This window comes from Copadichromis virginalis, linkage group LG1 (genome assembly GCF_057382275.1).
Source record: "Copadichromis virginalis isolate Kocher_CV1m ecotype Utaka linkage group LG1, C_Virginalis_male_GT1.1, whole genome shotgun sequence".
Taxonomy (NCBI): domain Eukaryota; kingdom Metazoa; phylum Chordata; class Actinopteri; order Cichliformes; family Cichlidae; genus Copadichromis; species Copadichromis virginalis.
In genome coordinates, this window is record NC_140618.1 from 29,713,108 (window position 1) to 29,830,204 (window position 117,097).

The 117,097-nt window shown below is 40.1% G+C and overlaps 2 protein-coding genes across 6 annotated transcripts; both read left to right on the top strand.

The window, feature by feature from the left end:
• The first annotated feature begins 25,658 nt into the window (after positions 1-25,658).
• Positions 25,659-86,149, top strand: map2k5 (mitogen-activated protein kinase kinase 5). 4 transcript variants are annotated; one of them, XM_085458581.1, is made up of 22 exons: positions 25,659-26,124; positions 26,297-26,345; positions 27,161-27,228; positions 33,997-34,066; positions 34,830-34,870; positions 36,159-36,226; positions 36,334-36,382; positions 37,881-37,945; positions 43,666-43,705; positions 43,846-43,914; positions 44,414-44,495; positions 45,450-45,511; positions 50,505-50,553; positions 50,663-50,736; positions 51,686-51,736; positions 51,844-51,915; positions 53,145-53,174; positions 58,076-58,102; positions 58,450-58,482; positions 66,729-66,790; positions 67,730-67,775; positions 82,767-86,149. In XM_085458581.1, exons 1-22 carry the CDS (start codon positions 26,026-26,028, stop codon positions 82,875-82,877), a joined length of 1,317 nt encoding a protein of 438 aa, XP_085314707.1. In that variant the 5' UTR covers positions 25,659-26,025; the 3' UTR covers positions 82,878-86,149. The 4 variants fall into 4 exon arrangements, with proteins under 4 accessions (XP_085314707.1, XP_085314724.1, XP_085314717.1 ...); XM_085458598.1 differs by lacking the exons at positions 66,729-66,790; positions 67,730-67,775; XM_085458591.1 differs by lacking the exons at positions 58,076-58,102; positions 58,450-58,482.
• Positions 86,150-99,305: 13,156 nt separating this feature from the next.
• skor1a (SKI family transcriptional corepressor 1a) lies at positions 99,306-107,572 on the top strand. 2 transcript variants are annotated; one of them, XM_085458624.1, is made up of 9 exons: positions 99,306-99,514; positions 100,509-102,288; positions 102,889-102,979; positions 103,065-103,133; positions 103,296-103,358; positions 104,146-104,220; positions 104,456-104,530; positions 105,180-105,245; positions 106,408-107,572. In XM_085458624.1, the coding sequence occupies exons 2-9, from the start codon at positions 100,519-100,521 to the stop codon at positions 106,503-106,505; spliced, it is 2,307 nt and encodes a 768-aa protein (XP_085314750.1). In that variant the 5' UTR covers positions 99,306-99,514; positions 100,509-100,518; the 3' UTR covers positions 106,506-107,572. The 2 variants fall into 2 exon arrangements, with proteins under 2 accessions (XP_085314750.1, XP_085314742.1); XM_085458616.1 differs by lacking the exon at positions 105,180-105,245 and having other exon boundaries at positions 106,411-107,572.
• The last annotated feature ends 9,525 nt before the right edge of the window (positions 107,573-117,097 follow it).

Sequence of the window (117,097 nt, forward strand, 5' to 3'; positions counted from 1 at the left end):
TATGATTTCATCACACACACAGAAGAAGTGCACCCGCAATGAAATGAGTACCCTAACAGATATAATAAGCGGTCACAGACTGGAATATTTTAAGACGTACTCTCGGGTCGGTAATAATAAACAGTTTTAGCTCAACACTGCCACCTATTGCTCGCATAGAATAATAGCAGGCCAGATACATTGTTCTATTGATTTATTTCAATCTTTTCGCCTTTATTTTCCATCAAAGAGGTGGAGTGTGCACAAAAACATCACACGCAATGTAGAAATAATATTTTTGTCTCGATTTATATAAAACTGATCAGGAGATTTTGCACTTAACTATTAAACCTTTGAACTTAAAACAGCTGGACGCAGTCTGCTCGCGGGGCACGGCAAACCACGTGACTTTATCAGGCGGGAAAACAAAGGGCACTTACTTTGCATGTGATAAAATTAAGACTTCAGATGTTGTTAGGGAAATGGATCGTTTGGGGCTGCCTGCTTACAGCTAACAATGATTAAATGAAGATGAATACGTTCAGCAGAGAGAAAGGGCTCGGTACATCGCCCAGCACAGCAGAAATGAGGTGTCCCAGTGATTTAGGGCGCAAAGATGGGAACAGATGAGTGGCATCAGCTCCGTCTCTGTGTGAAGGTCACCGTGACGCAGGTTTCGACAGTGTGAATGTTTGTTGGTAAACAAATCCATCTTGACAAAGGTCACCATTTGTTTCCTACTCTCCTTTTTTATTACTATTATCAGGGTTCGTACGTGTGCTTGAAATCCTTGAAAAATGCTTGAATTTTAATGTTGCCTTTTGAAGGTTTGAAAAGTGCTTGGATTTCAGATGTTGTGCTTCAAAGTGCTTGAAAGTGTAACTGTATTTCATTCACCACAAATAACTATCTGATTGAATAGTTTTCTTATCAGATAGAGAAATAAAATGAGTCGCAAAATGTAGAGGCAAAATTTGTATAGGTATGAGTGGCTAACATACCTGTAGGGTGCTGTTTTAATGAGTGTTTGATGGAAAACAACAATGGCGGAGTTTGCGCTCTCCAGTCGCATGATAGGTGAGTCCTAGTAAATAATTTTCCAGTACGTGTACGTTACACATGCTATTTTTAAAAAATTATGATTATTTTGCTAGCTATCAAACTCGCTGGAGAAATGACTGAAATGCACTGAGTGTGATGCAGTATGGCAGCGCTATTATGGAATATGCTGTGAACTTAGCTAACATTACTTAGCAGTGATATCAGTTACTTTGCTCAAGTGAAAGCTTTAAACATTAGCCTGATACATAACTAGCTAACTTAAGGCTTTCTGATTAACCCTCTGGGGTCAACGGACCCAGAGTCTCCATTTCAACTTGGGTGAAACGTGCAAACTATACACCAGTGTTTAAATTGTGTTGATAGGCCACCTAAAACCAGTGATTTTTGTTTTTAATAAAACAGTGGTGTTTACTCCGGGAAGAAACTGTTAAAACGGCATTTTCTAAGGAGAGCGCTAGCAAACACGCTTGAGTGAAAAACAACAGTTGTCACTACCCGATCCGTACCGGAAACCCGATCGGTACCCCGCATGCGCGAAAGGTTTCTACTTCCGGTCGTAGTGTTTTACGATAGTTACAGGTTAGAGTATCTGTTAAGATGTTAAGAATAACAAGTATATCTTAAAATGTTTGCAATAATGAAGCATTTCAGTACAATGTAGACAAAAATAAAAAGATAGTTACGGATCAGGACTCCCCGATCCTTACTGCGCATGTGTAAAGTCTGACCGTACAAATCCAAGAGCACCTGGCTGCAGCCACTGTGGAGCTTGCTCCACTACAGGTCACTCCCCCGGATGTGTTACATTCTTCTCTTGGCAATGTTTGCTTTTCCTCTCATAAGTCTATAAATACCAAAATAAGATCTCTCTTTCAGGATGCAATGGTCTCTGTTCCATCAGCCATATTTTATTGGGCCAATTTTGTAACTGATATTGAATGGAAAAAAGTTTGGACTTTACCACAAAGGTTTTTCTTGACAAACAAAATTAAAGAGATTTCTTTTAAGTTGATTCATAAGTTTTACCCTACCAAACAATATTTGTCCAAATTTATGGCTGAAATAAATGTAAATTGTACTTTCTGTCAAGAGCAACCTGAAACAGTTTCTCATCTGTTTTGGTCATGTAAATTTACGTGTAAATTCTGGAAGGATTTCCACAAGTTTATTACTGACTTTGTTCTCCCTAATCTTCAACTGTACTATAAGGATGTTATCTTTGGCTATTATAATTTTAAAGACAAGGACAATGATGCTTTCTTTTTTATAAATTTGGTTTTATTTTTGGCAAAATTTCATATACACAAAAGCAAAGTCCTCGGCAGAAAGCCTGAACTTCTTGTATTAAAAATGCAACTTGCACAATATATAAGGACAATCTCCTCATCAAAAAACACGAAGGCTCTCAAGACTGTTAACATCTGTAACCGATTGAAACTGCTAACTTGATTTTGGCTCTTGCAAACTTTTGTTTATTTATGTTCCCCTTAATTTATTTTATTTTTTGTACTCACTTTTGTCTCACTGTCTTTGTCACTCTTTCTGTTCCTCATTGTACTACCACAATGTTATCTTTTATGTGATCCCTGTTTTACCTGACTGTATGTCTATAATGTGATAAATAAAGTTTAAAAAAAAAAAAAGAAAAAAAAAAGACCCTTCTCTACAAATCGGGTCTACCCGATCCGTACTGCGCATGTGCAGATGTTTTCTTCTTCTTCTGTTCGTTTAATGGCAGTGTACGAGGATACCGCCACCTGCTGACCGAGCGAATAAACCCTATTATAAACTGAATTAGCGTCATTACAAACGTGTGTTAAATTTGATTTAGCGATAGTCGAGTGTGTTTATGCTTGTCTGTGCCATTCTTCTTATTTTACGGCGCTGTTGCTCAATCTGGGGACGCTCTCTGTTGAGGAGAAAAGCATGAATTTCTTTGTATACGGATTATCCATTGTTTAAATGTCCCGGGCAGTCGAAAAGGAGGCAGAGCTGTTGAGAAATGCTAGGAGCTAACTGGGCGCTAACCGCATCATTCAAATATATTGAATGTCACAAAGAGAGGAAGTGACGTAAGATTTGCGCATGCGGGGTACCGATCGGGTTTCCGGTACGGATCGGGTAGTGACAACAGTCATTGGTGAAAAAAGAAAAAAACACTCCTTTCCTATTGGTGGAAAAATGTACCATGTCGACCAATCAAAAAAATGATATGGCAACATGTGGCATTTGGTTGTTTGGGAAGAGAGGGACGTTCTAGGAGTGACCGGCGAGAGAGAGAGAGAGAGAGAGAGGCGGTTTTGATATATGAGAAATTTGTGAGGTTTACCGTGTTTGGAGTCTCAAGTTAGTGTGTTGTCTTGTGTAGTTAGTGTGTAGTGTAGTCATTGTTTTGTTTTGTTTTGTGTGTCAGCTCTACTAGTGAATGTGACAGTTGCTGCAAAAAAGCCGCCAAAGGCAGATTGCAGTGTAAACGCTGAGTGACACACCTGCTGTCAGACCTGCAGGTTTATCCCTGTGCTGTTCTCATCTGTGTTAGAGTGGACACAAACTATTTTTTGGAGTTGCATCAATAATTTGTGTGCCTTCTTATTTGATGCAGAACACCTGATTGTTCTGTAAATAGTTTTAAATGGTTATGTAAAAAACGTCTGAGCATTTTTAGGTAAATAGTACCATATAACTTTCTTGTTTGCAAAGCTTGTGCATATTTTTAAAAATGTACAATTTCTATTTGCATTTCAAGTTATGAAAATGATTCGTTAAACATGCCTGTGGTTTTTACAGTCAAAAATATCACTTTCTACTCGTATTTTAAATTTTGTCTGAATTTAGATAAATTGTGCTGATACAGTATGTCAAAATGAGAAAATAACAGATTGGCAAGATAAACAGTTTTTAAAGGTGAAATATAGAGGCCAAATCAAAAGTAGTCAAAAACGGCCAATTATACCCTGGAGCCCAGCTTTTTGGAGTATTTGAAATAATGGTAATATGAGTGATCCATATGGTCACAAAGAATAGCCACTTGTTTCTGTGCTACCAAAGTTCCCCGGCTTTCATTCAAAATGTGTTTATCTTCAGCATCTGCACATTAAACTACTTAAAACTCATAAATGTCTTCAAGCTCACACTGAGGCCTGTGGGGCACTATCAGCCGCTCAAACGGTACACACATTTATATGTGTATTTGTATATGAATATTTCATACTTTAAGGCTGCCTGTTTATTTAAGGGAGATGAACAAAATACATTGGAATTGTACATAATAATATCACAGATGATGAATTCAATAGATTTTAAGTAGATGCTTGTGCATTCTTAAAGTCTTATATGTTGAATTGAACTATGTGATCTATTCAAAGCCTCCCAGTCAGTGCTGTTCTCCATGCCTGTCTGACTGTACATGATGTTATTAGCACAAACACTTTAAAGGTGATTTACTTCAACAATAATACAGACAGCAATGTAGTTAGCAATAAAACAGTTTTATTGGGAATTAACTTAAAAAACAAACAAACATCTGTCTCCTATTTTTTGTCACACAGGAAAAAAGCATCAATTTCTGAGGAGAAGACTTATTTATTTCTTTTTTGGGGGGGTAGTTCGTTTTTCTATTTCTTAACAAAAGGCGAACAAAGGTGTTTAAGTTCACCTAGGATGATTTGTTTTAATTTTCACATGGTCTTACTGAGGTGATGCGAATTGAAACATGCATTCTTTTTTTGGGGGGGGGCATGTGCTGGAAAAGCTTGAAAGGGGACCTTGAAAGTGCCTAAAAGTGCTTGAATTTGACCCTGAAAAAGGCGTATGAACCCTGTATTATTATTTTTTAATCTTTTATCTAGGGCTGCACGATTAATCGTTAGAAAATCGCGATCTCGATTCATACTTATGTGCGATCTCATTTCCAAATGACAACGATTTAAAAAAAATCGTGCAGCCCTACTTTCATCCCCTTCACTGTCATGTACTCACTCTCTCCCATCTCTGGCTCCTGCCCGACTTCTTTCCACACGTTCATTGTCTGCCTCTCTCTGTAAAGAAAAGCGCAGACCGCGCTATTATCAGCGCTCAGACGCCTCCAACCTGATTGCACTTCCATGGGTGGCTACGCTACAGCTGTCTCTGGACAGCAGCAGGTACCCAGAACTGCATGCCAGCAGAGATGGGCACCCATTTCTCCAACTGGCTGCTGTTGGCCCTCTGCCTGCTCGTCACCCTGCGTGCAAAGCTAGCCAGCACTCATCCCCCGCTCCCCCGTCAGCTGTGCCACCCTATGCAGGAGAGGAAACTGTCACACTCCCTCAACTGAGTAGACGGTTCATTCAAAAGCACCTGGCCAACACTTATGTTCAGTGAAGAAAAAAACATGCATATAAAATGTTCAGATGCAAGCTAGCTGTGAGAGAATGTTTGGTGTAGAAGGAAACGAGCGAAAAAAGTTTAATTTTGTGCCTCGAAGCAATTTTCTGCTCCTTGGCACTACTTGCTTTTTCTGCCAATATGCTTCAGTTTGTCTCCCGAAGCCAAACTTTGCACTTAAGAGCACAAATATCTGTTTTTCTGTCTCGTGCGGGGAAGTTTCTTTGTTAAACCCTTTGTTATAATTAATAAAAAGTCAATGTTACACAGCGGAAAAGCGCAGGGGAGAGAGTGGGGAAGAAAAGTGGCGGAAAAGGAGGCGGTGAGGGAAACATATTTACTGACATCCATGGGCTGTCACCGCTCTGATTAATGGTGGCTGGAATCCCTGCCTGGTGAAAAGGTGTTGTTGGGGTGTAGAGAAAGCCCGGGCTCTGACCCAGAACTAATAGCATTCGACTTGAACAAGCTGTCCAACCTGAGAGAGTAAGTTTCTGCTGCTGCCAGTGTGCGCTGCAAAGAAGCTGAAATAACAAAAGTCAGAAATGTGGAGGGGGTAGACACTGCATCTAAGTTTACACTGCAGCCTTTGAACTTGGAACAGCTGGCCTCAATGGCGCGTGCCTGGCCTCACTTTGGTCCTAACTTAATACATGAGGAATAGTTCCTCAAGTTTTGAGCAACAAATAAAAATTTGGGATACTTGGGAATTAATCATTAGACACCATCTGAGGCTGAAAGAAAAGGTGGTTTAAATGCAATAACATGTAAACGTGTAAAGCCTGATTCTGAGAACCAGTATACAAGATTAGTTGAGAACTATACTTTTTATTGCACGGCAAAAATACATTAAGTTCACAGTTTCACAGATAGGCTGTATTGAGACATGGTGCTTAAATGTTGATTCACGTTGATTCACATCAAGTCAATTCTTTTATTATTTATTTAGCCCCAAATCACAACAACAATGGCCTTAATGAGCTTTATACACTAAGATAAAGACCATACAATAATACAGAGAAAGTCCCACGCAATCAGAGGACACCTATGAGCAAGCAATTGGTGACTGTGGGAAGGAAAAACTCTCTTTTGAAAGGAAGAAACCTTCAGCAGGACTAGGCTCAGGGAGGGGGAGTCATCAGCCAGAACTGCTTGGGGGTGAGGGGACAGGACAAAAGACATCGTGGAAGAAATGAAAAAAGTGAGTTTTAACTTTTCCAGTTATGTGATTAGACATCCAATTTTGGTTAAGCCACGACTTTGACTTTGGCCACGAGGGCTCTTTTGTATGCTGTTGACATGAAAGTAGAATGTGGGTTGTCTTGCTTAAATAAGCGAGGCTTTATTTAAGCAAGGTTACATCATCTGCATACATGGTTCAGACCTGTGCCATCCATCCTAAATGGATCATACTAATATCTGGGCTTTTTTGTTTGTTTGTTTTGCATTGTCGATTTTTAACTTATATTTTGGATGCGTTTTTCAGCATTACAGTAACTCCCACTACAGAATTGTATCTGATTTTAATGCAGTGCTCCCTGAAGGGTCACAGCGATTCATTAGTCGTGGTTTTTTTGGCCTTGAAATTTCTCTTCTTTTGATTCTTTTAATGCTGTTATGTACCGTATATAATGAAATCCTCTAACTCTCAGCTCTTTCATGTTGAGACATATTATTCTTAATTTGCTAAACAATTTGCCCTCACAATCTTCAGACTGACAAACCCCCTCCCCGTGACAGTCTTTTTGCTTGAGAAGATTCCCTACCAATTGAAATGACGTGAAAGTAGCAGCTGTGTCCTGGTTGAATTCTCTAAATGCTGAGAAATTGTGCTTCATTGCTTCCTTTCTTATGTCCTTAAGATCCTGATGAATGGGTCATCCTTTAAGAAAGAAAAGGAGATAATTAAGTTTGCCAGACTAACAAATACTGTACTTGTATTCTCTTAGTTACAAAGGCTACAATGTATTTTCCTGCAGTTGCAGTCCTGAATTCTCTTTCCTTGACCTCAGCGAGTAACATACAATGTGGAGTGTTTAGGAAAAGACAGAGAATGCAATCATTGTTTGTTTGTTTTGTTTTGTTTTTTTTGGGGGGGGGGGGCTATTTAAATTCAATCTCAGCCTTGCAGGGATATTATTTTACAGTTAGATCGATGTGTTTTGAACAATGACAGCACCACAGAGTATTTTAAGTCAAACAATCTGCATGGGATTTTAGTACCTTCAGCTTTTATTTGAGGATCTTCTGTTCTTTTTCATCCTTAGATTTACTATGTTGAATCACTGCCATGTTTGCATTTCTACTTGTGTGCTGTGTGAAATTGAACTGTTCATGTTGGTCTTGGAGTTTCTTTTGCTGAGAAGCAGGAACAGAAGACTTGAGAACCGAATCAGAGTCTGTGCACGGGCTCTAAGAGCTGCGGAAATGAGAAAAACGGCAGCTGAGCTATTATATAAGGAAAATAAGTGAGCTGGTTACAGTTACAATCAATTTATGTTTGTTTAGTCCTATATTACTATCAAACTGATCCATCACCATTGTTGAAGTCTGATTTGAACGTTAGATTACAGTGTAAGGTAACGCAGTACTATATGAGGCATGACTGTGGCCAGATCTTTGACCCCAAACCCAGAACCAGTGCAGACCGCTCCTGATTTTTTCCACAAAGAAGTATTTCACACAAAGGTAACTTAACAAAGGGCATTAACAGAGCTCTGGGAGAATGCATGGGTCGTGGAGAATTGTCCACAAAGATGAGAAGCGACTGGTCCAGATTGCTTGATTTTACAGAAGCAGATGTCCAGGAGCGGTTTGGGTCCACAGGGTTATGACTGGAGTAGTGAGTATTCAGTGAGGGTCCAGATTATGAGGTTGTGGGAACAGGTGAGCATTCAGCAGCAGGTCCACTTCCACAGCCAACGAGGAGATGGAAGTGGAAGAAGAAGGAATGTTAAATTACATAATACACAAATCCTAAACAGTCAATGTGATATTTTTGTCAATCCCTTTAATTAAAACCAAAATCTGCACTTCGGTTACATGTTGATTGTTTGACCTGTCATTAAACCCGTTGCCTGTTAATCTAACCAGCTGTTGTGAGGTGTCTCACCATGATTAGGGTTTAAGGACTTGATATGGGTTAGTGTCATGAAATTTAAATTGAGCTTATAGTATTTTTTTAAAGATATTTTTGAAATTTTTACAGTAATATGAGGTAATGGGGTTGCATTTACTGTTTTTAGGAAATAGGGGAGTATTTCAGTCAGTACTATTATGTGGGGTATGATGCCACTGCCACCCCTACAGTGTAATGTTTTTGAACAAAGCACTGGGACTGTTCCATTTCTGCATTTTGTCTGAAGGCATTAAGTGAGGATTAGGACTTGGGAAGTGAAAGTAGCCGTAGCTACCTCCCTGTTCTCCTCTTAAAAAATGCCACATAAAAAGGGTCTTCGCTTCAAATAATCTGCAGCATACTTGCCAGGAACATCATCCTGCCGAGGCTGTTTCTTTGCTGAGGGTAACAGCAAGCCCAACAGCTGGGACATAATGAAGCTTTCAGGCACTTGTTCTCCCATCGTGTAGCACCAGCCCCTGTCTGCTTCCACCAGATGTTCCCTGCTTTCCTTCCAAAAGGCTCTGCTGCCAAAATGGGTACGGAAACCAGCTAACTCCACAGTCAGTTCATGATTGTAGGGTGATAGTTGGGTTAATTGCTTGTTTCGTGTCTACTGGGCGATGCCCTGCCACTTTGTTGTCATCTTGTATGTAGCTGGGAAAATTAGTTTGATGGTAACCCGAGCTGCTGTTGTCGGGCTCTTTGGTCCGGAGTCAGCTGGGAGCAGATAAACCCGATGCTATTGACTTACTTTCGGGGGAGCTGCCATTATGAATGACTATTGTCTGAGTTTTGATGGAGGACGTGTCACTGTGTGTCCTAAAAAGCACACAGTCCTCTTTGCCACCAAATCAAATGAAGATGTTAGGGGGACATGGGTGTGACTGAGCACTGATCAGATGCTGCTCACCTCCTCGGAAAACTCGGGAATATCTCTTCACCAACCGCACAGTTGTATGCTCAGGAATCTACCTGCAATGAAAAAGAGGCCTCTGAAACCTTATTAGAGGTTCAAACAAGTTTATATCTGCATGTGTTTGGACATTAGCAAGCTCTATATGCAAACAACCAAATTTCAGGTTGAAGAATTGGTCGAAATGTATGGCTAGTTTCAACTCAATGCCTTCTGAAGTAACAAAAACACAATTCTGTTCCCTTTTGTGCCTGGGTGTGCCGTTCTGCAGTGCATTTCCTGTTAATTGCTTCGTCTGATGTAACCCTTGCCAGTGGAATCATGTTGCAGGCTCACAGAATTAATTGAGACTAGATGTTACATATGTAATTAAATGAACTCGTATCATTTATGCTTCGCCCGGTTCCTGTTAAACTGGTAGCACTCGAACCTCGCTTTTCTTTGGGGCAAATGAAGAAATCTCTATGGGCCATCCTGTCACTGATCAATGCACATTTAGATGTTTAACATCTGGCAAGCCACTGGAAAGTGGCTTCTATGGCAACACTGCGTTGCCATCATCCTCCCATCATTAGCTTTCACCATTGCCCCAGGGTTCATAATGTCGTTAGAGATGCAGAAAAGTGGCGTTACATGGCGTTTCCCAGCTCCTTTTATTGAAGAAGCCTGCTATGCAGCCTGCTTGTCCTATTCCACGGACACCACAGGGAAATAAGACATGACGAGAGCGCACAGACGCGAGGTTTAAAATTTCCTGCATCAAATCTATTTTTTGGGGTGGGGGTGGTGGATTTGGCAAACAAACGGGGTCACACAAGCTCGTGGAAAAAGCTTTTACTGCAATGCTGTAATTTCTGAGGGTGCTTATGGAAAGTGGACTATAAAGGATTTGATGTTGTTGACCCTGTTGGCGCGTGCAAAGATCAGTTCTGTAGATTTTCGGTCCCTCTTTTACACCCAGAGCCTCGGTCCTCTACATTTCCTACTATCTGCCCATCGCTGCACTAGTTTTAATCGAATGTGCAGTCAAAATGATCAGCCACAACGACTGAAATTATGTAGTTGTAATTACAAACAGATGGGAGGCTTTATTTGCACTTAAGGCGGTGGTGTGCATGGGAAATGCAGTGTGAACAAGAATAATTAAGAAGTTAAAGTCCTGTTTTTGTTTTTTTTGTGGGGGTTTTTCCCCAAGTTGTGTTTAAATATCAACACTACGATGTACATTTGTTTTAAATTAACAGTATATTAATGCTTGGCCTGGAGCAGCCCTCACCTTCAAGCCTTTACTGAGAAGATATCGATTTTTATTCTATTTATATATTTATTTTCTGAGACTTCAGTGTGTTTATTTGTTTTGGAGGAAAGCAGTGTGTTAAAGTTGTGGTGCCCCATGCAGGAGATGCTTCCTGATACCTGAGGACTCACTGGGGAGGAGAAAGCAACTCATCAATCGAGTCACATATCACTTTCTGCTTTGTGGCCTCTTTGTGGCGCATATAAAACACTGTCACACAATGGGCACTGCTAACATTTAATATAACGACAAGTTAGACAAATGCATGCTCATTTTGCTCCTTTATGTGGAACTCTCAGGGTTGGCCTTATCTTATGCGGTGTAAAGAACACTGCAAACTCTAGAGGCTGCTAGTGGACTTCAGACTGCATTCAACCTATTAATGAGAGCAATTATCAATTAACTTAAAACGGGCCATTTTTAATCGTTAATTTGGATTATGTGCACACATGTTTTGTGGAGCCATATGGAGCACTTCGTATTTTCTAAACATTCGGATATCTTAATTATGCAGTTTTGTTTCGGAGTGCTTTAGAGTAGCTGCTTCATTGCTCAGACTCCAACTGTTTGCAGTTCACTTGCTGTCTGTGTACAACAGAGGTCACCAGAGGCTGCTCCTGCACGTGAAACCGGCACATCTGCTACGTCTTGAGCTGTGAACCGAAGTTCCCAAAATGTGTCGCAGTTGTGTTTGTTTGTTGTGTAGTGTGTGGGGTTTTTTCCCCCTTCAGCTACCATTCTGATTCAGCAAACCTGCAAGCGCAAGACTGCTTTATTTACGATGCTTGATTTTTATGTATGACAGTTTTGCTGAGAAGAAGAAGAAGAAGAGGAAGAAGGGAAAATGTTCCTCCTCCCCGTCACCCCCGTGTTTCCCCCTATTGATTTTGGAGCTTGGTTGATGTGACTCCGCGCCAGAAGTGTCACTTAGATGAATCACTGTTAGCCCAAGCTGGCACAGCTCAGCACTGGTGACAGAAGGAAGAATTCCACGTGGATCAAATAAATACAGATGTGAAGTAATTAGATGTATTCCCAAGAAGACCATCGCGGGGATGTTAAAGATGGTAGGGATCAGCATTCCCACCATGGTAGCTTTTATCAGTTTAAACAGGAGCAGGAACTAACTGGGTCACAGCCCAGGAGCTGACTTTTATGTTGGAGGGTTGAGCAATAGAGGTGGGCGGATCCATCCTATTATCGATACTAATGCTGCTATTGGTACTGAATCGATAATAATAACGCGATACTGTTTTTATCCTCTAATTTCAATCTTTAGCCCAATGAACTGTGTTAAAATAATTATTGAAAATGACAAAATATACCCCGAGATCATAATTTAGAGTAGCACAGCACTGGTTAGCAACGAACGGGCTTTCAAATTTGTCATATTAAGCAAACATTATGTTAACAAATCAAAAAGTTTGTTATGGAAAAAGTATAAAAGCAGAACTACAGCTCACGAATTAGTATTGTATTGTATTGCTAAACCTGGCTTTATATTGAGTTTTTTTCACTGATGGCTACATTTAACCTTGATTCAAATAATATGAGACAGACTCTTATATTTAATTTATTTTTTTTTAACAGAGTCATCCTGCAGGGCCTGACAGAAAGGAACAAAACACATTAAAACGCGTCAAACTCTAGGAAATGTCATTGCAAAGAGAAAGATATGGACCTGTACCCAGCCTACGTATGGCATTTCTATAAAGTCAAACAAAGGCCGTAATCAATTAGATTCCAAGAATGAAGCAAAGTACAGTATCCTGATGGCCCTGAACAGATTGGATTTAGAGGAAAAATGCTATTGCTTTGGTGCGCTGTAATATTGTGAACGGGGCACCGCATCTGGGGTCGGGTGGGGGCCCTCCACCAATTTATGTAAAACACACTTTGATCTTCAACCTAAAAACACATTTGAGAAAATCGCTGCTTTTAGTGCAGCATCTCATAACAAAGGCGGTGTACATTTGCCACATAATACTGCCATTACAATTAATGCCACATCCCTGTGAAATTGAACCCCACTTTTTTTTCTTTTTTTATTCCTCCTCTCGCAATTATAGGCCCCTTCAGGAGGGGACGTATTTATGTCCGGCAGTTAGCAATGCATTGATTTAATACGTTTCTAATCAGGACATGCAGCTCCGGGGCCTAAAATGTTAATTTTTCCTGCTGCTTACAAAGTAGCCTTTGATTTTCTGTCATGCCAGTAATTACAGCATTTTGCCACTAGACAGGGGGAGAGCTTTGTCTCGTCTAATTATGAGGTAATCATTGCTGTAGTGCCAGCATGTTGTTCTCACCTTTTTTTTTTTTTTGTTAATACTATTTTGATTTTATTTTTACAGCTTCCAGCTATTACCTTCCCTTCACTGTGACACAGTTAAGACTGTGTGTGTGTGTGTGTGTGTGAGTGAGAGAGTGTATATCTGGAGTGTAGTAGCCTAGTGACTGTAATTGTTGTGGTATGGGTGCTGTTAATTACTGGAGTAAACGGTTGAATCACGGCCAGGGCCCTTTGTGGCTGCAGAGTGGCGGGCAGCAGAGGAGAGAGACAGAGGGCTGGAAAATTGTTTTTACCATCTGGGGAGCGAGGGATAGAGAAGGGGAAGCAGAAAGGAGGAAAGTGGGAACAGCAGCAGACAGAAAGGCCCAATTGGTGGCCAGAGCCTAAGGGTCTGGGGGTCCATATGGAAGGCAACACTTTGCCTTGCACTTTATTGCACACCTTGCTGTTTTAATCAATGGCAAGCCTGTTCACAGAGCCTAAAGCTGCAGTGGTTGTTTCTCATTGTCATAGCACTGCTTCCACTTTTCCTGCTCCACTACGCCCCAGCACGCCTTACCAAATCTCCGAGGAGCTGTGCGGCAGCACTTTCCAGGTCTCTCTCTCTCTCCAGAAGTGAGAAATGTTTGCACTTTGTGTGAGGTTAAAGCTCCTCTTTGGTAATGATGATTTGATACGCTTTAGGCTCCTGCCTGTGCAGCTCTAATTTCCCAGCAAAGCGGGATAAGAACGGAGACGCCCGCTGCGCTTGGAGTCGTTTCTTAAAATGGACGACACCATTCCATCTGAATTCCATTTGAGTGCTGAACATAATGGGATTAGGCTACAAAAGGCGGCGAGACAGTGGGATATGTGCTAATAACGCCATAAAAGTGCCAGTCAGCAGTGGGCTGGCTCCCTTGAAACCCCACACTGGTTGGAGGCAGTTTAAGCACGTGGTGAGGGATAAAGGCCTGCGTGGGGGGTTGAGTGTTTTATTTTATTACAGAACTCTTGCAGGAACATCAATATTGTATTAAATTAGTTCACTTTTGTGAAAAAAAAAACAAAACCCCAGCACACACAGAAAACAGGTGAAAGGTGTTTCTCTAAAGTAGACCCAGTGTGTTACCAGGAGCATCTGATATTGTATAATTACTGTAAAGGACATTCAAATGCAGATTCCCTCTGTTTGAGCTGAGCAACTCCACACTTCAGCATATATCCCTGCATAATACTGGAGTCTAGAAAACCTCAGCTGGTCAGTAAACTGGTCGGGTTAGATTTCTTTTTTTCAAATATAATGTCGCGTTACTGTAATATAATCACTTAAATCAGGTAATGAGTAAAGTAACAGATTACTATTAAAAAGAGAAATTAGATAACTGACAGGACTTAGTGCTGCTGAATCTTTGATTTTATTTTATTTTTTGCTGTGTTTTACTTGCATCTATTTGTGAGTGTAAACAAAAAAAAATGTTATTTTATTTTATATGCTGGAATATGCAGAAAATAGGTTTAAATGTTAAACAATTTCTTCAATCAAAGACTGTTGCACATAATTTAATTTTTGCTTGATGTAATGTGCATACAGTTAAAAGATTAAAACTAATAAAACAAGTTTTTAAAAAGAGACTTTTTCATTTGATTATTTGATTTTATATGATGGATTATGCAGAAAAAATACAATATTGATTTGTAACTATTCAGCTTGTGTATCATGTTGTTAAAAAGTAACTAAGTAATAAAGTAACTAATTACTTTTGAAAATAAGTAATCAGTAAAGTAACTGGAGAAGTAATCATTAATTAGTAACTAATTACTGTTTTCAAGTAACTTGACCAACACTGGTTGTCAGTTTATTTTGTTTTAACGTTGTAAACTCATGTAAGGGAATCACACTAATGACTCCAAACTTTTGAAAATGGCAGCAAAAACATGTAGAGCCTGGATCCTGTTCAGCTGTCAACACGTTTCCTCTGCAGCAACAAAAGAGACTGCAACAAGGGGAGGTGTTTGTGGCAAAAACACCTATTCAACTTTCCAAAACTGCGTTGGTGGGAGATGCATTAACAACATTTTAGCTTAAAACTGATTCCATTGGTGTGGGTAACTGAGACCCTGTTTACATGTAGATGATGAGGTCACAAGTTGAAAGTTAAGTTAAGAAACTGGCAGCCTTTTACTTTAAGACAGGGATGCCAAACACATGGCCTGGGGGCCAGAATCGGCCCGGCAAAGACTCCAATCCAACCCAGTGCACCACTTTGGAAAATGTGAAGGAGGGCAAGGAGGACTTTTGACTTTTAACTCTAACTCTACTCTTTTCTGTTAAATGTAAATGTCTTCATGCGGACAGAAAAGGAGAGTTTCACTGTTCTGGCTCACCTCAGAGCGGTGTGCTGTATGTGGCCCATGATGTTAAATGAGTTTGATATCCCAGCTTTAAGTCTTTAAGGATTTACCCCCATATAATTTCAATAATAGGATAAACTAACAGAGTTTACGTAGAGGTAAAAAAAACAACAACATTTTTTGTAACCAGGCTGTAAACATGCTTGCAATATTAACATGAGAGTGTGAGGAGACCGACTGTGTTTTGAGAGCTCGAATCGCGCTGGATCTTTCACTCTTGATCATATTACCTGGGAGGCATCTTAAAATTAAACATCAGAGATAGAAGTTTTATTGAGGCTTAGCTTTTAAAAATGTTTGAAATAACCTACATTTTATCTACCCTGTGGAGAGACTGCCTTTTTTGCGCACAACAAACCAAATCATCCCTAAGAATGCTGACTGGCGTGTGCCGACACAGCTGCATGATATCATCCAGATGTCTGCATTGTGCAATTAACAGCATGTTCAATGGAAACAGTCCCGCATTATGTTTTCCCTACAGAAGTCAGACTGCAACAGGCTGCACTGACACCATTGCTGCTGTTTGGCTCTTTCTATTACACCCTCTGTCGTTACTTGGATTTGTGATTAAATTTAGCAAAGTGCTGCCGATAGCCGAATTGTCCAGCCACTCTCAATTACTGTCTGGGGAAGGTACCTGAGAAAGCTTAACACAGCAATTAACAACTTAATTAAGTGCCACAGCCATTGTGGCATTTCTGGAGCCATGCAACAAGGGGCATATTGATTGCAGGGGATTGCCAGTTGGTCCCCAATTGATCGCCCAATCGATTGGCTTGGATAGGCACTCCTCAGTGACTCAGGGAAAGGAGTTGGTGTGTGTTGTGTGTTTTGTCTCAGAGGAAGTAGCCGTCATGCCACTGCATGACACACTGATAATGACCTGCCAGACTGGCTGCGTGGCCCCTACCGATCCCCCTGAGTGCAACACACGTGTCTGGTGTCAATCATTCACTCGCTCACTCACTGTCTCTCTCGCTCTTTCACATAAACACACACAAACCGAGGCCTCGGGTCTCTGCCTGAATCCTAAGTAACATCTGCAGTCTATTCATTCTAAATACACCTGACAGGGATGCAGTGACACAAGCGCAGGCATAGCAGAATGGATTGAAAACACTAGATACAGGTATGATACCTGAAATCACAGATACATGTTACTATTAATTTCTATTGGGATGTTCAGATTATGATTAAAATTAGGTCAGAATATCAGAGGCTTTTCAGTAAAAAAAAACAAGATCCAATGGATTCTGTTGGAAGAGTAAAAACAAGCAAAAAATGACTGAACAAGGATGCACCAGCCAGCCTGCACACATTCACACAGATCCAGTGCTCCCCGGGGAGCAGTTGGGATGCAGGATGGGGGCTGGATGTTAGTGAGGGGTGAGGGGGAGGGTGAAGTGGTGGTAAGATGTCAAATAAAATGTCATCTCTTATTGTGTCAATGAAGTAATTCCCTTTTAAAGGCTTGACCCTTCGACCCTGGAGGAGCTCGGCCAATTGCCCAGTGCAGCCATGAGGTGATAACAAATGACTCAAGCGAAGGGGGATGGAGGGGGGTGCACGGTGCGCAATGCTGGACTCACCCCGGGCCGGTCTCGCCAAAGAGAGGATGTGTCCGAATCAATTACAAACCACTTACTCTTTCAGAATCACTCATCCTACAATTTGGTTAATCTACAGAATGTAAAATGCCTTTTTATTATTATTATTATTTTTAAATGATTATTGAACCATTTTATTTTCTTGGGTAACTCTTGGGTAAGGTCCTACTAATTAGCAAGCACCCTTTCAGTTGAACCTCATAACACTCTGTGCATTAGTAGTTTCTCATTTTGCCACTGGGGGGCAGTATTATATGGATGAACTTGAAGGCTGCAACCATTGAAAAACTCTAATTCCTGCTTTGGGACTATGCAGCCATGCTCTGTGGATGGTCGTACAAAACGCGCTGTAATGTTACTCGATTTTGAGTGAAAAAAGTGTGTGTGTGTGTGTGTGTGTGTGTGTGTGTGTGTGTGTGTGTGTGTGTGTGTGTGTATTTGTGCATGTCAGAGTGGTTGACAGGCTCAGCTCTGCCCGTACCCGCTGCGGTTCCGAGGTGCTCAACTTATGACCTGTAATTACATTGCTACTTTGCTCTCAAATCTCAATAGAGCAGGTTGGTCTCAGACACTTCAATTACCAGTCCTCAATACCTTGCTCTCACATTCCCAGCAAAATCATAATGATAATCCAGGGAATGGACTGATCCAAAGTTTATTGCACATAACATGGAGAGAAAGAGACAAAAGATATGTTGCAATTAAACAGCAAAGAAAAAAAAGGATATAGGTGTTATTCTTATTGTACGGTTTTCCTAGTTATTGTTAAGCATGATTTTCAGGGGGGAAAAAAGACCTGTAACCCGTCTTCACAGATTTGTAAATTCTAGTATCCATTTAAACAGGAAGACTTTTCAATACTTAAAGAAGCGCTTGTGAAAACAGCACGGCAAGGCCAACAACAATACCCCCCACATGTCCCACAGATTCTTTGGAAGCGGTCTGCATCAATTTGCATTCAAACTTGTTGTAAAATAGAGAAGAGCAAAAGATCTATCTATTGGGGCACATTTGAAGGTTGGGTCCAGGTCGCATATGTTTGTCCTTGCATAGTTCTGGCACATTGTGGTGTAACGGAGCCTCAGCTGCAGGATTGCAATTTTTAATGAAAAAGTGGGGGCCCCCCACATCCAGGTAAGACCCCTGGAGGTTGTATTTCCAGGGCTTTGTTGTAACCCACAATGAGGCTGTGTGGACGAGCGCACGCATGTACACACACAGACACACGCGTTCGCGCTCACGCACGCAGATTTAACCCAACAATGATGATGGCTACAGCAGTGGCTGATAAACACTCATGTATTTCCCTGAAAAAAAGCACATTTTGGATGTATCCTTGATCATCTGAAAGACTCTATCAGACATTAAATATTAAATGTCTCCAAACTTTCATTAAGTATATGAGGAAACAGCTGAGGTTATTAAATGCCCACCAAATACAACTTTAGAAATGAAAGAATCGCTGTATTTTTTATTTTTTGGTGAAAACATGAAACAGGCAGTCAGATATTTTAAGGTTCTTTGTGGGCATTCTTTGCAGATCAAGGACAGTCTTATTGCTATTACCTATAAAATATTTAAATATTTTCTCAGTGGCATAATTATAGTCATTTTTTGTACTCATTTAGGCTTAGTTCAAACATCTTCAGTGGATTTCATCTGTTATGGTGAATGGTACAAAATGAATCTGTGTTACTGAGCACTGATTTAAGCTTACAGATAGACGTACTTTACCGTATGTATGCGATCACATGTATCCAAGACGCATCTCTGAGTTTCACCTGCAATAGAAAAAAAAAATGCAAGGAAGCTCATCAGTCAATGAGCCATTGAAAGTGTTTGCTCAGCTGTTCAACTGGACGGCTGATCCTAACGGCCTGAAATAGTCTGCCTGGAAAAAAAAGTGCAAATTACTGGCAAGCATAGCAGTGGTATAATCTGTCTTGCGTCTTATAAGAAACTGAGCTCAAATCTGTGCTCTTGTTTCCAGCCAGCTGTTTATTACCATGCGGGACTTACACACACACACAGAAACACACAGAAACAAACACAGATCTTATCTCAGCAGAAAGATTATATTCCTATCATGAGCCAACTCCCCCCCAAACAAACAAACACAAATCTGCTGTTAGCAGTAGTACCACAGGGCGTACTGTACCTGGTGTTATACCTATCAAACTATAAATATGATTAAAAAAAACATTGCAAATCAGTTTACAGTAAGGACAGCAGGCAGCAAGCTAACAGTCATCAGAGACCTATTACAAAATGTACTAGCAGGATATAGTTTAAAAAAAAAAGATGTAAGTGATAAATAATTAAGAGTGTGAATGCTATCCTCTTTTGTTCACTTCATTTCATTTCAATGCAGTTTTACTCACACAATGCCAAATCACAACAACAATCACCCAAAGCACTTTACATTGTAAGATAAAGACTACTATAATAGAGAGAAACCCCCAACAATCAAACAACCCCGTATGAGCAAGTTTGGTGACAGTGGAAAGAAAAAAACGTCCTTTTAACAGGAAGAAACCTCTGACAGAACCAGGCTCAGGGACGAGAAGCTCTCTAGTTATTGAGGACCTTTTACATGAGGAGAAAGATCTTTCTAGTCCCTGTCAGGACTCTTGCTGCAGCATTTTGGATCAATTGAATGTTTTTCAGGGAGTTTTTTGGACATCCTGATACTAAGGAATTACAGTAATCCAGAAGCAATAAATGCATAACTAGTATATGTACGATTGTGCAAGACAGCAATCGTACATATTTATTTTTACACATGAATCTCCCCTTTGCACATCGGAAGCCACGATGGGCCAGAAAACACACAGAAATGTTTTTAAGGATGGTAACACTGAACACTTTCACTCACAATAACAGAGCAGACGTCCCTCTTTATGTGGGACAGCACAGCATTTGTATTGCTTGTCCCTTCCGTCCCACTTCTAGAGACTATGTCCCACATTTTTGCCGGCTCTCAAGGACGTGCACTTTTCTAAAGTCTGGATTGCATCAAATGCATGCAAAGGGACGGCTTTTTATTAGCCTGTGTAATGCTATGACCATTTGTGAAATTTAAGAGTTACCAAAGAATCACAAGCTTTGCAGATTTTGGCAAATATGATGAAAATTACCACAAAGAAAATAACTCAGCAGTATATGTGCATAGTAATAATGTTTTTCTCTTTTTTTGCTAGTTATTTTTATTTGTTATTTTTCAGTTTTGCACAGGAAAAAAATGTGTGACACACAGTGCATGTGTGCCACAACTATAACCTGATATTTATGGTCATAGTTATTGCGTAGAATTAGTAGAACAATAGAATTCATAAAATAATCAGATATGGTTCATAAAAGTTGTACTAACATCTGGATGAAACACAAAGACTGTCAATAAAAACGATAGTGAAATGAGAAAATATGAAGACTAATAAAACCATGAGAACAAACTTCAGCTTCATTGTATTCTTATTGTATTTACTTAGCAAAAGAATTATGAAGCTACATTCAGATATAACATATTTAACCACCTGTAGCACAGTTAATGCATGCTACTTTGTCCCCAGTCAAATAATGTTAAAGATGTTTATTAATTTTTATGTTACAGGCAGTAATGCATTAGTCACCTGGCAGGAAGGGCCAGCACACACACCAATGTCACTACAGCTTTCCACTGATTCACCACAGTATTGGGTTTGTCATCTGCTGTGAACGACTAGTATTAAGTGAGTGACAATGGCCCACTTGACATGTTGTCAGTGCACATACTGTTAGCACAATAACATGTTAATATGAATTTGATTTGATTCTACCAAGAAATGTTTTCCAATCGTGGCAGGTCATAAGTCAGGTTAGAGACTATTTTTGAAAATTAAATTAATTACTGAGCTTTCAATTGCTCATACACAGACAGTAAAGGCACTTAGAGATATTATTCAGTGTGAGCACAAAACCAAACCAATGAATTTATCATTTTCATCGTAGCATTTATTTCCTTTGTTACTTTCATTGCTTAGTTCAATGCGTCGGTCTTTATATGACACATGCTCGCTCGCCGTGATGAGTTCTTTCACACAACAAAGGTCAGAGGCATCACTTACAGAAAGAGAAGGACCCCCACAAACACTCAGTTGCTCCTCTATCAATTATTGAGCCGCAGTTGTCAGTTGAAAAGCCAGCCAGACTTTCCGTTGATCTGTTTGATGAATATTTCAGCTGACAAACCGGCCACCTGACACTCCTCACCAGAGCAATGTGTGGTTAGAGAGAGGTCACGCGTTCTGGCCACAGTCATGCACATGTGCATGCACATGTATATACAGTTACAGTGTAGCTGTTGTTGCTATTCTATTGTGAATGCTTTTAGTTACTGTTTGTTTACATTACTTTCCCCCCAGAACTCTCTGTGGTGGTATCTGTGTTGACTACAAACAAACAAAAATAACATGTTTCCTTAATATATATGTGGACACTACACGTTGGAGGAAAATGCTACTATAGCCTGAACGATATAGGATTTTTCGGCCCGATACCAACATTTGCAAATATTTATTTACTTTTTCACACTCCCCTCGACTCTGCTTGAATCAGCTAGTTATTTTTTAGCATTCCCAAAAGGAAAGTTTCAATGTACAATGTACTCCGGTGGACTAACTATGCAAAGTAAACTTTATGCAATGTCGACACTTAACATGATGAAGGGTGTCATCTAGACTGGCAAACAGCTAATATTGGCCAATATTATCATCATTATCAGACGATATCCATCCATCCTCAAGTTCCTCTCTCAGCCCTTGGTATTTTTCCAGCTTTTCTTGTTTTTTCTTGTTAATTTTGCTATCACTTGGTATATCTGCATCTGATATGGCCGTCTGCCTCTGCTTGTCTACCACTACCACGTCAGGTTGTTCTTCCAGGCCATACTTGGCACAAATGTTCCGATGCCGGCCACTTGGTTATGGCATTCCATGTATGCCCTTCCTGCTAGCATCTTGCACCCTGCTGTTATATAGTGGATTGACTCAGGGGCATCTTTACACAGCCTGCCAGGTGTGATAGACCCCAGCCTCTATGGATCTTGTGCTGAGAGCTTGTTCTGCCATGATTTGTTCCTCTGTGTTGTCTTTCAGTCCAGCTTTGTCCAGCCACTGGTAGGACTTCTGGATGTCAGCCACGTCTTCTGTCTGCTGATCACACTGTACACACTGTGCAGGAGCCTGTCCTTCCATGATGCTTCTTCTCTTGCTCCTCTTCTACTGGCTCTGACACTCACTAGTCCCCGGCCACCTTTCTGCTTAGGGTACGGTCTCAGGGTGCTGGATTTTCGGTGAAACCCTCCATGCATGGTAAGGAGCTTCCTTGTCTTGACATTAGTGGCTTCTATCTCTTCCTTTGGTCAGCTTCTTATCCCATCGGGGTATCTGTGTTGATTGATCAGGTCTTGTTGTTTCCATTCTGCTGATTTCTCAGGACTTGCCTTAATCTCTGCAGGTACTTGGTAGTTGCAGCTTTCCTAGCGGCCTCCTCGTAATTCCCAGATATTCGTAGCTGTCCTCAGTGTCCCCTCTGACTACCTTCCCTCTTTTTGTTACTTTCCGATCACACTTCTCCAGTTCAAACGGCATTCCCATCCATATGGACTTTTATTTTAGACTTCACCAACCACTGCTTTATTATTCAATGCAGAACACAGATATCTCTTTGCTTGAAGGAAGATACTGATCATTGTAAATAAAATAACATTATAGGTAATCCATGCTGATATTTTATTTTGAGGTTTACTGAAGAACAGAGTAAAATAGTGATGGGTTTCCTGGTGAGTTTGCACAGGGAACACTCAGGATATTTTCATCTAAAATTTTGGGACAATCAAATTCCTAGGATGAAACTGCCAGCTCACTACAAGAATGTTACATGAAAGGGAAACGATTCACCACTTTGAGCATTTTTAATTAAAAAAAGAAAAGTCATATTTTGCATTCAATATAATGATTTGACCACAGCATGAAAGAAAAGCCAAGAGAGCTTGGATGAACTAGTGATGTGTTATTTATGTGGGGCTCAGCTCAGATGCTACCTCACTAAAGGAGACATACCCCATAAATTTTTCTGTGGCCACTATGAGCAGGTCAGGAAGGCACCAATATTTCCTCTTTATTAGAAACAACAGAAACAACATACAGCCATAAAAGGGGCCCTCTGAGGTGAATCTGAAAGACTGGAAATGGCAAGAAAAGTATGCAGTTCGAGGAGCTGAAAGGTAGTCACACAACCCATTTCTCTCCAGTCAGTTCATACGCATCTTGGTGCATTTCCTCATAACTCTTCCACCAGTGACTCACAAAGTCCTCGTGCTTCATCACAGGTCAACTTGGAGATGAACTTTAAAGGAAGAGGTAACAAATGATCACAGCCTCTCGGGCAATTCATATCTGCTGAAGTGCCATAACCGTCTACGTATCCTGACCTCAATTTGGAGGCTGCGTGTTGTGAAGGCCCATCTGAGTGAGATGGTATCGATCTGAGCGGGGGCTCTGGCAGCATCAATAAACAACAGGCTTCAGGCTTCAAGGCTGAGGAGACACATCTCTATTTCAGCTGGAGGGTTTGCATCTGGATACCTGAGTTGGGACGTGGCCCTGGAACAGATGGTGGGACATGTTTTTCTTGCTGAGCTCACAGCTCACATTTGTGAGACCAAGCCAGTGATATTTAGCCCACCCTGCTGGATCTATGAAGGTAAATAAGGCCCCAAACTACAAGCTCACATTTTTTACTCTAAATAATTACGAATTAAGTTTAAGGGGCACATTAGATATAGAAAGATACCAAGTAGCAGCCAATATAGCAGAGAACGATCAATGCTTAACGGGTAGACAAATAGCATTTCAAGATCTTCTATATCAGCATTACAGCGAGAGACGACGGTGCTGACTTTGGCTCGTTAATCAATAAACACAACGAGCCGCCCAATATGTTTGACACGGACTAATGAAATAATAATCATCAAGAGAAAAAGAGGATGTGAACAAAGGCTGCATTTCTTAATAAACAGAAGAAAACAAAACTAAAGTGAAAGGAATTTGGCGGTCCTGCCAGGCAGTTTTGTTGCTGTCTTGTTTACTTGCTTTTCCCTCTTTGCTGAGAAAGTTAAATAAGTGTGCTTCATATATTTAGAGTCAAACTGAGCTCTCTTTGCGCTAAGCAGCTTGTCAATAGCAAGAAAAGAGGCATGGAGCGAAAGAGGAGGCCTGATAAAACGGCTTTTAATTACCAGACAGTGAATGTTGGCCTTCCTCGTCCACTTTCCCCTCCCAGCTAAGCCAGGAGTTTGATTTCTGATAATGCGGATTGCTGACTGGGCTTCATCCTAGTTGTCCCTAAAGCAGAAGGATCTAACGTCACGTCCTGGGAGAGCACGTCTGACAAAGTGCCATATAGATCCTCTGCTTTTCATCAGAAGTCAGTGCTGGTCGAGGCATTAATCCGAGTGCTTGATGGCCTTGCTTGTGTTTCCCCTTTTGTATCCAGTTGCAATTAGGCGGAGTAATAATTTCAAGCATTGCATGGAAATCAGTGGGTCTTTAACCTAATTGTTGGTACAGGTGTAAGATCAGGAAGGATCAATGCAATGAACTCGTAACATCCCTCTGGGAGTGTTTTTTAAAGGTTCAAGTACAGACAATTAAATAAATATATGGTAGATTCAGTGTTTTACATTTCCTTTTCTTTTTAAGTGAGATGGTAATCACTGATAGAGGAGTTCATCCTCAGGCCAATATGGGATGGAGACATTTTTTGTAAGAGCCAATGAAACCCAGCCTAGTGCAATGGCCGGCACAGCACACACACCACCACTGAAATTGTTTTCAACTGGCACATGTATTGTATAGCCAAATTTGAGCCAACTTCTTATCATTACACAGAACCCAGGTGAACCCAGGTGAACAGACTTAGGTATCAGGTCTGTGGGTAGAGCAATGTAAATGAACAGGATAGAGACTTCACTTTACTCAGGGATCAATGTCTTTTTTCCATGAACTGCAATCAGAGCTGTTTATAGAGTGGACAGAGCAACTGTTCACTCCCAGGGCCGTGATCAACACAGGTTTTAAGAGCCCTTTTGTTTTACACTCAATTATATGCTAATGGAGAGCGCAGAGTGGAAACCTTTAAATACTAATGCTGTTTTAATGTCAAGTGAAAGAGGGAAAAAAAAACACTTTTTAAAAAACTGTGGTGGTTTTCATCTCAACAGCAGTACATTTCCGTGTAAGTGAGGGCCATTTACGAAACATTTACAATTGTGATCTAAGGTCATGTTTTTAAAGGAATATTTATCCATAATACCTCAGAAATCTATTGTATTCTCAGTATTGTACTCAACTTATCAACCTTGATCTCAGGTCAGTGTTATCTACAGCAAAAGCGGTAATAATTCCTTTTCAGTGCAGAAACAAAAACTTTTTAAACCGTATGTATATTTCATTTTATAACATAGGAAAAAAAAAACCCAAAATAAGATCCATAAGAATAGCAGCGTTCTCTCAAACTTCGCCTTTTAGAATTTGACAGATTGATATAGATAGTGCAAGTCTTTTATTTTGAAAAGGCAACGAGCGGATGTTGATTCGGAAGCGCTGTTGTAGCAGTTTCCTCAAAACTAGCTATACAGCTAAACACCTACGTTAGTACAGTGTAAACTTTGTCTCGTGGAGCAGTGGTGTACACGTTCACACTTCGGGATAAGCCTTTCATACGGTTATGACTTGACTGTGGTGTCGGCGGCGACCGACCTCAAAACGTTTTTGTTTTTTAAAAAGGCTCCGCATCACTTAAATCAAGAATCCGGACTGAGCAGGATGCTAGCATGTATCGTTAGCAAACTGCTGCAGGGAATTAGCTGGTTAGCTTCCACATCCAGTCAACTATTATGAGGCTGAAGCTTCCCTCTTATTGCTCTCACTTAGGTTAAATACTGACAGCGCAATGAACACCGAGGCGATAGTGATCCGAATAAAAACGCCGACAGGAGACATGGACTCGTCCGTGGACTGTCCGTCTCTTCTGAACTTCAATGACTTGCTCGTGAGTCTGCCTCATGCCAACTATCACTTTTCACTCACAGACACACTGCACAAGTCAAAAACACACGGACTGTTTCTGACTCAGCGTGTCGTAACCCTGCCTCATTAATATCTGTCAGTCTAATAACCATCCTTAGCTGTCTGGTCCTAATTCACCCTGTCAAACATTACAGGTCGCAATCAGAGATGTCATGCCTGAAGCCACTGTCACGGCCTTTGAATGTAAGTACCTGCTTTAGAGTTGGACTGCTGTAATGCTGCAAGAGGAAGCTTTGAATGACTGTGTTTACACACCAAAACAATAGCCCTGTAATGTAGGGACTTGTAATCAGTTATCAGATTGGTCTGAAGGAGAGGAGATCTCATGCAGCTGTGTGAGAGTAAGAACCGATCCCTGCTGTCATGGGCTAGACTCTAGCCCTCTTGAACGGGCTTCATCTATCTGAGAGAGTAAAAAGCTTCACACATTTTCATTGTGTTAGCTTCTCTCTTCTCTGTTCCCTTTTTTTACTACTCGTGTTAACCTCTAGCATGCGTTTTATCCAGACATGCCATAGCTACTGTACTAACTGATTGATTGACAGGAACAGTTGAAGTTTCTCTCATTCAATCAAATTAAGATTTAGCCTCTTGGTATAGGCACCATTCAAGCCTGTTTATGGGTAGAGTGCAAAGAGTTTGATTGACATACAAACATAAATACTGCTTACTGAGTGCTTTTATACATTATATTTTATTGTATGATTTTGATTGTATGTTTTGGCTCCCCAAATTTTGCTATTGCATTAATACTTAATATGGAATGATATGCTTTTTTGTTTGCATGCCTTGATTCTATTAAATGTTTATTATACGTAAAAGTGTTGTTTTACAGTGTCTTCTGTTTATATTTATTATACCACACTTGTTACTGCAAAAAAAATCTGTTTTGAATTTTCTCTGTGATTTCCCCCCTTCCCCATTATTAGTATTTTATTTTTTACAGTTGTACTGTTTTTGTTTTTGTGTTGTTGTTTTTTGTTTTTTGTTTTTTTTAGACGAAGATGAGGTGGGAGACAGAATCACAGTAAGAAGTGATGAAGAACTCAAAGCCATGTTGTCATATGTGAGTACATAAATGTTGCATGCAGTACTTTGACCAAGTCAGGCATAATATCCACAAATTAGAATACTGTGCGAAAGTCTTGAGCGACCCTTGCTTCCTCTTTATATTTTGTTTCCAACAAGCTGGACTTTGTAAGTCTTTAAAGTGCTCTTGAGCATAATTCTCTAGGCTATCTGAAGGTCAGGATATTGGCTGATTTTTTTATTTTTTTTAACTAGTTTTCAGTTCAGTCTTCCTACCTGACCATTTTAAGAGGACTGATGTTTGTTGTTTTGAGCTATTAGTCAAAAATCACATATCTCAGCAAGGTGTGTCAAGAAATCTGAAGAAACTAAACAAGTGGAGAACAAAAGAAGATGTGGTAGGCCTAAAAGTATTATTTACAGTAGATGAAAAGTACCTGAAAGTCCACAGAAAGTCATTAAGGCATGGGAAAGCGAGGGTCAGATTAACATGAAGAAAGGTAAAGCAAAAAAGAGACAGAGAAATTTTTTTAAAAGGGTGGGAAAAAAGACACAAAGGACAATAGGTCACCAACTGCTGCATCTGTAACAAAACGCATTCAGCAAATAAAAAGCACCTGATAGAGGATAGATACGCAAACGTACAGTCTTTCTGTGTGTATGAGTAATAACACTCATACACACAGAGTGTGATTGTGTGGTTTTCATGAAAGTTACTTGATTATGAGTTTGATAAACAACAACAACAGCCACTGGTAGCCAGAGGTGACAACCTAAATTACACAAGAAATGGACTGAAAATATGTGGCAACAGGTCTTATGGAGTGATGAAGCTAAATTTGTTTAAAGTTTGTTGAGTTTAGGTTAAAGGTAGAACAGTGAGTGTCTACAGCTATCTGTTAAACACTGTGAAGGCTCCGTCATGGTTTGGGGCTGCAGTTAAGCCTGTGGTGTTGGAGGTCTTGTCAAAGCTGATGGATTCTGAGTGCAGAAAAGTGTGGCCAGACTTTGATACACCATGCAATCTCATCTGGAAAGTGTGTGCCTGGCAACAGCTTTATTATTCAGCATGACAATGATCCTAAACACACTGCCACTGCGCAGAAAAACACACAATTGAACACAGTCAGTCATGGATTGGCCTCCCCAGAGCCCAGACGTCTGTAGCTTTTCAGCTCACAGCCCGACACACACCAACACAACAGCACAGATAGCACAGACGTTAAGGCGGCGAGGCGCGATTGCGGGTGCCGCTCAGGTGCAGCGTCGCTGCAGACCACGCCCCGCCACACACATTAACCAGGTAAAATACATATTTAGACAGAATTTTGCAAATATCTATTTTTCATTTTTCAGCAGCGTAGTGCTTTTTTTTCCAATTATTTTTTTTTTAAGTCAGGTCAAGGCTCCAAAAGCCCAAAGGTGATTTAAGGGCGGCGGCTCACAACAGTTTTTCTTTGCTACATGGGTCATTTTAGTTCAGCTGGGTGTCTTTCCTTTTGTTATATTTCTTTAAGAGTTCAAAATGTGTTAATTACATGAATAAAATGTAATTTTCTCTGTAGCACTTCATGGATTTAAGCAACACCGTAGTTGTTTACACAAAGCATAAAGGTAAAAAAAAAAACAATATATACAGTGTTATCTTCATTTTAGATGTCAAAAAGTACTTGCGGCTCCAGTGTTTTCTTTTGCATGGAAATTGCGTCCAAATGTCTTTTTGGGTGTTAAAGGTTGCTGACCCCTGGTGTAAGAGAATTCACACTGTTTAAGAATAAATATGGTCACACCAAATATTGAATTTCAGACTTGTTAGAATTATACAAGCTCTATACATATGCTGTATTTCTAAGTATGTCTGCACATGTGTCAATAAATCACTGCACCTATTTCCTAATTTCCTAGCAAAATATAAAGAAATGAGGGGTTGATCAAGGCTTTTGCACAGCACTGTACATGCCAGGGTTATGTTTTCCAGTTATGCTGCTGCATTGTAGCATTCTTACTGTGTGCCGATTCCTCATTGGAAAGTAGTTCTGACAGAAACTGTTCACATTCAATCCTTTGTGCAGTTTAGATGACATGGCCAAGAGCATGTCTGAACTACATTTGAGCATTTTGAAAGGTCCTCCTCCTTTATGTGTTCTGCACTATTTTGGTTAATTTTTTTTGTGCAGCTTTTTAGAGCCATTTAAGTGTCTGGGGTTTTGTATATTGTATCGTTTGGAAAGCTTTTGAGGCACGTCAAATTGACATGACACAGTAACAAGGACGTTGTTCAGATTTTCTGTATTTTTTAAGTGCTTTGCTCAGCGCTATAATAAAGCCACTCACCTCTCTTTTTATTAAGCAAAACCTTAGACCCAGTCAATCCTCAACAATCCTGAACTCTCAGTTTGAGTGTTTACCTTTCTAGCTCGCATGGACTTAAGGTGTAAATAAGTCATTTTAAGAATGGTTTGAAAAAACCTTTAGTATTAAATATGCTACACCAAAGTTTTTAATGTTAAATTAAAAGGCGTTCTTCGATAGCCACCAAAGCCTTGGTTGAATTCAAAATGACCTCATCAATCTGGTGAGTTACATCAAATACTATAAAATACTTGGCCTAGAACGAGAAGCACAATTCTTCAGGTAGCAAAACATGAGACGGCAAGATGCTGATTTGATGGCAATCTCCACTGACGTAGTTATTTATAATATAACATGAAGAAATTGAAGCCATATAGCCTCATCTAGTAGCAGTTAACCTATGGCAATATTCAGCAGCACACATGCAGACACGTCCCACATCCCCTTCAGCTCCCTCAAATACTGCAGTATATTTTCATATTCGACCATACTTACTGTTCATGCCGCGGACAGTAAGAGTAATGGCGTGTAATGGGTTTTCTGTATGAAGTACACTGTAAACTAAATGAACTGTCAATTTTTATTATTTATTATTCAGTACTTAAAGTTTTGCCTCATTAAAGAGCAGCCCCCCTGGGCTGCAGAGTTGTTCAAAATCTACTTTCATCTGTGGATGTCTTTTACCCCCCATCAGCTCACAATGATGCTACTAGAGCCACAGGCACAATTTACACTCCCTGCTTCTTTTTTTTTTTTTGTCCATTTTTGTCATGCATTCACTTGTGGTTGCTTTTTAATCATTAAGTAGCATAGGGTAGCAGGGTGATTAAGCAAAAAGAGACAGATGTTGTGCCAAGAAGTGTTGTTAGACAGACGTGGAAAAGGCTTTGACCTAAGCAAGTTTTGTTTTCCACAGATCCAGCGGATGTTGTTCTGTGCACTGTCCTGTTAAAGCTGGAGTAATGGTTGAGAAAGGGGCAGTGTTTACAGTGGGACAAATTATGATTTGATCTCCTGCTGAATTTGTACGTTTGCTCACTTACAGTGAAATCAACAGTCTCTAATTTTTATGGCAGTTAAATTTTAATGGAGAGAGACCAAAATTCAACCAAAATCCAGAAAAAAAATCCTGTTGCATAAAACTTCTAAACTGATTTGCATGTCATTGAATGAAAAAACCATTTGATCTCCAAGCAAAACAGGACTTAGTACTTGGTAGAAAAACCCTTGTTGGAGAGTAGAGCAGTAAGAGGTTTCTTGTAGCTGGTCTTCAGGTTTGCACACATCTCAGGAGGGACTTTTGCCCACTCCTCTTTACAGAAACTCTCTAAATCCTGTAGGTTTCTTGGCTGCCTCCTGGCAACTCAAAACTTCAGCTCGCTCCACAGATTTTCTGTAGGACTGAGGTGTGAAGATTGACGAGGTCACTCCATGACCATAATGTGGTTCTTCTTTAGCCACTCATGTGTTGCCTTGGTGGTCATCGTCATGCTGGAAGACCCATCCAGCACCCACTACCCATCTTCAGTTTTCAGGGAAGTAGATTCTCGTCCAGGAGTTTAAGGGTGCATGGCCCCGTCCGTTGTCATCTTGATGCGATGAAGTTGTCTTTTACCCTTAACAAAAAAACAGCCCCAAGACATAATGTTTCCACCTTCGTGCTTGACATTGGGGATGTCGTTCTTTGGGTCATACCCAACATTTCTCTTTCTTCAGACACGGTAGGTCGATGCCAAAGAGCTCAATTTTGGTTTCCACAAAATTCCACAGCAGCTTCAGACTTCCATGATGCTGACCAACGTTGACTTGATGGTCATTTTTTATATTTCTTTCATTATATGTCTGTGTGTGCACACAGCCAGTCTGTAGGAGGTGTAATTCTGGCTGGGTTGAAGGGGATTAAATACTTTTTTGTAATAATTCTGTCTTGCTCCATTAAAACCACGAACTTGCATTAACATTAGAGACTCTTAATTTCTATGTAAATTTTGGTTGTTTCTATTTTGATGTCAGCCCAAGAAGTCATACGTCTGTGATTTCAACAAAAAAGAAAAGTTGTCATTTATCATGGGCTAAATGTTTAGTTGTATGTTACATGGAAAATATCGCAATTAATTACAGAACCGTGCAGACTTGTTTTACTTGTTAGATAAAATTAGGCCGACACTGTGGTTTGTTTTTATTGCATTTTTATTTGTCTGAAAAAATGCATGTCCAAAAACCTTGAGTTCCTTGTAATTTGTTGCAGATGAAATGAAAATGAAATGAAAAAATTGATATTTTGTTAAAGAAACATTGAAACGTGTATTGTTTTTGCTGGCAGTTACACTTTTTGTCTTTATTCTGACATGCCTTAGGTGTATATAAATTTATGACTGACCCCTGCCTCTTTCTACAGCGCCCAATAGAAATATTAAGTATCCACAACAGTGCACAGCTTTTCCCACAGATTTCAGACCCCATTTGTTCAGTGAATTTTTGGCAAACAAATCTCGGAGCCTCATAATGGCTTTCTACTCATGGGACTGCCAGCTGTACAAAAAGCTGCTGATCACCTGGAAATACTGGGCTCACTAGACTATAATTTACGCTAGCCGTGTACTTTGAATGTTTTATGCAAGTGTTATGCATTTCAGCTCTGGATTGCATTTGTATTTAGGGTTTTTTTTTCCCTGTTGTTTGCTGCCTTTTGGCCTCCGTGGAGACTAGTGGGTTTTTGCTTGAGTGTTATTAATTCCAGGTGAGCAGACAGCCATTATATGAAATTAATAGGAATTAAGGGAAGCAGCATGTTAGGTGAAATGTGGGATAATTCAGTTTCTTCACGGTTGCTTTGTGTGTGTCTGTGTGTGTGCGTTTGGGAGGGTGTGTATATTTTTATTAGGAAATGTATAATCAGGCTTTTAAATACGCTGTCAGTGCACGATGTTTGCTTTCTTTCTTTCTTCTTCTTTTTTTTTTTTTTTGTCTTGTTCAAGATCTTTGCTTTAACATTGCCCTGCGAAAAATTCACGCTCGTGATTACTGAGCAAAATTAATGCTCAAATTCAGCACTTAATTAACATCAGTCTACAGAGGGCATTTATTGTGAGAAGTATCCCCCAGCACTAAGAACATTGATTGCTACATGCTCCTGCGAGACCCGCTAGACTTCCAGGCATTTCTAATCATTGTTCGACACCTTGAAAGACAGACGCCCCCTGTTCAAAGTTAAAGACCAGCCTATGTCAGGTGCTTAAAAAAAACAAAAAAACATGTGACCTCATCCCTTCCTCACTCAGCTCCCCCTGGAGGTAGTGGCGCTAATTCCACCATTCCCATTTGCTCTTGGTCTGCTAATGATGATGAGACTCACACTTTCTCTCTCTTGCACTCTGGCTTGTCCCTTAAGGCTGAGCGATGGTATTTGGGATCGGACACTGTTTAGTTATTGGCCAACAATGGAGAATGTCTTTTAATAACACACCTACTACAGATTAGGTGGTAATTGCAGCCTTAATCAATAAGCTAGCTGAGCGGAAAATTAAAGGTACGTGAAGCCCGAACACCCCCAAGTCCCCCCCCAACACACACACAAACACACACACACACCATGTTTTTTTGCTATTAAGACCCATTGTTCAGATGCGGCCTATTGAGAATGCTGGAGGGCGAAAGCAGAGGGCTAGGAGCGAGGAGGGGATCTGACAGTGATAAATAGGCCTTTTAATAACAGCTGTGCCACATGGGTAGCCATTCTGATCCATTCCAATCCAAGCCGTGCCCATCGTCCTCCCTCCTGCCTCCTCAGTGAAAGAGCATTTACATTTTGCTGCGATCACTCAGTACTAGTTTGTAAATGAATTACAATAAACTTGTGTATGTGTGCACAATATAAAGACATCGTCTCAAACTCAACCCCTGCAAAAGCAGAAGACATCAACAAAACGCACATAAGTAAACACACACACACACACTCTCTCTCTCCCATGCTCACACACACTTGCGGTTTAACAGATGGTTTGGTTAACTGAAACATCAATTATTGCATTGCCTTGGCAAGCAACCGAGAGGCTCCAGAGTGCGTGCATGCACGTGTTAGTCCTGTAGGATATGAGTGTTTGGTGAGCTGTTGACCTGGAGGAGAAAAGGGTTAATGCTACACTCCTTCAGAACAAGCCCACAGGGCATTGGTCCTCGTCTGCAACAGATTTCCGCACAGCATGCTCACGTTTTTTTACAAAAGACTGTGGATTAATTCTGGTGGCAGTTAAATAAACATTTTGTGTGTGTGTAATACTCTAAAATTAGGCCATGTAGTGTAGGGTCAGATCTTCAAATTTAAGGTTTTTCTACCTCTGTCGTGTGCTGATAACATTCTTGTACAGATATTATCTGTGAACTTAAATGCATGTAAAGTCATTTCAATTTAGTGTCACACTCGACTGTTTGTCATTTGCTTTTCCCCTTTTAGTACTGCAACACAATGAATGAACAACGCATGAATGGACTGCTGCCGGACCCTCTGCAGATTTTTCCAAGAGGTACAAAAGTGAGATGTTCTATTTTTATCACGGGCTAGGCGATGCTAACGGCTGCTTTGTAATTAACGTGGTGACAATTAATCACCAGCACCATTTAAATATATAAAAATATTCACACTTTATTTGTAAACGCCTATTTTACTAAAATTAGTGTACATGACCTGCGCTGTTTTCACAAAAATGTGAGCATTTGGTGAGTAGGAGTAACAGTGGAGCCTCTGGATAACATTAAAATTCAGCGGCTGGCTTTGTTGTTGGATGTCATTCATAAATCTACATTTCTTTTGCTCCAAGGGCATTCAAAGTGCATGCTTGTGTTCAGCTCAGACTAAGCCTTGCCTGCATCTCTGGCATTGTGCAGTTTCTGTTCCTAAACTGGTTTTCATAATGAGGGCCTTTTCATAACATAGTTTTTCTATATTTTCAGCTAGTTTTCACAACGCTCAAAGACATACATAATCTCTAACAGGCCCTAGGGGAGATGTGATGAAACATTTTATTGTCTCCCTTTAGCTCTCTGGCTCACTCTGTTTCTCTCTCTATCTGCCCCTCTTTCCTCTAACGCTGTGATTGTTTTCTTTCTACCTAACTACCAACCAGCCATCTCAAGAGACCAACAGCTCAATCACTCTCTTGTCCACAACTAATTTTTTAGTAACTCTCATTTCATCATTTTTTTCCTTCATGAAGAACTGATTCCTTTTCACCACATTTGTAAATGGCCCAGTGATGTGTTCTACAATCTAGTCAATTACTGTTTCAGCCGGCAAGACTCCAGGGATCCGGAACATACATGGCCTGAAGGTACCTATCTCAATAATTGTTTCGGCTGCCTTACACAGAGAATGAGGGGAGGGTGAGAAGTTGAGTCAAATGGATTGATAATGCTGTGTTCCACTTATTGAAATGTCAATTGAAGTCAAGGCTCTCCTTCTCTTTCACTCATTGTCTTGCTCCCCTCGACTATGTTTATGCATTAGCATATCTGGCTGCGGCTGTAGCAGGGCCTGTCTCTCTGCTTTTCCATCCGTCTCTCTGTATTCTTGATTCTCATGCTGCGATAGTCATTTAAGAACAAGGTGTTATCTCCCCTCCAGAGTATTATGATCCTCTCATTCCCTATGATAGAAAGAGTGTCAGCGTTGGTTAGAGAAAAAACTAAATCGGGCAATAAGAAGATGTCATTGTTCAACCATGAAATTGTCATTACAAGCCCCCAAATGGCCTCTCGCAGACCTTCCCATTTTATGTTAGGCATATGTTGCTATTGAAACTCACTGCTAATTACCATGGGTTAAATGACTTGACACCTCCTCCATCTCTCCAGATGATCCATATTATATCCATCTGCATTTCAATGATAAAATCACCCCCCCACCCCACACACACACACTCACAAATACTACTTTATGTATCCTCTGAGGAGCTTTGAGAAGTGCTACTGAACCGAGTCAGTTTTTTTTTTTTTTAAAGGTCAAGAGTCTGTTTTGAGAATACGATGTTCTTTCCAGAAAACCTTTAGTCTTTTGCTAATCTTTCCCTGCTTTTCTCCTGCTTTAATACAAAAGTAATTGGCCGAGGGAAGCCCTGTGTGCCTTTTTAAATGAGGTTTTCTTGGGCACTAATTAAAGAGACATTCCCTGTGCTTTAGTGGACCCAACGCATTGGCCTTTTGATCTCAATTAATATGCTATTTTTAGTATCTCCTTTAAAGGGTCTTGTCTCTCCTTTTGTGTTCATATCTAGGTTGAGCCTGGAGGTCTTTGGAGTAAACATAGATGCAGATGAATAGATGTAAAGAAAAAGTCTCCCACGAGGCACGAAAATGGGAATGTCTTAAGTTTTCGTCTGGACTCTCCCAGCTGATTTTTGCTGTCTTTCTTCCTGTGCTTTTATGCAAATAAAAATTTTCTTCTTCTTCATTTGGCTCTTTTTTTTTTTCTTTTTTTTTAAACAGTCAATTGACTTCACAAGCTGAAACGAGAGGCTTGTGTTTTATTGTCCATGTGACCATGTGCTGTTTTTTTTTTTTGTGTGTGTGTGTGTGTGTGTTTTTTTTTACATTCTTATGCCTGTCTTTGCACACCTTCAGGTTAATACAAGGCCTAATCCAGCAAATGACTGCAGTCACGCTGTCCCAGACTCTATAGCTAACAACAGGTGAGCTTTCTGGGGCACAAGGATCATGTTACACTACCTGGAATAAACAACTAAACCTCTGGTTGGTAAATGTGGTGAAGTCTGATATACTGTTTTCTGTCCTCCAGCTTAAAAAAGTCATCTGCAGAGCTGAAGAGGATCTTGACAAATGGCCAGGTTAGTGTGTGCTTTGGGGTTTCTGTACGATTCCAGCCTGTAATCTTACTGCTGTTGCTCTGAGACCTACTGAGGGGCTGTGGGCATGTCATACAGGGTGTGTATTTGGATGTTGTCTCGTCACGCTGACTGCACCCAATATATAGACTTGCTCTCTCCTTTCTCACTCACACGCACTCTGACTCTGTAACTAGTGTATGCATTCAGACACAGTGGCTATCATGTAGGAAGAAAATTAGACATACAGCCTTCCTGGTTTCTACCTGATTGTTGGGGTTTCACTGTATTACTGTGGGGTCTTTATCTTAAAATATACAGTGCCTTGAGGTGACAGTTGTTGTGATTTGGCACTGCATGAATAAAATTGGAATTGAAACCATCATTTCTCTTTACCTCCATCTTCTCACCTTGCTATCACATTAGTTGTGGTTAAATTAGGGAGGGTCCATTATCACGTGTTGTGTGCAGGCATGTTTACATGTTTACTGCACAGCCTGACCCTTATCAGTACTCATCCACAGTCTAAATATCAAAATAAAGGAACTTTTTAAACTAATGTATTGTTAGTCTGCAGCCTCAGTGAACATCACACACACTGAGGTCATGTTGAACGGAGGCAATAATTAGAAATTAAAAATATTCACTTTATTTTGTTAATTAAAAAATTATACACGCAAATAAAAGTACTTTTAAAAATAATGACAAATAAAAAAATGTATTTTTGGCACAAATTTTAAGTTGTGTAGTTACCAAAACGTGTAGTGGATTTATTTTGCTTTTATATTTTTATTTTGCATTATTAAGGGACATATTTTAATATTGAATAGTGATGTTTTGAGTAATTTTCACCCTAAAATCTTAGACCAGGACAAACGTTACATAATGAACTGTAAAATGTATTTATGAATTGAATACATGATGGCTGTCTTACATAAAAGTATGCTGATATTATACAAAACAACAACATACAACTCTTACTTTTTTTTCATGGATTTATTCTGCCTTCTTCAATGCTTAGTTGATATTTATATTTACATAAGCTTTGCCTCAATCAATTATTTCATCGTCCTGGTTGGAAAAATCTACAAAATGTACAAGAGGAGGAAGCTACATGATCACACCCTGACTTAAAAAAATGAATAAATTATGAAATGATTGAAAACAACTCATCATTAAATCCTACAACATTCAGCGTCCCACTCGCCCAAACACAGTATTGTTTCTTTGTTTTAAATTGGACAGCAAAACCTTGTATTGATCTCTTCTCCTCCTTCTCTTATTTTGTTTTTCACTCCTTACGTCGCTGAACTTGGACTGACCTGAATTCTTGTCTTGTTTATAGCCTTCAATTACAGTGCAGTCCCATCTCCCTCACGTGCTCACATCTCTGTCTCTCTGCCAGTTTAGTTACACATGTAATTCAGCGGTTGTATTGCTTCTCATGTTATAACATCCACTTACAATCAGTGTAATCCTGGGTGTATTTCCTTCTCTGCAGATAAATGCCCAAGATATCCACTATCAGGAGCAACTTGGCCATGGAAATGGAGGCACAGTTTACAAGTAAGTGTTTGTTGGCTCTCACGATGAGGCCACCAGCATTGCAAGGCCAAAGCACTGTAATGGATAGTGACACTGAAGAGATTATGGTGCATTCAGTAAGCCTGAAAAAACTGTACCTGGCAGATATTCAACAAGAGTGGGTACTTTTAGATTGAGTGTGACTTCTATCATTTTTCTGTCCACTTTTTCTAACAAAATAGGACTCAAAACTGCATTTTGTGTGAAGGGGTTTCATTCCTCACAGCACTCTTTCTGTTCAATTGTGTCTCCATCTATCACTCACTGTTTGGTGGGGCATCTGTCAGGCTGATTTTCATCTGTACCTTCATTTTTTTTTTTTTTTATTCTGGGTTGAAGGTTGCAAACATATATGATATCGATTTGGGGCTGTAAGGTATGACAGCTATTGACTTAATTGGCCTATAGTAAAGCACATAACCTACCACCAAGAAGACTTCCATCCTTTCTGGCTAGACAAATGTATGACTGACCTGATAACGTTGTGACAAGGTTGGCATTTGTGTCGCTCCTTCTATCTTTCTTTCCCCTACCTTGTGCTTTCTCTTTCCCATCAATCCTCAGCTATTGAGCTGTTTTATTGAGATTGAAGTATTGATCACTGCTCAGACTAACCTTGGCTTGACGGAGTGCTCTGCTTCTGATAGTCCAACAAATCCAAACGTCTATCTTTTTTATTTCTTCATCCTTTTCTTTCCAAACACCTTTTACTCTTTTATGATTTTTCTGAGTTTTTTTTTTTAAATATATATATTTATAAAGCTGCAGTTTCTTATAGTTGTCATAGAATAAGATTGTTCATCAGTTTGGCACCAGAAGTGGTTACACTGCACAGGGGAAGGCCAATACTGCAAACCCAACAACTTTTCAGTCAATTTAGCCCAGCAAAAAATCTATATGCAATGCTGCTGAACTTTCTAAGGTTGAAAGGAGACGATTTTGAAAAAACAAAACAAGTAATGTTTGTTATTTGTGTTCTATTTATGTGTTTATCTAATTTTAATTTGGCTTTCATTAGTATTTAATGAACATGCTTTAATTATTTGACAGATACTTTTGCAGGTCAGAATCATTTAGACAAGCAAAGGAAACCAAGTGTACTGAAAAATGTGCATGTTGACCGCTCACTCTCATGCCATCTTTACTATGTGTGATGCTAATTCCATTTAGCAAATTTTGTGACATAGAAATGAGGCGATGCTGTGCCCTCTTCAGGACCTGCTGTTCATTCCAGCTTATATTGGGCCTATCACTTGTGAAGAGCGCTACGATAAGCTCCCCACCTTTTAACCTCTTAGCCCATTTATGACCTAGAGCCATTTAGACTCAATTGGATGTTACCAACATCTCAGCTCTCCATAGCCACATACTGACCTAACCATCCATCAATGTCAGCCTTTGTTTTTTATTACACACTCTTTCAGAAGTCCATCTTGTCCGCCACTCCGACTGACTCTACGCCTTATAAATACAATAACAAGGACACACAGGCTGTACTTGTGACTCGTGGCGGTGCAATTAAAAGAAGCACATTTGCCTGGCTGTGGTGACATCTACTTAGACATCCACGGCTGCTCCTTTAGTGTCTCAGCCCATTTTCTCCATTGATTTTATTTTTCCTTTATATTGATCATTGCGTTTCAAATGGCTGTGCTTCACTGGTTGATTGCTCTTAGATTTTCTAGTTGTCTGAAGAACCAGAGGCATTGTGTTTCCATATATGTGTCTTTTTTTTTTCAATTTTTTGTTTCCTTTATTAAATTTGGTCCAATATATGAATTTGTGCAGTGATGGGTAAGAACTAGAGCCTTAACAGGTATACATTTTGGGGATGGATAACTTCACCCATAAATGCTCAAGCCTTCTCTGAGTGAAACTGTTTCCAGCTATGCTGCAGTGTTTGGTGTGATACATGGATGTCCCACTCTAAACACTTGATCTGCATTTTTACCAAACTTGAGAACAGTGTTGGTCAAATAAAGCTATTTAAACCTATTTTCTGCATATTCCAGCATATAAAATAAAAGGCGGAGGTTTGCCCTGGTGCAGGTGTGTCGCAGCGGACAGTGGAAGGATCCAGCAGTTTCTCTGTGAATTTCACATTTCTGTGGCAGCGTACTCGGTGCTTGCTCGGACGTTTAGGGGGTTTTTCGTTGTAAAAAGAAGTTTTCTTCCCACACAGTGAGCAGCGGACGCTAATGTTTTTGTCACTTTTTACGGAATCAAACTCAAAGTAACGTCAGTATTTCCTCGCTTTAAACGCTGCACGGTCATATGCTCTCCCGCACTCGTTATATTATCCATTGTTGATCTGTTGCCACGAACGTCGCACTCGCTTACGTCACTGTCACGAGACACTCTTGCAAAAAAAATCACGGTTTTAGTAACGCCCTAACGCAGCGTGCTTACGGGAAAGTAACGATAATCGAATTGCCTTTTTTTGCAATAGTAATCTCTTACTTTACTCGTTACTTGAAAAAAGTAATTGGATTACGCGTTACTGCCCATCTCTGCTTGAGAATAAATAGCACCTTTTGCACCAATCTTAATGTTGAGGATGTTGATCCAAAGACCAAATGGCAGTATCCATTGGAGGAGTCAACAGTGGCTCATAAAGTGTGCTCAACACTCTTTTTAAGCATTCAAGGTGAGGATCAAACTGTTGGTCGTGCTATAACTTCCTGAATCATCTAAATCGGATAATTTCCCGCATTTGACCTCAACTTTAGTGCCTGCAATCATACCCGGACCTACTGCACATTAAAAGCACAGGCATACTTTTTGACTATACCAATACATTTCTCACTCATCGCCTAACCTTCCTTCAGGTTTAGCTTCCTATCATCACATCCTCTGTCCTAAAATCAAATTCAACTTAATGGGTTGCCTGCGTACTTTGTGCATGTGCTCAGCCCAGGACTTCTATGGAGCAATGTACAAGGCTGATTTTGAAGTGGTGAATATAATTTAGATGAGTTATGGTTTTTGATATTTGTATATGAAGACCTGTTAAGCTAACTTGGGTCTCATTAATGCACATCTATATCTGTTTCATCCACAAGAGACCTGTTCACAAAAATATTGAGCGTTTTTCATACAGTGGTAAAGAAACCTTTAAACGCTTTTTATTTGAACTCTGGATTTCTGCTCATAATGTTTTGGATTATTAGGGAGCCTTTTATGTCTCTGTGTTTGGGTTTCTGTCAGTCTGTGGCACTTGGGTGACCGGTGAAAGCAGTATCAGGTGAGGGAGTCAGGGAGAGAGAAAGGCAGCTCGTCGTCCATGTGGCAGTGTAAGCATAGCACGTTAGCCCTGATCCAGGAGGCCGATCTCTAACCCACGGCCCCAACTTCAGAGACATAGAGAGAGGCCCTATGAATACTGCATGATGAAGCTTTTATTACAGAGCGAGCTAGAGTGTAAATAAGATCCAGGCAATGGGGCACGTTTACTGGGGTCAGATCAGGGGGAAGTGGCAGGGGGTGGCTATGTAACCTTGTCCCCATGTCTCCTGCTGTCACAAGCCTGTCACTGTAACTCATACAGGGATGTTCGGCCCTGAGGCAGTCAAGGACAACCTCAGAATAAAGCTTCAGTGCAGTAGAGGTCCTATTGCATCTCCACCCCTAAAACATGCCCTGAACATGCATTTCTTTAAACTTGGAGATTAAGAAGCTAGTCACTGTTTCTTTTGTGGCCTCCTTTAGCTGCAGAAACCGCCATCAGATGTTTCCTATAGTTGAGATGTTTGTAACTTGAGACTTGCATGACAAGGAAATAACTTGCAGAGGACCGCTCTTCCTCCAAAACCATGCAAGTCCATCAATATTTCCAGACTTCATAGAACAGCTTATAGCTTGCTATGCTTCATAATTGGCTGAGGTTAAGATCATTGTAGAATTTGTACTTCCTTTATTCCTGAAAAGCAGTGTTCAGTTTTTCAACATTCTTAGCCTCCTCAGTGAGAACAATAAGTTGTTTAGCACGGTGAAGACGTGGTTTAATCTCCTTTCAGGCTGCCACACTTACACAGCCTGCCCAGTCAGTATTTAACATGTCTACCCCTGCAATCTTGCCTCAATTAACATCTTTGTCTTAATTAAGAAGCAGCAGTCATGCTTAACTGATATTGATTGTAGCTTAAAGGAAGACCGAGACATCAAAATGAAAACAAGGCTATCAGCCTTCGTGTTCAAAGAGCTCTGGTCTAGAAAGATGACGCTTAAATTCTTAAACACTGTATCCGTCTTGAGGCAAAAAGAAATGACAGTGTGAAATCAGAAGAAGCTAATGGAAAAAATATTTAACAAAAAACAACAAAAAAAATCTGGCCGCCTTGTTTTATCTGTAAAATTTGGCTCATGGCAGACCTTTGTCATGGGTCCTGACACAAATTGAAGTTGCAAGTAATTCAGAGGATTATTTAAGCAATACTGACTCTACTACCTGTAGATTCAAGGAGGGCATAGAAGCTGAGACCCTGTAGCTATCAGTGAATTTAATAAATTGTTTAATATGTGAGGTTACTGTTTCTTCTCTGGACACCTTGAAAGAAATGACAATCACTTAAATGTCTGAAGTTTGTCTTTAATTAGGGGAAAAAGAGAAATGTGGCATGGCTGTAGTCAGAAAGCCAGAGCCAAAGTTAGCTCTAACTGTGGGTAAAAACCTGAAAGGCACTAATAGGTACCATTAATTAAAGGCCTGGGACAGTTTAGAGGTATCTGTCCGAAGAGAAATGCGATCCTCCAATCTTAGACACATTAATCACACCTTGTGCAATGCACATTCTCTCTGGATGACCCACAGACGGTTGAATAGCCAGGTATCACATTTACTAAGCCTGTTTGTGAGCTAACCAGCCTGTGTGACGTACACTGAAGCCAGCTCATCCCCATCACCTGACAGCTGTTGGACAGTATTTGTCCTTGAGGATTGTATGCTGAGAGGTCACCGGTCCCGTAAACTAACCTTCAAGGGCTGTAACTAAAGCCGATGTTTGGCATTAAGGAGTTTGATAATTAAATCATTATGGGGCCAGGTCGGTGGCTGCTGCTTTACTTGCAACTCAAAACTCTGTCTGGAGCAACTAGACAGAGGCTGACTGCATCAGGTTTTGCGTGATGCTCTCTGACCTTGAAGAGAAATAACAGCAGGATTTTGTCAGTCTGGTTTAGACTCTGCTCAAAAAGTCCGATGTGGATGATTTATAGTCAGTTCTTTTGGTCAATAAAACATTATTGAACTAACTGTAGCATTACTCGCATCATCACAGCTTGTGGTGGTTTTAATCAGATAGTGTTGCATGTTTTTGTTTCAGAACAGAGTCTAGAGCAGCTTCATGTAATAGAAGTGTTAAAGGGAGTAAACTTTAATGGCAAAATATGAATTTATGAGCAAAGTATGGCCCTCACATTCACCAGATATGAACATCATTGAGACTCTATGAAAAATGCTGTAGAAGAATAAGAAGCTACTTTCAGCTGCTCCCTTATTCATAAGGGGTGAATATGGGACTATTTGTATGAGGCAGGTTTATTAAATACTGAGTAACGAGGGTGCTCAAACTTGTATAAATGCCATATTTCTTTCATTTTGTAAGTTCATTAAATAAAAAGTAACAACATATTACTGTCTGAGACGGCATTCCCTTTTTTCAGTTTTGTTTTAACCTTATTGTCTTCTCTTTTGACCCATCCAGAGCGTACCACGTTCACGGCAAACGGGTTTTAGCTGTCAAGGTGAGAATTCCTTCCATTTACATGACGATCATAGTGCTTACTTTTTCATTTAGTCCGTCCCTTTGAAACATCAGCGGAATTTGTTGGTGTCGAGTTTATAATTTTGCTGCCCCTTTTGTCTCGCCCTTGTCTGATTGCAGGTCATTCCCCTGGATATCACGGTGGAGTTACAGAAGCAAATCATGTCAGAATTAGAAATTCTCTACAAGGTTAGTTTTGAACGACTAATTCGCCTCCTGTTCTTCACCAAAACATTTTTTTCTCCACTGATGTCTGATGTCGTACCGCACCTACATTTTTAATTAATCATGAGTCTAACTAATGAAATGCCATTTATCACCTCTGGTCTTACTTACTAAGCCAGGGATCAGTGATACATGAATGAACAGGCACACAAATGTGTGTGTGATCTGAGAAAGAATATATACATAGTCTGTGTGTGTGTGTGTGTTTGTGTAATTAAATGATAAATGTAGTACTTCTTTCAGCAGTTAGACTTGCAATGGATGCTTCAGTGATGCTTTTGAATCATGGACTGAAATCTTAAAATCTGATCACAAAAAGCTTTTGTGCAGTTCATTCCTGATAATTTTTCTTTTTTTCTTTTCAAATTTATTTATTTTTATTTATTTATTTTTTTCGTAATCCTGAATAAATATTTTTGGCATGCTCTTATATGATCACATTTTCTGTGCTCTTAAATTGCAGTGTGATTCTCCCTACATCATCACTTTCTTCAGTGCCTTTTTTGTAGAGAACAGGATATCAATATGCACAGAATTTATGGACGGTGAGTTTCTTTGCGACTTAAGCAAGTAGCTTGTTTTTTTCCCTTTGCTAGCTACAGTTGTATAAAAGAGACTTTGGGGGAAAAGTCCTCTTTCTCTCTGCCGTGTACCCATTTACACTTCTGCAGATCAAGAGAATGTCTGATCGCTGTAAGTTGTTTAGCATGCCTGTGTGCTAAAAGCTACAAGGGCGTGATAAATCTTGACTTAAGTGCAGTTGTAGGTGTATTTGTGTGTGCCTTTACTGGTGTGAGATGGAGAACTGTGGGGTTTTTTTGTTTTTTGGGGGGAGGTGGGGGAAAGCTGTATATGTTTGTCAAAATGTGTGTTAATGCAGTGATTTCCCTCGATTCACACATTTTCTAGCTTGTCAGCAGTCTGTATAACTTCTGAGTACTCTGTTAGTTCATGAAACATCATGAAATTTCTGGACGTATGTGTACAAATGTAAACCGGTTCACATATAGCAAACACTGAATGATGATTGGGTATAATTGTGTATAGTCGCTATAATTTTGCAGAATACTTGGATGATATCCTCAGTATCACTTTATCTTAAATTAACTGGGTAGCGTTTTGATGATGTTATAAAAAAATGACTGATTAGACTTTTATTTGTATTATTACTACTACTATTATTATTATTACTTTTATTATTTCATTTTTATTTATTGATTATTTATGTATTTAAATTAGTTTTGTGTACTTTTTGCAGTATATATGTAGATCAGCATTGCTCTCTTGGCAATGATGTCAGTTCAGGATCTGTGGGCTAGATAAGTAATATAAAACCTGGATTAAGATGAAATGAGCATTTCTTCATTTTTTTTTTAATCTGAATTGTGCAACATGTCTGTATTACTGTAACGCTCTAAATATACATACGCACATACACTTATACATGCATACATTGACACTGACTAACCTGTGTCAATGGGGAAATCTGTGTTGTGCAGGTGGCTCATTGGACGTCTACAAAAGAATTCCAGAGCACGTGCTTGGAAGGATTGCTGTGGCGGTAAGTGTTCATAAAGTTTGCAGAGTTTCCCTGCTGTAAAGTTAAAACCTTTTTTACTCCATATACAGAGCTCTAGCTGCGAGCACAACAGACCCCACCTACCTGCTATTCAAACTTTCTGTTTGCAAGAAATCAGCCAATCAGATAAAAGTTGGTTTAAAGGGATTTGGTGCAGCATTAAAAACATTTTTTCAAATTGCCGATGAATAGAGGCTAAACAATTGTCTAATATAATATAAATATACAATATTTTAAATAGTGAAGTCAAAATTCAGGACTTTTTATTGCCCCTCTGTTAGCCTGGTTCTTCCAGAGGTTTCTACCTGTTAAAAGGGAGTTTTTCCTTCCCACTGTTGCCAAGTGATTGCTCTGATTGCTGGGTTTTCTTTGTATTATTGTAGGGGTTTTATCGTAAAGTATAAAGTGCTTTGAAGTGACTGTTGTTGTTGTGATTTGGCACTACATGAATAAAACTGAACTGAAGCAAATTACAAAATTACAGTTATACTACCAATACTAAAGGAGTTATATATGTTGACATGTATAAAAAGTATAGCATCAACAAATTGTGTATATACATATCTAAGCATATATAATATGTTATGGCAAAGCCCTAGGGAGACGGTTAATTTGTACTTAGTATAGTAGTAGTATTTATTTTATTGTCATTGTCAAGAACTTCTTGTACTTTTTAAGATAGCGCTGTCGACCCTCTATAGCACATATGTTTCAAAGTTGTGGCCCAAATACAACAGTGGTCCCACTTCCTCCATGGGCAGACTATAACAGCAGGAAACCCTTGGTTACTAATTTGTCAGCAGATATAGACTACTGACAAATTGTAGCATTTGCCTAGCTCTAGCTGCTTTCTACATCCCCATTCATATAACTGCTAAAAGGTTAAGATAAGCTTTATTATCATTGTAAGTAGAGCAGGGCGATATGGCCAAAAATATTTATCACGATATATATTTGAAAATTTGCGATAACGATATAACCGACGATATAATTGATGCGAGACAAAATACAACTCCACAACATTACTAGCGCAAAAAGACAACCTTCCATTTATTTTCACTTAAACAAGAAGCTGGTTTTTATGTACATTAAAGCTTTATAAAAATGTAACAGTGCAAATGCAAATTCCTTGCTGAAAGTTTAACCAAAAGGCATTTCCAGTAGAAATGGGCTGACATATCCTGAGCATAACCATGTATAATATCCACTGAAGTTAAAAAGAGGTGCTTTGCAACATTAAACTGCAGTGTGCAGTACGTATTTTTCGGACCATAAGGTGCACAGGATTATAAGGCACATTAAGCGAAACAAAGCAGTCAGATAAATCAAACTTGATTAAACTCATTCTTCTTGCTTTCTCCACTTCTGTACCATTGATTCATTAATGTTGAATTCTCTGGCAGCTGCTCTATTCCCATGTTGCAGTATATTAATGACTAACCTCGTATTGTGGATGGATTATCTCAGTTGTTCTCCTGACTGAAGTTTGGTCCGTTTACAGCATCCTGCCATGCGATTGCATTTGTCTCTAACCATGAAGAACCTTAACGTTAACTTTTATAAGTGGAAAAGTGTTAGTGTTCGTCCTCCAGCTTCACTGTTTATGTTATGCTAATATAGCTGTGTCGCTAGCGATCACGTAGCACATCATTATATACCAGCTAGCCCAACTTCAGTAACCCTACAAACGTCACTGCTGTTTAGTTTCCTGTCTTCATTTATGTTGGAAGTGATAGCAGAGCTGTACGTTTGATTTTTTTCAGAAATCTCTCAGTCAGCAATATCATGCTTAGGTAACTAGCAAAACTAGCGAGCTAACTTCCGCTAGCTTCCTGCTAACTTCTAACTCCGTTAAATGTAATAACTTTTGTTTTCATGGATGCCTGGAAGTTAAACTTTATAGTTACACCTGGTAAAGCAGCAATGCTGATCGTTTTATTAAAGATGAAAGAATTTAGACAGTTTTTAACGCTCAGTGATGCTGCAGTGTTGTTTGACCTGAAGATTACGGAGTTTAGGACCCAGATTACTCCCAGATTTAAGAGCATCTTAGTCCGACAAATACGACAATAACGACGGCCGCTTGCATGTTCTGCAAAAAAATGTGCTTTGTCGTGTATCTGACGGACAAACACCAAATAAGTTCCACATCACTGAAGTTGCACCATTTTTACAAACCAATTCTGGTTCATCTGTTTCACTCAACAATCGGCCATGTGCGTATGAAAACAAAGGCACTGCGCATGCGCGTTTTACTCCCATTCTATCGCGATATTTCATTTTCCTATCGTTGCCTAACATTATACCGGTATTACCGTGAACGGTATAATATGGCCCAGCCCTAATTGTAAGCACAAATAAACAACAAAATTGGAGGCACTGCTGATGTTGGTGTATACAGACAGACAAACATAAATAATCATACTTTTCAAATAAAAGAGTAATAAAAATATTCTCTGTACTATCATCAATAGAAATAATAAATAAATAGATAATAATGCTACGGATTGCAGCTTTAATGGCTCAGGTAGGCAGTTGAATAGATGGATATTATAGAGGTATTTTAACTATTGTATTTTGCACTTAAGGTAGATATTGCATAGAGATCAAACATGAACTTGTTTGTGCATGCGTACCAGAGCATGAAACTTAAGTGATGTCACTCAGTATAATTAAATATTCATATTATTTTAATGCATTATTATGAAAAAATGTTTAAAAAAAATGGTTTTCTGACCACTGTTGATGTCTGGGATCATCGTCATTCATCAGGATTGGGTATTGATAACATTTTTATATCAATGCCAAATGAATAAATAATATAAAATTCTGCTTGTAAACATGAAACCATCGCTAAAAGCTTGGAGGCTTACCGTTACAATGAATTGGACATTTTGTAACTGTTTCTCAGTCCCACCTGGCTCTCGATTCCCTTTTCTAGTCGGTGGTTTTACCTCTTGAATTTAATTGCCCATGCGTGCGCGGCAGTCACAGTTTCAGTGTGACCTGTTATTTGTTTGCTGCAAACAAAACAGACCTGAGACAAAAACTCATTTAATGTATTAAAGAAATAAAGACAGGAGAACCACAGGTGTGAATTTTTCAATTAGCCCTTATTAGGTGAATGATGGACAAAGTGAGTGTTGTTTTCCTCGTACTCGCCCCGTGCCCATTTCTCCCTCATGTTCTCCTCTCAGTTAAAACTCACATTCTGATCGTATTTGGCCTTGATGTTGATTAATGCATGCCTCTGTTCCACACTCATTACCCTTCTCCTGTCTCCACCTCCTCTTTTCTGTCTCTCTCCTTTAACTTTGTCCGTAATCAAACAATGACAGCTATTTAGTCAGTGTTAATTCTAATTCACAGCTTTCCTTCCTTTCCACTGTCACAGTTGTTAATTATCACAGAAGGAAAAGCACCCAAGAGGGTGCGAGTGGAGCTGCAGATGCCAGTTGTTGCACTTGCACCACAACCTTTCAAAGCAGCAGGACTTCAGAGAGCTTTTGTGATTTCTTAATTTATCACAGAGGTTGTTTTGCACGAGTGCTGGATGACGGGAGCCTTGAAGCTAAAATCTGCTGTCACACCCCGTAAATGAAGAAACCACCACAAAGCAACATTACACGTTTGCAAATGACTTTAATACTTACTTCTTACTTTTCTAGGTGCCCTAAACTGCCTCCTTCCTAATTCTTCAGTTATTTTCTCTTTTCTCTAGAGAGAAAGTCAGCTTGTTCAGAAAGAGTTTCTTGTGTCCGTATTCACTTCCTGTTGGTTGCTTCCTGATTCTCCGTTTGTCACCAGAGACTTGTAGACATTTTACTCAAATGCACCTCATAATTTTAGCCAATTTGATGTCCATGTTTCCTCAAATGACTTCATAGCTTAACATTGTTGTTGGGATAGACTGTAGAACTTGCCTACAGTATTGTGCAGAAGTCTTCTCCCATTTCTCTGTGTATTGGGAAATAACAGTTTATTGAAATGTGTGCAAGCATAAACTGGAGTTTGTAAAATTAGAAAGAGTTAAAAGTCAGTATTTTGTGTGAACACCTTTACTCTTAACCACAGCCTGAACTCTCCGAAACCTCTTTTCCACTTGCATCTACTCAGCTCGACTCTACTGGATTCTACTTGGTTTTTAGGGTTTTTCATTAGGTGCTCGTTTTTAAAGTACAAAGTTGGCTGGGGTTGCAAGCGAGCCGAGTCTAGCCAAAAATGTGATATCAACAGACTTCCAGGAAGTGATGTCACTGGATGAGTCATGATAGTGACTCTGTCACAAGAATCAAGCCGAAGCAGAAGTAGATAAGTACTTTTGGGCAGCTCTGTTCCTCACAGTTTAATTATTTGACGAATTCTGTGAAAAGTGAAACCACGGCTCTCGTCCCATTCACTCATAGGAATGGACTGAAAGCACTCAATGAGCCTTTGAGCAACACGCTTTTAAGCCGTTTTACAGATCTAAAAGCCCATAGACTAGGGAGACAGATATTTCACTGCCTTATTCACCTGCAGGTCTATAATTTAAATGCTCTGTTACTTAAATATGGGAACTAATATTCACTGAAACAAGGCAGCAACTCCATACTTGTCTTTAAAATGATGTAATTCACAAGTTGTTTGGCTAATACCATCACGCCATACTACTCCTTGAGGTTAGTCTGGTACAAACGTGACAGATTGTGCAAGCTGGTCTTAGTTGAATCTCCTGTAATCACCACTTTATTATACAGCGACAGTTACTCTGAAGGAGTCCTTCCATCATGCCGCATGCTGGGATCCTGGAGCCTGTTCACCTGCTGCTAAATTTTGTTCTTTAAAATGTGTCACTTTATAACTGAACTCTTTCAAAACAGAGGTGGCGATAAACCTGAGTTAATGTGAAGTAGTTGTTATTCACCAGGGTGTGCTGGTTACACGCCTCATGCTGTCAGAATTGATAGTTGTTCTCTGCCGCTTGTGTCTCTAGGTAGTCAAAGGCCTGACGTATCTGTGGAGCCTGAAGATACTTCACAGAGGTGAGTAAGGTAGTGCACGGCCTCCGTGTTATTAAAAAAGAGCAGGGTTGATAAAGACAAGCCGCGGTGTGCTGATGTTGCAGTTCTATGAAGCAGTTTGTCTCCACAGATGTCAAGCCTTCCAATATGCTGGTGAACACCCGAGGACGAGTCAAGCTCTGTGACTTTGGTGTCAGCACACAGGTACACTGATTTGTTTGTGCGAGCATGAGTGAGAGAGGAAAAGAGAATGGGAGATAGAGGAGAGAAGAAAAAGAACAGTTGTCTGTGGCTTCAAAAACCTCAGTCCTGTGCTCTCGGCGTGTCTGTGTGCGCGTGCATATGGTCAGCTTGTCAATCACCACATTCATTTTCCAACTCAAGACATCAGCGCTGTCCCAGGGGTCTTCCTCTCACATTAACCCCCCACCTCCATTGTTCTGCAGCCTCTCAGAAAAATCACTTGTTATAATTATGACCCACACACACAACGCCAAGCCTCATTGATATGTATTCAGTAGATTGGGGGAAAGCGTGGGTGACGGACAATGGAGTGCGTGTGTGCAAGTCTGTGTGTGCATCAGTGTGCGTTTTGTAGTGTAATCATCAGGGACAGACCTTCACCGCTCCCCAAAACATCAACCCGAGGTCTGCTTTTTTAACACACATCGCTTCTGTGGTAAATTGTTATTCATTTTTAACCTCCACTTCCTTGCTCAACTCCAAGGTGAATTTACACCCTCACTGACTTGTCTTTTTAACTATATTTTTCTGTTAAAGTCTTTTCCACTCATGTACATGCTTCCTCACTCTTTCACGCTCCAGAGGGCATGCTCACAAAAAAAGGAGAGAGAAAAACAGCCTTAAGGGAACAGACACTCATTATCACAGTCCTGTCATTGATGGCATGTGCCATTGTGTCCACATGCACAAACTCACTAATGTCTCCTTGTCTCACTCCTGTTCCTTTGTGCGATGGTTTAGTGCAGCCCAAGATATCGACCTGACATGTCAGTAGGTTTACGTAAAGAAACTTAATCCCCCTTGTTTTTCTTTATTCCTTGACATGACCTTAGTTATATCAAGTTATTTATGCTGTGATCATTTTAATACTTTTTAACGTTTACTCACTTAAATGCTGTTTTATTTGCAGCTGGTGAATTCCATCGCCAAAACATACGTGGGAACTAATGCATACATGGCGGTGAGACACCACTTGATTTTATTCTCTGATACTTTTGAATTTGTTTTAATGCAGTTATACGTTGGTCTCTGACTTTGTTTTTACACTTGTTTGTTTTTGCTTCATAGCCGGAAAGGATATCAGGAGAACAGTATGGGATCCATGCAGATGTCTGGAGTGCGGGCATCTCTTTCATGGAGGTATAACAGTTTTTAAGTGACTTTATGATACACTTAACTGTTACATGAGCGGTCCATTTAATGGCAGATTTAGCTGCAGTGTAATTAAAATGTAATGGGTGGTATCGCATGTGTTAAGTCTTGTCTGTTGCTCATTGTGTGTGGAGGTTTATCAGTGTCACTGTTCTTCTCTCCACATAGCATCGATAAAGTGCTTAACTGACAGTGTGTGTTCAAATAACATTTTAATTTCAGCATCCACCTCCCCGGTCTTTTGTCCTCCTGCTGACATTATTGATTCTCCATCTGTTTCTGTCTCCAGCTCTCCTTCAGCACTATAATAAACGATTGTGGCTTCTGCCTCACCTTTGTTGGTCAATAAATTTGATATCATTACAATTATAACTGTAATGGAGTTTGCAGTGATGTCAAACTTATTGACGTAAGTTTGCGTGATTAAGACATATAGTCGTTTTATAAGAGTCTGGTCTCTTTGTTTCTAGCTGTGGGCGTGCACATTAAGCCAAATGAATTGGGTTGCAGTCCTGCTCCCATCTTTACTAGTTAGTCTGTTTATGTTGAAGGAAAGAGCTGAGCATTTTGACAATTTAATAAAGTAATGTTGCCAATAAGCTGCCCTTGACCAAGATGAAAAATGTCCACCCCCAAGTGAATTGCAAAATGTCAGGGAGAGCTGACACCCAACACCCCAGTGAAAACAACACACACACATATTATACGCAACTGCCCTCCAATGGTGTCCCCCTTCTCTTTATCCCTCTATTCTGTTCTCTGCAGGTGGTAATTGTGCGTGTGGGGGGGTTATTAACTAATGGCTGATGTTGTTTGATGAGGAAGTGTTATCAGCAGGTGGGCACTAAGCTTACCTCAAAGACTGAAAGTCTCAAGTTCTGCACGCTCGAGTAGCTTCAGCTGCATTTTGCTTCCTTGTCTACACTTGAGATTTTATGCTATTAAGACACTGCTGATGGCAAGGTGTTTGTACAGTAACACATAATGATGGATACCCTATCATTGCCCTTTACAGTCTATCTGAATGCAGTCCTGTGGTCATACAGGAAGTTTTACCTTTGTGAAGTTTCATTTGTCAGAAAAAGTATTGCTGTGTGTTTTTGGTTGCATTTTAATCTGAGACTCTCACGCAGGACTTCTTAGATGGATGGATAAAACTAAATTTGTTTATTGTCAGATATACTTGAGAATTAATTGTTATCATCTTGTCTATACAGCTGGCGCTTGGCATGTTCCCGTATCCACAGGTAAGGGCTTTTTTTTTTTAATGGATTATGGCACTGATGAATAAATGCTGGGAGTTTTGATCTGCTTCAAATAATTTTTCTGGAAGGAGTTCCTGTTGGATGTTTATTCTTGTAATACTTTTCTTGATAGATAACAGTTTCTCTTCTTGAAATAATTTAGTATGTTAAGACAAAATAAGAAACAAAGAAAAATTGCAAACAACCTGAAGACCGCTCAGCACTGTGCTGATTAGGCTTTTTGTTGGCCAGCTTCTCCCACCCAATTCTAAACTGCTGGATAATTTTCTCTTTATTTTTTTAATTGTAGTTTTCTATTTATAGGAGAAAACTGGAATCATAACCCCCGGGAAACTGATTTCCTCTTGTTATCAATTCATCTAGATCAGTTTTTGATTTACAGTTTCAAGTGTATGAACTGCTTTTTGGGCTTATTTTTTTCCCCTCATTACACTAAGTTAAAATCCTGCTCAAATGTAATTGCTATAGAAGTGGCTTCCCAATCCCATCAAGTCTTAATTAGCCCTTTTAAGATGGGTTTATCTCACTAATCCCTAGCTGAGCAATCTCAATCTGGTTACCTCAGGTTACCTCCTGGCTGTCCACCTTTACAAAATTTGAAGGGGCAGGTCTTATTTAGGAAAATTTGTTTCTGAAGTTAGACTGATTGTGTGAGAGTATTAGTTATTTATAGATGAGCTGGGATTTTCCATTTCTGCCCGTCAGTGCATTTGACAAAAAGTCTTACACGGTGAATCAGTTATTTTATTTTTTTAATGGTTTGTTGTGTGCAACAGTTGGACTGCTCTGTTAGTCAAAACGCGCTTGAAAATAAGTGATTTAAAAGGCAGACTGTTTGGTAACTGCTGCACCATCTGCCCATGGATTGGCGAGTTACTGATTATTTTCAGGAACGCCAGTTATCCTTCCCGAGGAGAGCAGACATTCAATAAATGAACGAGCCGGACAGCTTTTATAAGGCTTAAAAATCTCAGGACGTATGCATGAAAATGTGCTCTTGTATGCCATTGGTCTTTTGGCTGATAATGTCCATTGCCTCTGTTTAATGATGTTCTCCAGTAAAAGCCATTTGTCATGTGTTTTGACAGGAATTTATTCAGCACCTCTTTTTGTGCTTTCACAGTAAACATCTGTCTGCGAGACTGATTAGAGTCGCGATGTAGCTCTTGACTTGTTTTTGGCGTCGATCGTTAATTCTTAAGTACGATGAAAAGCAAGTGCAGGAAAGCAAAGGTGTAGATCGTGTAGTAACGTAAATGTCATACAGTGATCGATCTGTGCGCCTGTAGCCTTGGGTGTGTCTGATTTGCGCGCTCTCCTCTCTTCATTTGATTCCGTCATTATCATGTTAATCGCTAATGCACGAGAGGCACTTTAGTCCTCCCTCGTAGATATAAAAGGGGTGGACAAAATAAAAACACCTCTCTGTTTTTGGTAAGGCTCTCTACCATCACGCAGCTTTCCTCATCTCGGTGTTAATTTTCCCCTAACTCCATATGGCACTGCAGACAGTTCACCTGCAGGCTGTAGCAGAGCAGTGTGGCGAGAGCGCTCGGATCCAGCTCGTCAGGCGCAGCCTGCCAAAGTCCTCGGGCCTAAGCTGTCATTTTTGCAGACGCTGGCACAGCTGTCTGTGCAAAACCCCCTGCTACACTTCACAGAGAACATTTTAGCACAGGCTCAGAAAGAAGTTGTAGAAGATTAAAAGAGGGAGGAAAAATTAGAAGAAAATCTGTGGCGTCTGAATTTTTACTTAGTGAAAAATGCTGGATGACTTATTAAAGCGGTGTGGCGTTTAGATTTGAAGGAACTAAAGGAAGGGAGCGTGTGCGCGTTCCACTTGCTTTTATTTGTCGGACGTTGTTTAGTTAATGGATTATCCTCCATTCATTGTTGTGTGATTGTGTATGCATGCACAGTGGAGTCATCACCTCATGTTTGTCATGATTAGAGATTCTCTTTAATTCCACTTCACCACATGTCGGGATTCATTTGCATTCTTTGTCAGGAGTTAATGGAGTTTTGCACGGCTCGCTCTGAAAGTCTTTGAAGACACCAGACCTGATGTGATGTGTATACAGCCGCCAGCAGTATTGTATCTGATTGATTTGTTGTCTTTTTTGCTTGCTTTATGCTTGCTTTTGTTTCTCTTCATTTTGTCATGTTTTTTTTTCTCCCCCCCTCAAATTTGAATGGATTTGTGGATGAAATGCCGTGTCAATCTTTAGTGTGTCTGTTTCAGGAACTTTCATTACACGTCAGCGCATCCATCAGAGAATATAGATGCTTTCCTTTTGTTGCTTTGTTTTTTCACTCTGAAATGAAACGGAGAGGAAATGGTATCTGTTCCCACAGTGTAGTGTGTGTTGTAAACAATGTTTGCTGTAATTTTTTAGCTCGCTACAACAAATCCAAACTGCTGCATACTTTGTTCGATCACGTGTCCTCCGTCAGCAAGCTAGTTAACATTTTGTTTCAATAGATAAGTAATCAATATGTGAAGTCTTAACATATTACAGGACCTTTTGTTTATTGCAGTGCTAATTATTGTCGCTTGCACATTTTTGGACGTTTCACTTACAACTCATTTTGGCTCATCTGTGCAGCCGAAAACTGATTTTAATGATCTGTTGTCTTGACTTGATAGCGCTTCCTTTAATCAATCACGTTGCAAATCTAAATTTAACACTTAGAGAATCTAATTTGAGCAGTATTCCTGTGGCTAAGGATGAAAGGCTGGCAGCTGAAGGAGATCAGAGATGAGCTGCTTTCATTGCATGATGTTTCATAGCCTTCATTTTCAGGGAAACGCATCTCAAGCTAATGCAACAGCATGCTTGTTGTTGACCTAACAGCTACGAAAACAGAGGTGCAGACCTCTCATTTTTTATATATATATATATATATATATATATATATATATATATATATATATATATATAAGCATATCTTCATTTGGGCCCTTAATCATAATGAAAACATGCCTGTCAGTTTTTGAAAGTGATGTCTTTTTTTCTTTTATTATCTATCTAAAAGAGAGTTTTTTTAGATTCATTACCCTTGAAGAAATGTCTTCTTTCAAGAGGGGAAAAGCCATCTGATCTTTTAGACGTGTTTATTGAGCGGCTCTTGAAAGGGACAGAAATCATTTGACATCTAAAAATTGATTTTGTGACTTCTTCTTTTCATGCTGAGCAGACTGTGATGGTTTGAAGTAATGAGAGAAGCTCAAAAACTTGAGTGGGCTCTCCACCTCAAAGACGCGAGAAGCTGGTGTTTATTTCCTACACAGCTACATTTGCATACACACACACAGAGACAGCTTTATGCACTTACATACACAATACAGGTGTTTGTTCATAGCTAACATACAAATAAAAGTCTGAGTCCATCTATTTTCTTCTGTTTATCTAGTTCAGGGTCATGGGGTGGCTGGAGTCTATCCCAGCTGTCATTGGGTAAAAGGTGGGGTACACCCCAGGCAGGTCACTGGTCTGTGTCACGCTGCTTACCAAGAGAGTTTATTTCTGTGCACACTTAAGCAAACATGCATTTTTTTTATGCCTTTGGGATCTAGCTTTTTGATTATTCTTTTTATGGGTTCTATTTTATCTTTTTATTATTATTTTTATTTTTAGGGTGGGATACATCTACAGTCTTCAGCACACATCCAGTCTCGTATTAATTCACTATGAGTCACCGGCACAGAGATTCATTTACATCTTCCGCTAGTAGTTTAGTCAGATTGTGTTTATGACTTAGGAGAAGATTCGACTCATTTCATGATGAAATTCATTGAGAAATGCGGCCCATCCAAAGGTTCACTTCATGGGGAATAACAGGGAGGTATTTTAAAATAAAAAATCTTTTTTTTGATGTGTGGTCAAGCCACACGGTACAAGAGGAACATGCGCTCATTTATGCTTGAATAAGTTGGTCTCCCACTATCCAATTCCAACTCCTGGAGCAGCACGCAATTTTGTTCTAGTAATTATTTCTGAACAAATTAGTTTTCCATAGTTGCCTTTAATGTGTCTGAATCAGGCAAAACTGGATATAGAGGCAGTTTAGGAGTCTCTTGGTATTTACAGAGTGTAAAAACCTGTATTTAATCGAGTGGATCAATAAGTGCTCTAATGCACTGTCAGAAGGCCTGGAGAAATGAGCAATTTATTCACCAAACATTGTTAGACATTTAGCTGAGCCTAGTTTTTGAGCCTTGTATCATTTAGTCTGTGTGATGAAGTTATAAATTTAGATCTTTAGAAATAAAAGCATGGGTTTCCTCATGAATTCAGCCTCGGGGGGTGTTTAAATAAAAAAACTAAATCCTGTCTAGAGTTTTGTTACTGCAGTGTCGTACATTTTAAGACGAAGGCTTTTATTTTGAAGAAAAGTTTCTTTATTTTTGATCCCGATCAAATGAGGTGGCGTGTTAGTAGGTCAAAAAATTGGATTTGTGTTTTTTTTCCTCCTTTTCAAGATCCGCCTTGTTGTTGTCATCGTGTGTTTAGCTCGTTCAGTGTCGGAGTGTCACCTGGGAAACCGCCACAGCGAGCACGCTCTTCTAAAACCTCAACACTGTTTGCGACAGTCACTTTGCATCCCAGCACATCTCGATCACCTGGAGGGCAGGAATGAAGTGCAGCTCTGAAAATTAGCATTAGTGGATCTTTTACCCCCATTCTCCTCAAATGAGAGCGAGGCCATTAACATTTGTGTGTTTTCATTATGTAAATGGTGTTAACACATACTCACAAATTGCCAACAGGAAAGCAATAATTTTCTCCCAGTGATCATAATGTGTCCAAGTGCATCGTCTTGATTATGACACGCTAATTACATATTGCCTAGTCTCTCTCTCTCCCTCTCTCACCCTACAGATTCAGAAAAACCAAGGATCTTTAATGGTAAGTTTTATTGCAGTGGAATAAGAAGCTAGAGGTCTACAACTCTGAAGTCTGTTACTCTTGGTTGACTCTCTCATTTGAAATAATAATAAAAAAAAGCCCATCAAATTCCATTTTTGCAGAAAAATATTGGATCATGCTTAAACTGCTAGTATTACATTAGGTGCCATTATGGAATAATAAAAACATTCAGAAGCTGAATGGTGGTTTGCCTGAGCTCACTGAATTTGATTAATCTAGGTAGATACTTTTTTTTTTTTTAATATCACACTATTGATTTTCTCCATTGCCAAGAAATTCCATGTAAGCTAACATGTTTTTTTCTCCCTGTGCTTCTCCTTTTCCAGCCTCTCCAGTTACTGCAATGCATTGTTGATGAGGTGAGTCGTCGTCTTATGTGCTTTTGCATCTAAAGTCAGCCCTAATGGCCCGGAAAGCTTATATTTTGTTTCCTAATGAAGCAAACCACTCAGGCGGCTTTGCTCCCCATTCACTCAACCCTTCACCCTACGCGACTGCCTCAGGCAATACACATATGCACATGCACATTACTGTAGAGGTTGGACCTGTCATGAGTAACACGTACACACAAAGCGCAGCTCTCAATTCTGTGTACTAGTGTATGCAAAAATGTGTTTAACCAGGCTTTCTCTCCTTACTGCACTGGGTTTTATTATTGTGTCTTAAAAAAAAAAGTCAGAGAAGACTCACAGGAGCATCAAACCAAAGACTCATAGGACTGATAATGATGCGCGCACACTGCAGACCACAGCGACTGATTAGCCATCCAATAAAGTTTTATTTAATTTTGTAATTTGCGTAGAAGCAAAAGGATGTCAAAGATGAAAAAGACATAATAATGACTTTATAAGAATTTATTTAAGCCAACGGATCAATCTCCTCAGTGACAGCGTTCAGGTACCCGTTCTCATCTAATTTCTTTATGCTCTAAGACTTTCCATTTTCTAATACAAAATGCAAGCTTGGACAAAATATCATAGTGAAACCAAACCTTGTTCAAGTCAATCTTGAACAGTTTCTTGATACATTGAGATGCTGCTGTGCACAAAAATATGCATTATATAGAAGCTCACTCTGTGTGCATTTACATCATAAGCAGGAATAATAATCTCCCCTCCCCTCTTCTTCTTTTAAGCTGGCTTCTTTGCTGAACAGTCAAAATGGCTACACAGCATAAAGCATTCCTGCAATGCCCCCATCACCAGCTATATCGCACATTAAACATACAATGTCACTTGTCCTTAACTGCCTATAGATTGGCCGTAATTAATAATTAAATGCTTTCGGTTGTAATGGATTGACCTGGGCTGAACTGTTCATTAGTCAGCTAGACGTAGCCATCACTCAAACTATTTTTCTGTGCCCTTTCTCGTCTCCCCCTTGAGGCAAGAGAGCTCTCATTGTTGTCCGTGCCGTACCGTCCCAGCTAGTGCAGTGCTTTGGAGGAAGAGACAAGAGGATAACCTCTCTCTGGACAGTTGACGCTGCATTGATGAAATCTATCTGTTCCCACTTACGCCCGATTTAGACTTGTGCATTGAGTCACGGCAGAGCCGATGACATAAGCTACGTAAAGTGGCTGACATTGTTGCCAGCGTTTATGGCTGTATGTGGTGCATTATGTGTTAATTATGTGTTTTACATGCAGTGCCAGCCGATAGAAACAAATGAAATGCCTCGACTTTCTTCCCTCCGGGGTCCTCGCTCTTTGTAGTTTTCTTTTTTCTTTTTTTTCCAAAGGAAAACACATTTATGCATCAAGTTTGTACATTCAGATAGTTTCAGCTCCCTCTCCCTCCAGGAATTTACAGATTTTTTTTGAGTGCTTATGTTGTTACTATCATTATTGTTTCTTATATTGAGGCAATGCTTGTAATTCTCTCCCTGTCCTGTTCAAAAACTGCCAAAAAACTCACCAGAAATGAACAGGGGAGAGGACTCGACGGTTGTGAACAGGCCAGGTGCACATCAGGTTACACTGTAGGTTACGTTGTAGAGTTTTAGAGCTATTCGCGGTTACGGTTTACCTACAGTGTAGATCTCCCACTGAAGCATAAATTCCCACTTGGATGTTCAGAGTCTGGCATAACTTGTATAAACCCTTTTTTATTTTTGTTTAAACCCAAATAACTGGGCTGGGACACGTCACATGGAGCAGCTACTCTAATACAAAGGTATTTTTAATTAGTTTAGACACACCTGACTCAACACTATGGCAGGTGTGATAAATTACACCTGACTCCCTGGCATTTTGTAAATATTGCTCATTACTATATACTGTACTGTACATGTGAACCTTTTTTGGATATTGTATGTGACTTAACCCACTGGGAAATTGAAAGTTGCTTTATTGGCTGAATGAATGTGCTCTTGTGAGTGGAGCTTTTAATATTAGGTACAAATGTGTGTGGTTTGGCTTCCATTTCTTTCATTTTGAACCTAAATTGAGGTATGCCCTCAACATATAGGCCAAATAAACAAATGATCAAAATTCAAATTGCTGATTACCGCTGATTCTGTAGTGTGGTGGTTTACACATTTATCCAACACACAAAAGATTTGCTCCCCAGGAGGAGATGCAAATCTCTGAGAAGGTTGCGTGAGGAAGTAGCATGCGGCATAAACATTTTCCAGATCATAAATCTGCTGTCTGAATAAGGGAGCAGCTGAAAGAAGGATTTACTTACACAGAATAGTAGAGGTAGTAAGAACTGTGGTTTCAGCTCAAGTAAAGGAGTTTATTTATTTAGACAAGAAAATGGTTTTGACATTCATGAACAAAGAACATGTAGTCGTTGTTGACAGCTTACACAGTTAATTTGCCAGCATTAGAGAAAACACATTTTTGACTTGCCTAACGTAACATTACATCACCTCCACTTTATCTTGATTTTATTTATAAGGTTGTTTTAATGCTTTAAAAAAAAATTTGGTTGATTTTGGTCAATATTTGGAAAACGCCAAAATTTTCCATAACCCAACAGCTATAAAACACTCGAGGCTGAATCTCATTAGTAACACACTGAATATCTCTTTCTAAGGACTGTTAGTGTTCACTCTCAAAATGACACATTTGTATGTAAGACACTTAAAGGGGCATTTGCACTTCTGCACTGAATCTATGCTGCATTCATGCCATAAATACAAACCTTTCCGATCATCAGCAAAAGTATAAATACCAGTATAAGTAAATTATAAAATTGGGTATAATTCATATTGATCCTGAAGAGTGGTTCTATATACGTGTATACTGCTCAAAGAGGAATCAAAGGAACACTTGAAAAATCTTAACTTTGATGTTTGATCTGATTTCTGAATCCAGCCCTCAGAGCTGTGATGATTTTGTTTTCCACTGATGTTTCATCACTTCATGCTGATCGGATTGCACAATGCATGTTAGTAAAGATATTCTGCTAGAACATGTGTTTTAAGTGTTCCCTTAATTTTTATTTTAACATGCCAGTCCTCCACTTAAATGCATCGTACTTGCATCTTTGGAAATCCTTGTTATGAGTGCATGCTAGAGAAACGGCATGCTCACCCTGCTCAGGCAGGGTCTTGAATTAGAAGTTCTCTGCAGTTGTTTCCACCATCTGTAAGCTGTCCTCCCTCATTAATGCGCCTCTCTCCTCTGTTTGTTGAATAGCAAGTGGCTCCACTAATAAAGAACTCCCACTTTATTTTCAAGCCTGTAATTACTGATCTAATTTTGCCTAATAATTGCTTCATGGCAATGACATGTATATTTACTTGTACCCTTGTACCCTCGTAGTGTGTGTTCTGTCTCCTAGTGGTGCACATTGACAACCAGAGGACTAATTCACGCAGACTAGCCACTTTCATCAGCCTGCCTGTCTTTTGTGCCATCGCCTGCTGCCACATCAAAGCTGCAGCAGTGTTCCTCTCAGGTGGAAACATGAATACATGCATAAATGTGCATGTTTATATCTGCATGCAGATTTGTTTGAAAAGTGCAGACAGGAATTTTGCATCAGATTTAGCCTACATGACACATACATTAGTTGTATAGTCAAGACTTTATGTGTGCGGTGCACCTAATTGATTGTTGCTTTGTGTTTGTGTGTACACCAAAATATAGCGATAGCAAATTATTTGGTGCTCTGTCTCTGTAAACAGTGTATACTAACGTTTGTGGGTTTTCGTGCTCAGGGCATTTGTTTGTGCACGTGTGTTTTTGTGTGTGCGCTATGATATATTGCTCATCCAAGCAGCGGCAGAACTGTGAAGTGCACTGAGATTAGAAGGAATCCATTCCTTTGTTAATTTAAATGGGTTCATGCATCATGCTTTGCGGGAGCCTGCCGATCAGAGCATTAAGGAATGGCGAACACTGCCCAGAGGTGTTTTTAATGGCACAGCAGGGTCTCGGATGTAAAGAGGTTTAATTCTTTGCATTTGAATGAATGCGTGGTCTTGAACCTGGGCTGTATGAGTTTTGTGCATATCTGAGTAGTTGCTTTATTTCATTTTTTAAGACCTCTTTGCATCATCTCTGTATGACGCCGCACTACATGTTTTTAAAACTTGACCTACACCTGCGGCATCTACCGATCTTATTATATCCAAGCACAACACATTTTGTGTATGTAAAATTTTAGAGTTACAGATAACAGCATCTTCCAAATGTATATACAACAACTGCTTGCTGGTATTGTTGGAAACAAAGTAAATACAGATGTTAATTTAGTAAGGTTGCTGCTGTAAAGTGGTTTAGACTTTTCCTCCAAGTATTTCATGTGTAAAAATAATAATATACTGTGTTGGGAGGTTTTCGTGCCAGCAGCCAAAGGCAGGGATAAAGCAAGAGTGGGAAAGTGGATGGAGTAATGAGGTGAAGGGCTGTAATGGAGGGTCAGTCGGGCACAGCTGTTCTACATGACACGGTTCATAGAACTTCGATTGACAACAGGCAGCGGGCCTGACACACTCAGACACACACACAGAGGGATACACACTTAGATGACTTCAAAGTTTTTGACACCCTGTAACATTAACATAACGTTAACTCGATCTTAAATGCATCCTTATACTAATCCTAAAGCATGTCTTTGCTTTTGCTATTGATTATCTCAGTGTAGGTAAAAGATTCATAGGAAATGATATGTTTGAAAAATGGGTAAATAAAGCTCAGACTCTTTATTAAAGACTAATGTAGCCACCTTACGTGACCTATTGGTTTGTTAAGTTTTGTTTTGTAGCCTTAGGCTTAGCATTTTTCTCACCACTGTGTTGCTTTTTTTCAAGCTTGATCGGGTTTAGTTAGGAAACTGCATCTATCGGCTGCAATGCACAAACACACATATTTGCTAATTATTCGTGCACTACTAGTTTCACCTCCGAAACCCACACAGCAAGCCATAATATTTCCCAGATAGCACCATTAAAATACTCCCAAGTAACGAAAAACGCCACACGCACCTTGAAGAGGCTTCATCTCTGCTGACTTTGTGTCATCATCCACCTGTCAGTGAAAGTGGTGTTCTCCTAACTTTAGTCCTTGATCAAACATGTGAGTTATTGAGAAAAAAGAAATCACCACTATACAGTTGTGATGAAGAGGTAACTTGTCTATAGAGACCAGGCTGCTTTAAAGACGACTGTTTTATCAGCCTGTGTGGACTGATTCAGTTTTGTAACAGCTGCAGTTTAGGACACTTATGTGTTTGTTCCATTTTCCAGCCTTGGAGCTTACTGCTTTCAAAGGTGTGTTTAATATCTAAGAATTAAATTAAAAGGGATGTCAAAACATCAAAAGAAGTTTTAGAAGATGTTTGAAGTTAAAAGATTCAAAGATGTTAGATGACATGAGTAATAACCAGAGTGGTTTTTTTTTTTTATTAAATAGCAATAATAACACTTCCCAGGTCTATACAACAAAATCCACATTCATATTTTGTATTTAAGAACAAAGTAAAATGAGTTCAGGGACTACTTGGCCACTTTTTTTCTATTTGTCTTTATTTTAGCTTCTTATTTATCTTTTAAGTTACATATTTCCCTGGAACAAAAACCTGCAATGATAAAAGTGAGGTGAACTGCACAAAAGATTTGTGTACACTTTCTCTAAAGTAAAGGAGTGCAAAAAACCACAATGTCAAAAATACTGAATAATCTTTCAGATATTTCTCCTACATAAATTGAATGCTACAAATTTAACATTCATCCTGGTAGCTTCAAAGAGCTTCGTTACCATAACATCTTTGTGTCTGTGTGCACCTTTAGATATCTGCTAATATAATAAAATATAATAACATTTTTGTATTCTATCAGCACCGTAACACACTCCTTTTACTCTTATACTTTAAAGTGGGTTTAAATAGTCCATTTTCCCCACCAGGCTGACTTTAAACATACTGTGTGCCACCAGGTACCTCCACAGCTGTTCACCTGGCAGGCACAAGGAAAATAAAAAGTAGAAAAAGTTTTTGCTTTGCATCATTTGGTTGTTTTAGTAACCATCAAACAGAATTTCTGTCCTGTTAAGAGCACTCGTTTTCAAAAGGTGACTCTTAATTAGTTGTGTGCGTTGTGCTGAGGGCTCCACACCAAATATACAGCTGTTTCCTTTAAAGGTTTTTCCCTTTGGTCTGATGATCTTTTCATTGACATCCAAATCTTGTCTTATTCCACCTCTTTCTCTGCTGGACTGCTTACAATTAAAGAACATGATCCAGGGATGTTAGCATCTAATAAGCGCTCCCTGCATCGACACCTGACCATGTGCCTGCCAATCACAGCTGGTCCTTGCACTGTGCAGCTTAAAGTTTCCCAGACTAGTCTGGATGAGTAGCATTGCATTAAACACAGATGTACAACTACTTTCAGATGTTTGGCCCAGCAGAAGAGCTTGTCCCTCAAAGCAGAAAAAGGGCCAATTTACTGGACAAGAGACACGTTATCCTCTCAAAACCTGCAGTAAATGCAACGAGCCACAGGAGAAATGAAGCGGCATCAAGTGTCACCTCCATCATGCAGACGCAGTGAATGGCGTGAAAGAATCTATATTTTGCTTCTAGGAGATGCACTTAGGTGAAAAATATCTGGCAGACCTTATTCATGTATATGAATGCAGCAGTGCCATGTTGATTTAATTTTTAATTACTTTTTGGTAATAGTTTTTTTTTTTAATTAGATCTTTTATTTTCTGTTGAAGAGAAGCCCTGAGTTTAGGTTCATGAATAGGATCTGATTTGTTTTGAAAGCAGTGTTGTGTTAACATGAATCTGCACGAAAACATTTTTGGTACTAAAATCAGTGAATAATGATGACAAACAATCTCAATAATCTTGTAGTCCTAAGTATGATGACTTGATCTCATTCAGCTAGAGCAGCGGTGCCCAACCCCCGGGCCACGGACCCATTTGGTTCCGGGCCGCAAGAGTTGAGGCTCGGGTGTGAAATTTATTGTTTTTACGGTTTTTTTTAATGTTACTTTTTAACGTTTTTATCGTTAACTCGGTCTCCCTGGGTCTTTTCCCGTGTGTTATGAATAAATCTTCTTTTTTTGGTACCGGTACCGGTTTTATTTTGTTGTATTTATCCGTGACACCTTCAGGTAATAAAATATTGTCTGAAAATATTGTCGGACATACACCGGTCCATGCCGCAAAAAAGGTTGGGGAAGGCTGAGCTCGAGCATCTTTGAGACGAAAGCGTGTGGAAACCTTTTTCTAGCAGCACCAGCACTTTCGCCCACGTGGCAGATTTAGTGTTGTTATGCTGTTGTTGGTTATGCTATATATGCCGGACACGGTCAAATTATTTCTTTTTTTTCTCTGTGTTGTGTGTTTTTGTTCTGGTAGACAAAACATTTCTGCTAAAACCTTAGACCGTAACTAGTCCCCTCGCCAGAATTTCAGGAGAGAAATAGAAAAAAAAAATCCAATCTTATTTCTAAACTCAGACTGCAAGCATTAAGTGTGTGAATATTTTCTGCGTCACACATTGTTAGAGAATAACAATAGCACAATAAAATCAAGGTTGATCTCTGTGTCAGCAGTGCTTTTCAAAAAATGGGGCACGTCATCAAAGTGTAAAATATGTGTTGAGTTGAACCAAAGTTCAGTTTCCTGATGCTATTGTATATAGTTTTTATTTAAGTTCAATTCAACTTGGATTGTCTTTTAACGTCACAAATGTTTAAAACATTGTGAAGTGTAGGGCACGAACCTTCTGAGGTCGGGGGCTTGCCAGTAAAAGTTTGGTAATAAATACAGAGCAGTGTGACATCATCACCCCGAGTTTGATTACTGTTTTTTACATATTTCAAAAATGAAAAAAATAACCTCACAAAACAAAACTTTAATCTAGCCAATGTTTCTGTGGGTACGTGTCATCACTTGGTTGATGTGTAATCGTCAGTCATAACACAAGTCACATTTCAGGATTTTAAAAATTTCCTTTGACAATTTTCAACTTTCATCTCCAGCCTTAAATTTGGTCAGTTTTTTCTTGCTTTAGTAATTTCAGCCAACCTTGACTATGACAACCCTCGTCTTAGTTTTAATGTATCCCTGCTGATGTGAGGTAAATGTTCGGGTTTTTTTTCTCCAGTAGGTCAAAAACTGTCCTCCTCTTTTTACAGGATCCTCCAGTTCTTCCTGTCAGCCAGTTTAGCGAAAAGTTTGTTCACTTCATCACTCAATGGTGAGTTATTTGTTTAAATGACCCGTTTATAGAAATTGAAGCACTAGATTAATTATTTAAATAAAAGAGAAACTTTATGTGTATTCAACAGCTATTGACTGTGTAGTCCTTTAATTTGTAAATTTGGTTTGTACGATCTTTAAATGTTTGTCGTGGTCAAATATCGAAGGACTTTTTGTTTCATTCAGATTACTGTAGATGAATATGAAGTATAATGGTATAATAGCGTAATGGAAATAAACTGCATTAGTGTTAATGCGTTGTGGTTGAAATAGCTATTAGCTCTGTTCTCCTGTGTGTTTGAATAGAAAGCTTTTCTTTATTTATGAGGAGTGATTGATTTATCTAATGCGTGAGGACACAGAAAACGTTTACCCTGCATTTGCTTGTGATTAATTTGCCTCTTGTAACCTTTACAGTTAGACAAACATCTACATACACACCCTAACCACATGTGTATATGTGTGTGTTCAGCACTCACAAGCTGATTATACCAGCTGCTGTTTGTCCCCGATGGGTGTTGCATTTACTTAAACAGGGCATTTCTCTCTCAGGACCGAGGTACTCCGCCCTGCCTGCGTTCAGTGGTGGTACTATCCTCTCCCAATCTGTTCCTGGATGTTCATAATGCTTTCAAAGCGATGCTTTAACAAGTTACCTGACTGCACACCTCACAGTATGAAGGACGCTTGCAAAAAAACACACAATACTCCCCATATCTGTCTGAAAGAAATGTACTGGGTTGTAAGGGAATTAAACTCTTGCTTTTAATTTCTGTAGAGCGAAGAGTTTAGTTTCAAGCCTCCCTCCTTTTTTAATATTCGTTTATAAATAAAATTAGGCATGAATTGTAAGTTAGAACTAAAAACCATCTCTTGGGCACTTAGAAACTCAGTTTTAATAGTGTCTGGCTTTAAGCTGTTGTATTTCTCTTTTCAGCATGAGGCGGAACCCCAAGGAGCGACCTGCACCCAATAACCTCATGGTAAATTAAACCAAACCTCCTATTGAACACTTCCAAGGACTTCAAAAATATAGGTTTTGAATAAATGTGTACAGAGAATGATCATATTCATGCATTCCAATAAAAATTCAATTAAAGATAATTTTATTATCTTTGTAGCTTTTGGAATATGGAGTTGTATTTTCCGCAGTGATTGAGGTGTTTCAGGTGAAGGACCCTCCAACTTGGCATTGATGTGTGGAAACGGCAGTAATGAACTTTTTGCTTCGGATAAACAGTGTCAGAAAGAGGTCAGCCAGAAACCTTGAGGAAGGATTGAGACCTCCAGGAATAATTCATTCATTTCACTCCACTGGAGTCAGCATGAATAAATCAGGCTGTTGTTCAAGAGTCACATCATTCAGGTTCAAAATCAAGTTTTAAATTTGACCAGCTGACAAAAGAAACTGTAAGTGTGCGTGCGTGTGTGTGCGCGCGCATAAATCATTAGGACTCCAACACCTTGTAGAATTATCAGCTCAACCATTTTCCAAAATTAAAAACAAATCACTTGGTCAGTTTCACATGTTTTTATAAATTAAATTTTTCTTTCAGTCATCTACATGTACACTTACCATTTTCTGCAATATTATCGCTGCTCATTCAGGCTACATTAGGACACAGATCCCGTTGGGGTTTCATAAGGCAGGCATCCGGCATGAAAATGTGCTAAATTGAAGACTTTGAGCTACCCACTTATGAATAAGGGAGTAGGTAAAGGTAACTTTTTTTCTGGCTGCTTAACTTGCCTTTGGCACATTGTAGCTAATATTTTTACTCTAAAATGTTGAAATTTCTTGAATTCTTTTAGAAATAATTGACATAATCCAGGAATCAAGCTTGGCGGTGAATAACAGCAGCAACAAATTAGTTAATGGCATTTAAATTTAATGCTGAAAGGGCAGTGACCCTGCTGTAGTATATAAATAAGGGACAGGCATACAAGCCAAGTCAAATGGCTCCTTCCATTTGTGAACCTGACGATTGTCTTTAGTTCTAGCATCAGCACACAAAACTGTCAGTTTGTAAAGACTGCCTTTTAAGAGTTTTAACACTCGGGGTTTTCTGTGTGCTCGGATCAAGGACACTGACAGTTATGTCCCGAGAGAGGTGAGGCCTAAAGGTTTGTGTTGTGGGGATGGTGAGCTGGAGAGGGTAAATGCAGAGCTGCTAACAGATTGCATGTTCTCAGTCTCACACTAGAAAGAAGGAATATTGGGAAGTGTTGGCTGTACAGGGACTTCATGCTTCCATCCAAAAATGAAGCTCAACTTGATGTTTTTGTGATCTTCTGCTCAGAACATTTTGTTATGTGAACCAAACTTTTATGGTTTTTCTGGCGCAAAGGCAGATGTATTTGTATGTTTTTGATTTATTTTTTCTCTTTACCTGAATGCATAGTTGGCTCATCCTTTGATATGTCATTTCTCATTCACATAAGGAAGATTATAAGTATTTTACAGTCTTTGTGGTTTTCTGACAGGGGTTGCATTAAATATCAGATTCTTGTCAGACATTACCTTTACGTTACTTTACAACCTGCCTGGCTGAACACTCGGTTTTCATTCGCTACAGGGCGTCCGTTAATCTTTGATAAAAAGACGCCTACTGAAGGTGTAGTCGCAGGTTTGACTGTCAAAGTGTAGTTAATTTGACTAGTGTGATCGCTGTGTCTTGCCCAGGTGCGATTAATTGAGTCATGTTTTCCAAGCGTGCCTTTCAATTGTCGGACAGCGTGAGCACAGGCTAGCAGTGGAGCGGGGAGGCGGGTCAGTCGTGCTCGGAGACGCTGCAAGGCGCCCATCGCTCTCTATGAGTACACCCTCAGTAGCTGTTAGTGAAACTGTCTCTTGCTGGCTCAGTCATTAAGTGGATAAGTGTAGCAATAGCAACACAATGCTGGAATTAAAGAGCCAGTTCCTTTGTATATTTTCCTTTTTAATATTTTCAGTTTACCTGTTGTATTTTTCTGTGTAATAATTAAACTAGTCAAAGTATAATAATGTTTTGCTTGGTGAGGGGGGGTTTGATTTGGGCCATTAAGAATGAACTGGAGCTCCAAGGAAGATGCCCTGTGTCTGTATTCTTTACTGTTTAGAGGAAAAACTAAACGGCTCTTTGTTCAGTCGTGTATTTATGCATGCGGCGTGTCTTTAAGAAAAATATTATTTGTTTCCTAGTTTAACGAGATTCTCTCCACCCGTGAGGTTGAAGTGCTTTTCTGATTTTTAATTTCAGTTTTTTCTTTTTAATATTTTGCTTTTCAGCAATAACACATTTTTCTATTTTATGATTTCCTTTCTCGGTCACTTTTTTTCCCCATCCTGTGTTTTTTTTGGAGGTGGTGGTTGTAACTCACTTTCATCCCTTTTCCCATCAGTGTTTCTTTTTTGTCACTCCTCCTATATTCCTACTGTGCCCCACTTCTTTCATATTCATACTGTGATCCTTGTGCTCTTTTTCAAATTTTCACAGTTCTCCGTTTTCTATATTTGTCTCGCTCCATCCCACTCATCTTTCCTTTACCTATATTTTGTCCTCCTGTAGGCCTTCTTTCTGTGCCCATGATGAACTGAGATATAAGGTCATGGTTGCCTGCCTTTGTGACACCAGCCTGCTGATTGTCTTTCTCTTTTCTCTTCTTTAGTCCCTTTTTCCTCCCCATCTCTCATGCTGCCTCTCCATTCCCCAAGCCTCCTGAGTGCATTAAAACTCTTTGCCTATTCTATCTGTATGTTAATGCACCCAGCCATCGGTCCCCCCTTTCTCTTTTCTCTGCTCCACTATTTACTCTCACTTCTTATCTGTGGAAGGTAATGCAGGAAATGCACACAATAGTGTAGACACTGAACAAATAATGTTTTGTGACCATACAAAGTGACATAGTAGCTCCAGTTTGCTCATCAGGTTTCAGCATGTGGTTTCTCTAATCACTGGTGTAGCTTTTACTGACATTATTGTCACTGGGATTTTATCCTATTAGATGTTCTTAAAAAGGCTGCCGTTTGATTGTGTGCCTGCTCGTAGGTTACATCCCTGAAGCTCGGGTTATGTCTGTTATATACTTGACGCTTTGCGCATGAAACTGTCTTCTTCTATTAGGCAGCTTTATCATTGCACAGTGTAAGAAAAAAGCTTTTTAAATGGTTCATGCTATGATCCCAACGTGACCAAAGGAAGCGCAGTGTTTTGATTACACTACCAAAGACAAAAGGCGAAGTTAACAGAAGCTAATGGGAACAGAAGTAGTATAAGTGTGTCCTTCATTTTTATTATTATCTGGTGAACCGTAGGACATGTTTTAAACATCAATCCAATTAATCACTGGTCACTTTGTGTTCGACTGCTCATTAATGCAAGTATCTAATCAGCCAACCACTCTGCAGAAACTCATGCATTCAGACATGTAGACATGGTCAAGGCGACCCGCTAAAGTTCAAACTGAGCATCAGAATCGTGTAGATGGTAAATGGACTCGTTCTTATATAGCGCTTCTCTACTCTGCTTGAGGACTCAAAGCGCTTCATATAGCGTGCCTCATTCACCCATTCACATCCACTCATACAACCACTTTTTTTCCAGCATGTAAGTGCTTTCTATCTAATATTCACACACGCTCATTCTCTGATGAAAGGATCAGAGATCTTGCCAAAGGATACTTAGCATGCAGACTGAATACTGGATAACTGCTCTACTGTCCATCACAATGGGCAAGAAACTTGTTTTTAAGTGACCTGGCTGGTAGTGCCAGACAGGATCGTCTGCATATTCTGGAAATCTGCTGGGATTTTCAGCACTTCCTTCTCAAGATTTAGAGATGGCAGTATTTAGACTAAGGTTTGAAAAACATAAAGCATCCAGTAAGCTACAGTTCTCTGGGTAAAAATGCTTCATTGATGTCAGAGAAGAATGGCCAGCGTGCTTCAAGCTGATAGGCTACAACAACTTAAATATCCATTTGTTTCAAAGGCATGCAGAAGAACATAAACAATAAACACATGAAACTTTGAAGCAGATAAGCTACAGTAATAGAATACTGTACCAGGAGACACGTTAGCTAAGAACAGGAAACTGAGGATATAATTCACCAAAATTAGTCAATAAAAGATTGGAAAACTGTTGCCTGGTTTGGCAACAGTCTCACTTTCTGTTGCTATGTTAGTATGGTAGGACTTGGCTTGAACAACATAAAAGCATAGCGCCAACCTGCCTTGTATCAACGGTTCAGGCTGGCATGTCGGTATGGACCAAAATCTGTGAGGAATGTTTCCATTACCTTGTTGGATCTATGCTGTGAACAATTAAAGCAGCTCTGAAGTTAAAACTGGGTCCAACCCAACACTAGCAAAGTGTAACTAATGTAGTGCCCGGTGGGTGTATGTTGAACAATAAGATAAATACTAAACAATATCAGTCTACCCAGTGACATCAGTGGGTTGTAATTTGATACATTTATTTATTAATTAAGACTAATGGACTTGATTTAATAAACTCGGGCTGAGGAATCTTTGTTCTTTAGCCATCAGAGAGGCAAGTGTGTGTGTTTTTTCTGTCCTCATACTGATGCATCTTTCATTGTGGACACCCAACCCTGTCGTCATAAGCTGAGTCAGTTAAGGAGACTTTCCATTGGCTCGCTCCCAGGACTTTGGCTGCCGGTATTTGGTGATGACCTGTGCCGGTCTGGGGTTTCTTGCTTTTGGTTCTGGCCTGGCTATTAAGCTGTGGAGCAAGAAAGAGTTGGTGAGGGTTTTAAGCATTTGCTTATTTCTGGGATTTACATGGACACAATATCATCATGTGTATCTGTTTCCTTGTTTTATGTGGTTAATTTGTGCATATGAGTGAAGAAAAACTAGAGCGATGATCCGGACAACCTTATGTTGTTTTTTCGGGATTTGATGGACATTTCATTTCTCCCTCCCCCTTCTCCCACTCCTTCGTTGTCCCTCGTTCCCCAGCCAGCAGCCTTCACGCAGCCTTTTAGCACCCTTGTCAAAGCAGTCCTCCTATTCTGCTTCTCTATTCATAGATGCACACACACACACGCACACAAATTTCATAGCCCCCTTTCAACCCCAGAGACACCAGATGAGCCCCTCAATTTTTTTCACAAAGAAAACCCCCTCTTGTCTCTGACCATCCTCAAATCTGGTTTGAACTTACACACACACACACTCACACACACACACTCACACAGAACCACAAACGCACCACAAAGACAGGAAGACACTAAATAAACTACGTTAAAATCACAGTTTGACCATTTGAATCAAAAACAGTGGATGTTTGTGATTTACTGTGACTAATTAATGGTAATCTGCCTACATCTACTTTGCTTTTTAGGTCCACTTCCCTCGGTTTTCTCATTGATTTCACTCTATTTTAACTCAGGTTAGACAGCTGGGAAAATGTGTTAACTGTAGTTGCATGCCTTGCACTTATCATGTGTGTTAAAACTTTGGAAACAGTTTTATCCTCCGAGGAATTGGCCTGTTAATGTTTACATTGTTGCATGTGCAAAAAGGATTTTCACATGCCCGCTTGTGTATCAAAGCACCTCTTTTGAGACCATGCCACCAGTGTCTCCTCCTCCCTAAACTTTTCTGTCTCCACCTTCCCCTCCAAATGTTTTCGCATTTCCCCCTTGGGTGTTCACTGATGTAAACTCCATTTACACATACTCGGACTACAGTGCTTCAACTCAAGTCATTCAGACGTCAGCCAAGTCATTTTAAATGGTGGCTGAAGTCAGAGTAACATATAAATCAATATTTGGAGCTTGTATAATAAAAACAAAACATTATCCTTTTTAATATAACATTTCCTGATTTGACCTTTTTGTTTAGGTGTAAAAATAAGTTAGATAATAGTGAATGCTATTGTTTAACTTAATTGAAAGTTAAATGGACGTTTGTATCATTGATGTGAGGATTAGAGAGCAAGCTATCAGTTCAAAATGTAAAGTTAGTCATTCTTCATTCTTTTTCTCCCTTTTCAATATATCCCAGAATACTTCAAACGTTCTGGGAAAGTAATAGATTTTTCCCCTCATTTTCTCCAGTAGTGGACATTTATACTAAATATATATATATATATATATATATATATATATATATATAAAAACTCTGTATATAATGTCTCATAATCCAGTTTATTCATGAAAGTACCTGTGCTTTATTATAACATGTTGATTTGTACTGGACTCTTATTATTAGATTGTATGAGAAATATCCTAGAGAGACCACTCTGGTTTGTAAGTCATAGTACTTCATTTCCCATGCACCTTCAGTTGTATCTGCCTGTTGTACTTAACGGCACTAACAGGTTACTAGCTCTGAGTGTGAATCCTGGCTACTGATTTGGTTACTTAGTTGGAAACTCAGACATGAGACTGACACTGTCACTCTTTTTTTTTTTTTTTTTTTTAAACATTATTTGGTGGATATTTGAAGAACAGCAGGTTCTCTTGACAGTAACATTAAATATGTATATTATTGTGTTTTGAGGTCACATGCCACTGTAACAGTGTAGCTTTCTCTGGGAACTAAAATTGGTGCACACATGCCCACACACTGGCCATTCATACACTCACCCAGGCAGTTTCCAAAGGGAGCTAGTGATTAGCATGCAAATCTGTAAAGTCCCAGTTATTCTACCTACCTCTTTACCCTTCTCTCTTACTCACACACACACACACACACACACACACACACACACACAGTGTTTTTTCCAACACTATTCTAATGAGGTGATGACCAGTCTCTTGTTATAATTGCCTCAAACTCCTTTTAATTTCTTCTGAGCGTATTAATCATACATTGAGTTATTTAAAATCGCATAAGTTAATCTTAGATTAAACAGACCCTTCAAAGGCTTCAAACAATTAAAGAGTTAGGTAGTATTTCCCCTGGGTGTAGGCCATTTCTTTTTGAGCGGAGCAGTTGCAGGTGATTATCCCAGTTTGATATGGCCAGACGGTGATTAATGCAACTTTTAAATGAGTCCTTCCCCCAGCTCACCTCTGTCCATGCTCTGCTACAGCAGAAAGTCAGACACCTTCAGTGACCTGACTAAGAAGCACTTGTTCACTCTGTGTTTAGAAACTCTTCCCTCACAGGTTTCATACTTCGTTTAAGCTGCAGAGTTTTAATTATTAGACAGCCGTGTAGAAGTGCACCAGACCAAGTGCACGTGCAGTACATTCAAAATGACATATGCCAGATTGATATAACGGTCATTAGGTTAATGTAGGGTTTGTTTATTTTCTTAGGCATGTGAGCAGTCTGGCAATAAACATTTTGTCTCCAAAAATATTATATTGAACTTCTTGAAGTCTTGTGCTTTATTTTTACTTCTGCTCACAGCTCATAGATATGCTGCATGTGACAAAGAACTCACTAAAGGCTTTTTAATTAGACTATCTGCTGTGGTTCCTATTGGTTCAGATCCTTTAAATTTGATTGGAGGGGTCTAGTCACTCAAAAATGCTATTATATTTATTTAGGCTGCCTCTGATGATCTCAAGTGCCAGTGACTTAATTTTGATGCTTTAGGCCTAAGATAATGAGAAATATCTCATAATAGACTGAGCACTTCAGCATTTAAACAATGCTACTGCATGTAATATTCAATACTGAACAATAACTTAAGTCTTTTTCAAGGAAGCAATTTTTTGTTCAGTTTCCATAAAAGCCTCATTTTTATAGATTTAATACGACTGGGGAGAACATAAGGTTTAAGGCCTGGGCAAGTTTGAAACCACAATGTAAAACTGTGGAGGACAAAAAACAAAAACCATGTATCATTTATCCGGCTCCTAATTTTGTAAATTCTGCACTCAGCTTTGGAGTCTCCAGTGTCATTGAAATGCAACCAGATGCTGCTCGTTTTACATTTTCGCTTTTTCATTTGTTCACTTTTTCCTGACACGCTTGCATTTAAATCGCAATTGCCTGACTCAAACGTATCCGCAGGCAGGATATAATTGTATCCAGCCAGCAGGCTGTACGTTTGACTCCCCTGCTTTACAGTGTGAAGTGTACTCGGAGTACTTATTTTTTGGATTATTGCTGTTTTTAAATATAATAAAGCCAACGAGTATGTTGGTACAGTGGTTAACGTTGTTCCCTCACCGTAAGAAGGTTCTAGACTATATGGGCAAAAGTTCTGGTCCACATACAAATCATACCTACGGTAACGGCTCAGCCATAGAGACCCATGCTATGAAGCTCCTGCTGCACAGTATTTGTGCTGATGTTAATGCCAAGCATTTCTGACTTTAACACACTATGTGCCTCAGCACCCTGCAACATGCTTTGTGCTACATGATGTGCCACTTTGTGTCTGAGTTGCTGTGGTTCCTAAATACTTCCATTTTGCAATAACGCAACATACAGCCGATCATGGGATGTCTAACGGAAAAAAATTCACAAATTGATTTGCAGCGACTTTCTATTACAGTAAACACACTCAAATTCAGTAAGCTCTTCAAAACAAGACTTCTTATTTTCAAAGGATGCAATCAAGCACCCAACCATATCTGCCTGTTTGATTTTATACACCTGTGGCAATGGGACTGAAAACACCTGAAATATAAGGTTAAGAGGTGTGGCCCAATACTCTTATCCATGATGGATCCTGCTGCAGGGCTGGGGCCTGTCTGTGTGAAGTTTGCATGTTCTTGCTTTGTCTTTGTGGTTTCAGTTCAATTCAGTGTTATTTATACAGCACCAAAACACAACAACAGTCGCCTCAAGGAGCTTTATATTGTAAGTTAGACTCTACAATAATACAACAGAGAAAATCCCAAAAATCATATGACCCCCTTTTGAGAAACGCTTTGGCAACAGTGGGAAGGAAAAACTTCCTTTTAACAGGAAGAAACCTACAGCAGAACCAGGCTCAGGGAGGGGCGGCCATCTGCTGGTTGGGGTGAGGGGAAGTAGACGGGACAGAAGACATGCCATGGAAGGGAGCTTGAGATTGATAACAAGTACGATTCAATGCAGAGAGGTCTATTAACACAAGAGTGATAAAGGTGACTGAAGAAGAAACACCTCAATGCGTCATGGGATTCCCACAGTAACCTACGTCTATTGCAGCATAACTAAGGGAGGATTCAGGGTCACCTGATCCAGCCCTAACTATATGCTTTAGCAAAAAGGAAAGTTTTAAGTTGTCTCCCAAATCCAAACTGGAAGCTGGTTCCATATAAGAGGGGCCTGAAAGCTGAAGGGTCTGCCTCCCGTTCTACTTTAAAATACTCTAGGAACCACATGTAAGCCCGCAGTCCAAGAGCGACGTGGGATTTACATGGACACAGGAAGCCAATGAAGGAAAGCCAGTACAGGAGAAATATGCTCTCTCTTTCTAGTCCCTGTCAGTACTCTTTCTGCAGCATTTTGGATGAACTGAAGGCTTTTCAGGGAGTTTTTAGGACATACTGATTATAACAAATCACAGTACTCCAGCGTAGCAGTAATAAATGCATGACTAGTTTGTCAGCGTCAATCTGAGACAGAATATTTCAAATTTTAGAGATATTGTGCAAATGGAAGAAAGCAGTCCTACATATTTGTTTAATATGTGGATTGAAGAACATATCCTGGTCAAAAATGACTCCAATATTTCTCACAGTGTTACTGGAGGCCAAGGTAATGATCCAAGAATCTGGTTAGATATCATATTTCTGAGATTTTTAGGGCCGAGTACAATAACCTCAGTTTTATCTGAATTAAGAAGCAGAAAGTTAGCGGCCATCCAGGTCTTTATGTCTTTAAGACATTCCTGCAGTTTAACTAATTGGTGTGTGTTATCTGGCTGCAAGGATAGATAAAGTTGGGTGTCATCTGCATAGCAGTGAAAATGTATGCTATGTCTTCTGATGATGCTGCCTAAGGGAAGCATGTATAATGTAAACAGAATGGGTCCTAGCACTGAACCCTGTGGAACTCCATAATTAACCTTATTGTGTGAAGAGGACTCTCCATTTACATGTACAAATTGGGGTCTATTAGATAGATTCAAACCATTACAGTGCAGTACCTGTAATACCTACAGTATGCTCTAATTGCTCTAATAATAAAAATATTATGGTTTACAGCATAGGTGTCAAACTCTGGCCCGCGGGCCAAATTTGGCCCGCAGCCTAATTACATTTGGCCCGCAAAGCCATACCAAATTACTATTAGAGCTGGCCTACTGGTAGTATACAGGCAATATATATAATGTTTAGTATTAAGCTTTGCTTGTTCCATATTCAGTTTTTCAGCAAAACGTGTTTGAGTCCATAAGAAGAGATTCGTTCTTATATCTGGAGGAAGATTTTTTTTTTCAATAAATATTAATGTTAGCCCGCAACTTTGTTCCAGTTTTGAATTTTGGCCCACTGTGTATTTGAGTTTGACACCCCTGGTTTACAGTATTGAACGCTGCCTAAGGTCTAGCAGGACAAGCACAGAGATGAGTCCACTGTCAGAGGCCATGAGAAGATCATTTGTAACCTTCACTCAAGCTGTTTCTGTGCTGTGATGAGCTCCGAAACCTGACTGAAACTCTTCAAATAAACCATTCCTCTGCAGATGATCTGTTGTCTGTTTTACAACTACTCTTTCAAGGATTTTTGATATGAAAGGAAGGTTGGAGATAGGTCTATAATTAGCTAAGACCGCTGGGTCAAGAGATGACTTTTTAAGTAACACCAGCTTGGAAGACAGTGGTACATGGCCAATTATTATAGATCAGAAGAAGAAATTTTATTTAAAAGCGCCTTTCAAGAAACCCAAAGACAGTAAATAGTAGAATAAGACACATCGTAGAACAATGATAAAACAAAGAACAATTTAAAAAAAAACACAAGATAAAATAAACAATGAGTTCACAGATTGTTCAGTTCACAGGTTGATCATATTTAAGATTGAAGGATTAATTAATGGCAGGATTTCTTTGAGCAGTCTTGTAGGAATGGGGTGTAAAAGACACGTTGATGGTTTGGAGGAAGTCATTACTGAAGTTAACTCCGAAAGATCAATTGGAGAAAAAGATTCTAAATAAATATCAGTGGTACTGCATGTACCATAATGTTAGAATGAATGGCTTTTTGTCAGCCTGGCTACAGCGCTGAAGAGAAACCTATGGTTGTTCTTATTTTCTTCAATTAATGAGGAATACAAAGATGTTCTAGCTTTACAGAGGTTTTTTTTTTTAATCAAGCAGCAAATTAATTTTCCAGGCTAAATGATGATCTTCTAAATTTGTGATACGCCATTTCCTCTCCTGCTTAAGCGTTATCTGTTTCAAGTACTTCCTATTTGAAGGTCTCTTTTTAACAGGAGCTACAGTATCGAGAGTCATATGTAATAAAGAAGTAGAATTTTTAACAAGATAATCGACTTCTATGGGAGTAGCGTTCAGGTAGCTGGTCTGCTCCTTATTCTAAATTTAAACGTTTTCAGGAAAGCATCAGATTCTCACTAGGTGCCCAGTTCAAAGACATGTATGTTAGGTTAATTGGTGTAGGTGTGAATGTGGGAGTTCGTGGTTGTCTGTCTCTGTGTGTGTTAGCCCAGTGTTGGGCGGATGACCTGATCAGGACATTTGTCAGCTGTTTTTTTGTGTAGGATTAAATATTCAGATTTAGGTTCAAACTTGACCATGGAAACAGTTTACTCGCTCTCCTTGAACTTTTGATGTTTAGTTTTATTTTCTGGACTTCCTGTGATGTCTTGTATACACTGTTCAGTTCTTTTTTCCTCATTTTAATCATAATTCATCTATTTCTTGGGTGTGATGGGATGTGATGACAGAAAAGAGGCTAAAAGAGCACTGTGAGAAGTACCTTCATCGAGGTCAAATTCCAGCAGATGTCTCTGGCCTTTAGGGTTAATTTCTAGAGTGGAGGTTGGAGCCTGATTTTAAAAACATTACTCAGGACTTCCTTCTTTATTTCTGTATCACTCCCTCTCTACTGAGGGAAGGAAGAATGATTGATGAGATGGGTATTCAGCACATAGGGGCACCCAGGAGCGTCCACTCCGCCCGTCTCATACTGACACACACACACACACACACACGCACGCTTACAATGATATGAGAGTAATTAACCTCAGACTGTGTTAACCCCAGCTGGCCATTAGAAGGACAACAGGATTGATGGGACTCCCCCCTAGTCTTTAACAATCTCTACATTTTGTGCATGATTAAAACACACTGCAAAGTGTTTCCATTTTCTTTGAAGTGTTCACAAAGGAAACCGCAGCGAGCAGAGAAAGCAGAAAAGTCAAAAATCAAACAAATCCTGATACTGTCTTTTTTTTAAGTTATCACTTTATTCCCCCTCGGTGTGATTTTTATTTTTATGAACATAATTGTCACATATTTCCCCGTGTAACCACAAATAGACAAGAAGGCTCTCAGGAGGAAAAAAGTGGACCAGCCTGTCCTACTTTATCACTAATCTTATATTGTCTGCACCAGTTTGGGTGTTGCTGGCGGGTATTAAAGACCCCAGAAGAAACAGCTGACAACAACATTACTCACCTTGGAGTCACTTTCTGCCTCCAATTTGAATCACACTAGTCATGTTCTTTTCATATTGACAAGATTTGCATTTTGCTTTTGACCTGCAGCCCTGCAGATCAAGGAAATATAAATGTTAAAGTTTTATTTTTAAAAAAAAATGTTCAGGTTGGCAAAGAAGGTAGAACTCACCTTGATGTTTTAAGGTCAAAATTAATAAGTGGCAGATTAAAATAAAATCACTGTAGCTGGCAATGTGTTCTGTTTATGTAACATTTTACGTAGATTTGGATACAAAGTTTGTGGGTTTGTGATGGTCACAAAGTGCAGTTAAGGACTCAATAACACAACCATAGAGACTCGTTGGCAACCACTTAGCAGCTCCTGGTCACTAGTGAAAGGTGTGTATTCACTGTTTCTTGGATCTGAGATTGGTCACAGATCGGGGTGCTGCAAACCAGTTGTGGGATTCATACTTTTCTCTAGCAACCAAAGGTTGCTAAGGGGATTGCTGACTGGGCTCTAGATGTGCATGACTTGAGAATGCAGGTTTATCCCTCTTGGTTGGTGATTGCCAGATTGGTGCCAGTAGGCCTCTGAGTCTGTGGGACTGATGCTTGAGGCAGACTGGGTCATGTTTTCCTGTGTAGGTATTTATGCTAGAAATCCAATTTGACTTGATGTTGGCCACAGAGACAGGTGGAGATCAATCCTGTTTAATTTCCTCATATATGAATGGGCAGAAGTCTCTTGTCAGCCCTTAGAAACATAGATGAAAGCATCATAGTTGCATTAACTCTTCAACCCTGTAAAGACTGTTGAGATTAACCCTTGAAGCTCTTCTGAATTTGAATTTGAACTTCTAAATTGGTTTCTGTCATATTTCAGGCCTGTTTATTGAACAAAATGACTTGGTTTCCATCAGAAGTTAGTGAGTGTGGTCTCTGCCTATGCAGTTACTCTTGGAAACCCGGAAACTATTCGAATGTTCATCAAATCGTGCCTTTATTGATATATACAGTACTCAGGGCATCAGATGTGGTCTTTATGGGGGAAGGATTGAAAGGTGAATAGATGTTTATACAGACAACATGCTGCTAACATGGCTGAAATCAAACTCTTCAGTAGTGGTACTATATTTAAGTGACGTTAAATATATCTTTTTTTTCTGTTGTTTTGTGTTAATCATTGGCTGATATACGTTATTGTCTCCTGTTATCCCAGATTCATTGACGTAGCTCCGTGAAAAAAAGCTGAGCGTGTGTCTTTGTTTTTTTGCTGAGATTGATCTTCTTACTTTGAACTCCTCCAAACGGCGTGCAACACTGACAGCTTCTTGTTGTTCACGACGGAAATCACTGAGATCAGTGTTGACAAGTTCATTTAAACCGGCCGGCCAGAGCGCTGTTTACCTAATTGGACATCTAGACACTCAAATAAAATTCCTGGTTAGTCCGAGTTGATTTGTCTCATTTGCAGCCTCCTCCCCTCTCACCTCTTGACCCTCTGTGACCTCTGCAACCTCTGGTCCACAGTCCTCCAGATGAGTCTGGTTACTGGGACCGCTGACATGTGACATCTCTGTTTAAGTCCTGCAGCAGTAACAAGTGAATGGTGCTGGAGTCTGACGGCTCGATGGGCTACAGGGTCGTGTTGGTGGGTTTCCCGAAGCACAAGAAGGCTTCAGAATTAGTCTTTATTTTTTTTTTGGAAAATGTGTTCAGAAGGAGCGTTCATGATTGGGCTGTGTTTCTGCCATGGCTGTCTTTTATTACAAAGCTCATCCCACATCCCGTTATGACTCACGTAGCTCATTAAACTTAAAAGATATTTGTTTGAAATGCTCTGACAAGCCATTACTTAAACGTTCTGTCTTTAAAACCAAATCTGTTGGACATTAATATTTAAGAGGGTTTTATGATGTTCCCGTTTAAGTTGTTTGCATTTTATCATTTTGTGAATCATGACTCAGATGCAAGTAGCTGCTACACCGTACACTTCGCATAAAGATGTAATAATGTTTGTGGCTCCAATCTGTTTGATAATAAAATAATATTGTAGAATGGGTGGAAACATTTGAGTTTTCTTTTCTTTTTTTTATGAGAAAGCTCATTACTTGTGTTTTTACAGCCACTTTAGTTCATTTTTTACCACATAGCAGTTATTATGAAGGTCATATATGTTGTATTTATTTTTATGTTTGTTAAAAAAGTGAAAAGTATGATTTACGATATAATCCAGTAAATTTTGTTGCAAAAAAAAAGTAAATTATTACTAGAACCTTAATTTAATTGTCTCATTTTGATTCCCAGCAGCCTTTATTTACTTACAAATACCTTTTTATTTTTTAAAATTTAACTTTGAGTCTTTAAATGTGCTCGCTTTGTTCTCCACAACCTTTTCTTAGATATTCTAAATAGAATCATTAAGCGCTTGTGTTTTTCCTTCATACAGGATCATCCCTTCATCGTACAGTATAACGATGGAAATGCGGAGGTGGTGTCGATGTGGGTGTGCCGCTGTCTGGAGGAGAGGCGAGCTCAGCTGGCTCAGGGACGCATGTGACTTCTTCCTGTCGGCAAACTGTGGTGGACCCGAACGTTTGATCCCAAACACACATCAAAGGATTCAGGGTCAAATACGTCCACGCACACTGGACAAGTACCTTATTATGAATGGACCGAAATCACTAGATGTTACTTTATCTGAACGATTCTTGATGTAACAGACACCCAGGAGCGCGCTCGCGTCCTTTAAACTGAATATTAATCTCTGCATCGACGGGTCTGCACCTGGAGATCCTTTCCATTTCAAGGGAATCCCAAAAAGCAGTGACCATTAAAGTCGGCTGATTTTAAAGCATCAGAGACGAAAAGAAACTTCAAAGCACAAGACTCGGGCGCGGGCAGAGTTACGCTCTGCGTCGATGATGGCATCCCAAATAGCCGTCTTGTGCTTTACTGTTGACAGCCCTCCCATGAATGTTAAGGTTTTTTGCCTGTGAGTAACTACCCATCTGTGTGCCTATTTTTCCAGTGCTATAATTTCTTACCTCAGCAAACTTGATTTGTCACTGCAATATCAAGACACCCCACCCCTACCCCCGAAAATGTGCTTACTTTTAGCTCCTGGAGTTGAACATCTGCATAGAGTTTTTCCTGAACTGGTGAGGCTGAGTGTTATCTGCTATATTCTAGAAGCCATTAAGACTGAAGGAAAATGCAGCTCAAAGCATAATCTCCCCTTATAAAGCACCACTGTTTAAAATGCTCTTTTAGTCACATTGTGACCACTAAGTTACTTTAGAATAAAATGTCATGTATTATTCAGAATTAGACATTTCACTGGGTTGCCTAAGAGATCGCTTTATTTTGCTGTAAAGGGAAAATGTTAATGCAGTGTACTTGACACCAAAGACAATATAGACGGTGAATTATATTGATTTTTCATGAATGAGGCAAATGTAAGAGGCCGAGTGACTAAAATGAATTGTTTCAGAAAGGTTTTTATGAAATGTGTAATGCTTAAGTGCAATTAACCTGCATTGCTTCCCCGTATTCACAGTGAACGTAGCTTACAGTGGCGCAACCTGCACAGCGTGTGAATCGATGGAAACAAATGCAATGGGAAAAAACAAGCAAAACATGAGCCAGTGGTTAATTTTTTTATCAGTTCAACGCGGTTTCATCCTTTAAGTTGTAAATCAACAACCTTTATGAATGATCAGAAACTGAAAGTACATGTTTACTGAAGCGTCACAGATGGGTAATCGTGTTGTTCTTAATGTGGGAAATGCTGAAGGTTGCTGTGTTATTTAGTTTTGATCTGTTTGCACTTCATGTCAAAAATGGACAAACAATTAGCGACCGCAAAGCTCCGAACAGGCTGCTTACCTGTGCGTGGCATTCACGAATCCTCCTTTTTATTTCAGCACCCACGTTAGAGCAGCTGCACAGCCTGCATGAGACCTGCGTCTGATTGAACCTCCTCGTGTCACAAAATTAGGCTAATACTGCTCTTTCTCACTCATGGCGTTTGTGTCCACAGCACAAACGCTGTGGACATGCACAGTTTAAGGTTTGAGTCCATCATGTGGAGATAAGAGTAGGTGAGGTCAATCACAACAAGTCCAAGTACAACAGGTTTTTAAACCCATGTGACTGATGATTTTGTAAGTTTGGTGAAAATGTGCAGAAATCCATACTGGTGCATTTAAACTACAATTTAATTAATATTCATATTTGAGTATTTCTCACACACAAAAAGAATGAAAAAGCTAGAGATGGCACGATACCACTTTTTTATGTCCGATATCTGTCGATACCGATATAAATCCGATATAGCATATTTTATAATCAATAAAACGTTTTTTTTTTAATATCTTGCTGCATTTTAAGTTAAACTCACCGTGGGAATGCTTTACAAACACTCAGAGATGCTTGCTTTACTTCTCTGGGATACCTTTCTCGGAGATTAAATGCCGGTTTGGAAGCACATAGCGAGGCTCCAAATGCTCAACCAGACCGCCTCCAGGTCTCGCACGCCACAGCCGCTCTATCACGTGACGCATATTCCTCCGACGTGCTACGGTTATGAGCTGGGTTACGCCATGTCGCAAGTTTTGTGAGGTGCTTTTGTGATAGTTAATGGACCGGATTACATTTTTTATTTCTCTCCAATATCTGATCCAGTAATTTAGGTCAGTATCGGACCGATACGTAATATGGGATCAGTCCATCTCTAGAAAAAACCAAAAATGTCTTGAAATACAGTGTAAGCTATGTACTCCATGCTTTCGGTACAGTCGCTGTACCGCAGCCGATGTTCCAGCTGTGAACATCAGACAAACACTGGACGTTTATGGAGTGGAAGTTGTGATTGCGCTCTCTTCTGATTCCCTTGAATTTTGTGTGGTCACACCTTAAATTATGTTTAATATCAGTTTAAATGATCTGGTATGAAAAACATGACATCACAGTGTGGTTTTTATTATTATTATTATTATGTTACAGCAGGTAAATCTTTTTTTAAGACATTTTTCTGCCTTTATTAAATGGAAACAGTTGAGACAGAACAGTTGAGGAATGATATGAAACAGCTGCGGTCAGAGTACTGCTCAGTTATTTTGTCACCATCATGAACTTCACGAGTCCTCCCACCATAAATCATTTATTGCCACTATTTGCCTGAAAAGCCTGCAAAAGGAAGTCCAACCTTTTACAAGTTTATTGTTGTTGTTATTGATGTTGGTTTTTTGTCTAGCTTAGTTTTTTAGAAGGAATGTCTGTGCAAGATGCCATTTATTTTCCTAAAGTCCTCACCACTCTTGTAAGTGGTGAAAAGTATAATATGAAGATGTTCCAGTTGCTGAAATGTCATCAATGGAGATTCTTCAATGGTTTCACAAGGAGTAGTATATGTTCTCTGCATTATAGTCTGTTTTTAAATCAGCACTTAATACTGTACATTGGTGGGACATCCACGTGATACTAGGCTGCCCTGTTGCTCATGAACATTGTTGTGGCATTTCTTGCAAAGCAAATGAAACCATGAAGATGGCAACATTTCATATTTCTGAACAGATGTGCACTGTGATGATTCAGAAATGGTCTCACAGACTTTTAAGCAAGAATATGTCATAAATTAAGAAGAAGAAAAAAAAGCTCCTCTCTCGCTCCGTTTCTCTTGTTTCCTCCTAAACTTCAGAACATAAAGTCAGTGATGAGCCCAGCAGAGACACTCGTGCTGTGATGTTGCTGTCTGACTATGGCCTTTCTGTAATTATCCATGTTGGCACATATTCCAGCCATAATAAATAAAATGTATTTAAACGGTAACTTGGCTACATGAGACTTTTTATTTGCACTTGACATTTGACTGTTGAAGGCTGCTGCTTCTCAGTCAGGGTTCTATTTTGAAGGAAAAACGAGGTGCATCAGTTTAAAGGTGTAGTTCTGTGTACTTTGATGATTTAACGCTTTAATATAAATATCCTTCTGACTTTTATCCAGCAATTATTTTTGGCAGCTTGTTTTTTTTTGGTTTTTTACTTTTCTGTTTCTGTGGAGGAATTGTAGATCTTTTCAAGTCTGGCTATGAAATATGAATGAACAAGCTGATCATAAAGTTAATTTGTGCAGCTAAAAAGCTACAGCAGTGGTCCATCTTCATGATGTGTGAAACATTAAGTACACTGAGTGTCTCTTGTTGAATTTAAGCAAACACCTCAACACATACCTTTACAAAGGCTGCAAGACTGTTTCATCACGCTACCGTCACCTGGTTGGACAACATGGCACAATGAAAATTAGTGCGACTGCATGCAATGAGCATCTCAGGGACTAGGCTTGCAATCACTCGCAGTCTGTTGTTGTCTACAAAGCAGATTTGGTGCTTTGGTGCAGGATGCACAAAGTTCAGAAACCTTGCTTTTATAAGAGAATAGAATCAGAAGAGACACGTAGCAGTTGTGCTTATTGGCAACCTGCTTGTATTTATAAATTGGACGACAATTATTTGCCAATCTGTCCCAGAGTGACTGCAGTCACTCCGAGTTGGACCACAGCTGTTTGGAGACAGGTTGCCTCCCACCAGGCAAACTATGCAATGCAACTCCACCTCTGAGCAACCAGCCGTTCACCGCAACTACGTGCAAGAAAAGAAATTTCAATGCAATGCAAAGACCCGGTCATCGCATTATTACTCTAATGTGATCGAGCCATTAGACAGCCTGACGTCCCTAATAAACTGTCAACAGATGATAAAGCATAACTGGCCTGATTGTGTTTTTTATTCCAATTATAATACCTAGACATTAAAAGTCTTTAGGACGCGGCCCAAACTCTTCACGCGGTGTAAAGTATGTAAGAAAATGAGGCTTTCTTCATTAGGAGTTTGACATTTACACGTCTTGCCATAGAGTGACCCAAACCTGAAAGCACCCATCTCTCCTAAGTTCATTTATAATTTGCATTTCATAATTAATCTCAGTCAACCTTTAATTAACATCTGCTTTATTCTTGGTTATTAATTTGTGCCATAGCCTGGGAAAAGCAGCTCGGTGCAGACAAACGCAATCCCACAGAATGACTGTATTTAGATAACGTTTTTATTTTTCCTCTTAAAGCATCAAGGACATCCTTGACTTTCCTTTTCCTCAACTTAAAAAAAAAAAACCCACATTCACGAAGGAGACCTTTGGATAACCCGGCACACCTTCTGCTTCTGATGTTAAACTTCATTACCTCCAAAACAAAAAGTTCTTATCTCTGCTGTAATCCCTTTGTAGTTTATTTGATGAGGAAAAGTAAAAACATGGATGTTTGCCGACAGAAGTCAAGACTTCCAACTGATCCTGATAGAACGATGATATTAATTAATTCATAATGTTTTCATAAAGCACACCAGTAAAAACAAAAGCCGGGAAATTTCTATGGTACAGTGCATTCATAAATACATCACTTCTGCCTTATAATGATACAAATGCTTAGATGTGAAGACTCTGGATCTGAAGAATGCGGTCATGAAAGACCTCCAAACAAGAATGTCACAGAATTTAAAATATACTAATGCAACCCAGAGCTCAGATAAATGCAATGCCGGTGGTGTTAGTGTGTTTTATTTCTGTGGTATGTCGTCTTCATGTAGTGACTGAACGAAGAGCAGTCTTCACTTAGACAAAAACCTTTTATGACATAAGAATTTGTATTTGCTTTTAACAGCCTGAAAAATCTGAAAGTGAAACATCTCAGCAACTACATTTATACATTTTTATGTTTGCAGGTGGACAAACCCTTGGACTTTTCTGCCAGTGCCACTGTAAAGTTGGCATGTGTTGTTTATAATGTGCAACCCCAGTTCTAACAAAAGCTAGGGCGCTGTGTAAAATGTCAAAAACAGAATGCAATGATTTGAAAATCTCAATAAACTCATAGTCTAAGGAGCTTGGAAAGACTTCTTTAAGTTTTCTTTAAGATGTTTCACCTCTCATCCGAGAAGCTTCTTCAGTTCTAAGGTCGAATGGTGGAGAGTCCCAGATTTAAACCCAATGGGAGTGTACGCAAGAGGGACATGGACACCCTATTGATCCCCTACCTAATCACACAAGCCAAGGTGTGAAAACGGGTGTAGGTCACAATCAGCCAAGGTTTCAGGTGGACCCATTGTGAAACCTAGCCCAACCCTATCATGTGATTTCCTGAGGTCAGACGGCCCAGGATGTAAGTGGGCTTTAAGGTGTCTGGGAAGGGATCTCAAAACTGGTTTATAGATGGCAGACGGTTGGTGTCGTAAGCCACCGCCTCTGTTCAAAGATAGTTGTTCACAGTGGACATAGATGGCTTCTTTCACTCCTCTTTCAAACCATCTGTCTTCTCTTCTAAAATATGAACATTGGCATCCTTAAAAGAGTGACCGTTGTCCTTTAGATGCAGCTGGACAGCTGGGTCTTGTCCCGTGGAGGTGGCTCTTTTATGCTGTGCCATGCGTTTATGAAGTGGCTGTTTGGTCTCTCCAGTGTACTCAATAAACTCATATTTTATTCCCAATAAAAAAAGCAAAAACATCTCATTTAAATAATATTTATCTCATGGTGAATTTGATGTAGCACAATTCTCAAAAAACAAAGGTTGGGACAGGGCCATGCTGACCACTGTGTACCATCCCCCTTCTTTTTAATAACAGTCTATATATGTCAGGGATGTCTAACCCTTAACATTTATGATGGCGCAGTGCTGAGCCCATGCAGTCATCTAAATGCCTGTTTTTAATGCACAAAGGACTGAAGATCACAGGTGTCCGATGCTGATTTTCAGCCTCGTCCTTTGCGCGCAGAGATTTCTCCAGATTCTCTGAACCTTTTTGTCATATTATGCACTGCAGATAATGAATAATGCAAAGTTGAAGTTTCATTCCAACTTTTCTAAGACACGTAGCTCCAATCAAATACAAATTCAGTTAATATTTTTAATGATATATTAAAAAGTCTCAGTTTAAGCGTTTGTTATTTTGTGAATAAATCATTCAAAAGTCATTGCATTCCTTTCTTATTTACCTTTTATACAGGATCCCAACTTTTTTTTTTCTTCAATTGTGGTCGCAGCCTTCTGAAAACTATTAAAACTATCTAATTGTGTACACACATTTATTTTAGTTTCTAAGTGAATACAAAAAAAACTGTTAATTATCTGAGTGTCCATCTGGTGCCACGAAAGGTCAAAATCTGATTTGTTTTTCCTCCATCTTTGCTGACAGTTGAACTGTGCCAGACGAGATGTTTCCTCATTTCTATTGTGATGCAAAGTTAACTTAAACCCTGTCAGGGTTTAAGTCAGTAACCCCCTCCCAGACCTCTGAGCTAAAGACTAGCGGCAAAATTGAATGGAAGATGAGACAACTCCTGTGATCACTGAAACAGTAGACAAGGTTATCTCAATGAAGTGCTCAAATAAGAGTGCAAACAGTGTTATTATTCATGAAAGGTACAGTTTGAGATTACATTGCTTTATCCAGAACCTCAAATAAATGAGACAATTTTGAGATTGGTGTATAATTACAGGGTGCAAATTAGGTGAATTTAGCAGGGGGTGAATAACTGCATATTTTAAAGAGAATTTATTTAAAATTTGCCAGGTTAAAGGTGGGAAATGCTTTGAGCAGGCCGGTGTGATGATGTCTTGGAAGCAGGAGGAGCAGTTCTTTGTTAGACTCCACTCTCACTGAAAATGTAATTGGATGAAACTGTTTAAACGAAGCAGAATTAACACGGGGAATAGAACTCAAAAATCAGGCTGGATGCGGTAACTGTTTCTCCACCTCGTTTACAGAATTAGTGAGAAAGTTTTCAGATAGCTTTGCACTGAGGAAAAGAGGATGAGGGTCCACCAGTAACAGAATCAGTTACTTTAACAACTACTTTTTGATTGAGGTTAGAAAAGTAAACCAATCTTGTGTATTTAACATCAGTCTGATGAGTTTTTAACAGTAACTTGTGCTGTGTTTTAACTCGTCGCGCTTCATAATTTCTTCATTTAAAGGTTTAATTCTAGTCTTTCAGTCTCGGGAATTTATTGAATTTTTGTTTCTTTTGCAGTTTGGTTGAAGGTGGATATGTACTGACTGTTAAACAGTGTATCTGAACTCAAGTGCAATTTGAAGGATGGTAAATGAAACAAATCATAGCTTTTAAGTGCAAAATAAGTGTTATGAATGTTAGAACTAGATATATAAATACAAAAAAATACAAAAACAGGCAGAGATAAGCCTCAGTTAGAGGCTTAATGCACATAAAAATCAATTCTAAAAAGTCCAAATCATTCAAAACAACAAAATTATTATTAATAAAGGACTTATTGACAAAATATCTTCCATTTATTTGACCCTAGAGAAAAGAAAGAAGAAATGGTCTTACAAGGCTATCCTGCCTGTAGACTTGAGTTGGACTGACAGTATTGACGAAGGAAATGACTTTAAAACATGAATACCGCCAATAAGACGTGCAGCCTGACACTGTGTTTGCATCTTTTTGCCATGTTTAAAATCTTGTACATCTCCACAGTGGGAATTAACAAAACCACTGGAACAAAAGCCAGTGAAGCAGAGAGTTTCTGAATCCAGAAGGGCTCAATTCATATGGAAATATAAATTTCAAATCCACCAATAACTACTAAAACAGCTAATAACTCTGTAAAAAGGGATTAGCCCAGTGAGCAGTCAAGCTAGCACATAGGCGGTCTATTTGGTTAATTCCAGATCCAGATGTCCAATGACTACAATATTTTTCTCTATTTAAATATGTAATTGAAATGTGTATGTGTATGTTTTCGCAACCCCGCCCTCTCCCTGATGCTATCCCTAAATTTAGCTAGCCCCCAGTAGGCCCCCAACCAACTTTCTGCTAAGCTAGCAACCAATCAAACTACCTCCTTCCTGCCCCAACTTTCAGCTAACACCTTCCCACCTAATCCTGGCTTTAAAAGACAGCTGCCTTTTTAAATGTCCTTCAGAAGGAAGTTTGGCTTTGGATAAATTGCGCTTCTCCACAGCTTAGCTTGTAAATCTGTTCCTGAGTCAGGCAATGCCACACCTGTCCACAGGAGGCTACTTCCACCTCACGCGGCTAACCTGTTGCCGTGTACAGAGTTATCCAGTCATCCTGTTCCCATCCTGCCCTGCAGTGCAGAACACAACCCCCCCGCCTCAGGACCTCTATGCACCCACTGCCAGCTTGCACACCTAAGTTCCCCTGACTTACCTCTCTGCTGCTCTGCATTCAGTCTCTTCCTGCACCTCCTGTTTGCCATCTCTTCTGGTTTTATAACATTTGTAAGTAAAATTGTAATTTTTGCTTTACCTTGTGGACTTTTGCTGCATTGAGCTGAACAATGACATTACAAGCATCAAGTGCTTATGATCTCACGAAAAAGAGCTAATGTAAAGATCACATAAGCATTATTTTCGCTGTCACTGTTATATTAAATAAACAGTCTGATTATTCATATCCTCAACAGAGCTGTGGCCTTCACAGCTCTGTTGTGGCACTTAATCTAAGTGATACTTTGCTCCTTGGTCAGAGACCTTGTACGATGCTTTTCATAAAAGTTTCTGTTTCAAAGCAGCTCTACACCTATTGGCAGGCAGCTTAATTTAAGAATTATGCAGCTGTGTGTAATGCAGCAGAGCTATGAAAGCATATCCTGACATAGGTCTAAGCAGCACGCTGTCAGTCAGTGCTGTGTTGTATTGAATGTATAACAGCCCTTTGAAAGAAGTCCCAGAAAGGAAAAGGACAGTGAGAATTTTAAAACCCGTCTATAATTTGGTCATTTAATGAAATCTTTCCTCAGCACAATGATTTTCTGATTGAGGTTACCCGATCCTCAGGAGGTGAGAGATACTATACCTACAATGGTATCTTTAGAAAAAACAACCTTGGACACATTGCTATAAGATCAATGAGAGAGATGTCCTAAAATATGGGACGCATGGTGCCAATGAAGAAACTTCAAAGTTTCTTATAATGTAGTTAATAAACTCTAAATATGCAGCAATAAAAAAAAAAGGAAAACACTTTACTGTGATGAATTTTATAAGCCCAGTGATAAGAAATTTAAAATAACAACTATACTGACTAAATGCTACTAATACTCAATACTGTGTACTGTAGCTAGACTAGAAAATAGAACAAAGATTCTTGAAACAAAAGATGAGAAGACATGCATGTTTTATTAATAAATGGCATTTTTAAATAAATGCATTCCGGGAAAGGGTTTGACCTCCTCTCACGGCTCACACGGACAATTGAATTCAATTAGTCAAAATCAGAATTAATGTGGCCAAAATAAAACCCAGTGACTAATGGAGATATGGCCTTGTCCTCTGGTATCAAGTCAAGGCTCTGCTAAAGGCATGAAATGCATTTTGGACTCAATCGAATTTGTAATTATAGTAAGTGTAACACATTACAATTATCTGTTTAAGTTGAACGATGAGTGAACATAAGTGGAACATGTTTTTCAAACAAAAGGTCAGTATCAAACAGCCGATATAGATTTTATAAATGATGGAAGTAGCTGAAAGGTGAAGCCAGTGTGCAAGTGCCTTGAACCTGCAATCTGTCTTATGTCCAGCAGGGGGCAAATCTTTTGTTTGCCTAAAGCAGTCAAATTGTATAAAAGTCAATGAAAAAAACAAAAAAACAACTTCTTTCTTAATTTGATACGTCAGTAAATGCTTTCCTGATGAAGTCATGGCCTCAGTCGTTAGTTTCAAGTCCTGTTAAACACAACATGATGTCAAGTTCTGGAAACTATGGACTTATTTAGTGAAACAGAAGATAAAGCATGTTGTGCTTAACTATCTGAGATTTCCCTACTGTAAAATAGCTCAGTCACAAATAAATAGCTTCAGCTTCAGGGCAGCTAGTAAGACTTGGAAGGTTGCCCAGTGATTCCAGTAAATTATTTTGTTGTTGGAGACCAATTGTAAGCAGTTTGGAAGATCAACTGGTTCCCTAAAGGACCCTCAACTTTTAGGCAACCCTTTCGATCCCAAGGTGTTTGAGTGAATTGCCTGGTGGAGGCAACCTGTCACCAAACAGTTGCAGTCCGACTCAGACTGACTACAATCACTCTGAGACAAACTGGTGAAGGTTTGTAAAGGATCTCATTTATAATCACAGACAGATTACCAGCATTTTTGACTAATCTGATTCAATCTGCGCTGATGGGCGCAGCTAGTCTGTGATGCATCTCTGCAATGGGGCAATCCACTCAACTGCTTGCCAACTAGTTGTGTTCCTAAAGCCAGGTTGCCAAGCATCGATGTCATTGCAGTTAAATCCCCCTCCTGCAGCAACTACGTGACTATTTAAGGGGTAAATTTTGAAATTCTGCTTCTCATCTATGAAATTCTGCCTGGATATCTGAAGGCTAGTAATTATTGTGACTATATTGTATGTGTTTGGAGATAGGAATAGAATGTGATTTTCAACATTTTATCTCAGTTAGTTGCAGCTTTATCACAAATACCCTAAATGCCAACTTGACCCCATTCAGTCACAAAGTGATAGCTGACTGATTCTGCCTTATTGCCATTTTTCACCATCTTGATGCAACAAAGCTGCTTTGAGGACAGAAACTGACTGTGAGGGATTGCAGACCTGGTCCCCGTTTTCAAAGAAATCATTTCAAAGGCAAATTCATTGCAAGTTCATTGATCGCAGTAATTTTGGTCATGCTGTGGACAACTGTTTTCTTTACTGTGGCTCTAGCATAAGTGTGCTCCACCCTCAGTTTCTCATCACATCCTTGCTCATGACATCTGTTTTCAAAAAGGCCACAATAGCAACTGCCAAAATCCCGAACTCAAGGCTTTAAAATGGTAATCCAACAGCACTGTTGAAAATCAGCAGACACTTGGCTTTTATGCTCTTTGAAATTAAATAATAAGAAATGAAATTGATGGAAATGGCTGAAAAACACTTGCCAATGTCAGTCTTTCAGAGCACTTTAAAGTTCTGGTGTCATTTTTAACCTGTTTGACATTTTACATTGTGGTGGGTTTGTACAGTGGTGCTGTGGTTAAGTTTTCCTGCCACCCACCAAAAAAGTTCATGGTTCCAACTCCAGCTTGGTCTTTCCGAGTGGGATTTGTATGTTCTCCTTGTGCTTGTGTCAGTTCCCTCTGGGTACTCAAACACTGAGAAGAAGGTCGAAGCTCTAAAGTACATAGAGCTGAAGTGAAACTGAGCGTTAAACAACAATGAAAAGCGTCTACTGCAGCCACTCTCTGTGATCTTTTCCCCTTCATCATGAACTCACTTGTTGCTCTCTTTCCTCCTGAGGCTCACTTTTTCGGCTCATCATCATCCAGCCAACACATGGTGTCATTCATGATCGGACCCTCATCCAGCCAAAGCACTGAAAATCTTATCTCATGGCTCATCTGTCCCTCTGCAATTCACAAGAATCACTACTCCTCGGAGAATACTGGTCAGACTCTAGTGAAACTTTAAGCTTCTGTGATCTACTGCGTCAGACATGTTCTACTCTGGAGACCTGCACGCGAGCCCACCTGTGTAAGTTGCATACCCATAATCCTTAACTCTGCATAAGCAAATACCTGCACAAAAGGACACGAGTGCAGTACCATGAATCCCAGCTGAGTGTCCTTGTTAGTTGTAAGCCATGTTAATGAGCCGTTCATTAAGTCTGGGGATTAGGCTGAGGGAAGGCTGTCTCGGATTGTTAGCTGGTCCCAACTTGAAATATGCAACAACATTTGGATGGACAGTCTAGAGAAGATGGCTGTGTAGACGCACACATCGCAGACACTCTGATGACTCCTACACTATTCTCCCAGCACAGCTATTCCTTAAAATGCTGTAAAATTTGGTGGAAACATCAGTGAACTGTTCAACACTTTGGTGAACTCTTGACTTTTTGTTTCAGATATGAGCACATAAATACTGTTCTGAGTGGTAAAAAGTTGTCACCCTGACCCACAAAGGGCCCCAAACCACTGTTTGCACCTGCATGGGCTCAACCCATGCAACGATTAACTCCGGAGTATTTAAAACTGTGATGTTACATGAACTTCTAACGCACACGTGCTGTCACATCACTGTATTTCCGCAGTCTTCAGCTTGCAGGGAGCTCTGACGGTGATCAGCCAGTCCAGCAGTGTTGCAGCAGCTCTGCCTGTCACAGACGCTTTCTGTCACATGTAAATTGTAGCATCAGATGATCTATGGCTGCTGCTTCGTGTGACCTATAGCGATAATATGTCTGGGATTAATATTTGGACGCTCCATGATCTCATCTGGCGGGCCTCTCTCCGGGATATTGACCGCGCTTTTGTTTGGAGATGCGTCTTCATTTCTGCCACTCCCGGACCTTCATATTCCCAAAATCCCACCGAGCTGCCTCTCCGCTTTTGTACCGGCCGGTGACCTTTTTTCCCCAGAGCAGTCCGACTTGATTAGCACATCAGGCGGGACAATGAGTGGCCGCCATGTACACAGCCATTACCCAGATCCCTTTATCAATGTCCTGTAATTAAAATGTCACCGTTTAATTTTCGAGGCATCGCTTCCCCGCACTCATTCCTCCAATAAAAAAGTGCGATCGAAATGCTCTTTTCACTGGAAACCAAAAAAAAGGATGCGGAGAAAGTGTTTAAGTGAGCCGAGCAGGGAGGGATCAATAGGCCCTTTAGTCCGAGAGGAGGATTGATTGGTCTCTAAAATGGGATTTATAGGGGTCACGCTTTTATAGGGTGCTGATACAACTGTTAATTATAAAACATTTGGCCTCTTATTAAATCTGTCCTGACTGAGGTGGGCTTGATTTATCTCTTTCAATCACGTGACAGGATTCAAGCATAAAAGTATGAATATGCTTCAGCTTCAGTCCCACAAAGGCAGAAAAAACCCCGCAGTGTTTGAACACTGCAGTTTTCTCTAATGCACTTTTTTTCTTTTTTCTTTTTAGACACATTTGTTTCCCCACAGTGGGTGTTTTTGACAAGAGCCTTCAGACATTTCATTTGCTTTTTTGCTTTTTTGCACTGGACATTGCAAAAAGTGGTAAAAAAAAAAAAAGAAAGAAAAGAAAGAAAAAACAGACGATTAAATGGGAGGTTGTTAATAAGGCAATAAATCAATAAAATTAATCAAGCTTAAAAGAAAAAAAAAAACAGACATAAATTGTGTCCTAGCTGAAAATAATAGAAATCACTGTCACATTTCTTCAGCACAGAGTTTAAAGGAGGATGACGAAGCGAGGTTTTTGTCTGTGTAATTTTTTTTTATTTCAAAGTGCTCGACATAAAGCAGAGAGACGCTTTTTAAGCGCCTAAATACAAAAAAAAATCATAATGAGCCAAAACAAAGAGGATGGAAACTCTCCCAGTGCAGAGTGGGAAAGGTTACATTCTTCGTCACCACTTTAAACTCTGAATAAACTGGAGTAGATAATAAGTGTGAGAAAGACAGAAGACAGTAAAGAGAAAAGGGAGAGAGCCGAGGACCAGGATTTGCCCACGTGGTGTTTCGTGCCCCTGGACTTTTGCGCCAAAGTCTCAAATGTTCCGGTTATAAATTAGCAAAAAGAAAAAAAAATCAAGAGTACAAAGTGAGAACCAAAAGATGATTAGACAGAACAATCAATAAATCAACCAGTCGATAAATAAATAAATAATAAAACGCTGTTGTGTTTAGGCCAAATAGTCCCAGCAGTTCACCTGTGGTGAGCTGAGGCGCATTAATATTTCAGGTTAAAGGTTTGTTTAAACAATTGGGCGCATATCAATGAGGCCCGCTAATTTGTAGGCCATCCAGCAGTAAGAGCTCGCCTAAAATTACCGCTGAAATGTCTAATTAAAAACCCCCCTCGCTGCTGAGCCAGCCACGTCAGCTCACGTTTCCCCCGGAATACGCGGCGACAATGGCTGCATTCAAGTCGGCGGTCTAAATAATTAAAAAGACAGGAATAATTACAGTATAAAATTGTAATTATTGGCGGGGGGCTGCTGGGGGGTGGGGCGGTGGTGTGTGTGTGGAGGGGGGGCTCTTGATGGTGAAAGAGGAGAGGATGCGCTTAGGATCAGGTTCAGCATCAATATTGCAGGGAGGTAAAGCTGGGGAGCTCAGGCTGCACGCGGGCTGATGATACTTCATACACGCTCGTCACTCGCTCTGCACTCCAAGCCACACTTCATACACTCTCCACGCGCAGGCACTCGGCTCGAGAGTGTGAAGCATGTCCCGGTTTTATTCGCCACGAGCTGCTCCGCTTCCTACCTGCTGTCAGTGCGTGTTTGTGCAGCGGTCGGTGCGATGGCAGAGCCGGGCTTTGCTCGCCCTCCATAAGTGCCCAGTAAAGTTGTCATGCGCGGGGCACTCTGGGGATGTTCTGCAGCTGGTTTGTCTGTGAAATGAGCCAAAGCACCGGCTTTTAACACGTCATCATTTTCAGAGGAAACATCTGAGCTGATCTAAAGAACAGGTCACGCAGGAGCTGTGAGACCTTTCTGACTTTTTTCTGCGAATGTTCCTCAAACAGCATCAGAGAAATTATTTGTATCGAACATAATGAGTCAAATCTGACTCCTCTCTGATTGTTGATTATAAGTTAATGTTTCATCTTCCACAAGTGAACTTTTAGATGAACTTCTGTTTTTTTTAGACAGTGTAAATAATGGAGTCCTGATACTGATTAGTGAGAGCAATAAACATGAGAAATAGTGCGTCAGCATGTCTCTCTCTGTGTGAGTGAAACTGGGACTAAAGGTGTATTGAGTGAGATGTTTTATGGCCGTCTTTATGTGACATCACAATGCTGGATGTAGGAGATGTGTTTTGTTTTTTACTTTAATTTAGCCTCCGAAAGGGTGTAGTCCTGAGACAAAAGTGTGGCTGATGTAGGAAAGCAAATCTGACTTTGTATTATTTACTTGATTTCCAAATATTGCTCTAAAACGGCACGGCATTATCTCAGTGACACTATTATCCATCGATCCGGTTATTACAGGACTGAATCAAATATTCTGTTGATCCGCGTGTGTGTGTGTGTGTGTGTGTGTGTGTGTGTGTGTGTGTGTGTGTGTGTGTGTGTGTGTGTGTGTGTGTGTGTGTGTGTGTGTGTGTGTGAGACAGCCTGAGGCATCATCATCATGAGCTCACTCCAGATTACACGCAAAGACTCTAAACACAGTCACTTCCAGGTCCAAGCGTCTTTCTCTGCTTTCTGTCTTTCAAATCATTTTCTCCTTTCTGACTCCCCCCCCCCCCCCCCCCCCCTTTCTGTTTCTTTTTCAATCGCCAAAGCCTGGGATTGATTTGTGTGGCCGGCGTGGAAGCCGAACAGATGGCCGTGTAACTTGATGAGCCCGGGCCTTTAGTCATTCCTGGTGCCCTCCACTGTGCCACTCCGGTTTGTCGGTGAGCTCCAACTTCGGCGGAAATAATACAAGATCTGCGTGATTAGATCGGAGCTTATCATTAATACACACCGAGCCCGATCTGTTAAGACCAGCGGTGATTACCTCCCCGACAACATTATGGGATCCGGGTGGAGGCCCCCTAGAGGGTCCTTGACTGGGTTCAGAAAAGGGTCACGACTGTGGCGTTATATTTTTCCTTTATTTTTGGTATCTTTGTGCAGATATCTCCGATGATGTCACGATGTCTCCTTCTTAATTTATATATAATAGCAAATAAATAAATATATAATCACGAGTCTGAGGGCCAAAATGATTTTCCATCTGGGGTCAGCAGGGGCCTAATTGATATTTTTGTTTCTGATCATGTTTGAGCTGCAGAGAGAGAGAGAGGGTGAGACTCAGAGAGAGAGAGAGCCATTACACACCAGCATGACAAGACACAGAGAGAGAGGGGGGGGGGGGGGGGGAGAGAGAGAGAGAGAGAGAGAGAGAGAGGTGCCATGTGTTTCCTGTCTGCGCGCCAGTCACCTCCCCTTGCTCCGACAGGATGGAGGTCCCGCGTGCTGCTGCCTGCCCTGAAATGCACTGAAATAAAGGCTCCTCCTCAGCGCTTTCACTGCCAGTGCGCCTTCTTTTCTCCATCCTCTCTCCCTCTCTGGACTCTCTCAATTTTTGTCTGTTTATTTTCATTTTATTTATTGTTAATATTGATTTCCCAGCCTGACTTCCCCTACGGTGTGTTGCTTTTACAGGAGAGAAAGGTATGTCTCTGTTTTTGTTTTCCTTATCACCAAATTCATCCTAAAATTACAACAATAATTTACAACAGCTAATTTAATTTAATTTCTCGCGATTTGACCGTAACTCGGCTGTATCAGTGGCTTCGTAATACTTCAAAATAGTAACTAAATAAAAGCAGGGGTTTGCGTGCGTTTTGGCACAAGAGACGCCGAAAGTTAAGTACGCGCAGGGGAACGTGAGATAGGCCCGCTTCAACCTAATTTCGAGCAGTCGTCTGCGGCTAATCTGCGCAGAAGCTTTAATTATATATGGGCCTGGTCTTTTATTTACAATGCAAAGACGCACGCTTGGACCTGTGTAATTAGCTCGCGGGAAAGCGGCTTATAGTTGTTCTTTTCCTCTCCGCTAAGCGCATTGACGCAGCTCAGGCTGCATTTTCCTTCTGTCCTTATCCACCTATAAGATTCTTATGTGACCCTTAAGTAGTTCCCCCTTAACGGCTGAGCCGATTTCAGGATAAAGAGTAGCGGTAGAAGTAGATCCACCAACGCGCAGGAGCCTGTAGGACAGGAGAGGAGGCAGAGAGCACGGAAATCATGCTGAAATAATAAATACGTCTAATTAATTTCACTTAAAAAGTATTATTATTATTATCATTATTATTATTATTATTATTATTATTATTATTATTATTATTATTATTCAAACAGTTAAAAGACCCTCTGCTATTGCTTCATTTTAATTATGACACAATTGTAATAATTACTTTTATATATATAATTTTTGGTCAATGCCGATTATAATAATACGGAAATAATATATATTTAATATTTGCCTTTCAAATGGTTATTATTTAGGCGTTTTAAAGTATTTTTATTCGTTTTCTGTGATGTTTTTCATTTTTCTCGCAGACTTGAGTCATGCGAAGATTCAGAACACGGTAAACATATAGTGCTTGCGTAAACAACCCCACGGGCCTCCGGTTCACTGTCTTGTCTTCTGTTTGACTCACAGGCTTCCAGGGATGGAGTCGATGCCCGGACAGCTTCGAGACGCGGGACGAGACGCTAGCTCTTCCCCAAGTTTAAAGCAGGGCGCGCAGAGCTTTTCCAGCCCCGGCTCTCTCAAACCGAACCAAGTGAGTGAGACATCCCTGTACGGGGTGCCCATCGTGTCTCTTGTCATAGACGGCAAGGAGAGACTGTGTCTGGCGCAGATTTCCAACACCTTGCTGAAAAACTACAGCTACAACGAGATACACAACCGCCGGGTGGCTCTGGGCATCACCTGTGTGCAGTGCACGCCGGTGCAGCTGGAACTCCTGCGCCGGGCCGGGGCTATGCCCATTTCCTCCAGGCGCTGCGGCATGATCACCAAAAGGGAGGCCGAGAGGCTCTGCAAGTCCTTCCTGGGAGCGCACAGCCCGCCAAAGCTACCAGAAAATTTTGCATTTGACGTGTCTCACGAGTGCGCATGGGGCAGCAGGGGCAGCTTTATACCCGCGAGATACAACAGCTCCAGAGCGAAGTGCATCAAGTGCAGCTTTTGCAACATGTATTTCTCTCCCAATAAATTCATTTTCCACTCCCACCGCACCCCAGAGTCCAAGTATCTGCAGCCGGACGCGGCCAACTTCAATTCGTGGAGACGCCATTTGAAACTGACGGAAAAAAAATCCAATGATGATATTTGCCACGCGTGGGAGGATGTGAAGGCCATGTTCAACGGGGGGAGCAGAAAGAGGACTCTGCCCATGAGCGGCTCGGGGATGTCCTCGCCCATGAAATCACAGGCCTCGTCCAGCCTGGTTCAAAGCAGCTCCCCGGAGATCCCCCACAAAACATTGCGCTGCGACGAGGATCAGGGGAGCAACAACCTGAGTCTGGCGAGGGGCGAACGGAGTTACCCGGTCATCCCGGTGCCCAGCAAGAGCTTTGGCATGCTTCAGAAAATCCCCCCACCTCTGTTCCCTCACCACCCCTACGGCTTCCCTAGTTATGGGCTGTGTCAGAAAAAGAGCGACGGGGTGCCTGACGTGAACAAAAACAACATCCCCGGTGTGTTTTGGCCCGGCACAAAGGATCCGATCTACCCGGCCTTCCCCATGTTTTGGCCTGCAGCTGGAGGCCTACCGATGCCGCCCTACCCGGGCTCCCCACCCAAACCTCCCCCAGAGCTGCTAAGCGTCCGGCCGGCCGAACTCGACCTGTCGGACCAGAGCGAGAGGGGCGCAAACACACCAAAAGACACCAACCACCACCCTCACCACCAGCAGGACGGCGGAGAGCGCTGCCCCAGCTCCCAGTCCTCCTCCACCCGGAACGACGAGGACAAGTCCGGGGACGAGACCTCTCAGAGGAAAATCAGCTATATCTCCGCCTTTAGACCCGTCGTCAAAGACGCAGAGACCATTGCCAAACTGTACGGCAACCGGGACTCCTACGGGATACGCCCCGGCTACCTGTCCCCGGATTTTATCAGCGAGAGCTCCAGCTACAGATCGATATCACCGGACAGAGACAGCGTGGTGGACGACGACGACGACGACGACCTGGACGTGGACGTGGAGTCCAACCGGGGACAAGGCGAAGAGGATCCGATCCGGATATCACCGGGAGGAGACCACCGCGACTCCCCTGTACCGGAGCGGGTGTGCTCGGGTGCTGAGGAGAGTCAGGAGCAGGCCGATGCAGCCTCAAGCCCCGAGGCGGTCGCAGCATCACCGGAGGATTCCGCTCACACTGGGTCATCGGATGAGGACAGACAGATGCGTAATGGCTCCCCTCTTCATGAAGTAAGATTAGATTAAATGAAACTTTAATGATCCCCTTGGGGCGAGTTGAATTGTCACAGTTGTAGAAAATAAGATTAGAGAATTAGAGAGTGCATTAACATATTAGCCTCATTCAGACTTTGAGAAAGGAAATTCCAGATGTAGATATGTGTTTATTATTTATTATAGATATTAGTCGTAAGAGTGGTTAGTGGGGAGTGTTTGGACCACCTGCAGTGAAACTGCCTGAGTCCACGATTTTCTCCCAAATTCAGTTACAGCAACATTTTTTAATAGATACAACATAACACACACACACACACACACACACACACACACACACACACACACACACACACACACACACACACACACACACACACACACACACACACTGTTTTTTCCCGTTTTCAATGTTAATTAAACCACTGTATCCCAATTTGCACAAATCTGCAGAAATATTAATTAAAATCAAAATACTTTAATAACCCCGCTTCTTTCACCATCTTCACATCAAGCCACTCCTTTTATTTTCTTAAAAAAATAAAAGAGCGTAAATTGCGTGCACCAAATGACCAATAATTGCTGTGCCGCTATTAAAGACGATTGTTCCTTTTACAGGTGTATGCTCATGAAAAGGACGGCCACGTGCTTCTGAACGAGCCTTCCACGTTTGGGTCCAAACAATCGAGCAGCCCCCGCAGATCCAACGGTAATTACCGATCCGGGTTATTAATGCGAGCGGGAGCGTCTCCTCGTCCTTTACCTGAAAATGTTTGTGGCTTGTTCGCTTCTAGGTGTTCACCACGTGTCTGAAATACAGACCCAGCGCACTGCAACGTCCTACCAGGAGCAGGACAGACAAGGTCGTTAATCATTCTGTTATCTGCTGTTTTAAAAATCGTCTTTACTTTTAATTATCGCCACATCTGACCACTTTGGGCTGGTTCGATACTTTTATTCAGCAGCTTTTTATAGTGTTACAGTTAATCAGGTTTTTATTGTTAGTTTTTTTTATTTGTGCGCAGCCGATGGAGCTTTACGCATCGACATCAGCGTGCACGAAAGAGACCTGCAGAACATGGCTAAAGGTAGGAGGCCCTTTTCAAGCCCGAATATGGATTAGAATTGAGAAGGAGGTGATTTAAAGTGCCAGTAATTGTTACTCCATTTTTTTTTTTATTTGAGTACACACAGGGTGTGTTAAAAGCTGTGCTGGTCACTGCATCTAATCAGGACTAAATTTAAGTGTTATTTTAAATATTAACGAGTTTGCTTAAGCAGTTTGGATTGCATTAAATCTAACAAGACCGCAAACATTTTCAAATATAGTATTTTTTATTAAATGAACATTAAATATTGAGTTCCACCTCATTTTAAACAGAGCTAAATACCCCCAGCCTGTTAAAGATGGCGTGCCAGAATCCAAATGTGCATTTCCATTTTTATTTATTTAAATTTTTTTTAGGCCTAAAGTGTTTCCATAGTTGTTAACCACTTAATCACAAGATGTAGGAGTTTTGACTTATTATTATAAGAGGAAATCGTTTAGAGGCTATTAATATTTTAACGAACAGAGCCATAACCCCGAGGCACGGCAGCTAATTATTTTACAACGCTTGGAAAAACCCTGGGACTCCATTATTATCGTCTCCACCTCCAGGCAATGCATGGCAATTACTGTGGCAGCGAGAAAGGAAAACAGTGAAAATGGTTGTTATCGAGGCTGTGAACGCACCTGAGAGTGCGGCTCGCATAAATCTTTATGTGCTGAAAATTCAAGAATATATCATTGTAAGTGGAAGTGTGTGTGTGTGCGCGCTTTAGGAAAAGCTGCTGATTTGTGGTGATTGGTGATGTTTTTTTGTTTTTGTGCAGAGGAATTACAGAAGCAGCTCGTGGAACAAGTGGAGCTGAGGAAGAAGTTGGAGAGAGAATTCCAGCATTTAAAAGGTGGGAGCATCACGAGCGTGTTTTTGTGAGTGAAAGTGACACAGACAGAGAGAGAGAGACACGCATTTTACATCTCTGTCTGGATTTTTAAAAACAGGCCGTGCTTTACAGCCAAACTATTTGCAGGAGAGGGAGTTTTTATTCTTTTTTTCTCCTTTGAATCCTGGATTGTGTCTTTAAATGTATCCCCACAAAGTCAGAGTTTCCATCTGATGTGGCCTTCGGTACTCTTCAGATAATTTTCAGGATCAAATGAAGCGTGAGCTGTCCTACAGAGAGGAAATGGTCCAGCAGCTGCAGATTGTTCGAGGTTTGTCTCTCTCCTTCTCTCTCTATATATATACACATATATTGTGCGCCTCCATAGACTCTGACTGTAAAGCAGATGTAGATCAATGCTCTTTAAGTTTATGAGGGGGAAAAATGGAGCCACAAAAACGTTTAAATATCATAAAGCATTGTAATCCATCTGAAAACAAAAAAACCATGCACTGAACTAAAAAGGAAAAAAGAAAAAGAAAGGAAAAGTGACACTTGCATATTGAAATATTGGCAATTTGTGTCCAGGCTTTTTCCTGTAAATTTCATACTTTTTTTTTTTGTGTCCAGCAGTTCAGTAAATTATTAGGTATCAAAAGGTGAAATTGAAACCGCATTGTTTTGTTACCAAAGGTTATTTTCTCCTAAATCATGCTCTGGAAAATTGAATAGACAGACCATTATGTAGTGCTGTATCGGTTACATGCAGTAGACAGCAACTAATGCCGCCCGTTAAAGGATTGGTTTAGTGTTACAGTAGTTTAAATACAGGGTTCAAGTACACAGAGGGGTCACTCTAAATACCACAGGGGCAAACAACATACATTACACTCCTCCACCTCACATCCTCCAACAGCAGTTTACATTTTTACTTATTTTATTTATTTATTTTTTGTATTCATTTCATTTTTTTTCGATAGACACTTTGTGCAGCGAGTTGGACCAAGAGAGAAAGGCTCGTTATGCAATACAACAGAAGCTAAAAGGTAATTTTATCTGGTCCAAGAAGGAATACGTGTAATCTTTGCCTTCAATTCTAAATATGCAAGTGGAACTTTTTATTAAACATCTCCTGTGATCAGTGATCAATAGACAATATTTAAATTACCACCACCAACAACAACAAAAAGCAATAAGGGGTAGGTTTACAATTTTCAAAACAGTCTCAAGGCAGTGCTCACATGCACACATTAAAACACTGAAAGCACCGCTGTGTTCCTCCTGGTGGCTCTTCAAGCGATTTCAGTGTAAGTGACCAAAAAGCCACAGCAGGCAGCACTCAAATAAAGTGCCCATCTTCCAAACTGGCACTTATTTACAGCTTATTTTCCCTCTTTTTTTTTTACTGGTCCTCCACCACAGCTCAGCACAGAAACATTGTGTTTTTACAACCTTTCCATCCATCTGATTGTCTGTATACTTAATCTGTGCAAAAAAAACCCCCCAAAAATACCCCAGCTGCAAATGCATTTTGCATGAATTTGTACGTAATGGAAAATGCTTATTAATAAAGGTGAGCTGGAAAGAGCATTTGTAAGTCATATGACTTTAACACCCAGTGAAGATAATAAAAATTATGGCCCAATTTGCAAAAAGAAATAAGGAGAATGTGGCCAAATTCAAGCAAACCCCAAAAATGAGTGGAAATGCGCTTTATTTCCTGTCTTCTTTCTATTCCTTTTCACATCGTTGTCCAACGTTTTGAGGTTTTACTGCTGATTTTCTGATTATGTCTCCTTGCTGCTTCCTCTTCTTCTGCAGTGGTTTAATGGCGGCGAACGGGGAGTTAGCTCCACCAACTGTTTCATTTAATTAACAGAAATGTTAATTAATTCTCTTCAAATTTGAACAACATTTGGTGGGAAAGTTCAAATTTGTGGAAACAAAGAGTAAATAGGACTTGGGAGGTGGGGGCGAAGGGATTTTTTTTTCCCCCTGTCACTTACACTGAAGTCATCTTAGGACACGAGGAACATTTACAACAAGTAGAAAGAAAATAAGGGTTGAATATGTGAGTATTGTTACTCTTTACAAGATCAGAGGAGGCATAGATCCAACTCACACTTCATTGTGTCATCGGTAGTTTGTGAGGTTGCATTGTCTGCATTTCCGCTGCATGTTCTCACTGATGGACTCGTTCCTCCCCAGAAGCTCACGACGCCCTTCACCATTTCTCCTGCAAGATGCTCACCCCCCGTCAGTGCACCGGAGCCTGCACCTTCAAACCCCCGCTGCTGCCTCCCTAGTGCCTGGCACAACACAGCACCTGACCCCAGCACAGCCCAAAAAAATAAAGAAAAATAATAATAAAAAAAAGCAACACATATATACACACACGCACATACATAGATATGAACACACAGGCCCGCCTCAAGAGCTCTCACCTCCCACCAAGGAGCACCAACCTGCTGTACAGATGCACTGCTGATTTTAGCACCTGACTTGAGCAAACCCATCGAGACTCAGAGGAGAGGGATTTGACGCCTCCTCAAAATAATAAAAGAAAACGAATAAAACTGAACTCTTGTATTAGAGAGATCAGGGTTTGCTTACACACAGAGTTTATGTTGGGAATCACAGGATTGTAGACGTGAAGCTGCAAAGCTCAAACCAAGGAGTGTCCCCGAGTAAAGCTGTCTGCTCTTGAGCTATTCTGAAAAGAAAGAGAAGAAGAAAAAAACCCAACACTATATACATACAGTATATATATCATGTGACGATGTGCAATGTACATTTGTGATATTAAGTTCAAAATGTATCTCATTGTTTAGATTCTGTTGCTTGTTTGAATATGTTGGATTTTTACATATGTTTGTTATTTATCTGTACTGGATTTAACTTATTGTTTAGATGATTTGTAACACTGTACGTGGTTAAGCACTTTAAATGGGCACAAGTCATGAATTTGACCAAATTCTCTCATCAGAACTACGAGTATGTTTATGGTTTGAATAGAGCACATTATTATTGTTATTACGAGCACTTAACTCAGCAGCCCTTCAGGTTTCACATCAAACAATAAAAGACTTTTCTTTCACCGAGTGTCGCGTCACGCCAGCTCTGAAGTCTTTTTTTGTAATCTCATGTGCATTTTAGACACAAATCCATCACTTTCTCTGTGCCAGGGTTTTCCATGGTGACATTCATCTGTGAGACACAACCAAAAAATCCTTTCTTGTCCACTTGACTGTCTTTTTTATATGGAGAAGACACTGTGGGAAATAGAAACAAATGCCAGTTTCTGACTTGATTTACTCACAATTTACCAGTTTCTGTATGCACTCATGTCCATATGAATAAAATGTGAAGCCACTTTCTGCTCTGTAGCCTTTTACTCCATTGGTTTCTTTCACCGGTGCGAGCCTGACACCTGCTGGCCTCCGCGCAGAATAACTCCTCGTGAGGTGGCTCATATTTCGCCTTATTGTATTTGAGTTCAACATGATCTCTTTCATTAGGCAGCTACATCGGTGCATGACATGTCCAGTCAACTTATAATGTTTGACGTCGAGTCAGGGGAGCAGGCTGATCTAATAGTGAAATCTAATTCTTCTGATGGGAGGACTAATAGATATTGATTACACAGCTCTCGGTCCCTGGATGCTGAGAGAGATACTCACATAATGTCACTGAGACACAATGAATGTTAATTTTCTGTGAACGTAATTGCCCTGCGTGGCAAAGCTCATTCCCTCTGAATACTAACGAGGCCCGCAGAGCTGAGCACAACTACGGCAGGAACGATTGGCTGCTTTACTGTAGTGTTATCCAGCCGCTGTAATATTAAGCAAAAGCTCATTGAGTCTGATATGAATGGATGGATTATGCGACAGCGGGAACCTGGGCACAAAATAACTACAAATGACACAGCAACGTGTTTTCTCTTCTCCTCTCTGTTAACGTGTGGCATCTATTTAGCCACGTTTTGCTCCGTCTAGTTATTTTTCATGTCCTCGTGGTCATTTTGTAGGTTTCTATTTCTTCTGTCTCTTTATTGTTATTTTGTATCATTTTTTAAGGCATTTTACATCTCTTTGCCATGGATTTGTTCCTCTCGGCCATTATGTTGCATCTGTTTTTTGGTCATTTTATGTCTCGTCATGGTCATTTTGTCTCATTGGGTGTTTTTCATCTCCTTGTGGTCTTTTTGTGCTTCTTTATTGTTGGTTTGTATCTCTGTGGAGTCCTTGTGCATCCCTTTGTGGTTGTTTTGTGTCTCTTTGGGGAGTCTTTGCACCTCTTTTCTGCCATCGCTCTCTCTCCCTGACCTCTTGACCTCTCTGGGTTGTGCAGGGTAGTCGGATTCATCGGGACATCATCCATGATAACAGGTTGGGAAAATCCTACTAACATATCCTACTATCAAGGATATTTCTAAACTGTAAACTGCACTTGCTGTGATTGTGAAGACCGAGTTGTTGCAGAAATGTTCAATTAGCAGTAACATTTATTGAAGAACTTCATTGTTTCTGATGCGTGTTATATTTGAAAATAAATCACATTCAAATAAAACGGGGGAAAACACGGAACTTTCACACAGCTTAAATTATCAATCGTAGGCTAATACTGTAAATGATACAATAATATGACAAAGATTGAATCTGAGAGATTATTTCATGGAAAATTAACTAAAATAAAAAGGCTAACCAAAGGCATCCCTCCCGCTCACGCAATGCCAGCTAACAAGCAGGAGCCATGTGTGGCTGTAGCGCTTGCTTATATGACTTTTGCATCAAAGTGATGAAGTATATTTATTTGCTGTACATTTAATTAACTGCAATGGTCATCAGTGGAAGATCAACACATGCATAAAGCAGGAAATGAAAACTACTGGTATGTTTGAATGCACTTAAAATGTGAAAGGTGTGCGTGTTACATTATGTAATCAGCATTTCAGTGTCATAGCTACATCGGCCGGACAATTTAATCTGTAACATTTTAACCTTTAGTCTGAAAAGTAAGTAGTAACATTTAATGCAGGAGGGTGAAAAGTATAATATGTATACATTTGTATCCACCTGATTTCTCATAGAGAAGCACGTTGATTTTGGCGAGTGGAGAATGCTGATATGTTTCATACCTGGTGCCGTCATACAGGATGTCACTGTCATGTGCTCACGAGGCTCCACTTTAGATCCATCCAGTCAAAGACTTTAAAAGGAGATTGACGTGTTATCCTCCTGTGGGACGGTTGTCTCGCAGTATTTGCAGTCTGGTCTGCTTATTAATCATTTGCCTGTATAAACATGTGTGGTCAGGGGACACCTGTCCCATCCCCGGCTGGAAACAATGCAACAGATGGCAGCAATCCATAGTAATATAATGAAACCTCTGCTTATTCTCTCCTATATGAAACAAGCAGCGGAACTAGTTTGGTCAATAGATTCTTTGTATGTGGAAAAGAGCCATTTGTGATAATGGATTTGGGCTCAAAGCTTAATGGCTTTGATGTAATACTGATTTTTTTTCTTGTTTTGTTCATGATGGAAATACAGAACCATTACAGCACACACAGGAGGGCCACAGAGGCGGGTTCACTATTTAGATCAGGTTGTTTCAGTTTCAGCTTCATTTCAAATGATAGGGCGCCACCTACTGGCTTTCTCATCAGTGATAAAAGGCTTGGTTGTTTCAGGGTATAAATATTAAAGTTCTTCAGATAAAGTTTAAATTATAATTTCTGCAACCAACCAAAAAGTAGAAAAAATTATTTTAGTTTAAAAATGGTAAATTAAGATTTTTGGAGAAGTGTTTCTAGTATTTGGGGGAGGGGAGGGCTTTTTTTTTCTTCTTTTTAACCAACTTGGCAAAAGGCTTTAAATGAAGGGTGTCAAACACAAGGCCTGGGGGCCATAATTGGCCTGTCAAAGAACCCAATCTGGGCCTCTGGATGGCTTTTTAAGATGTGAAGGAGGACTTTTAACTGTGTTTCCATAGCATTTCCTGCTGATAAAGAAATCCACCAGTACCATTCACACAAATGGTTAAGTCAGCAAAAAGCTTCTATTCTATTAGCTATCAATAAAGAAGTGTTAAAAAAGGGGTGGGGGGAAAAGGACATTTTCTGGGCAGTGAACTACCTGTTTTTTCTCTGTAATTTTACGTGTTTATTTATTTGTACTGACAGATTTCTTGCGTTTACTATAGCAGTGTTTCTTTATCATGTAGAAAAACTTTGATGTACTGCTGAAGTTGCACTTCTTCTACATTAAATGGGATATACGTGTAGTTAAACATCTTTACGCTGACAGAGAGGGGAGTTTTGCTAGATCGGCCCAATAAGATCAAAGTGTGACCCACAATGGAAAATGAGTTTGACACCCCTGCATTGAATCAATACTTGCATATACAGCTTGATTTTCTCACTGGTAAATGTGGGTTAATGTGCGTTTTGCTGTCAGTTTCAGAAAGTTTAATGTCCGCTTCAATAATGCACTTGCTAAAGTGTGTGAGAGGCTCAAGTTCAATTCACAGGGTAACACAAAAATGGGCTGAACTGGGCCTTAGTGAGAATAGCATGTGGAGAGAATGGCAGAAGACCTGTTGTTTAAATCCTGCAGGGTCTCTGCGAGAGGATCAGTCTCAGACTGACAGAGAAGTGGTGGTGTGTCCAGGTTGCTTATAATGGATGGCAGAAGTACGACCAAGACAAGGAAGTAGGAACCCTTAAGAACGTGAACTTGTATTTTTGCTCTTTCTGCTGTCCATGCGGTGCCTGATTTTTATGATACGACTGATTGTTTTTATCTGAGGAAGAGGAAAGAGGAAAAGTAGAGCAATGTCTGAGGGGAGTGGCAAGAAAGAAGGTAAGGGTGAAGGAAGGAGGAACATGATATAGAGAGGGATGAGAGGGAATCGGGAGAGGGTCTGGGAGAAAGATGAAAGGCAGAGCAATATTACAGGGAACAGAGTGAAAGGGGTGAGCGGAAAAGTGTAGCTGAGCACCCAGCAGCCGCCCCCACCCTCATGTAACCAGCACACTTCCTATTCCACCGGCGCACCGAGCTACAGAAACTCTATTACTATACTATTTTTTCTTCTCTTTTTTCTCTTTTGTCTGGAACAGCTTTCATCTTTGTTTCTTTTTCAGACAGAGCTCTTGAAACTTTGTTTTATTTTCTTTCCAGATTCATTCCTTTACCTCATCAGAGTCCTTATTTTTCCCAGTTCGTTATACTTTTTCTCCCCTTCCTTTTCACTTTGTTTTTTTTTCATACCTCTCAGCCATTTTTTATACCTTTCCTCCATTTCTTTCCTCTTTGCAGTAGCGGTTTCTCTCTTTAAACCACGAATCCTCAGAGGCGCTGGTTCATGTAGTATGCTCCGTCTCTCAGGTATAGACCCTTTGGGCCATGGAAGCAGGACGTAATGCACAGTTACTCCACACAACAACCACAGAGTCTGAAAATCTCCAATCAGCTAAAACACAGTGATAAATAAACACACACAGTGCATCCTCCAAAAGTCTAACAAGAAGCATGGCATTCCTGAGTGAAACTTTGTGAGATGAGTTGTCTCTGTTGCACGATGGCTGCATGCATCATTGGAGACACATATGAGTTTATGGTAATTAATATTTATCATCTGGTACTTGTACTTTAGGTATTTTAAGTACAATATCTTATATATTTGTTACACACAGTCAGTAAATAGAAACTAATTTCAGACTTTTGTCCTGTGCCACTTTCCTGATCCCAAAAACCTCTACACATTTAGAAAAAAATCTTGCCTTGGTATTGCAATTTTTTATCCACAGACCTCTTACATTTCTTACATTTCCAGAAAAACAGCACCCTTTGGGTATAACACGCTGTTTCCTTGGCCTCTTCCTGATCCTTGATCCTTGTTTTTTTTTCTCCATTGCTTTTACCAACATCCTTCCCTCAACTTACCCTCAAAATGCTGCTGCTCATATGATAGCACACTTCTCATAATCCGGCAGATCTGTACATAAAAGTCTATAAATGGTAACATTTGACTGCTCACCTTGAAGGGCTGTGAGTCATGTCCCTTGAACTCGACTATTTTGCAGGGCAATTTTTAGACTCCATGGAGCAATCCAGTACTGTCTGATGTTTCTTCAAGAAAATTCTGGTCTGCTGAGAGTTTCCATTAAAAAAGGAGAACTCAGTTCAGGAGGAAGGTCTGTGACAGACACGAGCTGGAGCCATCTGTATTTGAAACGGTGACAAAATATTTGAAATCACAGTGAGTCTTTTTAAACATGACAGCACTGCAATAAATGCAGACTAAATTCATTTCAGGTTCATGAAACTGGCCTTTCTTCATTTTAGCCCTTCTCACAGGTCTTTGTTGCTGTGCAGTCTTCACCTAACATGGGCAATAAATCACAGAGCTGATTGTGATGGAGATGCGACCAGCACAGTGAACATTAACTGAGGCTTTAATACCTGTTTCATTTCCATCTTGAGCTCTGACTCTTGTCATATTTGAGTTTTAGTAGCTGTTTAGTGTTTTATGGAGTTCTCTCAGTGGTTTCATACTTCCTCCCTTCAGTTTTTTTTTTATTTTTTATTTTTTATCATTTTCTCATTTCCTGTTTTACTTTGAAAGTTAGTTGACTCTCGGGCCTTGCTGTGAGTTTACTTACCCCCTCCTTGTCCTGGTGTGCATTTGGGTTTGTTCTTAAACTGAATCATATAAAACACAGATCCCATTCAGGAACACTGTAATCCAAGTTATTTTGTAGCGTTGCATGCAGGTCATTGGAAGTTATGGAAGCAAAAGAAAAAGCTAGACAAAATATGGTATCACATGTCCACATGTGCTCAGACTGGATCCTGGACTTCCTTAAACTATGAAATTAGAGAAGAAAGGAACAAAAACTGTGATTAAGATATAATGCTCTTGGTAAACGTGATCGAATTAAGTAAGAATAGTCTAAATCGTGAATGTGTGTACACATTTTATATTATATATTTCATATTATATATTACATTTACAGGGAGTGCAGAATTATTAGGCAAATGAGTATTTTGTCCACATCATCCTCTTCATGCATGTTGTCTTACTCCAAGCTGTATAGGCTCGAAAGCCTACTACCAATTAAGCATATTAGGTGATGTGCATCTCTGTAATGAGAAGGGGTGTGGTCTAATGACATCAACACCCTATATCAGGTGTGCATAATTATTAGGCAACGTCCTTTCCTTTGGCAAAATGGGTCAAAAGAAGGACTTGACAGGCTCAGAAAAGTCAAAAATAGTGAGATATCTTGCAGAGGGATGCAGCAGTCTCAAAATTGCAAAGCTTCTGAAGCGTGATCATCGAACAATCAAGAGTTTCATTCAAAATAGTCAACAGGGTCGCAAGAAGCGTGTGGAAAAACCAAGGCGCAAAATAACTGCCCATGAACTGAGAAAAGTCAAGCGTGCAGCTGCCAAGATGCCACTTGCCACCAGTTTGGCCATATTTCAGAGCTGCAACATCACTGGAGTGCCCAAAAGCACAAGGTGTGCAATACTCAGAGACATGGCCAAGGTAAGAAAGGCTGAAAGACGACCACCACTGAACAAGACACACAAGCTGAAACGTCAAGACTGGGCCAAGAAATATCTCAAGACTGATTTTTCTAAGGTTTTATGGACTGATGACATGAGAGTGAGTCTTGATGGGCCAGATGGATGGGCCCGTGGCTGGATTGGTAAAGGGCAGAGAGCTCCAGTCCGACTCAGACGCCAGCAAGGTGGAGGTGGAGTACTGGTTTGGGCTGGTATCATCAAAGATGAGCTTGTGGGGCCTTTTCGGGTTGAGGATGGAGTCAAGCTCAACTCCCAGTCCTACTGCCAGTTTCTGGAAGACACCTTCTTCAAGCAGTGGTACAGGAAGAAGTCTGCATCCTTCAAGAAAAACATGATTTTCATGCAGGACAATGCTCCATCACACGCGTCCAAGTACTCCACAGCGTGGCTGACAAGAAAGGGTATAAAAGAAGAAAAACTAATGACATGGCCACCTTGTTCACCTGATCTGAACCCCATTGAGAACCTGTGGTCCATCATCAAATGTGAGATTTACAAGGAGGGAAAACAGTACACCTCTCTGAACAGTGTCTGGGAGGCTGTGGTTGCTGCTGCACGCAATGTTGATGGTGAACAGATCAAAACACTGACAGAATCCATGGATGGCAGGCTTTTGAGTGTCCTTGCAAAGAAAGGTGGCTATATTGGTCGCTGATTTGTTTTGCTTTGTTTTTGAATGTCAGAAATGTATATTTGTGAATGTGGAGATGTTATATTGGTTTCACTGGTAAAAATAAATAATTGAAATGGGTATATATTTGTTTTTTGTTAAGTTGCCTAATAATTCTGCACAGTAATAGTCACCGGCACACACAGATATCCCCCTAAAATAGCTAAAACTAAAAACAAACTAAAAACTACTTCCAAAAACATTCAGCTTTGATATTAATGAGTTTTTTGGGTTCATTGAGAACATGGTTGTTGTTCAATAATAGCATTATTCCTCAAAAATACAACTTGCCTAATAATTCTGCACTCCCTGTATTACTTAACTAAGCAGTGTTTTTATGTGGTGGCATACAGAAGAAGTGTGCACAAAAATAAACAAAACATAAACAAAAATGTATGTTTAAAAAAAAGTTGCTGCCATAAAAGACACCTTTGCGATTTGTTATGTACATTTGTTAAAGATATTTGTAAAAATATTTCTATTAACTGTGATCTGCCTTTTTATTCTGTGTGGGTTTTTTATTACTTTACATGTGACACTAAAATGTTCACAGGAGGAAATTAAGAATCAGCCTTATAAATAGTTTACCAGCGGCATATTTGTCCTGTGTCGTTAAAATGTTTGTGTGTGTGTCACTCAATGAGACAAGCAAACTGTCCTATTATAACTTGTCTTCTGGTCGCCTGGTCTTCTTTTGTAGTTCATGTATTTAGATAATACGTCTTTCAGTGTGTTTTAAACTTGTTTTCGGTGTGTTAATGTAGGGCTGCTCGATTATGGCAAAAATGATAATCACGATTATTTTCACTGAAATTGAGATCTCGATTATTTGACGATATTTATTTAACCCTTTAAGACCTACTATAGAACCAAGTCCGCCAGAGCTTATATTATTTTTTTACATGTTGTAGTGCCATTTGTGGGAGCATTTCAAGTTGCTATACAACTGTTATAGCCCATATTTTAATAATATGTATGCATTAAGTCCATAGTAACTACATTAATTGCAAAAAAGTGCAATAAACTACAAAAAAATTGAAAATTGTTTTTGTTTTTTAACATATATTTCTACTTGGAGAAATTTAAGAGGTTTATCCCTCAAAACTTTAAATACAAAAAAGTTGCAAAAAATAGTTTACAACAACAGGAAATTTATTTTGAGTGTCTTCATAGTTTTATTTTGGAGATACAGCAATTTTTATATACTGCAGGAAAAACAAAAACAATCCTATGATGCAGATTTGCAAAGAAAACAGCAGGTGCATCAAAATAAACTATTTCCAGCAGTGCAATTCGAGTTCTAAGCATCCCAGAAACTATTCAGAAAAGTCAAACATGATCAGTATAGGCTTTTAAGGCCTACAAAAACTACATTTTCTGCGAAAATGACATCACTTCCGGTTTCGGGCAGGTGACATCCGGGTCATATATATATATATATAAAAACACCCAGCACGCCCCTGCGGGCGGTTTATCCTTCAAGCTCGGGTCCTCTACCAGAGGCCTGGGAGCTTGAGGGTCCTGCGCAGTATCTTAGCTGTTCCCAGGACTGCGCTCTTCTGGACAGAGATCTCCGATGTTGTTCCTGGGATCTGCTGGAGCCACTCGCCTAGCTTGGGAGTCACCGCACCTAGTGCTCCGATTACCACGGGGACCACCGTTACCTTCACCCTCCACATCCTCTCGAGCTCTTCTCTGAGCCCTTGGTATTTCTCCAGCTTCTCGTGTTCCTTCTTCCTGATATTGCTGTCATTCGGAACCGCTACATCGATCACTACGGCCGTCTTCTTCTGTTTGTCTACCACCACTATGTCCGGTTGGTTAGCCACCACCATTTTGTCCGTCTGTATCTGGAAGTCCCACAGGATCTTAGCTCGGTCATTCTCCACCACCCTTGGGGGCATCTCCCATTTTGACCTCGGGACTTCCAGGTTATACTCGGCACAGATGTTCCTGTACACTATGCCGGCCACTTGGTTATGGCGTTCCATGTATGCCTTGCCTGCTAGCATCTTGCACCCTGCTGTTATGTGCTGGATTGTCTCTGGGGCATCTTTACACAGCCTGCACCTGGGGTCTTGCCTGGTGTGATAGACCCCAGCCTCTATGGATCTTGTACTCAGAGCTTGTTCTTGTGCTGCCATGATTGGTGCCTCTGTGCTGTCTTTCAGTCCAGCTTTGTCCAGCCACTGGTAGGATTTCTGGATATCAGCCACCTCTACTATCTGCCGGTGGTACATACCGTGCAGGGGCCTGTCCTTCCATGATGGTTCCTCGTCTCCCTCCTCTTTCTTGGGTTTCTGCTGCCTGAGGTATTCACTGAGCACTCGGTCAGTTGGGGCCATCTTCCCAATGTATTCTTGGATGTTCGTTGTCTCATCCTGGACTGTGGTGCTGACACTCACCAGTCCCCAGCCCCCTTCCTTCCGCTTAGCGTACAGCCTCAGGGTGCTGGACTTGGGGTGAAACCCTCCATGCATGGTAAGGAGCTTTCTTGTCTTTATGTCAGTGGCTTCTATCTCCTCCTTTGGCCAGCCTATTACCCCAGCAGGGTACCTGATCACGGGCAGGGCGTACGTGTTGATGGCCCGGATCTTGTTCTTACCATTCAGCTGACTCCTCAGGA

Coding starts and splice junctions, on each gene's coding strand:
- map2k5 (XM_085458581.1), top strand. CDS start 26,026: ATGAACACCGAGGCGATAGTGATCCGAATAAAAACGCCGACAGGAGAC. Junction 26,346..27,160: donor CACTGTCACGGCCTTTGAAT/GTAAGTACCTGC, acceptor TGTTTTTTTTAG/ACGAAGATGAGGTGGGAGAC. Junction 34,871..36,158: donor GGAACATACATGGCCTGAAG/GTACCTATCTCA, acceptor GCACACCTTCAG/GTTAATACAAGGCCTAATCC.
- skor1a (XM_085458624.1), top strand. CDS start 100,519: ATGGAGTCGATGCCCGGACAGCTTCGAGACGCGGGACGAGACGCTAGC. Junction 102,980..103,064: donor CAGCCCCCGCAGATCCAACG/GTAATTACCGAT, acceptor GTTCGCTTCTAG/GTGTTCACCACGTGTCTGAA. Junction 104,221..104,455: donor AGAATTCCAGCATTTAAAAG/GTGGGAGCATCA, acceptor GGTACTCTTCAG/ATAATTTTCAGGATCAAATG.